The sequence below is a fragment of the Talaromyces atroroseus genome (genome assembly GCF_001907595.1).
Source record: "Talaromyces atroroseus strain IBT 11181 chromosome Unknown scaffold_8, whole genome shotgun sequence".
Taxonomy (NCBI): domain Eukaryota; kingdom Fungi; phylum Ascomycota; class Eurotiomycetes; order Eurotiales; family Trichocomaceae; genus Talaromyces; species Talaromyces atroroseus.
Window position 1 is genome coordinate 954740 of NW_017971440.1, and position 121896 is coordinate 1076635.

Genomic DNA, 121896 nt, shown 5'->3' on the forward strand with positions numbered 1-121896 from the left:
TAAAAAACCCTATTAAAGAAGAAAAACTAAAAATATAAAAGAATACTATAAAGTTTTAAAAAGATAATTTATATAATTATATCTATTAATATAATCTATTAGAAAGAGTCTTAATAGAAATAAAAGAATTATATTAGAGAATATAAGAAATAAAAGTATAAATAAATATATTTATTTTTAGTAGCAATATATAAGTATATTTTATATAAAAGAGAAATATACTTTTATAATAGATAAAATAAATATATAAGAAATTATTCTTATTATTACTATTTATTTATTAAAGAAAATTTATATTACAAAGTTCACTAGATAATATATTATAATAATTTATATAAATTTCATGCTAGACTAAAAATAATGTTAGAATAATTTCTAAATATCTTATTTATAATCCTAAAATTAAAATTAGAATATTTATAAGAGTGATTAGAATATTAATATATTTATAAAGAACCAGCATATTTTTATTATAATTATCTTATAACTATAGAATACTAGGTAAAAGGGTTATATAAATAGTATATAACTAATATAAAGGAATTTTTTAAATAGAGATAATAATTTTAAGAAAGATATATAATTATAATAGAATTTATTATAATAATTATAGAACTAAAAGTAGTTAATTAGATAATTATAATATTAGTAAAAATTAATAGAAAAGATATAAGAATTTTATTAGATTTAGAAGCAGCTTATAACTATATTAAAGAAAAATTTATAAAGAAAGCTAAAATACTTATTATATAGATAAATAAATAAATAATAATTATCTTAATTAATAGAGAAATAATTAGCTAAAATTATAAGAAATAAACACTAAATGTTATTATAACATTAGAATAATATACTATAATAATTATATTGAATATTATATAAAGATTTAAGATAAAGCCTTAATATATTATTAATCATTAAAGAATTAAGATGAAAAATAAATAAATAGAAATAAAAGATAACATTTACTGAAGATATTATATATATTAATAATAGAAATGAAGCACAAAAAGAGAAATACTAGAATAATAATATAAAAAAGCTATAAGATAATTAGAAGAACTTAAGTGATAAAAATAAGATAAGAATTAAAAATAATAAAATAAGAAAAATTAAGATAATCTAATAAGCATAAATAATTAATAAAATAAGAATTATTAAGAAAACATAGAAAATAAAATTAAAAGAATTATATAAAAAGGAATTTATAGAAGTGTTAGCAAAGTTATTAAAGAAATATTATAAGTTTATTAAATTATTTATAAAAAAAATAATAATTATTAATATATAATAAAGAATTCAAAGTACAAATTAAACTAAAAGAAGGATTTATACTATTTTTAGTTAAGTAATATTATAAGTTAAAAGATAAATTAGAACTTTAGAATAAATTTATTAATAAATTTTATAAAATAATATATATATAATTAAAATATAGAAAAATATTAGTATAATTAATATTTATTAATAAAAAAGATATAATTAAAAAAATAATTATTAATTATAGAGTATTAAATAATAAAATAATAAATAATATAAACAAGATGCCTTATTAGAAATAAAAGAAAGATCTTTTATAGAGAGTAAAGATTATAATAGTCTTTAATATTTAATAGGGTTATTATAATCTATAAATAGTTAAAAATAATATTTAAAAAATAGTATTTCTTATAGATAAAGGACTATTTAAATAAATAATTGTATTTATAGATTTAAAGAACCTATCAACATAATTTATATAATATATAACTCATATTCTATAGAAATATCTAAATAAGTTTATTACAGTCTATTTTAATAATATTATTATATACTTATAAAATCTAAAAGAATATAAAGAATATATATAATTAGTCATAATACTTATAAATAAAAGATTGACACTTAAGATCAAGAAATATAAATTTAATACTATAACTATTAATTATCTAGGAATAATTTATTGTCAGAGAATCAGAACGTTACAGCCAATGGATAAGGAAAACTAGGGTTAGGGTATTATAGAAATTAGAGCGACAGCTATAATAGCTATGATAATCATTATATAGGAATCATAGGATTCTTTATAATGGCTATAATGGAGGAAAATTATATAAGAACGCTCATTTATTCTATATTTAGTTTTCTTCTATTATCTTCAATTAACCATGTTAAGCACCCCTTAACTAAGATAACTTGAGTATATAATCTTCTATTAATTAGGATATTCTATCTTATTTTAAGATTTTATTTATTTCTATAACTTTCATATATTAGAAGTCTATTAACTTTATTTATTAATAGTTATTTTAATTATATTTAATAGTAATTAAATTAAAGTTTCCAATAATTCAAGACTCTTAATATAAAAAATAAAGTCTTTATCTAAATATTCAAGATAATAGATAATAATAGTTAGATTTAAAAAAGTAGATTATAACTATAATTTTACTAGTTTTGATTAATACTAATAAAACTAATAGAATAATTAACAATAAGATTAATTCTAATAAAGATTTAATATAGTTAGTTAAAGATGAAGAATAATAATTAAAATAAATAATAAATTATAAAAGAATTTAAATAGAATAAATAAGATAAGCAGATAAAAAAAATATATTAATATAATTAAAGAAAATACTTAATAATTTAAATAAAAATAAGATATAATATTAAAATATATAAGAAGAAAAATAAAAAAGATTTAATTTTAAAAAAAATATTAAATAAAATAAATATTAATATAAGAATAAAATATTAATTTTATAATTATAAGAAACAAACTGATTAGATAAATAATATTTATAAATTATCTAAAAAAAGATCATTCTAGTAAAAAAGAGATAGTAAGAGAATTTAATATGAAAAGTATTAAAAAAATTCCTCTTTAAAAGAGTTGTTTTATACTTAATATTATAAAATAATAGATCAAGAATAATAATCTATAAAGATCTATATTAAGAATAAATAGAAAATCTTATTAAGATTTAGATGTATAAGAAAATACTATAAAATCTTAAAGAGATAATTTATATAATTATATATATACTAATATAACTTACTAAGAAGAGTCTTAAAAGAAATAAAAAAACTATATTAAGAAATATAAGAAATATAATAAATAGCTATATATATTATATATATTAAAAATATAAATAAATATATCTATCTTTAATAGTAATATATAAGTATATTTTATATAAAAAAAATATATATATATTTTTATAATAAATAGAGTAAATATATAAAAAATTATTCTTATTATTATTATCTATCTACTAAAGGAAATTTATATTATAAAGTTCACTAGATAATATATTATAATAATCTATATAAACTTTATATTAGATTAAAGATAATAATAAAATAATTTCTAAATTTATGTCGGAAACTTCGGTTTGATTACCATTGAGTATAGCTAGGATAGCTATTAACGGGCGAAGTTAATAGGCTTCTGGTATACAAAAGTTATAGAAATAAATGAAGTCTTAAACAAGATAGAATATCTTGATTGATAGAAGATTGTATATTTAAGTTATCTTAGAAGAAAACTAAATATAGGGTAAATGAGTGTTCTTATATAATTTTTCCTTTATTATAGCTATTATAGAGATTATAGCCTCTATTTTTATTTTTATGATATTTTAACCTTAATAATTATAAATAATTCTTTATTCTATTATATATTAATTTCTCTTATCTATTAGCTATAACATTCTAATTCTCTAATAATTCTCTCTTCTAAAAGCTAGTATCTTAATAGCTTAATAAATAACTTATATCCTCTAGATATATAAATAACTAATTTTAATTTCTAATTTTCTGTAATGTATAATCTTATAGTTTTATATTAATTATATCTTTAAAGAAATCTATTTTAAAAAATTCTCTTTTTTTATATATTAAGTAATTTAAAATTATCTATTACTTTCCATATCTTTTTTAGATCTATATTCTTTCTATTTTATAAGATAATAGATATATTTTTTTCTAATTTATACTATAATATTCTTTTAATTTTATATTCTTTATTATCTATTATTTTATATTTTATTATTAGAATTAACTATTAATCTAATAAATAAAGATAAAATAATAGATATATTTACATTCTTATTAGTAATTAGAGTTTATAATTATTATTTATAAGTTTTTCTTTAATAGTAAATAATCTAAATTTAATTATATTAAATTTATTACTTAATCTTATACTTTTAATATTAAAATTTTTTAATCTTAATATTTATTATAATAAGTAAACTCTCTCTCTCTTTTTAAGTGCTAGCGTGTTCTTATATTTTTTATTATAATATTTTTTTATTCTTATTTTTATCTATTTAATATCTTTTAATAAATTGCTATATATTAGTTATATATATACTTTATTTAATGCTTTTTCTTATTTAATATTTTCTTAATTTATTTTTAGAATTCTTTCTAGATTAATAAAATACAGTATTTATCCTATTAATATATTTATTATATTATTTATTATAAACTAAATAAATAATAATAATTTTATCTAATTATTTTAATTTTAATCTAAGTAATATCTTAGATATTATTTAATTACTTAAATCATTCTTTTAGTCTAACTATTAGTCTATTAATAATATACTATTAATAAATTATATTCTATTTTATAATTTTTTATAATTATCTACTAAAATTTAAATATAAATAATTTATCTTAATTAGATATAATTTTATTTAATAATTTAAATATTATAAATATTTCTTATAATATTAGTATTATATATTATTATATTATTAAACTCTTTAATATTAACTTTAGAATTTTATATTTTATAAGTTTATTTATAATAATAATAGCTTTAATATATATAATTTCTAAAATAGAATCTTTTAACTCTAGTAAATCTTATATAAAATTTATTATAATCTTCTATTATATTTTTATTAATATTTCTAAAATCTACATTCTTCTATATAATTAATAGTTAATTAATTTATTATAATTATAACTATTATATTTTTTAATATAGTTTTTAACTAATTTTTTTATTCTTAAAAAATAATATATTTATTATATCTTTTCTACTATTTAATTAATTTTATAATATCTTTTAATTAGTAAATTATAATTTATTTAAATAACTTCTATAATTATTAAAAATAATATTAATATTAATTCTCTTTAAATAATTAATCTATTCTTAATTACTATTTTATTATTGTGTAGTGCTGTTTGTAGTATTTTATTATTTTTAGTAACTTCTATTATTTTTTTATAAAAATCTTTATTTTTTATTGTAATTGTTGTCACTAGTATTATTTTATTATTATAATAAATTCTATCTTTATCTTTTACTAATATATTTATTTATAGTTATTATATTTTAATTATATAATCTACTCTTCTACTTAATATATTAGTAATAATGTTTTTTTTTCCTTTAATATGTTTAATTTAAAACTTGAACCTTAATAAATACTTTAACTATTTAATTTATTTGTTAGTAAGCTTTTTTATTATTATAAAGTATTTTAGATTATAATAATTACTTTTTATAATTATTTTCTCTTTAACTTCTTACAAATAGTGTCTTTATTATTTAAATGTTTTGACTATTATAAGTAGCTTTTTATTATAAATATTATAATTTCTTTCTGTGATAGTAAATTATTTAGAATAGAAGATAATAAATTATAATTATTTATTATCTTTTAATTGTTCTAAAATAATTCTTAATATATATCCTAATATATTTAATTAAATTATATTTGATTTCTCTAAATTATAAAATATAAAAATTAATACTTTCTTAACTCTTTAATTTTTTTAAATATTTATTATTATTATTCTATCTAAACAAATTCTTAATCTTTTCATAATAATTCTATAATTAGTTATATTACTTCTATATAATTCTTTAAATATCTTCTAACATATTTTATTATACCTAAGAATTACTATATTTCATTAACATTTATTAGGATAGACCAATCAAGTATTATATCTTTCTTTTAATAATTATAGTGTCAAATTTATACATTTTAATTGTAAGCGTCAATCCTTCATTTATAAGTACTATTATAACTAGTTATACATGCTCTTCATATTCTTCTAGATTCTATAAATATACAATAATATCATTAAAATAGACTGCAATAAACTTGTTCAGATATTTCTATAAAATATATATTATATATTACGCAAATTATGCCATTTAAATAGTCCTTTATCTATAAGAAATGCTATTTTCTAAATATCATCTTCAGCCATTTATAGATTATAATAATCTTATTAAATATTAAAGACTATTATAATCTTTACTCCCTATAAGAGATCTCTTTTTTATTCCTAATAAGACACTTTATTTATATTATTTATTATTCTATTATTTAATACTTTATAATTAATAATTATTCTCTTAGTTATATCTTTTTTATTAATAAATATCAATTATATCAATACTTTTTTATATTCTAATTATATATATATTGCTTTATAAAACTTATTAGTAAATTTATTTTTAAGTTCTAATTTATCCCTTAACTTATAATATTATTTAACTAAGAATAATATAAATCCTTTTTTTAGTTTATTTCATATTTTAAATTTCTTATTATATATTAGTAATTATTATTCTTTCTTTATAAATAATTTAATAAATCCATAGTACTTTTCTAGTAGCTTTATTAAAATTTCTATAAGTTTCTTTTCATATAACTCTTTTAGTTTTAGTTTTATCTTCTATATTTTTTTAATAATTTTATTAATTATTTATACTTATTAAATTATCTTAATCTCTCTTATTTTATTATTTCTAATTTTTATTTCTTTTTCATTACTTAGATTCTTTTAACTATTTTATAGCTTCTTTATATTATTATTTTAATATTTTTTTCTTTGTGCTTTATTTTCATTATTAATATATATAATATCTTTAGTAAATATTATCTTCTATTTCTATTTATCTGCTTTTTATCCTAATATTTAAATAACTAATAGCATACTAAGGTTTTACCCTAATTCTTTATATAGCTGAGTAATTTCTTTAATCTTTTTCTTAATAATTCTTATAATATTAAAAAATATTAATAACTTTATTAAAATAATAATTAAGATTAATACTAAACTATTTAAGATTGAAGAGAAAAAATAAGAATTTTAATAATAAAAAAAATATAAAAGATTATAGTTTAAAATAAATAAAAAATATAATATAATTTATTAAAAAATTATAATAGAGATATAGTTATATAATTAAATATAATTTTATCTAAAGAAGAGGAAGATAAAATTTATTTTAATTATAATAAACTAAATTATTTTATAGATAAATATCTAAAATTAAACAAGAACTAGAAACTAGTTATTTTAGATTTAAAAAAGTATATTATAATAATGATTTTACTAATTTTAGTTAATATTAATAAAACTAATAAAACAGCTAATAATAAAATTAATTCTAATAAAGATTTAATTAAAAACAAAAAATAATAATTAAAATAAATAATAAATTATAAAAAAATCTAAATAGAATAGATAAAATAATAAGTAAATAAAAAAATATATATTAGTATAGTTAAAAAGAATATTTAATAATTTAAATAGAATTAAAATATAAATATTAATATAAGAATAAAATATTAATCTTATAATTATAGTAAATAAATTAATTAGATAGGCAGTATTTACAAATTATCTAAAATAAAAGATTATCTTAGTAAAAAAAAGATAAAAGAATTTAATATAAAAAATATTAGAAAAAATTATCTTTTAAAAAAATTATTTTATACAATTAATATTATAAGATAATAGATTAAGAATAATAATAATTTATAAGGATCTATATTAAGAATAAATAAAAAACTTTATTAAGAAAGAAGAATTAAAAATATAAAAAAATATTATAAAGATTTAAAAACATAATTTATATGATTATATATATAATTATATATTTATTAATATAATTTATTGAAAGTCTTTGAAATAAAAAAGCTATATTAAAGAATATAAGAAATATAATAAATAAATATATTATATATTAGTAATATAAATAGATAAATTTATCTCTAATAATAATATATACTTAAAGTATATTTTATATAAAAAGAAATAAAATATTAAATATTATTATTTATAATTAATTATAAAATTATTATAAAAAAATTAAGAATTTAATTAAATAGAATAATAATAAAACATTTAAGAAAGTTAAAAAATTAATTAAGAAATTATTAATTCTTATATTTTATAATTTAAAGAAATTAAATATAATTTAACTAAATATATTAGAATATATATTAAGGATTATTTTGAAATAATTAAAAGATAATTAAAATTAAAACATTATTTTCTATTTTAGATAATTTATTACTATAGAAAGAAATTATAATATTTATAATAAAGATTTACTTATAATAATTAAAATATTTAAGTAATAAAGACACTATTTATAAAAGATTAAGAAAGAAATAATTATAAAAAATAATTACTATAATCTAAAATACTTTATAATAACTAAAAAACATTAATAAATGATTTAAATAATCAGAATACCTATTAAGGTTTAAATTTTAAATTAAATATATTAAAGGAAAAGAAAATATTATTACTAATATATTAAACAGAAGAGTAGATTACATAATTAGAATATAATAACTATAAATAAATATACTAATAGAAAATAAAGATAAAATTTGTTATAATAAAAAGTAAAGATTTTTATAAAAAAATAATAAAAGTTACTAGAAATGATAAGATACTATAGTATTATATAATAATAAAATAATTTTAAAAAATAGACTAGCTATTTAAAAAAGATTAATATTAATATTATTTTTAATAATTATAAAAATTATTTAAATAAATTATAATTTATTAATTAAAAAACATTATAAAATTAACTAAATAATAAAAAGAATATAACAAATAACTTTTTAAGAATAAAAAAATTAATTAAAGATTATATCTTAGATATTATTTAATTACTTAAATTATTTATTTAGTCTAGCTATTAGTTTATTAATAATATACTATTAATGGAGTATATTTTATTTTATAGTTTTTTATAATTATTTATTAAAATTTAAATATAAATCATTTGTTTTAATTAAATATAATTTTAATAATCTAAATATTATAAATACTTTTTGTAATATTAGTATTATATATTATTATATTATTAAATCCTTTAATATTAGTTTTAAGATAATATATTTTATAAATTTATTTATAATAATAATTTTATAGTATTTTATTAGTTTTAGTAATTTTTATTATTTCTTTATAAAAGTTTTTACTTTTTATTATAACTATTATTACTAATATTACTTTATGTTTATAGCTATTAGATCTTAATTATATAATCTATTTTTTTATTTAATATATTAATAATAATATTCTCTTTTCTTTTAATATATTTAATTTAAAATTTAAATTTAATAGATACTCTAATTATTTAATTTATCTATTAGTAAACTTTTTAATCATTATAAAGTATTTTAAATTATAGTAATTATTTTTTATAACTATCTTTTCACTAACTTTTTATAAGTGGTTTTTTGTTCTTTTTATAGTAATGAATTGTCTAAAGTAAAAGATAATAAAATTTTAATTTTTTATAATCTAATTATTCCAAAATAATTTTTAATATATATCTTAGTATATCTAATTAAGTTATATTTAATTTTTCTAGATTATAAAATATATAATAATATTATTAAAATAGATTATAATAAATTTATTTAGATATTTTTCTAAAATATATATTATATATTGTATAAATTATATTAATAAGTTCTTTAAATTTATAGATATAATTACTTATTTAGATAATTCTTTATGTATAAATATTATTTTTTAAATATTATTTTTAGCTATTTATAAATTATAATAATCTTATTAAATATTAAAGATTATTATAATTTTTACTCTTTATAAAAGGTCTTTTTTTTTTTTATCTTATATTATTTATTATTTTATTATTTAGCATTCTATAATTAATAATTATTCTTTTAGTTATATTTTTTATTAATAAATATTAATTATACTAATACTTTTTTATATTCTAATTATATATATATTACTTTATAAAACTTATTAAATAATTTATTCTTAAATTTTAATCTTCTAATACTAATATAATATTAAGTATAATTATTATAGTAATTACTTTTATATAATTTTTTAAATATCTTCTAACATTATATATTTAAAAATTGTTATATTTTATTAATATTTATTAATATAGACTAGTTAAATATTATATCTTTTTTTTTAATTAGATCTTTAATCCTTTTAATATATAAATTATTTTTAAGTAATTAATAGTTATTATATTAAATTTATATTTTAATCTTAAATATTAATCTTTTATTTATAAATACTATTATAATTAGTTATATATAATTTTTATATCTTTCTAGATTCTGTAAATATATAATAATATTAAAGGAGATTATAATAAACTTGTTTGAATACTTTTATAAAATATATATTATATATTATATAAATTATATTAGGTTTTTTAAATTTATAGATATAATTATTTATTTAAATAGAAATATTATTTTTTAAATATTATCTTTAATTATTTATAAGTTATAATAACTTTATTAAATATTAAAAATTATTATAATCTTTACTTCTTATAAGAGATTTCTTTTTTATTTATCTATTATTCTATTAACGTAATCGGTAAGCGAACCGGCCACGTAAGCGAGCCGGCCACCTCTTTCCAGAACGGCACTCTATATCAATTTCAAATCATATTTTTCGAATCCGCATACATTTCTCATACAAAAAATTAATTAACAGTATGACTAGGATATCAATTAATTTTATACCCTTTAATGCCACAATCACTACAGCAAAATTGACAGCATATAATTAGTTAAGAAGCTAGAAGCTCTAGTTTAGCCAGAGCAGTAATAGTAGTTTAAGATGCCTTAATCTAACTTTATATAAATACTTAGACTTCCTCTCTAGTAACCCCTTGCTTAATAGAGATCTATTTATTAGATCTCTTATATTTTTACTTCTCTTTTTCATATACAGCTTATAAATCATAATTTTCTTTCCATATAAGCAAGAGGTTATTTATAGTTATTTTATATACTTTTAACATTCACATAATTACCTAATTAATCACTTAATTTAGACTCCCTATATGCTTATTTATATATTTCTTAATTATAGTTAACTGCCATATAAATTAATGTATATTTTATAATATTTATAAATAGAATAATTGTATATTACTAGATTAACTAGAGGGAGATATTAAGATCTTTAATTAGATACTAAATTATTATATAACTTAATCTAAATTAAAAAATACTAATCCAATAATTATAAAGCTATTCTAGATAGTTTGAGCTTTATATATCACTATATAAATACTTAGAAATACTGTTAAAAAGTTAATTTTATTAATATAATTAAAATTAAGCCTCATCTACTGCTTAATTAGTTATCTATAATATTACTTTAAAACTATAAAACAACCAACATTAAGAGACTATAAGAGATATGAAGAATAAAGTGGTATATAGATTAGGATAATATTATTCTCTATATATATATAATTAAATTCTGCTATTAAATAACTTCTATAATTATTAAAAATTAATATTTAATATCTTCCCATTATATAACTATTAATAAGAGAAATAAAATAGATTTTAAGTCATTCTAATCTTATTTAATCTATAGTCTAGTTATTCTTACTAATATTAATTCTCTAATTATTTAGAAGCTTGTCAAACCAGCCTAATTATATATTTTTTTTTTACTTTAAAGATAATATATAAAGATAAAGCCTATCTAGTTAAATTTATTGTCTTAATTATAATTACCTACACTTAATTTCCAGGCTATAAAAACTTTAGCTAAATATATTAATTACTTCTAATAATAATCTTTATAGTTACACAAAGTCTTATTATAAAGCTAGTTTTATTAAAATTATAAATATCTTCTAGAAAGATTCTATACTAAGATATAACATCTTATATATGGTTAAAATACTCTTTTATAATCTTTAGATCTTTACATTTAATATACTTATAGATATATCTTTATAAAAATTTAGAATTAATCTTTAGGTGTTATTTAATAAGATTATATACCTATTTTTCTCTAACCTATTGAGTCCTATATTATAAGAGAAAATAATTAGCCATTTCTTATATAAGAGAGTGCTAGGAGAATAATTTACATCAATCTAAATCAAGCATCTATTTAATAAGGGATTTCTCTTTAGATTGAGCTAATTTATGGCTATTAGTACATATTAACTGTCAATATAGTACTCCATACATCCAATCTTGAAGAGTTATATGAGCAACCATATAAATTTAAACAATTTCACAAATATTACAAATTCTTTTATTTTTCAAATCAGAAATAACTAATTCAATTTTTCCCTCATCCTGAGTAAATTTTAGGGTGTCTTTTTTGCAAATTGGTGGCATTTTAACGCGTTGTAATATGATAAATCAATATAGAGCGCCGTTCCGGAAAGAGGTGGCCGGCTCGCTTACGTGGCCGGTTCGCTTACCGATTACGTTATTTAATATTTTATAATTAATAATTATTTTTTAATTATATTTTTCTTATTAATAAATATTAATTATACTAATACTTTTTTATATCCTAGTTATATATATATTATTTTATAAAACTTATTAATAAATTTATTTTTAAGTTTTAATTTATCTCTTAATTTATGATATTAAAAGTAATATAAATCTTTTTTTTAGTTTAATTTATACTTTGAATTTCTTATTATATATTAAGAATTACCATTTTTTCTTTATAAATAATTTAATCAATTTATAGTATTTTTTTAATAATTCTATTAAAACTTTTATAAGTTCTTTTTAAATAATTTTTTTAATTTTATTTTTATTTTTTATATTTTCTTAATAATTCTGATTTTTTTAATTATTTATATTAGATTATTTTAATTTTTTTTATTTTATTATTCTTGATTTTTACTTTTTTTTTATTATTTAAACTTTTCTAATTATTTTATAGCTTTTTTATATTATTATTCTAGCTTTTCTTTTTTTATACTTTATTTTTATTATTAATATATAATAATATTTTTAATAAATATTATCTTTTATTTTTATCTATCTGTTTTCTCTAATATAGTTATAGATTATTTTTAAATCTAATAGAATTCTTATATCTTTTTTATTAATTTTTACTAATATTATAATTATATAACTAACTACTTTTAGTTCTATAGTTATTATAATAAATTCTATTATAATTATATATCTCTCTTAAAATTATTATCTCTATTTAAAAACTTTCTTTATACTAATTATATATTATTTATATAATCTTTCTATCTGGCATTTTATAATTATAAGGTTATTATAATAGAAATACACTAATTCTTTATAAATATATTAATATTCTAATTATCCTTATAGATATTCTAATTTTAATTTTAAGATTATAGATAAAGTATTTAAAAATAATTCTAATATTATTTTTAATCTAATATAAAGTTTATATAAATTATTATAATATATTATCTAATAAACTTTATAATACAAATTTTCTTTAGTAGATAAATAGTAATAATAAGATTAATTTCTATATATTTTATTATAAAAGTATATTTTTTTTATATAAAATATACTTATATATTACTATTAGAGATAAATATATCTATCTATATTTTTAATATATATAATATATTTATTATATTTTCTATATTTTTTCTTTTAAGACTTTTTCTAATAGATTATATTAATAGATATATAATTATATAAATTATTTTTTTAAGATTTTATAGTATTTTTTTATATTTCTAATTTTTTTTCTTAATAAGATTTTTTATTTGTTCTTAATATAGGTTCTTATAAATTATTATTCTTAATTTATTATCTTACAATATTAGTTAAGTATAAAGTAATTCTTTTAAAAAGGAATCTTTTTTAATACTTTCTATATTAGATTCTTTTATTATTTCTTTTTTATTAAGATAATCTATTTTAAATGATCTATAAATATTATTTATCTAATTAATTTATTTTTTATAATTATAAGATTAGAATTCTATTTTTATATTAGTATTTACTTATTTTATTTATTTTAATACTTTTTAAAAAACTAAATCTTTCTTATTTTTTTATATATATTTCAATATTATATTTTGTTTTTACTTAAATTATTAAGTATTCTTTTTAACTATATTAGTATATTTTTTTTGTCTGCTTATTCTATTTAGATTTTTTTATAATTTATTATCTATTTTAATTATTATTTTTTATTTTTAACTAATTATTTTAAATCTTTATTAAAATTAATCTTATTATTAATTATTCTATTAGTTTTATTAATATTAACTAAAATTAGTAGAATTATTGTTGTAATATACTTTTTTAAATTTAAAATAGCTGGTTTCTGGTTCTTTTTTAACTTTTAGTATTTATAGTATAATCTAGTCTTTTTATAATTAAAATAAATCTTAATTTTTTTAGCTTATTTTTTTCTTTCTTAGATAAAGTTATATTTAATTATATTATTATATTTTTATCTTTATTTTTGGTTTATTTCTGATTTAAGTTTACTTTGTTTTATTTAAACTTTTTTTTTTCTTTATTTATTAAGTATAAATAGTTAAATTAATTTATGATATTGTTTTTATTATTACTTAAAATATTTCTAATTATAGTATTATTATTAAGATTTAATTTTTATATTTTATCTTTTAATTTTTTATAAAACTAATCTTTAAATTTTTAATTATTTTATAAAAATTCTTTTAATATTTATAAAAATTTTAAAATATATTCTTTAATTAAGATTTATTATTTAATATATTAAATTTTATTAATAGCTTTAATCTTTTTATTAATAGTTCTTTATAACTAATTAAGCTTTTTTTTATAATATTAGTAGTTAGAGAATATTATAATTATTTTAAAATTTCTCTATTCTTTATTTCTAGTTATTTAATATTAATTAGTAATATATAAAGTAAACTATTTTATAGCTTTTTTATTAAGAAAGCTTAATGCTATTAATACTTTATTAGATTTATTTATAATTTATTTATTATTATATATAAAATAGAGTTATATTTAAGTAAAATATATTTTAAAGATTTTATATTCTCTCTTAAATAAAGTTATAATTTTAATCTTAATTTTTTAAGATATTTAATTTATTATAAATCTTCTTTTATTATTAATTATAGCTTTTTTTTATTTTTTAATATATTGTAAGTGCTATTATATTTTTATTATTAATAATTATAATATATCTACTACTAGTATTAATAGTTCTTAAATTAGAACTTAAAACTAGAACTAAAGTTTAGAATATTATTATTACTTATTCTTAAAACTCCTTTTTTAACAAAGGATCTTAAATTATTAAAAACTTTAGTTTAATTAGTATTAAGTATAGCTAGGATAATTATTAATAAAGTTAATAAGCTTTTAAAATTAAGAAGTCTTAATAGATAAAAGAAATAAGAATAAGATTTAAATATCTTAATTAATAAAAGATTATATATTTAAGTTATTTTAATTAATTTAAGATAATAGAAGAAAATTAAATATAGAATAAATAAATATCCCTATATAATTTTCCTTTATTATAGTTATTATAGTTATCTTTATATACTTAACTTTAATGAGTTTAATTATATCTATTATAGCTAGATATTAATAATTAGCTCTGATAGCTATAATAGTCCTAATTCTAATATATCTTAGCTCTTTGTACAATGTTCTTAGATAATCCTTTGTTCTTACGCATTAGCATTCCTTATTTATTAGCTGTGATGTTCTGATTCTCTGACAATTAATTAATTATTAATTAAATCTTATTTAAATCTAAAATCTTTAACTATTTTATAATATTTTATAGCCTTTTAATTCTTTTAATTACTTTTTAAAATTCTAGTGATAATATATAGCATATTATCTATAATAATTAAGATTTTTGATTTAGATTCTACTTATATTATATTCTGTCTTATATAATCTTATATCTATTATAAGTATTTTATCTAGGTTTAGGCTTGTTTTTAATTCTATATAAAGTTCTTATTATTTAATGGTAATTAATTAAATAATATTTTTAGTATAAAATCTTTCTTAATCTTAAATAATGATAGTCTGATTGATTTTTAAGATAAAAATATTATAATAAAGTCTATTATTAATAATTATTTAGATTAATTATCTTAGTAAAAGCTAATATAAGATTATAAATAGATTAAAAGATATTAATTTATAATTTTAGTTTGCTTATTTATAGATATATAATATATTATTAATAATTTTAGCTTAATCTTTAGGATATAGTATATCTTTATTTAGAATTTTAATATAAATTATCTTTCTTAATTTAAAATTATTAAATCTAGTAAGCTAATCTTAGAAAATATATATCTAATCTATAGTCTAATTATTTCTTTAACTATAGTATTCTTAGTATAGAGAATTAATCTTAATCTTTTACTTAGTTAGTTTATTATTATAAAGATTATATTAAAATTGTACTTATTCTTTAAGTAAAATATAAAATTTATTAATATATATTACTATAGTTAAATAGATATAGATAATAGCTTTAATAATTCTAATAATAAATCTTTATATATATTTATTCTCTTATATATAAGATAATTATTAATATTATTTAATATTCTAGTTTTATATTTTCTAATAATATTATTCTCTTAATAGCTTCTTTATCTTATTTTTTCTAAGGTAAATAATAGCAGATTATTAATATATTTTATCTAGTAATTATACTCTAAGATCTTTTTTATTTAATATATAAAGTTTTTCTTTAAATATTAATTAATTATTAATTAAATCCTAATTAGATCTAAGATTCTTAGCTATTTTATAATATTTTATAATCTTTTAATTCTCTTAATTACTCTTTAGAATTCTAGTAATAATATATAATATATTATCTATAATAATTAAGATTTCTAACTTAGATTCTGCTTTTTATATATAATTTTATTTTTAGAATTTCTTTATAATCTAAGGGTTAAGTTGGTTAAAGGATAATAATAGAAAATCTTTTTTCTTGAATTATTAGTTATCTTTTATATATTAAGTTAAAGTATTAGCTCTTTTATTTAAAGATCTAGATTAATATTTAATATAAAAATTATATTTAAAAAGGATTTCTAATTATTATATTTATCTATTATTAAGCTTCTTTATTATTATAAAATATTCTAAGGCTTAGTGATTGGTAAGAATCTAGATAGATTTATTTTTAGTTAATTTTTAAAGCTTAACTTACTATATCTTTAAGATTTATATTATTATTAGTATTTCTTAGTTATAAATATTATATTTAGCTTATATGAAGTTTATTATTTTAAAAAAATAAATTATTAGATGCTATTTATTATTAGTATATTATTAAAAAATAATAAAAAATACAAACAAATAAGTATTAATAAAAGATGAATTTTAACATTAAAAACAAAATTATATTAATAACTAAACATCTTAATAATAAATAATCTAACTAAAAGCTTTCTTATTAGATCTTAAGCCTATTTAAAATTATTATAAAAAAAAATGCATTTAAATTAAAACTTTTTAAATATTTTTAAATATATCTAATTTTCTTACTAGATAAATTTTAAAAAATATATTTAATAAAACTACTACTAGAACAGATTAAGAACTTTTTATTACTAATTAAAATTAATAATTATAATAAATAGGAAATTAAATAGATTCTTAATATATAAATATATTATCAGAAATTATAATACTATATTTATTAGCAAGGCTATAATAATAATATAATATAATACCCAGCAGGAAATTTTAAGAATATATTAAATATTATAAAGATATTTTATAATTTTTATCTAGAAAAACCTAGACTATTATTATATTTAAAGAATTAGTTATATATAGTTAAGAAGAATGAATTCTTACTTAATTATAATAAGAATAATATATTATTATTAACTTAATATTTAAGATAAATATTATTTAGAATAAAGAGTAATATAATAATCTAGTATAATTTAATTTAGTAGTATATAGTTATTATAGAAGTATCTATAGGCTATTTTCTATAAATAAATTATATATAGGGAAGATATAAGACTAGATATATTTTATAGAGACTATCTTATATTTTAATTTATATTATAGATTACTAGAGAATCTATATAATATTAAGAAGAATAAATAATTTTTACTAGCTAGTATTCTATATTATTAAAATCTTCTAAAAATCTAGATTACTAGGTACTAGTATATAATAGAGATAGTCTATAAATATTTAGAATGGAAGGAAGTATAAGTAGGAGAAAAAAAACTAATAATTATTCTTTTTTCTTTTTTTTTTTCTCCAGTTTAGTCTCTTCGTGTTTAGCAACCAAATAGATTTAGCATTGCATCGTCACAAAAAATTTATAAAGATTTTAGTAAAATTGCTTAAGAAATATTATAAATTTATTAAATTATTTATAAAAAAAGAATAGTAATTACTAATATATAATAAAAAATTCAAAATATAAATTAAGTTAAAAGAAAAATTTATACCACTTTTAGTTAAGTAATATTATAAGTTAAAAAACAAATTAGAACTTAAGAATAAGTTTACTAACAAATTTTATAAAGTAATATATATATAATCAGAACATAGAAAAATATTAACACAATTAATATTTATTAATAAAAAAGATATAATTAAATAAATAATTATTAATTATAAAATATTAAATAAGAGAATAATAAATAACACAAACAAGACACCTTATTAGAAATAAAAAAAGATCTTTTATAAAGAGCAAAGATTATAACAATCTTTAACATTTAATAAGATTATTATAATCTATAAATAGCTAAAAATAACATTTAGAAAATAATATTTCTTATAAATAAAGAACTATTTAAATAAATAGTTATATCTATAAATTTAAAGAATCTATCAGCATAATTTATATAATATATAATATATATTCTATAGAAATATTTAAATAAATTTATTATAATTTACTTTAATAATATTATTATATACTTACAGAACCTAGAAAAATATAAAAAACATATATAATTAGTTATAATAATACTTATAAATAAAGAATTAATACTTAAGATTAAAAAATATAAATTTAATATTATAACTATCAATTATCTAGAAATAGTTTATATATTAAAAAAATTAAAATTTTAATCTAAAAATAAATATAATACTTAACTAGTCTATTCTAATAAATATTAATAAAATATAACAATTTTTAGATATAATAGAATATATTATAAGATACTTAAAGAATTATATAGAAATAATATAATTAATTATAAAACTACTATAAAAAGATCAAGAATTTAATTAGATAAAATAATAATAATAAGCATTTAAGAAAGTCAAAGAATTAGTTAAAAAAGTATTGATTTTTATACTTTATAATCTAAAGAAATTAAATATAATTTAATTAGATATATTAGGATATGCATTAAAGATTATTTTAAAATAATTAGAAGATAATAAAAAACTAAGATTTATTATCTTCTATTTTAAATAATTTATTACTATAAAAAGAAATTATAATATTTATAATAGAGCACTACTTATAATAGTTAAAATATTTAAGTAAAGATATTATTTATAAAAAGTTAAAAAAAATAGTTATAATAAATATATCCTTTTTTTAATTTATATTATAATATTCTTTTAACTTTATATTCTTTATTATTTATTATTTTATTTTTATTTATTAGATTTATAGTTAATTCTAATAATAAAATATAAAATATTAAATATATTTACATTCTTACTAATAGCTAGAGTTTATAATTATTATTTATAAGTTTCTTTTTAATAATAAATAGTCTAAATTTAATTATATTAAATTTATTACTTAATTTTATACTTTTAATATTAAAATTTTTTAATTCTAATATTTATTATAAAAGATAAACTCTTTTTCTTTTTTTAAATACTAATATATCCTTACATTTTTTATTATAATACCTCTTTATTTTTATTTCTATTTATTTAATATCTTTTAATAAATTGCTATATATTAATTGCATATATATTATTTAGATATTTACTTTATTTAATACTCTTTTTTATTTAATATTTTTCTAACTTATCCTTAGAATTTTTTCTAAATTAATAAAATATAATACTTATTTTATTAATATATTTATTCTATTATTTATTACAAACTAAGTAAATAGTAATAGTTTTATTTAATTATTTTAATTCTAATCTAAGTAATATCTTAAATATTATTTAACTACTTAAATTATTCTTTTAATCTAATTATTAATCTATTAATAATATATTATTAATAGATTATATTTTATTCTATAGTTTTTTATAATTATTTATTATAATTTAGATATAAATAGTTTATTTTAATTAAATATAATTTTATTGAATAATCTAAATATTATAAATACTTCTTATAATATTAATATTATATATTATTATACTATTAAACTCTTTAGTATTAGCTTTAAGATAATATATTTTATAAACTTATCTATAATAATAATAACTTTAATATATATAATTCCTAAAATAAGATCTTTCAACTTTAGTAAGTCTTATATAAAATCTATTATAATCTTCTACTATATTTTTATTAATATTTCTAAAATTTACATTCTTTTATATAGTTAGTAATTAATTAATTTATTATAATTATAACTATTATATTTTTTAATATAATTTTTAACCAATTTTCTTATTCTTAGAAAATAATATATTTATTATATCTTTTCTACTATTTAGTCAATTCTATAATATTCTTTAATTAACAAATCATAGTTCATTTAAATAATTTTTATAATTATTAAAAATAATACTAATATTAATCCTTTTTAAATAGCTAATTTATTCTTAATTACTACTTTATTATATAGTGCTATTTACAGTATTTTATTATTTCTAATAGCTTCTACTATCTTTTTATAAAAATCTTTACTCTCTATTATAATTATTATTATTAATATTATCTTATTATTATAGCAAATTCTATCTTTATCTTTTACTAGTATATTTATTTATAACTATTATATTCTAATTATATAATCTATTCTTCTATTTAATATATTAACAATAATATTTTCTTTTCTTTTAATATATTTAATTTAAAATTTAAATCTTAATAGATATTCTAATTATTTAACTTATCTACTAGTAAGTTTTTTAATTATTATAAAATACTTTAGATTATAGTGATTATTTTTTATCTTATAAAATAAAAAGAATATAGATTTAAAGAAAATATATAAGAATCTATTAAATATTTAAATTATTTTAAAAAGATTTAAAAATAAAGATAAAAATATAATTAAGAAAAATAAAAAAAAAAAAATTAGTATTAAGAATAAGATTATTATTTTATAAAATAAAAGTAGTAACTAAAAGCTTTTTAGCCTCTTATTTTTTTTTTTTTTTTTTTTTTTTTTTTTTTTTTTTTTTTTTTTTTTATTTTTTTAACTCTTTAATATTTTTTATATCTATTTAGATAAATTAACTAGTATATTTCTATAATAATTTCTTTTACTTTTGTAAATGGTTAAGTTATAAGAATTATAATTTTCTTATAAACTTTTTTCGTATTAGTCTTAATTTTATCTTAAGTCTTAATAAGCTACTTTTAAATTGATTAAAAAGAAATATTTTAAAATAATAATAATTATTTACTTAAATATACTTATTATAATATTTTAAAAATTTTACTTTAATATAAGTTTTTTTAAATCACTATATCAATTATATAAAAAGTAATAAATAATTCTAAATAATTTAATGCATAAAAGAAAAGAATTTTTTAAAATAAATTTCTTTAAAGATATAGTTAATATAAAACTATAAGATTATATATTATAGAAAATTAGAAATTAGGATTAGTTTTTTATATATTTAAAAAATATAAATTATTTATTAAGTTATTAAGATACTAGTCTTTAGAGGAGAGGATTATTAGAGAATTAAAATATTATAACTAATAAATAAGGAAAATTAATATATAATAAAATAAAAGATTATCTATAATTACTAAGATTAAAATATTATAGAAATTAAAATAAAAGCTATAATAGCTATAATAATTATTATATAGGAATTATAGAATTCTTTATAATAACTATAATAGAGAAAAGTTATATAAGAATATTTATTTATTTTATATTTAGTTTTTTTCTATTATCTTAAATTAACTATGTTAAGTACTTTTTAACTAAGATAACTTAAGTATATGATCTTCTATTAATTAGAATATTCTATCTTATTTTAAGACTTCATTTATTTCTTTACAACTTTTATATATCAGAAGCCTATTAACTTCACCCGTTAATAGCTATCCTAAAAAAAAAGGGACCTTCAGAATAAGCGCGAATCTAGTTTTTGAAATTGTGCGCCTAGATCTGGCTGGAAATGGCTGTAAATTTAGCAGTTTATTTCTTGCAGTTAGGGCTATTAATTGATTCTAGTTTTACTAGGTTAATTGTTGGTGATGGCTAAGGGGGCTAATAAAATACTCTTAACAGGCAAAAATTGTATTTTGTAAGAGATTTACTATAATATAGTTATATTATAATAAAATAATTAATATAAATAAAATATGGCATAATTAACTAATTATAAGTAACTAAAGTAGCAACTATATTATATGAAAAAATAAATCTATAAGATTTTCAAGAAGTAGATTATAAGGATAAAACAACTTGTAGAAGTAGTAGATCTTATATTATATATTATCAAGAATTAATTAATTAAATATCTTAATAAACATTTTCTTAAAATATTTACTTAATAAATTAAGCACTTTATAATTATATAAGATGAGTATATAGATATATTAATAGATCTTAAAGGGTTGCTTAAGCATATTTAAACTAATATAATAATAATTTATATAATAATAATATAAATATTATAATCCTATAATGAATTAGACTTATTAGATTTAATTAATATCTTATAGAAAATGTATTATATATAGGTCTAATAAACTACTATATAAAATATAAATCTATCTATATCTTAAAGTATTAATTTATCTATTCTTAAAATTAGCTATACTAAGCTAGATATAGATTATAAGATTATAGTGAAGATTTATAATAATTTAGATTATATATATATAAAGAAGCTCTAATCTAAGAAATTTATAACTAATACTAAATAAGCTAAAGCTTATATAGTGAGAAGCACTTTAAGTCTAGCTCTTACTAATTATAGATTTATAATTATATATTAGCTTTTTTCTAATAATATTTATCTTTATATAAATAATACTATTAGGACTAAGGTTCTTTACAAGTACTATATAGGTTAAGTATATATATTTAGCAATTTTGTATATATATATATTCTAATATAAAGAATTATTATTTAAAGTATATTAGTATAGTATATAAATTTAAGTAAAAAATTTAAGTAGAAGCTTATAGTTAAGAATTTTAATTAATATTAGCTAAGATTTAAGATTAAGATTATATATATAGGGTAATTTACTAGATCTAAAAACTATTTGTCAGAGAATCAGAACATCACAGCCAATGGATCAGGTTAGTCACTACAGGACTAATGCACATCAGAACAAAGGATTACCCATAAAGCCTTAAGGTTAAGACAATAGAGCCAGCAGAGCCATTGCTATATTAATTATATCAGTTAGAACAAAACAAACAAAGCCATTACTATATTAACTATAATAGAGGAAAGCTATATAAGAACATTTATTCACTATATATTTAATTTTCTTCTATCATCTTAAATTAACTATAATAACTTAAATATATAATCTTCTATTAATTAAAATATTTATAATCTTATTTTTATTTCTTTTATCTATCAAGATCTTTTAATCTTAAAAGCCTATTAACTTTATCTATTAATAACTATTCTAGCTATATTTAATAATAAAATAATCAAAATTTCTAATAATTTAAAACCCTCAGTCAAAAGAGAAGTCTTAAAAATAAATAATAATAATATCTTAGACCCTAGTTCTAGTAACTTTAAATCCTAATTCATAAACTACTAATACTAACAATAAAAATATTATAATTACTAATAATAAAAACATAACAGCGTTATTATAATATATTAAAGAACTAAAATAAACTATAATTAATAACAAAAAAAAAACTAAGCTAAACACTTTAAAAAATTAAAATCAAAATAATAACTTTATTTAAAAAAGAATATAAAACCCTTAAAATATATCTTACTTAAATATAACTCTATTTTATACATAATAATAAATAAATTATAAATAAATTTAATAAAATACTAATAATATTAAACTTCTTTAATAAAGAAGCTATAAAATAATTTACTCTATATATTACTAATTAATATTATACAAATAGTAATAAAGAATAAAAAAACCCTAAAATAATCATAATATTTTTTAGTTACTAATACTATAAAGAAAAACTTAATTAGTTATAAGAAACTATTAATAAGAAAATTAAAACTATTAATAAGATTTAACATATTAAATAATAAATCTTAGTTAGAGAATATATTTTAAAATTCTTATAAATATTAAAAGAATTTTTATAAAATAATTAAAAATTTAAAAACTAATTCTATAAAAGATTAAAAAATAATATTAAAAATTAAATCTTAATAATAACACTATAACTAGAAATATTTTAAATAATAATAAAAGTAACATCTTAAATTAATTTAATTATATATAATATATAAAAAAGAGAGAGTTTAAAAAAAATAAAATAAACTTATACTAAAAATAAATTAAAGATAAGAATAAAGATATAATAATATAATTAAATATAATTTTATTTAAAAAAAAAAAAGACAAATTAAAAAAAAATAAAGTTTATTTTAATTATAAAAAGCTAGATTATTTTATAAATTAATACTAAAAATTAAAAAAAAATCAGAAACTAGCTATTTTAGATTTAAAAAAATAAATTATAATAATAATTTTACTAATTTTAATTAATAATAATAAAATTAATAAAACAGCTGATAATAAAATTAATTTTAATAAAAATTTAAAGTAATTAATTAAAAACAAAAAATAATAATTAAAATAAATAATAAATTATAAATAAATTTAAGTAAAATAAATATAATAAATTAAAGAGTAAGAAACTCTAAAATAATTAAAAAAAATACTTAGTAATTTAAGTAATAAAGATAAAAAATAAAAATAGAAAAGATTTAATCTTAAAAAGAGTATTAAATAAGCAAGATAAGTTAATATTAATATAAAAAAGAGACACTAATCTTATAATTTAAGGAAAAAAATTAATTAGCTAGATATTTCTTATATATTATCTTAAAAATATTAAAGACTTATTAGAAAGATATAGTAAAGATATTAATTTAAAAAGAATTAATATAAAAGACTTTAATATAAAAAATATTTAAATAAAATCCTTATTAAAAGAGTTATTTTATACTTAATTAATATTATAGGATAATAAACTAATAATAATAATTTATAAAGACTTATACTAAGAATTAAATAAAAATCTTATTAAAAAAGAACTAAATAAAATATAAGAAGATACTATTTAGCTTTAAAAAAATAATTAGTGTAGTTATATATTAGTAAATATAATTTACTAGAAAAAGTCTTAATAGAAATAAAAAAATTATATTAAAAAATGCAAATATTATAAAGAATAGATATATTATATATATTAATAATATAGATAAATATATATACCTCTAGTAAATATATATAAATATATATTATATAAACAAGGATGATACTTTTATAATAAAATAATTAAATATATAAAATATTATTTTTATTATTACTATCTAGCATTAGAAGAAAATTTATATTAGAAAATATATTAAATAATATATTATAACTTATCATATAAAATATATCTTGTGGAAAAAAAATAAAAGAGATAATTTTTAAGAATCTTAGAAGTAATTAAAGAATTAAAATTTAAATATCTATAAGAATAAATAGAATATTAATATATCTATTAAGAATCTATATACTTCTATTATAATAATATTATAATTACTAAATGCAAAGTAGAAAAATTATATAAATAATATTACTATAATATTAAAGAATATTTTAAATATTAATAAAAGTATTAAGAAAAGCATATAATTATAATAAAATTTATTATAATAACTATAGAACTAAAAATAATTAATTAAATAGTAATAATATTAGTAAAAATTAATAAAAAGAATATAAAAATTTTATTAGATTTAGAAGTAGTTTATAATTATATTAAAAAAGAATTTATAAAAGAAATAAAACTATCTATAATTTAAACTAATAAATAGATAATAATTATTTCTATTAATAGAGAAATAATTAATTAAGATTATAAAAAATAAGTACTAAATATTATTATAAAATTAAGATAATATATTATAATAATTATATTTAATATTATATTAATATTAAAAGAATATTATAATACATTTAAAATAGTATAGTTATAAACTTAAAATCTAATAATTAACTAGACTAAAGAAATAGTAATTATTAATAAAATAATACTAAAGATATAAATAATTAAAAAAAATATTAAAAAAATTGCATAGCTATATAAGAAATTAGAGAAAATCTTTAGTATATTACTAGAAGTTAAAAGAATAGCATAAAAAGCAAAAAAAATAAGAATAGAAGATAATATTTATTAAAAAAATTAAATATATTAATAAGAAAAATAAAGTATAAAATATAAAAAATCTATAAAATAGTTAGAAGGATTAAAGTAATAAAAAAAAAAAAAATTAAAAATAATAATACAAAAAAGATTAGGATAATCTAATAAGTATAAATAATTAATAAGATAAGAATTATTAAAAAAATATAAAAGATAAAATCAAAATTAAAAGAATTATATAAAAAGAAATTTATAGAAATATTAGTAAAATTATTTAAAAAATATTATAAGTTTATTAAATTATTTATAAAAAAAGAATAGTAATTATTAATATATAATAAAGAATTTAAAGTATAAATTAAACTGAAAGAAGAATTTATATTATTATTAATTAAATAATATTATAAGTTAAGAGATAAATTAGAACTTAAGAATAAATTTATTAATAAGTTTTATAAAATAATATATATATAATTAGAATATGGAAAAATATTAGTATAATTAATATTTATTAATAAAAAGAATATAATTAAATAGATAATTATTAATTATAGAGTATTAAATAATAAAATAGTAGATAATATAAATAAAATATCTTATTAAGAATAGAAAAAAGATTTATTATAGAAAATAAAGATTATAATAATTTTTAATATTTACTAAGATTATTATAACCTATAAATAGCTAAAAATAATATTTAAAAAATAGCTTTTTTTATAAATAAAGAACTATTTAAATGAATAGTTATATTAATAAATTTAAAAAATTTATTAACATAATTTACATAATATAATATATATTCTATAAAAATACTTAAATAAGTTTATTATAGTCTATTTTAATAATATTATTATATATTTATAAAATCTAGAGGAATATAAAGAATATATATAACTAGTTATAATAGTACTTATAAATAAAGAATTAATATTTAAAATTAAAAAATGTAAATTTAATACTATAATTATTAATTATTTAGGAATAATTTATATACTAAAAGAATTAAAAATCTAATTAAAAAAAAAAATATAATACTCAACTAGCCTATTCTAACAAATATTAATAAAATATAACAATTCTTAAGTATAATAAAATATATTAAAAAATACTTAAAGAATTATATAAAAATAATATAATTAATTATAGAGTTATTATAAAAAAACTAAAATTTTAATTAGATAAAATAACAATAGTAAACATTTAAGAAAATTAAGAAATTAATTAAAGAAATACTAATTCTTATATTTTATAATTTAGAAAAATTAAATATAATTTAACTAGATGCATTAAAATATATATTAAGAATTATTTTAAAATAATTAAGAGATAATAAATAATTATAATTTATTATTTTTTATTCTAAATAATTTACTATCACAGAAAGAAATTATAATATTTATAATAGAAAGCTACTTATAATAGTTAAAGTATTTAAATAATAAAGACACTATTTATAAGAAGTTAAAAAGAAGATAATTATAAAAAATAATTATTATAATCTAAAGTACTTTATAATAATAAAAAAGCTTATTAATAAATAAGTTAAATAGTTAAAGTATTTATTAAGGTTTAAGTTTTGAATTAAATATATTAAAGGAAAAAAAAACATTATTACTAATATATTAAGTAGAAGAGTAAATTATATAATTAGAATATAATAGCTATAAATAAATATATTAGTAAAAGATAAAGATAGAATTTATTATAATAATAAGGTAATACTAGTGATAATAATTATAATAAAAAATAAAGATTTTTATAAAAAGATAATAGAAGTTATTAAAAATAATAAAATATTATAAATAGTATTACATAATAATAAAATAGTAATTAAGAATAAATTAGTTATTTAGAAAAGATTAATATTAATATTATTTTTAATAATTATAGAAATCATTTAAATAAATTATAATTTATTAATTAAAGAATATTATAGAATTAATTAAATAATAGAAAAAATATAATAAATATATTATTTTTTAAAAATAAGAAAATTAGTTAAAGATTATATTAAGAAATATAATAGTTGTAATTATAATAAATTAATTAATTACTAACCTTATAAAAGAATATAAATTTTAGAAATATTAATAAAAGTATAATAGAAAATTATAATAAATTTTATATAAAGCTTATTAAAGTTAAAAAATCTTATTTTAAAAATTATATATATTAAAGCTATTATTATTATAAATAAATTTATAAAATATATTATCCTAAAGTCAACATTAAAGAGTTTAATAATATAATAATATATAATACTAATATTATAAGAAGTATTTATAATATTTAGATTATTAAATAAAATTATATTTAATAGAGATAAGTTATTTATATTTAAATTTTAATAGACAATTATAAAAAATTATAAAATAAAATATAATCTATTAATTATATATTATTAATAGACTAATAATTAGACTAAAAAAATAATTTAAGTAATTAAATAATATTTAAGATATTATTTAGATTAGAATTAAGATAATTAAATAAAGTTATTATTAATTACTTAGTTTATAATAAATAATATTATAAATATATTAATAAAATAAGTACTATATTTTACTAACTTAAAAAGAATTTTAAGAATAAGTTAAGAAAATATTAAATAAGAAGAAGTATCTAATAAAATAAATATCTAAATAATATATATGTAATTAATATATAATAATTTATTAAAAGATATTAAATAAGTAGAAATAAAAATAAAAAGATATTATAATAAGAAATGCGAGAATACACTAATATTTAAAAAAGAAAAAAGAATTTATCTTTTATAATAAATATTAAAATTAAAAAATTTTAATATTAAAAGTATAAAATTAAATAATAAATTTAATATAGTTAAATTTAGACTATTTACTATTTAAAAAAAAACTTATAAATAATAATTATAAACTCTAGCTATTAATAAGAATATAAATATATCTAATATTTTATATCTTATTATTAGAACTAATTATTAATTTAATAAATAAAGATAAAATAATAAATAATAAAAAATATAAAATTAAAAAAATACTATAGTATAAGTTAAAAAAAAGATATATTTACTATCTTATAAGATAAAAAGAATATAAATCTAAAAAAGATATATAAGAATCTATTAAACACTTAAATTACTCTAAAAAGATTTAAGAATAAAAATAAAAGTATAATTAAGAAAAATAAAAGAATTAAAATTAATATTAAAAATAAGATTATTATTTTATAAAATAAAAGTAGCAGCTAGAAGCTCTTTAATTTTTTATTATTTTTTACTTATTTTACTTTTATCTCTTCTTCTACTTTTTCTAATTTTTTTAACTTTTTAATATCTTTTATATCTAACTAGATAAATTAACTAGCATATTTTTATAATAATTTTCACTATTTATTAAGATAGGTATATTTTACTAAAAAAACTTTAATTTTAATATTTACTTTATTCTTATTCTCTTCTAAATATTCTTAAATATAAAGAAGTTTTTTCTATATAAGATTAAATAAAGCTATTAAAATATATTTATAATAACTATTTTACATATATTCACTATAATATAATAATATTTCTAATTTTATGCAAATCTTATTTAATAAAAAGTAATAGAAATAAAATAAAAGCAATTTTATACTAAATTACTTAATATATAATGCAAGATTATTCTTATTAATATTTTACTTTAAAGATATAGTTAGCATAAAACTATAAGATTATATATTTAAAGTATTTAGAAAGTTAGAATTAATTATTTATACTTTAAAGGATATAAGTTATTTATTAAACTATTAAAATACTAGCTTTTAGAAGAAAGGATTATTAGAAAATTAGAATATTATAATTAATAGATTAGATTAATCACTATAGAATTAATATATATTAGAATAAAGAATTATTTATAAAGCCTTAAAATTAGAGCAATAAAGCTAGCAGAGCCGTTACTATATTAATTATATTGATTAGAATAGAGCAAATAGAGTTATTGCTATATTAATTATAATAGAAGAAAGCTATATAAGAATGCTTATTTATTATATATTTAGTTTTTTTCTATTATCTTAAATTAATTATAATAACTTAAGTATATAATTTTCTATTAATCAGAATATTCATAGTCTTATTCTTATTTCTTTTATCTACCGAGACCTTTCAATCTTAGAAGCCTATTAACTTCGCCCGTTAATAGCTATCCTAGCTATACTCAACGGTAAGATAACCGAAGTTTCCGACACTATTCTAGATTATTTATAATTAAGTTTACTAATTTGATTATTATTAATAATATTATAGATAATAATATAATTTAATACTTATATTCTCTTACTAACTAGTCCTATTATAAAGAAGGATAGATGAAGAATATATTATAAGTACTAAAAATATAGATATATATAAGCTTAGTGCCTAAATTAGAAATATAAATATAAACTCTATATAGAGAAGCATCTAATCTGAAAATACTTATCTAGATAAAGTAGAGATATAATACTAAAATATATTAATTATAAAGGATCTTATAAGGCCGCAAGTAATAGCTATAAGATCTAGAAATGTAAGATTATATAAATATGTTAGATTATTAATAATAGTATCTGATATTATTATATTTTAGAGTATATGCATATAAGAATAATAGAGTATATAGTTTTAGAATTAACCCTAATTAAAGCTATTAAAATTATAGTTTCTAAGAAGATTATACAAGCCTAGAAAAAGGCTACTATTAAAAAAATAATAATATAGGTTATAAAAAATAAGAAAGTAGTAATTATATTAATAGATTTAAACCTAGCTCTAGAACTAATTTAAGAATAAGCTTATAAATTAATTTGTAAATTAATCTAAGAATTAATCTAAAAATTAAATTAAGGATAGACTTATAAATTAGTATATAAATCTAAAGTAGTTATATTATTAATTAAATAGCTAGTTATATCATTATTAATGTTATAGACCTCTACTGTATATAAACTTATAAAAATAATTTTATTTAAATCTATAGGTATTAAAAAATAATCTTATAGATAATCTCTAAAATCTAAATTATTTATTAATAATGAGGAGTAACTAGAGCTTTATAAGTATATTAATATAGCCCTAGTAGCCAGCTAACCAGTAATAATTAATCTTGTATAATTTAGCAATCTTGATTTATTCTTGTTAATGGTTTTAATTATAGGGCTAGTACTAGTACTAGTGCTAGTATTAAGATCTAAATTATTATGCTTAATGGGTCTAGATTAATCTATGGATATGTATAATGACCTAGAACAGTCTTTTTATAAATAATACTGCTGGGAATAGTCCCAATCCTAATTCTATGATAATACGCCATTGCCCCTATTACCATCTATAAATATGAATATTAACAATAATAATATTATATTAAATAGCATGTTAAGTTTTTAGGAAATAAATAATAGAGAGCTTAATTTAGATATATATTAAGATTTACTATCTAGATTTACTAATCATTATATTTATTATTCCTAGAATTAGTCTATTATAGAAGAAGATAAGGATAGATTTAGTATAACTATATAATTAAGCCTAGATGAGCTCTTATAAGTATACTATTTAAGATTTTATAGTATAATATATATAAATTAAAAGATAAAAATATGGCTATATTTCTTTATAACCCCAAAGTTCTTTAAATATTAATTATTGCTATTTAAGAACTGTAGAAGAATAAATATAATAATACTATATATTAACCTATAAGATTAACCTACTAATTGTTTTACTTTAAAGCTATAAATAATATATAAATGTATATTACACTGTATGTTAATAAAAAAATTAACCCTACTATATAGATATATATAACCATGTTGCCAGATTATTAGATTTTACATCTATATTATATATATAATGCAGAATCTTATAATCTTTATATCTATAATATATATAATAATATTAAATTATTTATATTAATACTTAATTAAATTAATTAAGAACTTATCTAGATTAGGCAATCTTAAATCATAAAGTATATTATACTTAGAGATATAAATATATACTATTTTATATAAGATAGCCTTAGTACTAAAATTAAGCCTAAAGATATAGAATTACTAAAAATTATAAACTGTTATAAACCAGAGCTAGTCACTAAAAAAGATTTTATTATATAGGAATACAGCTAATCTAAATTTATAATTAATCTTATATTTTTCTTTATTATCCTAATAAACTATCTAATTTTAATTAAATATATTAATATAATTTAATATAATTCTAATTACTAGTTAATCTGTATAAGGATTAATATTAATATATTTATTAAAGAACCCTTATAATATTATAATTAAAATACTATAAATAAAGAAAAACTAATTAAAAGTCTAAAATAAGATCTTATTATTCTAAATTTAGAGAATATCTTAAAATCTTATATAAACTTATTATAGTAGTGTTTATTAGTGTAATCTAATACACAATTAAAGAATTTATGTTATAAGCTAGTCTTAGTAAATAGAGTAATCCTAATTTTATATTTAAATATAAAAAAGCTATATAGATATATTACTGTTTACACCATCTATACTCTAATATCTATAATCTATAGATTTAGCGCATATATCTATATGCATAGAATAAAAAGAAACAATTTATAAGTAAATCTCTATAGCTAGACTATTAATATTATATCTAGTAAATTATAGAAAACAGTTTATTAAATCTTTAGAGATTAGCTAAATAAGTATACTCCTACAAAGGCATTTATAAATTAAGAATTATATTAATCTTAAAAACACTAAATAATGATTCTATAAAGATTATAGAAGTTAAAATAAATCTTTTAAGTAAGTTATTCTTTTTTTAGATCTCTACTATGGATTTGTCTAATATTAATAATATTATATATTTTAAATAACTGTTATTCCTAGAGATTCTATATTATAAGATTAAATATATAATTTATTTTATACTGCTAGATAAGATTTATAGTAAGAATATTATTCTAAATAGCTTTTAGTATAAGATTATAAATATCTCTAAAATATTTAATATATTTTATTAGATCTTTAATATATATATCTAGATTAGCTATAATTTATCTTATTTTTAATGATTAATTATAGTTGTATTTTATAAGAATAATATAGATTAGGATTATATTATACTAAAAGTATATTATCTTATAATATTACTTAATATTATAAGTAAGTTTTTTAAAGTAATTATCACATATAGAATTAATTATATTATAGAAGCTAATAGTCTACTGTTATATAACTATCTAGATAGCTAAAAAAGGATATTTATAGATTATATAATTTAGATTATCTTAGATTAGATCTAATGAGTATAAAATAATAGATTTAAGATAGTTTCTATACTCTTATTAGATATCTTAGATATATATAATAATATATACTATTTGTAATTACTTTATAATATATAGAAATGGTACCTCAGCTATTTTATACTATAGATAGCTGTCTTTTTTATAGGTTAAAGCATGTAAATTAAGATTCTAAAGAGTATCTTTAATATGATTCTTATACTAATTAGTATTTTGTAAGATTTATTAATCTTATTTATTCTTTGTCTTATTTACAACTTAGATCTAATTAAAAACTGCATTGTCGGAAACTTCGGTTCGATTACTGTCGAGTATAGCTAGGATAACTATTAACAGGCGAAGTTAATAGGCTTCTAAGGTCGAAAGGTCTTAATAGATAAAAGAAATAAGAATAAGGCTATAAATATCCTAATTAATAAAAGATCATATATTTAAGTTATTACAGTTAATTCAAGATAATAGAAGAAAATTAAATACATAGTAAATAAGTGTCCTTATATAGCTTTCCTTCATTATAGCTTCTATACCCATGGTCTAATAGTTATAAATAGGTCTTTATACCTTTAATAGTTCTAGTATATCTCCTATTATATTTTTGTCCTGATAGATATGATAGTAATTTTATTTTATCTTATTCTAGTGTCTGCGGCATAATACATATTTTACTCTGTGAGTATTATCTTATCAATTGACTATAATGTTCTAATTCTCTGATAATCTTCTTCTTTAAAGGCTGGCATCTCAACAGCTTAATAAATAGCTTGTGTTCTTTAAAGTATAAATAACTAGTTCTAACTTTCTAAATATCCTAAATATATAATTTTATAGTTTCATACTAACTATATTTTTAAAACAAAATAAAACTGCTGAAAATCATAATTTTATTAATAAAATTAAAAGATTTAAAATTATTCTTTTTTTTTCTTATAATTATTATTGTTAATTGAATTATACTTATATAAAAGCTGAAGATTTTTCTTATTATAATAACTATATTCACATAAGTAACTGTAAGTGTATTAAAATAATAAATTCTAAATCTTTATAAAAGTAATTAATCGCAGCTTAAGATAAAATTGAGATAAATAAGGAAAAGGCTTAATAAGAGATTATAGCTCTTATAGCTCATCTTTTTTATCTTTAGAAACAAAAGAGGCTTTTCTAAAAATATATGGGTGAATTTCTTCAAACAGATATAAAAGACATCAAAGAGTTGGAAAGATTAAAAAAAGCAGAAGAAGAGGTAAAAGTAAAATAAGTAAAAAAATAATAAAAAGTTAAAAAGCTTCTAGCTGCTATTTTTACTTTATAAAATAATAATCTTATTTTTAATACTAACTTCAATCCTTCTATCTTTTTTAATTATACTTTTATCTTCATTCCTAAATCTTTTTAAAGCAATTTAAGTATCTAATAGATTCCCATATATTTTCTTTAGATTTATATTCTTTCCATCTCATAAAATAGTAGATATATCCTTTTTTTAACTTATATTATAGTATTCTTTTAACTTTATATTCTTTATTATCTACTACTTTATCTTTATTTATTAGGTTAGTAATTAATTCTAATAATAAGATATAAAATACTAGATATATTTATATTCTTATTAGTAATTGAAATTTATAATTATTATTTATAAGTTTTTCTTTAATAATAAATAGTCTAAATTTAACTGTATTAAATTTATTATTTAATTTTATATTTTTGATATTAAAATTTTTCAATCTTAGTATTTATTATAGAAGATAAATTCTCTCCCCCTTTTTAAGTGCTGGCGCGTCCTTACATTTTTTATTATAATACCTCTTTATTCTTATTTCTGCTTATTTAATATCTTTTAATAAATTGCTATGTATTAATTATATATATATTACTTAGATATTTACTTTATTAAATACTTCTTCTTATTTAATATTTTCTTAACTTATCCTTAGAATTCTTTCTAAATTAATAAAATATAGTACTTGTTCTGTTAATATATTTATAGTATTATTTATTATAAACTAAGTAATTAGTAATAACTTTATCTAATTATTTTAATTCTAATCTAAATAATATCTTAGATATTATTTAACTACTTAAATTATCCTTTTAATCTAACTATCAATCTATTAATAATATATAGTTAATAGATTATATTCTATTTCACAATTTTATATAATTATTTATTAAAATTTAGATATAAATAACTTATCTCTATTAGATATAATTTCACTTAGTAGTCTAAATATTATAAATACTTCTTATAATATTAATATTACATATTATTATACTATTAAACTCTTTAATGTTAATTTTAGAATAATATATTTCATAAGCTTATTTATAATAATAATAGTTTTAGTATATATAATTCCTAAAATAGGATTTTTTAATTCTAGTAAGTCTTATATAAAATTTATTATAATCTTCTACTATACTTTTATTAGTATTTCTAGAATCTATATTCTTCTATAGAGTTAATAATTAATTAGTTTATTATAATTATAACTATTATATTTCTTAATATAATCTTTAATTAATTTTCTCATTCTTAGAAAATAATATATTTATTATATCTTTTCTACTATTCAATCAATTTTATAATATCCTTTAATTAGTAAATTATAATTTATTTAAATAACTTCTATAATCATTAAAAATAATATTAATATTAATTCTTTCTAAATAACTAATCCATTCTTAATTACTACTTTATCATTATATAGTGCTGTCTATAGTATTTTATTATTTCTAATAGCTTCTATTATCTTTTTATAAAAACTTTTACTTTCTATCATAATTGTTATTACTAAGATTACTTTATTATTATAATAAATTCTATCTTTATCTTCTACTAATATATTTATCTATAACTATTATATTCTAATTACATAATCTGCTCTTCTACTTAACGTAATCCACACCCGAGTGGTCACCACAACCGAGTGGTCACATTTCTCTGAGAACCGCGCTCTATATTAATTTCAACCCGAAATTTCAACCTGAAATAATAATTATATACAAAAAATTAATTACCAGTACGATTAGGGCATTGAGGCCTTCTATGCCTGAAAATTCCACACTCATTACATTGAAATTGGCGGCGTACACGTGGTTGAGAGGGTGGAAGCTCAGGCTCGGCCGGAGTAGTAGTGACAGCTTGAGATGCTTTAACTGGTTGATTTATAAGTGCCTGAGCTTCCTCTCTAGTAATATCTTGCTCGTGAGATATCTGCTTTTTAGATTGTGTATGTTTTTGCTTCTTTTTCTCATTTGTAGCTCGTAAATCGTGAACTTCCTTCTATATAATAAGAAGCTCATTAATACTGGTCTCGTAGGCCTTTGATATATGGTTAATCGCTTCATTAATGACTTTAGATGGGCTTTGTGTACGCCGGCTGATTTGCTGCTTAATTGTACTCAACTGATATTTAAATTGACGCGGGTTTTGAGGTGTTTGTAAGTAGGACGATTGTGAATTACTAGGTGGATGAGGAGGTGGTGTTGGAGTCTTTAATTGGATAGTAAGTTGACTATAAACTTGATCTGGATCTAATGGCACTAATCTAGTTGTTCTGAAGCTATTCCGAATAGACTTAGCTTTATATGCTATTGTATGGGCCTCTGGGAATGTAGTAAGAAAGTCAATTTTATCAATATGATTGAATCTGAGTCTTATCTGCTGTTTAATAAGCTTTCTATATTGTTGTTTTAAAACTGCAAAACAGCTAATATTAAGAGGTTGTACAAGATGCGAGGAATGTGCAGGCATATAGATTAGAATAATCTTGTTCTTAGTGCATGTACGATTAAATTTAGCAGTTAAATGGCTTCTATGGCTATTAAGAATCAATATGTGATATTGTCCGATAATCTGGCTATTTGTATGAGGAATAAAGTGATTAATAAGCTAATCTATGCCAATGTCATCTGTTGTCTATTTATTATCACTTATATTGATCTTCTAATTATCTAGAAGGGTCTCAAATCAGCCTTTTTGGGAGTATTTGGTTATTTTAAAGATTATGTATGAGGGCAAAGTCTAACTAGTAGAGTTAACTACTTTAATTGCAGTTACTCATTCTTGATTGCTAGGTTGTAGTAAATGTGGACAATTGTATCAATCGCTTTCAGTAATAATCTTTACACTTGTGCAGAGACCTATTGTAAAGCTAGTCTTATTAAAGTTATAGATATCCTCTGTCAGGATTTTATACTGGGTTATAGCCTCTTATACGCAATTAAAATACTTCTTAATTAGCTTTGGATCTTTGTATTTAGCACACTTATAGTTATATCTTTGTAAAAACTGTGTTTTTAGCTCTGAGTAACATTTAACCAGATTAAAAATCTAGTTCTTGTCGACTGTTTGATTTCTATATTGGGAAAGAAGAATATTAGTTATATCTTGTACCATAGAAGGCTGAGGAAGTAATCCTTGCTTATCTAGATCTAATATTCATTTTATAAGCGATTCCTCTTTATTTTTAGTCAATTTATAACTATTAGTGCGTGTTTGAGATCTTTATTAAATATTCTTCAATCTGTGTAAAAGTGTTGTCCAAGGAATATTATAAATCTTTGCTGCTTGTCTAATATTGGGAATTTTTTTATTCTGTAAATTAAAAATTGTTAATAGAATTCGTCCTTCTTGTTCCTTAGAATTTAATTGATTTTTATTGCAAATTGGTGGCATATTAACGCGTTGAATTATAGATAATTAATATAGAGCGCGGTTCTCGGAGAAAAGTGACCACTCGGTTGTGGTGACCACTCGGGTGTGGATTACGTTAATACATTAATAATAACATTTTCTTTTCCTTTAATATATTCAATTTAAAACTTAAACCTTGATAAGTACTTTAATCATCTAACTTATCTACTAGTAAGCTCTTTTATTATTATAAAATATTTTAGATTATAATAATTATTTTTTATAATTATCTCTTCTTTAATTTCTTATAAGTAATATCTTTATTACTTAAATACTTTAACTACTACAAGTAGCTCTCTATTATAAATATTATAATTTCTTTCTGCAATAGTAAATTATTTAAAGTAGAAAGTAATAGATTATAATTATTTATTATCTTCTAATTATTCTAAAATAATCTTTAATATATATCCTAATATATCTAGTTAAATTATATTCAGTTTTTCTAGATTATGAAGTATAAGAATTGGTGCTTCTCTAATTAATTCCTTAACTTTCTTAAATACTTGCTATTATTATTCTATCTAATTAAATTCTTAATCTTTTTATAATAATTTTATAATTAGTCGTATTATTTCTATATAGTTCTTTAAATATTTTCTGACATATCCTGTTGCGTTTAAAAATTATTATATTTTATTAATATTTATTAGAATAGGCTAATTAAGTATTATATTTTTCTTTTTAGGCTAGATTTTTAATTCTTCTAGTATATAAACTATTCCTAAGTAATTAATAATTATAATATTAAATTTATACTTCTTAATCTTAAATATCAATCTTTTATTTATAAATACTATTATGACTAGTTATATATACTCTTTATGTTTTTCTGGGTTTTATAAGTATATAATAATATTATTAAAGTAGACTATAATAAACTTATTTAAATATTTCTATAGAATATGTATTATATATTATATAAATTATGCTAATAGATTCTTTAAATTTATTAGTATAATTACCCATTCAAATAATCCTTTATCTATAAGGAAAGCTATTTTCTAAATATTATCTTTAGCTATTCATAGGTTATAATAACCTTATTAAATATCAAAAACTATTATAATCTTTACTCCTTATAATAGATCTCTTTTCTATTCTTAATAAGATATTTTATTTATATTATCTATCATTTCATTATTTAGTGCTCTGTAATTAATAATTATTTATTTAATTATATCTTTCTTATTAATAAATATTAATTATACTGATATTTTTTTATATTCTAGTTATATATATATTGCTTTATAAAACTTGTTAATAAATTTATTCTTAAGTTTTAATTTATTTCTTAATTTATGATATTATTTAACTAATAGTAATATAAATCCTTCTTTTAGTTTAATTTATACTTTAAATTCTTTATTATATATTAGTAATTACTATTCTTTTTTAATAAATAGCTCAATAAACTTATAATATTTTTTTAGTAGCTTTGCTAATACTTCTATAAATTTTTTTTTATATAGTTCTTTTAATTTTAATCTTATCTTTTATATTTTTTTAATGATTCTTATTTTATTAATTTTTTGTACTTATTAAATTATCTTAATCTTTTTTATATTATTATTTCTAATTCTTTTCTCTTTTCTTTCATTTTAGTTCTTCTAACTATCTTATAATTTTTCTATATTTTATACTTTATTTTCTTTGTTAATATATTTAATATCTTTAATAAATATTACCTTTTATTTCTATTTCTTTATCTTCCATACTAACCTTTTAGCTTCTAGTAATATACTAAGAATTTTCTCTAATTCCTCTTATAGCTGTGCAATCTCTTTAATATTTTTTTTAATTAATCATATCTTCAGTACTGCTTTATTAATAATCACTATTCTTTTAGTCTAGTTAATTATTAGGTTTTAGATTTATAACTATACCATTCCAAATATAATGTCATAGTATTCTCTTAATACTAGTATAATATTAAGTGTAATTATTATAGTATATTGTTCTAATCTTATAATAATATTTGATACCTGTCTTTTATAACCTTAATTAATTATTTCTCTACTAATAGAAATAATTATTGCTTATTTATTAATCTAGATTATAGATAGTTCTATTTTCTTCATAAATTCTTCTCTAATATAATTATAGGCTACTCCTAAATTTAATAAAATTCTTGCATTTTTTTTATTAATTTTTACTAATATTATTACTATTTAACTAACTACTTTCAGTTCTATAATTATTGCAATAAATTCTATTATAATCATATATTTTTCTTAATACTGTTATTAACATTTAAAGTATTCTTTAATATTATAATAATACTGCTTATGCGGTCCTTTTACTTTATATTTAATGATTATAATATCATTATAATAGAGATATACGGGTTCTTAATAGATATACTAACATTCTATTCATTCTTATAGATATTTAAGTCTTAATTCTTTAATCACTTCTAAGATCCTTAGAAACCATTCTTTTTATTCTTTTTCTATAAGATACATTTCATATAATAAATTATAATATATTATTTAATATACTTTCCAATATAAATTTCCTTCTAATGTTAGATAGTAATAATAAAAGCAATTTCTTATATATCTAGTCATTCTATTATAAAAGCGTCGTCCTTACTTATACAATATATATTTATATATATTTATTAGAGATATATATATTTATCTATATTATTAGTATATATAATATATCTATTTTTTACAGTACTTGTATTCTTCAATATAATTTTTCTATTTCTATTAAAACTTCTCCTAGTAAGTTATATTTACTAACATATAATTATATTAGTTATTCTTTTAAGGCTAAATAGTATTATCCCATACTTTATTTAATTTTTTCTTAATAGAGTTTTCGTTTAATTCTTAATACAAGTTTTTATGAATTATTATTATTAACTTATTATCCTATAATATTAATCAAATATAAAGTAACTCTTCTAATAGAGATTTTACTCAGATATTCTTTATATTAAAATTTTCTATATTAATTTCTTCTAAATCAATATCTTTACTACATCCTTCTAATAAGTCTTTAATATTTTCAAGATAATATATGAGAAATACCTAGCTAATTAATTCTTTCTTTAAATTATAAGATTAGCATCCCTTCCTTATATTAATACTAACTTATTTTACTTATTTAACACTCCTTCTAAAACTAAATCTTTTTTATTTTTATTTTTCATCTTTATTATTTAGATTACTAAATATTTTCTTTAATTATTCTAAAGCTTCTTACTTTTTAATTTATTATATTTATTCTACTTAAATTTATTTATAGTTTATTATTTATTCTAATTATTATTTTTTATCTTTAATTGATTACTTTAAGTCTTTATTAAAATTAATCTTATTATTAATTATTCCACCAGCTTCACTATTATTAATTATAACTAGTAAAATCATTATTATGACTTGCTCTTTTAAACCTAAAGTAACTAGTTTCTAGTTCTTTCTTAACTTTCAGCATTAATTTATAAAGTGATCTGGTTTTCTATAATTAAAGTAAGCTTTATTCTTTCTTAATTTATCCTTTTCTTCTTTAAATAAGATTATATTTAATTACATTATTATATTTCCATCTTTATTTTTAATTTATTTCTAATATAAGTTTACTTTATTCTTTCTAAACTCTTTTTTTTCTATTTATTAAATATAAATAGTTAAATCAATCTAAGATACTACTTTTATTATTACTTAAAATATTTCTAGTTATAATGTTATTATTGAGATTTAATCTCTAATATTATTCTTTAGTCCTTCATAAAATTAGTCTCTAAATCCTTAATTATTCTATAAAAATCCTTCTAATATCTATAAAAATTTTAAAATATATTCTCTAACTAAGACTTATTACTTAATATATTAGATTTTAAGATTTTATTAATAGCTTTAATTTCCTTATTAATAATTCCCTATAACTAATTAAGTTTTTCTTTGTAGTATTAGTAACTAGAAAATATTATAATTATCTTAGAGTTTTTTTATTCTTTATTATTATATATATAATACTAGTTAATAATATATAAAATAAATTACTTTATAGCTTCTTTATTAAGGAAGTTTAATGCTGCTAGTATTTTATTAGACTTATTTATAATTTATTTATTATTATATATAAAATAGAGTTATATTTAAGCAAGATATATCTTAAAGATTCTATATTCTCTCTTAAATAATATTACTATTCTAATCTTAATTTCTTAAAATATTTAGCTTAATCTTTCTTTATTATTAATTATAGCTTTTTCTAGTTCTTTAATATATTACAGTAACACTGCTATATCCTTATTATTAATAATTATAGTATTCCCACTGCTGGTATTAATAGTTTATAAATTAAGACTTAGAGTTGCCAGAACTAGGGTTTAAGATATTATTATTATTTATTTTTAAGACTTCTCTTTCAACTAAGAGTCTTAAATTGTCAGAAACTTTAATTTAATTATTATTAAGTATAGCTAAGATAGTTATTAATAAATAAAGTTAATAAACTTCTAAGGTTAAAAGGTCTTGGTAGATGAAAGAAATAAAAATAAGATTATAAATATTCTAATTAATAGAAGATTATATACTTAAATTATTATAGTTAATTCAAGATAATAGAAGAAAACTAAATATATAATAAATAAGCATTTTTATATAGCTTTCCTCTATTATAGCTTCTATATCTATAGTCTAATAGCTATGAATAAGTCTTTATATCTTTGGTAGTTCTAGTATATCTCTCATTATATCTTTATCCTGATGGGTATAATAGTAATCTTATCCTATCTTGTTCTAGCATCTGCGGCATGATGCATATTCTGCTCTGTAAGTGTTGCCTTATCGATTGGCTGTGATGTTCTGATTCTCTGACATGCATAGATCTAGCTAATTATGTATATATAAGTAGATGGGTAAATAATATTAGTATAATAACTATAAACTATAATAAAAATAAGACTATTAAAAAGCTCTAGCGTGTTAATATTAGTGTAGACTAATAGACTTTATATTATATATTTATATTTAATAAGAAAAAATATTAACTCATTTATTTTATAAATCTGCAGAGTGATTTTACTCTTAATTTATAGTTAATTATGCTATAGGATAGTATAGTAATAAAGACTAGCAATGTAGTTAAATATCTAGAAATCTAGCTGGATTTAGAACTTATATTTAATATATATTAAAATAAAATAATGGTTAAGATTGATACTAATCTTGAGGCACTATAAGAACTAATAGGATCTATATAAGGAATTACTCTGGATTAAATATATTAAATCTACTAGATAATTATAATCTCTTAAATGCTTTATAGAGTAGTAATATGATATTAATTTAGGGTTATAATATAGGTATAATTTATTAAAATTATATAAGATTTTATAGGTATCTAAAAATGGGCAGTATATCTAATTATAGATATATTCTAAATCATAGTCATAGAAGTATTTAATATTAAATTAAATTTTATTTTAATATATTATTATCTAGATTAGCTGGTTAAAACTATAGTAATCTAGATTGGCTTAGACACACATCTAGATAGCAGCTCTTTAGATCGTGGCTAGCTTTAGCGGGTATATCAAATCTAACTAACTAACTAACTAACTAACTAATAGCTATCCTAGCTATACTCGACGGTAATCTAACCGAAGTTTCCGACATACTATACATAATACTATAAAGAGAAATTAAATATAAAGAATATCTTAACTTAGATTAATATAATCAGAAAAATTAGAAAGGATTAGATTTTAAGAAGAAAAGAAAGATCTACTCATTATTTATATTATGTCTTAATCATTTTTATATATGTTGTTCCTTATTGAAAAATATCTAATATTTAATTCTTTTTCCTTAAAAGTTTTATTACAAACCTTAGACCGTTAGTTAGTTCTATATAATAAATTCATTAGATTCTATATATTTCTAAACCCTAAACCTTAAAATATCTAATATACTTGCGGAAAAAAATTCAAGATAAAAATTAAGATATGCTTAAAAGTAACTTTAAAATATAATAAGTATCTAATCTTATTATTTTATTATTAGTCAAGTTAACAGCTTAAGATACAACCCAGCAGTCAAGCTATGTATACAGTATGAACTCTCGAAATGATGTCGGATGTAATCCCTGTCCTGCCATCCCCTATGTAATAGACATGTTAATTATATCTTGTGTAGACATGCCTGGTCCATAAACCCAATACCCAGTCCGGAAGTGCTTTGTTCTAAGGGGTATATTCATCTCCTGGTCTTCATGGAACTCTTTATTGTCTGCGCACTGCTGTCCAGATCGTGTATTGTAACGCTTTCTTGCCTCCTTAGAGCCCTTGGTATTGCTTGATTTTGGATTTTGATCACGCTTTCGTTTCTTCGTTGGTTGCTGAGAACTCGAGGCTTCTGACTGGTCCTCTTGGGTTTGAATCTCATCGTGAACCGGCTTTCCGGTTGTGGAATCCTGGGTTTTACCGTAAAGCTCTCGTAATTCAGTGAGCTGTTGGATTTCCTTCTCTGGTATGATTTCATCGATACGCAGAGACCCTAATACCGCAATTCCCCGTCGTAAGGAAGCAATCGGGGATCCATGCCACGACTTAAAAAACGGGATTCCTACTATCCTTTGCTGGCTGAAGATAATAACAGCGATATAATCCACCAATATCGCTTTCCAAAACCATGCCCTTGGATATCTGTTGTTGTTTATAATCTTCCGCTGAAGGGACATTTCTTGTAAGAGTCGGATCTGCTTGGCGGCTCTCTTCATCTTTTAACGCAATCTGAATAAAATAATCCAGATCTTCTGGGAAAAAAACCAATCCTGGATCTGCTGCCCGGTCGAATAACGCGTGACAGTTTGGACATAACCCAATGGCATTGCTCTCTGACGTTAGACCGAAATTGATCAATCCATTTTTGCGCCATGTTTTAACCTTATTTGACTGTTAGTCTCTTCCAAATAAGATCTCATGAAAAAGTAAATGAAGCATACTAAAAAATCATCATCTGCAATTACATGGCAAACTTGCGGAGTCACGGTGTCATTCTCACAAGCCCAGCACTTATCGTCAACATATTGTCTTGTTCTATCTTTGACTGAATCAGGGAAACTCCCTGAAGCGACACTCGGTGATCGTGACATTCGCTGTTGACGAGGTTCGTCAACTCCCTGGGCGAATCTCACAGATCGAGGACTTGCAGATTGCTTTGTGGATGTCATGGTTAGCGATTGGTGTGTATTTTGGTAGCTTTGATGATTGAGTACTTACATAGGTGCTTTAATGAATGCTTTAATCTATTTCTTCTACTATAATCTCGGAAAGTGCGTTATGAGGAAGGTGCAATAGTGCACATCAGTCTCTGTGGCTATACGCACTGTTGCCTACAGTACTTTCACCGCCTGCCAAGTTACCACCTGCCGCCCGGTTTCTTAAAATTATACTAATTTTTCATATTAAAGCGTTCAAGACGCTGGGTAAGATGTAAAAAGCTCCCCTTGCTCTTAGAGATGCCTGCTGCTTGAGAAAGGAGATCACTAAGGAGCTCTGAGAGGTGAACAGCTTGACGATGAAATTTTGACGAGATCGTGGCTTTTTGGGCTTGTTGACGAGACTCTGTTTATTTCTATATGCTAATCTTTTGCAACTGATGAGTTCATGGCTAATATATTCTTTGAGTCAATATGGGAGTCTATCTGTCTACATCTCTACATTCCGGTTGCCACCTTACTTGAGGAATAGACAGATGGTTGTTGTTTTATGAGAGGACCAATTTGACCGAAATTGTTCCATAAAGATCATTAGGATGGCACTTCGATGCCGTACTTTTTGTAGTTGAAATTCTCCAATTCGGTATGCTCTCAGCCCAACCATCGTCAATCTCACGTAGCTGCCAATCGTCTCCGATCTCAATCATGCCCGTCCTCCAAGCTAGTACATATTTCTGCCTCGCCTGATACTCAATTGCCACAGTTGGATGCGGCACCCAAACGACTCTCATCCCAGCCCGTCTTCCAGCCTCTACGCCGGCCACACTGTCTTCGAAAACCAAACATTCATTGGGCATGATGGCTTTTTCGCCCGGGTCTGCCACAGAATTCAATAACTGTAATGCGACTAAATATATGTCTGGTGCTGGCTTCCCCCGACCCTGTCGCACTCGTGGGTCATCACCTAGAACACGCCTGTCGGGCTGAAAGAAGTTAAGAAGCCGATTTGTTTCTGGTCTCGACGTTTTCAACTCGTAGCTATGGCTCTTGGTGCTGGATGCCAAGGCTAGCGCAAATTTCTCTCTAGAAGAAGCACTACGCGCGCGGCTGAGGTTTAATAATAGCTTCTCCGCGCCAGGCAGTGGCTCGGAATAATGCAAGCTCATTTGTTCACTCGATTCGCGAGCAAATTCCTCGCGGGTGATGGGCAACTTAGCCCAGTTGTGGAACACATGGTCATTTGTCGAATCTGGAACACCCATGAGCTGGGCTCGAATCGACGGAGTAAAGGCAGGCCTTCCATACTTTTCTAGGAGTTTGTTTTACGGATAGCGTGATCACGTCCTCGGAGTTGATGAGAAGTCCATCCATGTCAAAAATGCAGGCTCGCACTGCGGGGAAGCTGGGACAGACTTTGTGTGAGCGTCGACATTGGCAGCAATACCATTCTCAATAATTCCTACACATAGGAAGATGGATGTCTCTTTTGGAGGACTTACCCTGTCTCCCGAGAAGCCATGATCAGAAAGCAGCCCCAAAGGTAAGCAAGAAGCTGTATTGTCAACAATTTCTCCTGTCAGCTACTTGTAGAGAAGGGGGATAAAGCTCAGGCCGATATGTACAGCCACTCCCAGTGCATCTGATAACAATGCTATATTGCCTGGTATGGAAATCTATGGTCCCACTGGGAACATGACAAGTTAAAGTTTGAAGTTGTCCGCGCGTTCCTGTTAGTACCGTGGATCGGGAGCTGCAAAGTCTGGCTAGTGCTCGCTAAGTCTGAAAAAAGATATCCACTTGAGGAAATTAGCCCTGCAAATCTTCCAAGCAGGTGTTTCGTGAAGAAAAAATTTGCAACGCCAATCACAAGTGGGGGGCACTACGATTAAATCATAAATACTCCGTACCAATCCTCAATTGAAATAAGCTCCATCCCTGATTTTCTTTTGGAATACGAGTCTCGCCAGTCTTGGGGTCTGCTCGCCTGGTCTGGACTGGACCACGCTAGCAACGTCCTTTTCCAAGAATAACCCTAACCCTAAAGCATTCCGTTTTACCTGAAGCGCATAGTATTCTCAAGTGAAATCCGGGGAGCTGCTCCAAATGTCGGACGCCCAGGAGAAACGCACCTCTCCGACTCACCAACCCCCGATGGAGTCGTCTGGGCAGGGGAATGAGGACCAAACCCTGCATAGAAGTGACCCTGAGCTCACGGCCCAATATGATGTGGTCAGTGAACAGCCCAGCACGACTTTGAGTGGACGATGGAGGTCAGCTAGCCAGCGTGTCCGTCAACGGGCCAACACCTTGGCTGAGGCCCTCGGCCGACCACACGAGAGAGACGAGGATGGATTAGATGCTAGTTTTCTACCCGAGTATTACGGGGCCACCGACGACCTAAAGAGTTTCAGCGCACGCCAGAACAAGGACGAAGAGGACAATCTGCAAGACATAGATCCCGACGCCCAAGCTCAGAACTTAATCAAGCAACTCGGGTTTCACGGCCATGGTCGGCAGGAATCTTATGAGCCTCTCTCCGGAGCATCGACCCCGGAAGACATGAGCGGTGCGTCCACGCCTCTCAATGGAGGCATGCTGTCCCATTTGCTGCGTGTATATGCCAACAACATTGGTAGTGCAAGCAGAATGAGTCTTGCTACGACTCCAGCCGAGACGGACCCGGAGACTGAAACCCTACCACCAACTAAAACCGGACCACTGGGGAAAAAAGAAAAGGTTAAGTGGTACAACAACAATAATAATAACGGCAGTGGCCAGAGTGGAATCAAAAAGTTTAACTTGGACAATCTACACACCATAAAGCCCGGGAAACGAACCAAAACCTCAGGTCATCACTATACATCTTCTCTCGTCTCGGCGTCCCTGGACCTGGGCCGTATTGGCGTTCCGAATGCCCAAGGCCCAGCGCCCATGAATGCGAAAGAGAGAAAGAAGCAGAAGCGCAAAAGCAAGAAAAGTAAGAAGAATGTCCAGCTTACGGTGCATATAGCCCAAATTTTGGCGCGCCAGCAATACATTATGCAGCTCTGTCGCGCGCTGATGAAGTACGGCGCTCCTACACATCGTCTCGAGGAGTACATGATGATGACCTCCAATGTGCTAGACGTCAAAGCACAATTCCTGTACATCCCCGGTTGTATGTTTATGTCCTTTGATGACCCTCTTACCCGCACCGCTGAGGTCAAAATTATCCGTGTCACTCAGGGTCTAGATCTGTCTCGCCTCGCAGAGACTCATAATGTCTACAAGAACGTTGTGCATGATATCATTGGCGTGGAACAGGCCACGCAAGATCTCGATGATATTATGCTGGCCAAACCGCGCTACAACAAATGGATACTGGTGCTGTTAACCGGTCTGGCCAGTGTCGCCGTTGGGCCCTACTCATTCAACGCTCGTCCCATTGACCTTCCGGTCATCTTCATGCTCGGCTGCATCGTGGGATTCATGCAGCACATCCTCGCCCCTGCATCTGCAACATATTCCAATGTGCTGGAAGTATCTGCTGCTATTCTCACCTCATTTCTGGCGCGGGCCTTTGGAAGCATCAAGCATAACGGCGACTATGTGTTCTGTTTTGCCGCCATGGCGGAATCTTCCATTGCCATGATTCTCCCCGGTTTCGCTGTCCTCAGCAGTAGTTTAGAGCTGCAGTCGCACCAGATGAACGCCGGTTCCATCCGCATGGTTTTCACTATCATCTACTCACTCTTCCTTGGATATGGGGTTACTGTCGGTACCACCATCTACGGACTGATGGATCGCCACGCCACCGCCCAGGAGTCGTGTCCAACTGAAAGTCTAGATATTTGGGGCAACGAGTACATCCAGCACTTTCCCTTTGTCGCATTGTTCTGTCTGTTTGCCGCCCTCATCAACCAAGCCAAGCCGAAGCAGCTCCCCGTGACCATTTTCCTTGGTGTTTGCGGTTATGTAACCAACTACTTCAGCACCAAGAAGCTGGGCTCTAACCAGGTCGCAAACACTGTTGGGGCGTTCACCATTGGCCTCTTAGCCAACTTGTACAGCCGTCTGTGGCACGGTCATGCTGCTGCTGCCATAATTCCGGGAATCTTTACTCTGGTCCCGTCCGGTCTCGCGTCCAGTGGATCTATTATTTCCGGTCTGTCGTATGCTGAGGAAGTTGCCAATAACAATGTCACGAGCACTACAGGCGCGACATCTGAGAGCTCTCTTACGGCCCTGGGGTACGGCATGATCCAGACAGCCATTGGTATTTCCGTGGGTCTGTTCATCTCCGCGTTGATCGTTTATCCGCATGGCAAGAAGCGCAGTGGAATTTTCAGTTTGTAGGTAGCTACATCTACCAGTATTTTGGGGTCGCAGTATGATCGTTTGAAAATGAAGCCCAAAATTCTTCCTATCCCGGGGCTTTTATGTATCGTCTCGGATGATAGACATATAACTAATAGAGGGTCCATAACTGGACTCATTTCGTATTGGTGGAATCAGGGTCTCAGAATCATCTCTGAGGGGTGTGTTTGTTTTGATCACTTCCCATTTTGTAATGTAGGGCTGAGAAGGTAACGTGACTGACAAGTCCTAAACTTCAAGCTTCGTATTCCGTACCAGTTTAAATGATAAATGAAAGAACTGGCTGGGCTAGGTATGGTGGGCGGCTGCGCAAATCAATGTTAGCTACCTAATGAAAGTTTGTCTGGTTACATGTAGCGATAAAGAAATTTTCTTTTTTTTTTTAACTTTCTACTCACTCATATCTTCACTTGCTCACTACTGCTAGTTAGGGAGACCGATTCTCCTTATCATAACACTTAACTTCTTTTCGCGTTTTTTACAGCTATGGTGACCTGCATAGCAAATAGAATGAGAACCGAAGATTGGCCGATTTCTGACATCGTTCGAAAATGTCCGGATTGTAACGCATTCGTGTTATTTTGCTGTCCATGCAGCAAACAGCGAGACAGCAGGCGACGTAGATTAGTACCCTGCCATCACCTCCGCATTGTTTTCACTGATGGTGCATGCTCAAACAACGGACGCCCCGAAGCAAAAGCAGGAGTTGGCGTAGCATTTGGAAGCGTTGATGCGGCCCAATTCTCAGTGCCTATCACAAAATCGATGGAACGATTTTCCAGCGCGATCGAATCAACGAGCGGAAGTTCGGGCGAATCGTGGGGATCGAAACTCTGGCTGAATATGCCAGGTTAAATACTAAAGGACCCTCGAGCGAGCCTCAAGGGGAATCCAGTACTTGGATCGTTGCAACCGATTCAGAATGTACTGCTAAAAAATTAACCGAATGGCTGCCGAGTATTCATCTGCAAACACGGAAACATTCAGGGTGTCGTACCTATATCAAAACCTGTTAGCATGCATAGATAGCATCGAGGAACTTGACATACAGAAACTGATCATATGACGACTGAATTGTTGCAGTCATAAATCCCTCGGGTGTATCAAGATATAATCTAGATACTTCATGCAATCTACCAGCGTTACAGAGGTACGGACCAGATGGCAATTCCAGAAATGCCTGCTTGTCAACGGTTATGATCTGACTGCCCCAGCTGCTGATGACTTGATGGGCAGTTTCGGTCAAGTATATCGAATGGCGTGTTACAGAGGTGAAAATGCCATGCTGAAGAAAACCAGGGTTCCACACATCGTCGCGAGCAAGTTCTGCGTGGACTTTAGTAAGAATATCTGATGTAACCTGGCCATCCGTCATATAGATGAGAGTACATGGTCCTGAAGCTGACGATCATTCTTTGAATTGGCTCGATGCTGGAAGAGCTAATTATTACCATGAGTTTGCCTTGAAGATGTGATATTCACTTACCTTGGACGTTGGAGATACGAAAAAGCCGCGTTGTTGATATGGAACACGATAGGGGGTTGCCCACAAAGGAACTGTCTGTTGTCCCACCTGTCCATCGCGAAGGATGCAAGGCAGATGACGACTATGGCTATAAGCAACATAGCAAAGATTCTAGATGCCATTTTCAAAGCATGGGCCCTAGACTGGAGAGAGAGAGATGTAAAGCTTACTATGTAGGACACATACACCTACGGAGATACGGCCTGACCGACGGCGTCACTCATGGGGAGTCATTCCTAAGCGGGGAATGAATCTTCCATTTAGATCGAACTAGAAGGTTGTGCTACCCCTGGCTGTCCTCGATGGTTTGGAGGTAAGGTTGGATCTTTTCGGAATTTTTGGATTAGTATATGATCCTCTAAGTGGCAGAACATCTATACACGTTGTGATAGATATTCTTGAGAGTATCACCTGATAATCCCAAGCTAGAACCGAATCCGTGTTCAGTTTGCCTCTACATCTTCATATAGGATAGGGTTGGACGCTCAAGGTAGGTATATCTAGAAAGGAAAATCCGTTTAAGCATGGATGATATTTGTCAGTAATGTTCTATAATAAAGTACATATGTATATAGGGCTCTCCCTTCATGCTATTGGTTACATTGAACAGTATCAATGTATTCTGAGTCAATTATTCTTCTCTCCGGTAGTACTAGCATCTCTCTAGAATTCGTCTTGGGCCAATTGGCTTTTTATTGGACCATTTTGTCTTTCAGTGGCAAGCAAGTGTACCTTATGGTAGTGACACATGAGTAACCTTAAGCTTCCTTCTGTAAGTTTTTATAGAGAAATCGTGACTTCTAAATAGAATAGAACAGTGAAGTACCATAGGATTGTCTACTCTTTAATGGTGAGATTCCTAAGAGCATCGCATAGAAAGCCCCAGCCATTGTGCCATGTCTAAAACGCCGTGATTCGTACAAAGGACCGTGTAGCTCAGCGAACCAAGGGAGATTGCGCGGGCATCGTCGCCACATTGTGATTGATTGGGTTGGGGATTCGCGAGACTCGAAGAACATGTCGGTAGCCTGTTGGGCCATGACCAACTTCACAATGCTGCCGGGACTGAGCGATACTGATAGCACAATTTCGACTTTGACAGGTGGTCCGAACGAGAAGATGACAGAAAGATGGAAGCGGCGGTGCTGGAGACGATCGCTACACGTGACCCACCCTGGGGTTCGTGGAGATAGACCGGGCCATCTCCCACTCTCCCTCCGTCACCGCCGGTGCTTTTTCGCTTCGTCGTGATGCTGCCCGTCTAGTTGCTGGAGCCTTGGTCTTTCTCAACTATAGCCCGTCGTCTCTTCGAGCAATCGCAGGCTCATGTGCTTGATTTTATCGTCCTCCGTGCGGTCGGTACTCCGCAATACTTGATTATCGATCGACGTCACTCACTCATTATACTTCTTCCGAGGTACGAGACAACCATTCTCTTTCTTCGCAATGGCATCGCTGTCGACCTTTATTTCTTGCTCCACTAATAAACGATGACTAGGCCTATATCCACCGAGACAAATCACCGTTATATGAACCACCCTTCGCTTTCCGCTTGAACATGACCGAGCGCATTTATCCTATGCGTTGTTGGACCTCATGCAAGTGAGGCACAACGGTAGACGCCCTCTATAATAGCAATTTTTTTTGGTTTCTTCCTATCAACAATGACAAACGACCGCCATTCCGGAAATGAGCGGAGGTTCAGGCCGGAGTTGATCGAATCAACTTCTCGGTCGAGCAGAGCTAAGAATGTGTTCAATTTAGATTCGCAGGCTCCCAGCATAGATCAGAACAGACCGATTGAAGGCAGCAGTACCGCAACGACTGCAATGGATGCCGAGAGGCCTCGGCGGATCTTGCCGCAGCCCACAGAAACATCTTCCCGATCATCTAGGAAGAACTTGGTAACGCAGACCGGCGCTTCTAGCAGTGAAGATTCGTCCAACCACCCTCAATCTTCAGCCTCCCAGGGTCTAGATTCAAAAAAGCCCAATCGCCCGTTGCCTCAACCCTTTGAAGTCAAAACATCGAACGGCAAAGGATATTCAGAAAACATGAAACATGGTTCTGAATCCGAGAAAGAAGATAAGAGGGGCTTGCATACGGCGAATGCTATTAGGAAATTTTATCCCGAGCCTATTGAGACCGTGAAAATGAGCAGGCGGAAACCGGTCAAGGCGCAAAGTGGATCGAATTCTTCGTCCTCGCAAAGCACACCACCCCGCAAATTCACACCCCAGTTAATCGAAACTGGAAAGCGTTCTTTCCGCCAAGCGGAAACACTCCTGACTCCAGGAGCCTCTAGAAGCTTTGACGGTGCTTTTGGTAATAACGGTCTATCCCGGCCAACCTCGCCTCCCATTTCACGAGGTCAGCAAATGACTGCCGCAAGAGAGGAGTCTTCGTATCCAACAGAATCACCGTTCTCCTATGCGAGCCTGTTGCAACGTCAAGAGGGCAGACGGCATTCTTTCCGTGTACCGGACCTACCCGCCATTCCATCAAACAGTAGCGAAGGCTCAGACAACTATGATTTGCCACCTTCTCTGTCTACCACGCCATCAGCATCATCTGAGGAAAGTGCAAACCGACTTGCAGCAAAGAATCGGTTCAGGGAAAGTTGCGATGAACGCTTTTCTGGATATCTACTCTCACTGGCAGCACGCAGCGCAGAAAAGCAACTACAGGACCAAGCTCTGGCAGCATTTCCCAACGAGCAAGATCATCAACCTGTCTCCCATTTTGCCATTGATGGCGATGAAGAGTTTGGGGATGAGGACATTGACGCCGTTGCTACTACTATGCCACGAATCAACAACCGAGGAGATGAAATCTTCCGGCGTGAATCTCTTACCGATTTAACGTGGGAATTAGATGAGATGCGCCGCCACAAGGAGGTGGCCGAATTGAAAGACCTTGGCGTCCGGAAAAGCGATGCCCACGAGTCTAAGTTTTCTGCTGCTGCCATCGCTGCGAGGCAATCCCAAAAACCGGAGGATAAAGCCTCGCTCTTTGCTGGCTGGCGGAGAGACCTTGGTTTGGCGCAGATGCGGCATGCAGCCAGTCCACCAATGTTAGGCGATGACATTGTCTTTACTCTGAGCGTCTCTCCGCAAGGAAGCGCTTCTGAGACCGACCAGATGGTCTCTGTCAGTCAGGCAGAACCAGCGCCCCCTGGAGATATGCATCAAACCGGTCTATGGACCACCGAGGCGAACGTGCAAGATATACAGAGACCAGGGTTATGGATGGGTCTATGTCTCAAGGACCAAGGAAACGAGCAACAATTTTCTCCCCTTCACAAGGCCAGAAATGGGATTGCCACTCCGAAAGCAGATCATGGTACCTTTGACGGGTCATATTTCGACTTGAAAATGGATCTGGACGACCACAAGAACCACAACGACTCAGACGTTCAATCTGTCAATATGTCTACCGACGAGACCGAGCCCCTCCCTACGACACCTAAAACCGCAGCACCGGAAACAAAACAAACCGATGCTATGGAACACGAATTCGATGATAGATTCGTGACCCAGGTCTATAATTACCTGTCTCTAGGATACCCATCCTTAGCTCGCTACTATGATTTGGAACTGAGCAAGATTTCCGGCATCCCCGTCGCAGAACTGAGGCAAGATGACCTCCGCAGAGAGGCCAAAGGCTATGTTGTAAACGTGCCAAACGGTAACGGGCCAGAAAACTGCATGCGGTGGAAGGCATTACGACTATATATCAAAGAATGGACCACACAACGGCCAGAGATTGATCTCAACAATGACGAAAGCTTAGATGCCTGGGGTGTCATTGAGCGAAGAGGAAGTTGGGCAGTTTAGCCCTTTATTTATTTATTTTATTTCATTTTCTATGCCTTTTTAATATATAGTACATAGAATGGATTACTGCCAGGCATACGGAATGGTTGTTGTGACGTACCGGTATATACATATATACTTATGAGACTAATGAAGAGACTTATAATTTTTGCCTATGATCATGTAAATCCATGCAACTGCAATACACAGTGTACATCCATTAAAATATAAAAGCCCGATACACGACAGGAACGAGTTCCTTCCAAAGCAAAGCAAGTGAGTAGCGATACGGAACCGAAATGCATCCATTCATCTAAATCATTTAAATAACGCCATAATCATTCCCATCACTATCACGCTGCTTACCAGGAGACGAGTGAAAATCAGCGCGAGCAGTAGAAGAATTCGAATAAGTACTTCCCTTCCTAGTCCTCTCATGCACCAAGCCAGGAATGATTTTCTGTTCGGGCAAGCTGCCAGCAACCAAGGGGATTGGCGAAGATGATGGTTGTAGTAGGTCTTGCGATGCTGGCGCTGGTGAGCCGGAATGAGACAAAGCAGACTCGGGAAGAAGAGTTTGGGAATTTGATAGCGATGCTGGATCACTGGCTGGTGGTGCAAGGCTAGATGCCCGGGTGGCAGGGGACTTGCTTTGGGACGGGGATTCTGTTGTGATATAAGGGATGTGTGTGTTGCTAAATGAGCCAATGGAGGCTGTTACTGGCATTGCTCGATCTGCTGCTGTCTTCGTACGAAAAAGGTGTTTAGGAGTCGAGTATCTCTCGATCCTAAAGTGAAAATACGATGAGCACCTTTCCTATGTGCACTAGGTGATCTAAGGAGGAAAGGAGACAGCAACTTACAATGACAACTCAGCGAGGTATGTTTCATGTCTGAAAGCCTCCCGAAGGTCAGGCACATTGCTCTTAGCCACGTTATTTCCTGCAACTCCTGGTAAATAGCACTGGGGACCGAGCCATCTCTGCTTGAGCGCGAGCTCGAAGCCGCTCTGATCAACAGAATTCTTAGCCAACTCGCACATATCCACAGCACTGAGCTTGTAAATCTGAGCTGCAACGGCATATTCTTCCATGAGAGGTTCTTTGGTGAAAGCGAACTGAAGTGGGTCGTCCGTAGAAAGGGAGACATTGAGTCCCTTTCTGAAGAAACTCGCAAACGGATTTTTATCATAGGTCAAAAACAGCGCATTGTTGCTTAGTGGTGACATTGCAATGCCGATGCGGTCAAGGTAATAAACATACTGCAGCAGCGGAACTTTTCGAAGATGGATTCCGTGACTGATACTGTGACAGGCCAGAAAACCCGCCGCCAGATGATCCGGATCACCAGCTTCACCGCAGTGAGGTCGTAAAACGAACGTGTTGAAGCCACGGCGCTGTCTCCAACAATTGAGCGATGCCATATTTGCAAACATGAAATAGATCCAATAACTATAAGGCGGGTTTTGTTTCGTATTCCAGTCTCTTGGGATGGGGTATTTCTTGTATAGCCGGCGCTCTGCCTTGCTCTCATCGTCGACACTGTCAAATCCTATAACACGTTGTAGGAACACATGTAGTTTGGGATGACTGGAGGGATCTTGCGTCACTTCGAATAACGGCTGAAACAGATTCTTGATGACATCTTCGAAACTCTGTACCATTCCGCTTGATTTATACACGTCGTAAAGCCGAGGCACCTGTATAAGCCAGCGAACATTTGGCGAGAAAAGCTTGTTGTCGACCACCCATGCTGCCAGCTTGTCCCATTCTTCCACTGATCTTCCATAAATCGAAATGCGCCATTCGACCATCTGGTATTTGCTCGATTCCAGATCGGAAATGACTTCTTTCGTGATTTCAGCAAGGTACCTCCCTTGTATGAAGTTGTCCGTCTTCAAAAAGATCTCTCGAAGACGAGACTCTCCAACCGGATTGTACTTCAAGTTGAACTTATCAAACCGATGAAACGAATCTTTGTGTGCATGCATATCAAGTGTATCGATACTGAGGTCATACGCAGTCAGATTAATACTTTCAAACACTTCCTTCAACGTCAGGTGCTTTCCATCTCTGAAGAGCACGACCTCATCCGGAGATTTCTTCATTTTGCTCTTGATAAATCTCAACAAATGCTTCTGGTTCATGCACGCTGAGTGATGAACGTGAGTATCCACTTTTCTGACATTGTAAAAGTCCCGATGTGGCACTTTCTTACTGTCTGCGAGTTCCTGGTACTCATTCAGTAGAGTGTGAAGCTGAAACTTCCCCTCGAGATAAGAAAGACGCTTGAAAGCAAAAGACTTCACTGGCCCGTCGGTAGAAACCTCTGTCAGAGTATCCAAATCCATATAGAAATCCCGCAACGAGGGGATTTGCACAATGGGACGATTTGACTCTTCGCCTTCATATACCTGGTAAACGCTAGACGAATCGAGTTGAAAGACGGAACTGGATGGACCCGGGAGAGGGAGCAAGTCCTCCATGTCAAAGTCTTCTCCTATGTCCTGACCCATCTTGCGTCTCTTGCGAGTACGTGGCTCTGAAGCCCGCGGCTCCTGATCTTCTGGGACAACTTTGTCCTCATTTTTCGGGCGCTCCTTCTCAGCATCCCACACTGGCTCGGGTGGAGACGGGTAGATCGGCCATCTGGGAGAATCCTTGGGGTTGCAGTCAGGCCCCTGTAACGACAGCTGCATATATTTGTTCCTTTGTTCCAGAATGTTGCGAATTTTGCGACACACAATCTCCAACTCTGCATTCACGGCGTCGTCACTTGGAAGGTAGCCCTCCATACCATGATGCACAGCTATACCAGCCCCTACTCCGTAGATACTGTGTGAAGCAAACGAATACGGCGCGGTTTCGGAAGATGTTAGACCCGGCTGTAGCACTTGATTCCTAGCAGATTGATCGGCCGCCTGTAAGCTCTCGTGCATTCGCGCGTATGCCGGATTATTCGACGTGTCCGCTGCCGCAGGGTCGTGAATACTGGTCGACGAAGTAAAGCCCGCGCTGCTTTTGAGGGATCCGACACTCGCGGCCATACTAGAGAGCGCATCGTCCGTCCCGGCAGTCGTGGCCGTCTTCACGGGCACAGAATGGTGGGACAGAATGGGGCTTCGGGAGGGGTCAGCTCCTTCATGAGCCCGTGATGCTTCCTGGTGCCTTTGGTAGAAGAGTTTTGCCTCGGCGAGGCTCATGGATTTCTCGTAGGCATAATTGTAGCTGTGCGTTCTTCTCTGTCTGTCTCTGGGGAGCATTTCTTCGTCCGAAGACACGAACGCAACATCGTTGTCTTCAACGCCATCTTCGAGAGTCGCAGTGCCGTCTTCAACGGGGTTCATGGCATGGGCTTGTTGAGATTTGGAGTATATAATCGACTGGGTGTTGTATTAGCCCTCTACAAAGAAAGCGTGCTTGGTGATGGCCGGGAAAAAAAAAAAAAAACAAAGCAGATAGAGAAAAGTGATGATATCGCCTGCAGCAGCTAAGCCTGCACTAAACGGCGCCTAAGGTTGACCGTGGCCGCTTTAAGGTTAAGCCGGGTGGGGGTTCGTCTGGCTTAGCCTCAGGCACTAACTTCGTGGATCAACCGCATTGCGCTTGGAGATCATTGGGTATTATTGCTTGCTAAGTATCATTATCTATTGGGATATCATTCAATCACTGGGCCAGCACGCTGTTATCTTCTAGAAGAACACACTAGAACGCCAAAACAACTTTGAGGGATACGTAATACTCTCTTGTATCCACCGCGTCAACCTGCCACTGCCCACCGCTAGTTGTTCCGGGGAGATATATCTCTCTGGCAATCGCGCAACGACTCAATAATCAATAGTGTCATCATAATATGCCGGCTCACGAATCACTCCTGCGGGCCTATAACCGGTCGCATTCCGTCGAGCATTGCTAGACATAGAACTCTCCCTTTCTAGCCTCGAATATCGGTGAGCAGGGTCACTGATGTGTTGAGGCAGTAAGCGAGACTGCTGCAATCGCGGGTCTTGATCTTCAAAATAGAGGACATCGCGGGGTATATCTTCCTTGACGGCAGAGGGCGGAGACCTCGATCTGGGCCGAAGGGATTCTTGCCGCAAAGCCTCATATCTGTCAAATCGACTTGGCGGCAGTTTGGACTCCATAGCACCAGACAGTTTGCGTCCGTACCGCAGTTGAATCACATCAGGAGATCGCGTACGCTGCGCGGCAACCCATTCTGCTCTGCTTTCTCGAGGAATCTCATGCGCTCTGACTATGCCGGGACTACCCCATCGCTTCCATTCATCTGATCCGTAGTATGTCAAGCCGCCACGCTCCGACACATCGTCGCCTGCCCCCATAGGGCGCCAGTGACGCTCATGTTTCGAAACAGACACAGAGTCATTCCTTGTATCCGAAGCCTGCGATTCCTGGCCTGGAACGAAAGTGCTTAAGAATTGTTCTGCGGCACTCATATCCCCAGCATTCGACCTCGAATCTTCATGCTCGGTGGTGAGTGGAGTGGCAGCATTCTTGGGGAACACCGACCCTTCTGACGACTGTCCTGTTTGACGACTTATATTGGCCTGTCTCTCAACGCGCTGTTGCTGTATTGGTATCTCCGACTCGAATTGCTCTGATTTATAGGGATAATCAGATCGGTCCGACATGGCTGAGCGCGTTGATACCGGTATATAGAATCTATCATGATGCTCCGAACTCACTTCATCCACGTCGTCTTCTCGATAGACCCACTCGTCCTGGAGACGAATATAGCGAGGTGACCGCAAGATCACTGCACGAGGAGATCGTGTTACGTAGCGATTGCCAAGGCCATGACCGCGGCCATCATGGCGGAGAAGAGTGTTTGGACTATTGCGCCGAGAGAGGGAATCAGGCGGGAAACGAATTCCCTCTGACACAGAGCTCACTGAAACTCCGTCTGCTGGGACAGCACGGGGTACCGACGCAGAAGCATAATCTTCCTTTTTCGCGTTGTGAAGAGTCGGTGAAGGGTAATGTGACTGCCGGTCTGTGACATATGCTTGATGCATGGCCGGAGAGCGCTTGGTTATGAACGTCTCTGGCGGAAGCGCCGGCAATGAAGACGGGAAAGCTTCTGGTAAAGCTTGGGCAATGATCCGCAACTTGAAATCGTCCATACCGGGATTTTGCGACAACGACTTCAATGAAGACAAATCTGGAAGAGCTATCATGTCCGTTTTCCAATCTAGGCCAACCATGCTATCATCTGGGATGGTGACAGTTCCATTTTTGACGTGCTCCATATGCAATGATTGAAAATGGCTCAACAATGCCGAGAACCCGTATGACTTTGGGTTACGCGGGTGAAATGGTAGTTTCGGACTATCCCCGTTTGTGCAACATTTGCAAACCAGGCCGCTGAGGCCGCGCATCGGCTTCATTTGAGGATGGTTATTTAGACCGTCTGCAAAAAGAGCAACCGAAGCATCAATGTTGAACTGATGTTGTGTCGTAATGGCGACATGGTATATCAATACGTGAGCACGGATGCTGTTTGGCAGGTCCTTGATACCAGAAGTAGCGTTCCATACCTCACGAGCAACGCGAGCCATGTGATCGAGTTGTGTCTTGTAGGTGTCCCTGTGGTGCGCAATAGCATTGCGATTGCTACCATGAGGCACCTTATATAGAAGACTCTGATTAGATGGTGAGGCAGACCCGTATGCAGGAGAAGGATACGGATGAGGTGCTTGTGGTAGATGAGTTTGATAATTCACAGGAACTACATGCCCATGATAAGGCGAGTTGTATGCTGACGGTTGATCAAAAGCTGAGGGTTCCATGGCAGGCGACGGAGGGGGGAAAACATAGCCGGAGTAGTATGGACTGGTTCTCGGCGAAGGTGGCTGGAAGGGGCCGTGCATGTAAGTTGTGTAAGGGCTTCGAAAGGGGGACCGTCCATATGTATGGGAAGAAGGATGGGCATCAGGAAGTATGCAATGCCGCTGCTCAGGAGTTGCCATATATAGGCCAGATGTACTCTGCTGTTGTCTAGGATACCCAAGTGGTTGACCAAACCCACCACCCTGAGAACTGGCATGGAGTAGGGCTCTGGCAGCATTGGGGTTGGGATGAAAGGGCGGCTTTTCGGGCCATTCGGCGCGCCAAAACACTATCACACTCCCAGCACTCAAAGCAGTCGTATGCTTTGCGGCGTAATGTTGAACGACCCCTTCAAAGCCATAAAGCCTTGAATTATTCTCGCAGCCATTGCAAAGGAACAGCTCCTTCGAATATTTCTCCGTCAGGGGTTTTATTTTAGTGTCATAGACCCACTTCATGTTTTCAAGAACCAGCTTGCGTGTGGGAGGTGCGTCTGGAGAATCAGCTTTAACAGCCACGCCAGACGCGCGGGCGATGGCATCTTCCTCTTGGATATGGGCGTAGAACCTACTCCGCACATGCATCAAGACATCTGCAGCAAATTGGGCGCATTTGTCTTTAGAGAGCGTCGCCCCGTCGTTCCGGTTCTTCGCGATGATTTCGTCAGCATACATATTTATCTGGTCATGAATCAGACGCTGCGCATCATCCCATTGATGATCCAGGGATTCTTTCTCCTGTTTCGACCGCGCTTCTTGTTGTCGGCGTTCTTCCGTCTTGGCCTGGAGAAGTCGAGACTCTTGCAAGCGATCAATCTCTTTCTTCTCTGCCATTTCTCGCTGTGCCAGTAAACGCGGTTTCAGATACTCCCAGTCCTTATCAGTAAGTTCATGTGGGATTTGTATTGCTGCCGAGAAGGATTCCATATGGCTCAAGACAGGAGCTGTCAGCGGAGGACGCAATGCTAAACAACGGCGTTCAATCTCCGCTCTTCGTGAAGCCTTAGCTTCGTCCACATCGCGTAGGCTCCGTCCACCACGGCTCTGATCAAGCTTAGATGGAGAAGAATCTAGACATATACAACGTCAGTCTCATCAACATCATAACAACCAGTCTCTTCGAAGGTGCTTCTCGAAGCCGGATACCCAGATGCATTTCTTATTGTTGCAAATACCACTAGCTAAAAATGACAGTAAAACTTACTAGTAATGAAGCCAGGGGGTACAGAGGGAACTCCGTTATGGGCCAATCCTCGGAAAGGGGACAATGTGGGATGCTCTGATCTGGACATATCTTGGGGCATGGAGTGATGATGACTGGATTTACTGCGCGGGTCATTGTTAGTACTCTGTCCACGGAAATCAAGTCTGACTTCGTACAGGCCGCCGCTATTCTCCCACTGTTCCCACCGCGCCGTATCTGCCATTTTTCTTTTACCCTTGCTTTCAAGTCCTTTGATCCATTCCTCCAAAGTAGCCGGGCCCAGGGATTTCACGTGATCGAATTCCTGCATTAAGTACTCTATATCGGAATTGAAATAATATTTTGTAAGATGTAGGTCAGCCGGGGGACTCTCGTTGGATCGCAAAACCACACTGGGCACCATATGCATATAAGGGGTCATAAGCACAAATGAAAGGCCTGGCAGAAGGAAAGTTGGCAGAGGCGATAAAACAAGGTCCACATCCTGTTGTTATATAAGGCGTAAGCAGACTGTAGCGTCCTGGAAAGTCGATGAGACGCACCTTTTTTGTGAGTGTGAGGAAACATTGACAACATGCCCTTATGCCAAAGGGCCAAAAGATACGGACTCCATTAATGCCTGGACCTCTCTCCCATGCAGAGGAACTGGTGGGCGACGGAGGGGATGAATCATTCTTTCCACAGACTTCACAGTTGGTTGCTCTAATCAATCTCCACATATCTAATTCAGTCATATTGGCCAACGGTCGGGGCATTCCAGGATGAAATAACTTCCGGGCGGAAGACCAAATAAAATTAGACGATACAGGTTTGAGGACACCTTTAGCTGAAGCTGAAGAATCCAACGGGTCGCGATCTTTAGTGAGAAATCCATGGAAGGTCCTACTGACGCGTAGAAGAACACCCAGGGCTTTGGGATCAAGAAATGAGAAAATGTAGTGCCAGATCTCCATGGGAAGAAGCTGTGACCTGTCAGATGCAGGTTTGTCATGTCCCAGTCTCGGTTTCTTAGCACGTCCTGGGCTGCTTTGGGTATAATGCAGATCTGCAATATCATCATTATCATCATCATCACCACCACCACCACCATCATCATCATCATTACCACCACGCACAGGTATCATCACGCGTCGATTGCCGACCTGTTGCTCTTCAGATGAGTAATGCTTGCGTTTACGTCCTGGGAATAAACCATCTTCCTGGCGAGTCTCGGCCGAGCTCAAATATGATTCACTGGTCTTGACGGCAGTGTCCTGGTTGGAAAGTGGTTCCTGGGATGCTGGGGCTCCAGCGGAATGGTCCATCATTTTGTCGTTGGTGAAGGTACCTGAGGAATTCATCACAGGCAAAACAGCTTTGCAGAAACAGTAGCTAGACTGATAGGCAGTCAACAGCTGCACGTGAACCGTCTGAATAGTGCATCCATAAGGCTGTTCGTTGTATGAGATTGCTATTCCGTGGTAATAATCCAGGGTGAGAAATAACAAAAATCAAAGCCATAAATGAGAAGGGGGATTTGGCAGATGCTGTGTAGTCCTCAACGGGCCTACATCCAACGAAGGTGAAGGTGATGATGGGTGGGAGGGGGTTGCACTGAGGAAGACAATATTCCCACGGCTAATAGTTGTCAGGGTGCATGGACTCTCTCTCTCTCTCTACATGCACGCAGGACAGACGATTAGCATAGAACGAATATTCCTAGCCCAGCGCAAAAAGCAGACTTTAATCCAACTCCTCTCAGAGTTGCAGAGCTGAAAAACAAGAGCGAAAGAAAAGGACAACTGATAAAAGAAAAGAAAAAGACACCAAGCAGGAGCAGAATCAACAACCGGACGTCGGCGATTGTTGATTGCTAACACTTGTCGGGGAAAAACAGAGAATGCAGGGAAGTGAGATCTTCCGTGACGAGCTCAACAGCAGAGTGTGCCTGACTAGACAGACATAAAATGGCGCCTTGATGAAACAGCAGGCAGTGATAATCATCTGTTGTTGTTGTTGTCGTCGTCGTCTTGTCTGAGCCTTGAGAAGTTCGGGAGGGGAGGCTTGCACGTCAGCCTCACTTCGCGCGGCCAATCAGGACGCGACGATGCTGTGTCACGTTACTGCATGTATCAAAAAATACAACCAAAAACACGAGCTGCGTTTCGAGGCATTATATACATGCGTGCATATATACATAGACAGAGATATGTAGTAGCCATTTTGTTCTACAGGTGTAAATTTACATTCGCTCAATAAGCATTTGGTCCTATCTCCAAATATTTGCTGTCAAGCGCTTTTCTGGACTTGACTCGGAAACAGATGACTCTTGTAAACATCGAAAGCAAGGGGGGGAAGAAAGACAAGAACAAAAAGAAATAAAAAGCTACTGATCCAATTCCACGTAGTTGGCTGGGAAAAGACCAACCTTGCCACCATATTCACCAGACCACCAATCTTCGTCCGGGAATTCCTGAGATTCTGTTAGAAAACGCTTGGACAGTAGAAACAGATCCAGAACTACTTACAATGTTCTCAATCTTCGCCCCATCAGGGAAGCTCAATTCGTTGTCCTCGGCGGCTTCGTAATCATAAAGCGCGGTTGCAGTGTGACCACTGCCGACAGCGTGGCTCACTTCGGCTTCATGACTGACTTCTCCGTGGCTGACTTCGGGCTCTGCGGGAGCTGGCTCTTCATATGCTTGACTTGCTTCATGCTGAGCAACCTCGGATTCTTGCTCAACAACTTCGACGTAATTGCTTGGGAATAAGCCACGCTCTCCGTGGACGTTGACACCAAGCCACCAATCTGGGTCAACCATTTCAATGTCGGTCACATATTCACCTTCCTTCAGCTCAATCTCGTTATCTTCAGCCTTCTCATAGTCATATTGAACGACAGCACGGATGGATTGTGGCGCAGCTGCGACATGCGCAGAGGTTTCGGCAACTGCACGGCCGGTTTCTTGGCTTGGCTCCTCGAGCTCATCTTCATGGGGGACAACCTGCTCCAAACTGCGGATAGGTAATGGCTGGGGTGGCGCATCCACTTCCTCGTGGGCGTCTTGTACTAAGGTTTCGGGGGCATTACGGCTAACTGGAAGGGCAACCTGGATAGGCGAGGGCTCTCTTTCAGCTGGGGTGGGTGGCGTAGGAGAGCGAGGCTGAGGCGGAGGCGTGGGAACGTTCTGCTTGTATTCCTCTTCTTCTTCTTCTTCTTCTGCAGCAGTCGGTTCTGGTGCAGTGGGCAAGCCGGGCAATGGAATCTTGTGGCCAGCGTTCGGCTTGTTGCTATGGTCCAAGGGCGGTGGAACTTCTTCGGGGACAATAGCTCGTGGCTCAGATGGTGCCGCGCCGTCATAGCCTGATTCTTGTCGCACGGTATCACTTCCAGCAGAGCGACCAGTATGGGTCGTCTGAACCGGAGCCCAGGTTTTCCCGGTGTATGAGCTTTTCCATTCGCCATCGCCAGATACCTGTTTGCTCACGGGTTGTGTACTCGGTGGGGTGGACACCGGTGTGCCGCCTCTTTCCTTTGCCTTTCTTTCGGCCCATAGCTGGGCAGGCGTCTTTCCTCCTTGATCAGCGAAGGTTCTACTGGTAGAGGCAATTGGAGCCGCTGCAGAAGTCGATTTGATGCCAAACTCGGAAGGAAGAGGTGCCTTTGTGCCAGCAAAATTCGAGGCTCCACCGAAACGGTTGGCAACCTTTGGCTTTGGAAGACTCGTTAGACGTTCAGATGACTGGAATGGAGCCGACCGCTCTGAAACACTCTTGCTTGGTTCGGGTTCTGAGGGCTGCGGCTCAGGGACAGATCTCTCTTGGGCCGGTTGAGCCTTGGCGCGAATAGCGGCTATGTCGACTTTACCGACTGGCTCGTAAGCCCCCTTGACAGGCTCTGGTCGGTCGTGCACGTTTTGGCCGGATTCGCGTGCTTGCCGCCTAATAGCCGCGATATCGACTTTTCCAATAGGTTGATAGCCTCCTTTGACCACATCTGACCTGTCTTCAGCCGGGGCCGGTGTGAACCGAGACTCCGGTTGCTTCTGGGATGTAAGTTGGTGGATATCAACCTTTGTGGGTTTATAGGCGGACGGCACTTTCTCTAGCTCTGTACGAGTAACAGGCGGTGCATCAGCGCCCCATCCATCGTCATCGACGGGGGCTTTTGCGATAGGGGCTAGTCTACGTCCTCCGGGTGGAGGCGCGACTCCGCCTGTTCGGCTGGCGGTGAAAACCGGCTTTGTAGCAACAACCGGAGGCTTGACAGGTTCACTTGGGGTGGGGATGCTCGCCGAGGAGTATTTAGCCCCCGAAGCATCAGAGACCTTCTGCAGGATTCCCTCCGGTGTCAGATCACGATCCGAGCGTGCGGTTATTTGCACATGGTAGCCCTATGAGCATGGAGCAGTTAGCAACCTGATGTCTGTCAAGGTTAGAACCTGGTTCTGACCTGAAGGAATTTTGAAACCGCCGCCATATGGCTATTGAAATATCCCTTGGTTCTTTCGGGCACGCCTTCTCCGCACCACGCAATGAGGACATTCTTTCCGAGCCCGGTATTGGGGTCTTTCACTTTCACAAAAGCAAATTGGATCTTGCCCTCTGAGAAGTCTTCTATCAAATCCGCTAATTCGCCCTCTGTATATATATATATATATAACCAATGAAATCAGCATTCCGTTGTCTCCCAGCCCATGCATAAGCTGCTGTACGCACCATCACTACTCTGCACCTTCAAGACACTCTCCTTATTCCCTGCATCGGGCTGGAATGCATTGACTAGTGGCGTAGATACACTGAAGACGGCCCATTGTCCATATGTTGGAGAAGCGGCTGCTCCAGTGTTTGCGGCGGGTGCATTGACGACGGATTGGTAGCTCTTTGTGATGGACGGTCCGTTTGTGGAGAGGTTGAGGGACGCCATTGATGCGGAAGGTTGGAGTCAGGAGAAGAAGTATTTATCGCACAAAACGGCAGATGCTGCTTTTGGAGAGAGATATGTAGTGTCAGTCAATGAAATATGCTGTTTTTTTGCTTGTAAGAAGCTGTGGTAGGCCAGCTTGAATCGGGTTGCTATGCGCTGTGTATCTGTGCATGGGATGTAGACACTCATCCCAGCAGAAATGAACTCTAACTTACCCTAGAGACAGGTTATGGTAGCCAGAGCACTGCTCCTGTAAGGCTCAAATGAATAGCAGAGCAGATGTTGGTTAGGGAGGTGTTGACTGGGACGTTGGTCTGGCTGCGGATGGAAGTTGGACGGGGGGAGGATTACTTTAGTGGCGTAAGCGGCTGGCCGACAGACTCACTGCCCCAGGCATCCGCATTCTACCCAACGCTTCTATATAGTATATACGCCATGGCTATGCACTTTTCTCGAACATTCAGAGGCAGAGGGACTGCCAGAGGAGCCTACAATCAACATACACCGACGCAGAAAATGGTGTATCTACATTGGTTGACGAGGATGTGCATTTGTTTACATATTCAACCCCTCCTTGGCTGAGCCCTGGCGGAGACGTTTCTCGTAGTTCCTCCACTCCAAAAGACCTCTGTTGCATAGACAGCTAGCTACTCTCTGCTATAGTTAATCGATTGATATCATACATAAACCCAGCCAGCACAAGAACGAGGAGTGGGGCGAGTCGATTATGTCAATGACATGGATCTTGAGCTCCTCTCCAGTGGTAGTGGTAGCACTGTGTGATTCTCGTTGAACCGCGTATGTAACTCGGAGTAGCGTCATGGTCATGAGAAGAGCGAGACATGTAAATGCTAGCCTAGCGAGTGAATAGTTAACCAGTGAACTAGGTGATTGCAAGCTCTGGTGTGGCTCTGGCAGCCAGCCCAGCCTCGGTGCGATGGCGTCACGTGAACCTGGACCGCGATCCATTGCGCTGGGCCATCTTTTCACGGGCTCCGGATCTCGAGTTCTTGCGTATCAGTATCAGCTCGTTTTTGCCGCCCTTCTATATCTGTCCCCCCCTTTTTTCGTTGTCCAGGAGGCTTTGACTCCTGGCTGCCTAGCTCACTACACAGCTGGCAATCCGTTGTTCCCGCCCGCCGCGGTTCTGCGTTCCTCCGCGTTTGACCCAAATTTTGAACCAGCTTCCTAGTCTCAACCACGCCGCACAGCGCCCCCCCCCTATCAGTGCAAGCTTCTCCAACTGCGAGTGCGGCTCTCCAACCTCGGATTTGCTCCTACCATGGCGTCTCTCGGCGATGACTTGCTCGTCACTGTGAACAAGCTCCAGGACTTGGTGTTCAATACCATTGGCAATGATTCCCTTGATCTTCCGCAGATTGTACGTGCTGCTCGCTGTAGGCAAAGGACATGCTAAGATGCATATAAGATAGCGGTTCAAATTGTTTTACTGACCTGTGCGTGACTCCTAGGTTGTCGTCGGTTCGCAATCTTCTGGAAAGTCCTCCGTGCTTGAAAACATCGTTGGCCGCGACTTCCTGCCCCGGGGAAGTGGCATCGTGACGAGGAGACCGTTGATCTTGCAACTGATCAATGTTTCCGACGAACAAGATACTCAGCCGGACAATGCTGCTATCAATATTCCACATACTTCCAGCAGCGTGGCGGCTCATGGAGAATGGGCTGAGTTCCATCATTTGCCGGGGCGAAAATTTGACGACTTTGCTTTAGTGAAACAAGAAATTGAAAATGAAACAGCTCGCATTGCAGGAAGCAACAAAGGCATCAATCGGCAGCCGATCAACCTGAAGATTTTCTCCCCCCATGTCCTGAACTTGACCCTTGTTGACTTGCCTGGTCTGACCAAAGTACCAATCGGCGACCAGCCCTCCGACATAGAAAAACAGACGCGGACACTCATTTCCGAATATATTGCGAAGCCCAACAGCATTATCCTTGCAGTGTCGCCCGCGAACGTCGACCTCGTCAACTCGGAAGCTCTGAAGCTTGCGCGCCATGTAGACCCTATGGGACGCAGGACTATTGGCGTGCTGACCAAGTTGGATCTGATGGACCATGGCACAAATGCTCTGGATATCCTGTCCGGCCGCGTCTACCCGCTCAAACTAGGCTTTATTGGCGTCGTCAACCGATCGCAGCAAGATATTCAGAGTGGCAAGTCGCTCGCCGAGGCGTTGAAGGCAGAGGCCGACTTCTTCAGACACCATCCAGCATATCGAAACATGGCTATACGTTGTGGAACGCAATTCCTTGCCAAAACTCTGAACTCGACCTTGATGGCGCATATTCGCGATAGACTGCCAGATATCAAGGCGCGACTCAACACACTCATGGGACAGACGCAACAGGAGCTTGCTAGCTACGGAAATAAGCAGTTCAGTGGCAAAGAGCACCGAGGCTCACTCATTCTTCAACTGATGACGCGTTTCGCAAGTTCGTTTATTTCATCCATTGACGGTACATCCTCGGAGATATCGACAAAGGAACTTTGCGGTGGCGCACGCATATATTATATCTTCAACTCGGTCTTTGGGCATTCCTTGGAGACAATTGACCCAACTCAGAATCTTACAGTATTTGACATTAGGACTGCTATACGCAACTCTACTGGACCGCGACCAAGTCTCTTTGTGCCGGAGCTGGCTTTCGATCTTTTAGTGAAACCGCAGATCAAACTGTTGGAAATTCCCAGCCAACGGTGCGTGGAGCTTGTATACGAAGAACTGATCAAGATCTGCCATACTTGCGGGTCTCAGGAGCTATCCCGGTTTCCCCGGCTCCAAGGCAAGCTCATTGAAGTGGTGTCTGATCTCCTCCGCGAGCGCTTGGGCCCATGTTCGACGTATGTAGAATCGCTCATTTCCATACAAAGAGCGTACATCAACACCAACCACCCGAACTTTTTGGGTGCAGCAGCAGCCATGTCCTCGGTGATTCAGAGCAAGCAGGAGCAGGAAAAGAAAGCTATACTGGCAGAAGAGCGCAAGAAACGGGAGAAGAGGAGACTCAAGGAAACGGGGGAGACCAATGGAGTAGCAGGCGATGAGGAGGAAGATCAGCACGCTGCACGCAACGTTCCTATTCGCACAGCTGCAGGCTCGAGGACGATATCTCCACACCTAGCCAAGGGCGTGGATGGCGTCGATACGGGTGTAAATGGCACACAACAATCCAACTCTCCCCCGGTGTTTGGGGCGGCAAATTCAGCTCGTGACTCATTCCTCAATTACTTCTTTGGCAAAGAAGGGATGCCATCATCCGGACCCCTCCCTCAACCAACAACACAACATCAAGGTCGACGAGTCGGTCATTTCACAGAGCCCAGCATCAGCCAGAGTATTCGCCGCAGCGAACCTCAACCTCGATCACCCGTGATACCGCAAGACGACTTTAACGCACCCATTTCCGACTATGGCAGGGACATTTCCCAATTCGTAAGCCTTTCCTCCCTCTGTCCCACTGATAATAGTTACTATTGTAAATGACCGTAAAACTAACATAATGCACAGCCGAACGACAACGTCGAGCCCAATCTGACCGAACGAGAAATCATGGAAACAGAACTCATCCGCCGCCTCATCTCCTCTTACTTCAACATCGTGCGCGAAACTATCGCCGACCAAGTGCCCAAAGCAGTCATGCACCTGCTAGTCAACCACAGCAAAGACGTTGTGCAAAACCGACTAGTCAGCGAACTGTACAAAGAAGAATTATTCGGCGACCTGCTGTACGAAGATGACGGCATCAAAGCCGAGCGCGAGAAATGTGAACGACTATTGGAGACGTACAAGGAGGCGGCGAAGATTGTAGGAGAAGTTCTATAGACTTTTTTTTTACCCCCTCTTTGGCCTTGATTTGTTCTACAGACCATTTCTACTTTTGTATAAACATATATTTTTAAAGGGTGTTTCTTCGCTGTTTTCTACTGTACCACTTAGTCCACCACAGTCATTCTCAAATCAGATTATAGATCATATATCATATTATCAACGGTATGGACAGTATCTACAACATCTCGCTGCAAATGCCATCTATCTATCTATCTATACAACATTCCAGCCAAAAAAACAAAATTCTAATACGCATAACAACGATATGTAACAACATGTACAAATCACACCTTAACCTTCCTCCTCCTCGGACTCTTCTCCCTCAACGACGTATACCCCGACGACACTTTATCCAAAATCCTCCTCCGATGCCTCCGCCCCTCGTCCTGCTGCTGCTGATGATGCAAAATCATCGAATTCTTCGCCTTGGCCCTCGCACTACCCACGCCATACAACGCACCACCCAAAAACACAAAGCCGGCACCAATCAAGACGCCGGATGCAAGCGAATTGCCGAAGATGTAGATTGAGAGCAGGAGCGAGACTAGTTTGCGGATGTTCAGCACGATGGTCACGGTTAGTGACGAGGATTTGGCGGCTAGTAGGTACACGCCGCGGATGCAGATGTACTGTGTGAGTGCGTTGATGAGGAGGTAGAAGATTTTGCTGGGGGTTTTGGCGAGGAGGGCGTTGAGCAGATGGCCTGCGCTTGCTTCGCTGGCGGCGAGGATGGTGGAGATGTGGCTGTTGTTGTTGTTGTTGATGTTGTGGAAAGGAGAAGGGGTGATGGGGGCGGCGGATGGGGATACAGCTGACAACGAGGCAGCCATATGGGAAAGTGCCATGGTTGCGTTGTGAATGGTGCTGTTCATTCTGTTGTGGTTGTTCATGAGCGGCACATCCTGTGGACTCTGACTTAGAAAGACGCTGGCGGCAGCAGAGTACTGGTCGATATCCGACAGCATCGAAGGAGACGCCATGAACGCGCGAAACTGGGCGGATAGCTGGGCATACGTCGGGAGAAAAAAAGGCAGAGAAAGCATATGCGAATAAAGCAATGCTTCGCGCCAATGCGTGTTTCCATGAGTAGCATATAGTCTATCAGCGTAGACGCCCTGGAAAGCGGACAAAAGCATGGCTAGCGCGAGGATGGTGAATCCCGTGATGAAGGTGAGGGTGGATTTGCCTTCTTCTCCAGGCGACGAGGCGCCCAGAGTGATTGCGTTGCCCTGTGCTTTCGCATCAGCCAGGGCTGCAGCCACCACGCCCAGGGTCAGGAGCATGACCGAGAAAATCTGCATGCGTGAATACCGGCGGCCATTGTATAGATAGCCAATGATCATAGACGCCGTGGGCCCGCCGGATCGGAGAATGATGTGCAATGGGACGGAGATGCGATAGGCAAAAGCCCAGTTGTTCAGCAGGTTGACGGTGACGAAGAATATGGTGTAGATCACCCAGGATTTCAGGGGGATGACAGGCGCCTTCAGGAACAAGGACGACGGGCCGGCGGACCAGGAGAGGAAACTTGGGATGGTGAATAGCGACACAGTCGCGAACTGCACAAAGGTGATCAGGGGGCCGGCAGCTGGTTCGTCTCTGCGCCGGTTAGCTCAGGGAAGATATACCCAGTCCACAGAGCGGTGCACTCACTTGATGATAGCCTCCAATGCAAAGACCTACACACGCGCGGTCAGCCAACGAGCCAAGCAGCAGAAAGACAGAGACATACATTCCCACAACAACCCCCAAAGATCAACAAGCCCACCACGCCAGCGTCAAACCATCGCGGCAACGCCGAGCAGACCACGCCGGCCACAACACTCCTCCAGTCGGCATTGCTGTTAGAACCAGCATCATCCGACAGCGACTCGTCATCGAGAAAACCAATCTCCTCTTCGGGGCCTTTCTCGTCCGCTATTCGGCTGGCCATGTTGTTGTTGTTGTTCTTGTTGTTGTTTCTGTCCGGCTTTTCGTGTTGGACGGTGGGAGAGCGGGCGGGAACAAGATGCGCAGTTGTTTTCGTGCTGGTGGTGTTATTCTCAGTCGCGATGCGGGCTCTGCTCCTCACTGCAGCCGTAGCAGCATTGTCGTGGCTGTTGTGAACGGCGCGACGTTGTGTCTGGTGCTGTCAGAAGAAGGATGGGTTAGTTAGTTAGTTGGCAGTTGAGTCTTCGGCGGCCTCCGTAGTTAATGCAGACTAGCAGAGGCGAGACTTGCCGTGGATCGCATTATCGCCCGGGCCCACCGATACTAGAGAGATATCAGGAAAGTATTATTACGCTGTGCATGGAATGAATGCTCCATGTTGTTCTGGGGGAGAAAGAAGAAAAGAGGTTGGACGAAATCGGAAAACGTGGCTTTTTACGACTCCGGAATGAATACGCCTACGGAATTCTATGCAATGCAACGCGGTACGCCAAATTAATCCTCAATATCATCGTCGCTCAAAAACAATTCCTCCTCAGCAGCCTCCACTACAACCGTCTCGTTCGCGGGCTTCACCTGAAATCCAGCAGGCTGTAGGACAGAATCCGTAGACCAGTCGTTGGCCGCTTCGGCTTCGGCCGGCATATCGTCGTCGTCTTCCCTTTTCAGAGCGTCGATGCCGTTGAATTGCGTGATTCTATCCAGTCCGCGCGCCGTGCTTGTATCTCTGCCCATGATCTTTGATAAATAGGGCAGATAATGCAGAAGCATATCCTCTCGAGGCATCGCAGACGGCACCACGTTGGCATGTTTCTTTCTGTCTTCCGTGTGAGACATACTCGCATTCAATGCATTTGATTTCCAGGAGGCGACTCCCAAATCGTGGCCAGGCGCAGATAACTTCTGGCCCCAAATTCCAGATGCGTCAGACAAGAGCTGCCGTTCCCACAAACTGACCAGACCCTCGACTTCCTCAATGTCCTTCCACAGACGCTGAGACGTCGGGAAGTACATTTTAAACGGGCCGCCAACGCGGCTGCTGCTGCTAGAAGAAGTTCTAGCAGAACCTGACGACCTGCGTACCGGAAACGGCAGTGAAAACAGCATCCCGCGCACCGCAACATGAAAGCTGATCTCGTCCTGTCGCAATCTGTCAATACTCGCGCCATAACCCAGGAAACGGCCGCGCGCAGCACCGACGCCACTCCTGCTACTGAACGAGGACGAACGGGCCTCCGATCCCAAGATATCGCTATCGGACAGATTCTCAATGCACGCTTCGAGAGTCTCCGCGAACATCGACCCGTCGCAAGACGGGGGGTAGTTCTCGTGCAAAGCGGCGACGAACGTGTGCACGTCCGTGCCAGTCTTGTCCATCATATCTTCCACAGAGACTTGAGAGACCTTGGGTCTGTCCAGGTGCTGCAAATGCCGTGGTGGCGCAACATGATGATGATGATGATGATGATGAACCTCAACATTCTGGCTCAGATCCGCGCCATTTTCATCCCGTTTATTATAAACCACTTTCCCCACGGCATGGAACAGTCCCAAGCTAGACTCCCGCTGCGTGATAAGTTCAAGCGACTCCTTCTCCATGGCCGTGAGTGGAATCTCGGCTGTTCGCCGACTCGAGCTTTTGGCTTTTGCGGCAACCCTGCCACCCCAGTCGACGCTCTTATCAGCTCGCAGACAGAGAAACTCGAGCGACGAGATAGCGCTGCGGATGTCGCCGAGTTCAGAGAACCTTTGGAGAACCCCGATGCCCGGGATCCGCTGGCGCATGGAATGTCTCGCCTCTTTTTTGAGGACGAGCTGGAGCGCTTTGAGCATAAAAGTAGGCGCAATCGGGTTGAATTCGATGATTGTCGTGGCAGGGTTAGCATACACTTCCGGCCCAAGCAATCTGTGCGCAGTCAGATTTTCAGACATGGCTACGCTGGTGCCCAGCATGGCCTCCGAGATTACAATAACAATCGGAGGCGTAGAATCAGCTATACTCTGGCTGTTCTGCAGGCTGGATGCCAGATACCGACGGAGCGAGGCCTGAAAGGACGAGAGCGCAACAGAGCCGCGAGACAAACTAGCCGGAAACTCTTCTATCAAAACCACCCTCTTTTGCAACGTCTGTTTCGTAGCTTTGTTGGAGCTAGTAGAATCGGTCAGGGCAAGACCCCCAAAGCCATTCAGCTGGCTCAGAAAGTCGTCGAACTGTGCACTCAGAGATGCGTATTGGCCATTGCCAGCATCCCCCCCAAACGGACTCCTCCATTCGACGATGTCGAAATGTAACACAGTGCGTAATAACGAGATGGTGGAAGTTTTCCCACAGCCGGCCGGGCCATGTAAGACCAGTATTTTCTTTGTTAAAAGTCAGCCTCAGAGGCTTTTTTTTTTCTTCTCAGAGGTAACAAAACAAAACTCACATTCCTGCTCCATCCAGACAACGCAGCAACCAACCAGTTCCGAACATCGTCCACTTTCTTCTTGTGGACTGCCAGTTCCGTAACATCCACAGGCGCGTATTGCTCCGACCAGGGTTTCCGCTGTATTTTCTCTTCTGCTGAGGAAGTCGCCACATCCGGTTGGACCTTTGTATTTGTATCTCCAATTCCATCCAGAATAAACCTCTTCGACGAAGCGCGAGCAGGCAGTTTGTGTCCGCCTCCCTTCCTTTTCTGCGTCGAAATCCCCTCAAAAACTTCCTCCGAGAACCCTAGATCAAAATCGGCATGATGGTCATCATCATCATCATCATCCTCAATCCTGTCCTCCTCCAACTCATCCAGGAATGAAGAAGAAGAAAAAGAAGATCCCTGCGGTTTCGCACCTGACCTGTGAAATGACCATCTCTGCTCTTCTGTCGCGGGCTGGAAGAAGCTGTGCAAGGATCGAGAGGGGGGAACGCTCTTTTTGGTCTTTTCGACTGCTTTTTGCGGCGGCTGCTGCTGCTGCTGGTGGCGGGCGCATGTTGTGTTCGCTGTCTTTGACGAGACAGTCGCTGATCTGGCGTAGGTCTAACAGGTTAGGGTAAGTAAAGAGTCAAGAAGAAAAGAAAAGAGATAGAAAGAGTTACTTCAGCTTCAGTCGGCCGCGTTGTCTCCTCATTGTCCGACGAGGAAGGGAGCACGACCAGCTTGCGCTGCCTTTTGGCAGGGGGAGGAGCAGCCATGACGATGGTGCGGGGGGGAGTATGTCATTGTTCTGTAGGGGATAATAATGGCAATAATAAAAGGGATAGGTCTAAGTGTGGTTCAGCATCATAATCATGGGGATGTTGAATTGATATTGATATTGATATTGATATTGATGTTGATGTTGGTGTTGATGTTGGTGTCTACGCAGGAGTTGCTGGGCGAGGCGGAGAATTGGCTATCGTTATCTATCTATCGGATTGTTCTTTATCGCCATGCTCTCTAACCGCCAGCTATGATATATATATATATATATATATGTATGTATGTATAAATGCATATTAATTTATAGATTCAACTCAGTGGTATATCGCTACAAAAACCAACCAAAACAGTCAAGCCCCCCCAAAAACATCATAATAATAATCCTCGTCCAAGCCCTCCCGACTCGGAATCTCGGGCGTCTCGCCCACAAACGCCGCATCATCAAAGCGCACATTGAGCAGCCGAATCTTCAGTCCATAGTTGCTAATCAGATTCACCAGCTTCGTCGTCTCGGCCGTGATGGGCTGCTGATTGAGCAGCATCAACAGCCCATCCAGCCACTCCGAGGCGATGCTGTGCGTCTGCGGACGCAGCGTCAGAAGCGGGATTTCGCGCTGCGTGGTTTTGCTGCCGCTGCGCTTGTGGCTGCTGCGCTCCTCTCGCTCGCTGGGTTTGTGGCCCGCTGAAGGCGAAGCGGCCGGTGCGTAGCCGTGAATGGTGATCTTGGTGGATGGCGAGGAAGATGAAGAAGGCGGCGGTTGAGAAGCCGGCGCTGTCTTGATGGTTGAGCCGGAGGACGAGTCTGATGAGGCCGAGACGTTTGATACGACTGACGAGACGGTCGACAGGTCGACTGTTGTTGATTTTAGTCTTGTCTGGTTTATCTGTTTCTTGGAAGGATGCTGGAAAAAAGGAAAAAAAAAAAAAAAAAATAAAAATAAAAATAAAAACTCACTCTTGCTAGTCAACGTATCCAAAGCAGGCGCATTCTCCTGCACAGCAGCGAATTCGCTAAAGTGTAGATATCTCCGATTATGCGACAACTGCACATATTTATACCCCTGGCTTTTAGTCGTCGTCGTCACGTCTGGCTTTATAGAGTCGTCTGTTTTTGTTGTCGTCGTCATCGTAATCTCACTAGGAAACCAAGCACCCTGTAAAAGACATCGGACTCGCTGCTCCTTCACAAACTGCAGTGCCTCATGCTGCAACTCGTCGCGCACCTGTCGCAAATGCTGGCCCCAGGCGTCTTCATATGTAAGCTCCAGCAGCTCCATCTGCAGCTCACGCAGACGCTGATACTCGAAATCATCCAGCTCCTCTTCAACATCCTGCACGTCCTTTGTGCGCGGCGCACCGCCAACGACCGATTCCACGAGGATGCGCACGAGCTCAACAATCTTGTCGAAATCCTCTACTTCAGCACTGGTAGTCTTCCACAGACGGAAAAACGCATTCAACGCAGCGACGTGGATCCTCGACCAGTGCAAAAGCAGCGGTTTAAAGACCTTGTCAAAATTCGACCGCGACTCCAGCGCCAGATAATTCTTCGCGTCGTCCGTCGCCGACTTCTCAACCTCAAAATGCTCATACAGCACCGACGTGATTGCCAACGACGCCCTGGCAATGGGACACCGCTGCTCCGCGGGCTTTGTCGAGTGTTCGAGGAGCATCTTCTGGAACTCGTCCTGGTGCTTCCTCACATAATCCGTCAGATCCATCATGCCCAAAAACCCCATCTCATAAAACTCCGGCGCGGGACTTTCGGTCTGGAAACCCAGCCGTCGCCATTTCTCGGGGTTATGTCTTCTCGATTTGCGAACATTATTATCCTCGCCGGCCCCATGCTCAGACGACGAGCAGCCGTCTGCAGACTTTTTTTCCGGGTTACTCGCCAGATGAATACCCTTCAGCGCGCGCCTATGGTCCGGCTTCTCCAGATCCACCGCGACATTCTTCCACTTCCTCAGCAGGAGCTTTGTCAGCGACTGAAACTCAATCAGCGGGTGCGCATGATCCTGCAGCGCACTGCCCTGCATGAGAATATACACGGCGCGAATCACGCCTAGATCCTGCAACCGCTTGATAAACTTGGGCCATTCGGACTCTTGGCCGTTGGTGATGGCGTCGCGCATCAGCGAATTGATCAGCTGCAACGCATTGGCGCACAGGGCATGGTCTGCAGACGACAGCCTGCTCACGAGCATTTCCAGGAATTGTGGATGGTTGGCGATTGCCGGCCTCAGCGCGCGGAAGCCATTTTCGTCCCCGTACTGCTGCTGTGACATGCGGTTCGAGTTGTTGTGCGGATGCGACACGATGGACACGAGCATGGACATGGCGCCGCGCAGGATGTTGACGAGCGGGTGCGTGACGATCAGATGGACTATCTAGACATTATCAGCCCCAATCCTCTCTTCAAAGGAAATAGATATAAAGGCAGGTAGTTAAATACCCTCTCCACAACCTCCTCATCCACAAACTCCCACCCCTTATCCACCTCCAACAGCCGCGCAAAACTCGTCAGACTGTACGCCAACGTATTGCCCGTCGTGCTCAGCGTCAGATAGCGCAGCCTGCTCAGCCCACCCTCGGCGATGAACATGTCGGCGAACGAGGGGTCGCCGATGCTGCCCTGCAGTTTGAACGCGGCCATTTTGCGGACGGCGTCTTCGTCGCTGCCGAGGCGGTCGACGAGGTCGGAGGGGTTGAGGGATTCCATTTCCGTCGGGTTTGTGTTGGGAGGGCTTTTGTTTTCTGGGATTATTCTGGCTGTGCTGTCATTTCAAGACATGCTGTCTGGTATGCGGTCGTGTTGACGGTGATGAAGTTGAACTTGGGACAGTAGAAACTGATTAAAGTCAGGGGTGGTTCACCGGCTGAAAATCCACCGCATTAAATCACGCCCGCATAAATAGTTAAATATGCTTAACCAAACTTGCAGCTTACACTAAGTATAGTTACAGAGTAGAGATACAGTCAGAATGTCAAAAAATTATCATTACTACTCGCTAGTAAGCAGAAACCAAATACAACTCCATCCCATTCGTCCATCGTATTAGTCCATCGTATTAGTCCATCGTAATTAGTAAAGAATCGCTAACTAACCATCCAACCAGACCAGAACATGTACACAAGAACTGAATGAATGAAAAGAAAAGGGGGAAAAAGAAATTCACTTCCTCCATCCCACATTCCATATGACATGCGCAATATCGCGAGCCGTGTTGACGGTGTCAATCATCCGGCCAAACACCCCCGTGTACGACTCCCCCTCGTCATAAGGCATAAACATCCCCGACGGCGTCAGATGCAGATTGCCGCGGCTGCTGTCGTCGCTATTTTCCAGTTCCTCGCGGTCCTCCGGGTTGACGAACCACGGACGGTCGCGCGAAGAGTAGTAGCATTGGGTACCGTAAGCCTTTGAGGAACTGCGTTTCTGCGAGCCCTTTCCATCGAAACGCCACTGCGCATCGACGTGTTCTTTATCGTCGTCGTCGTCGTCGTCAAGGAGGAAGTTAGCCTCAGGTCTCGACGGCCGAAGAGTCTCGACAGATGGTGTTGGGGAGAGTTCGGTTGGGGGGCTCCACGGCGTAGGGATAGGTTCAGGAGTGTCGCTGCGGCATTTCAAGGTAGTTGGAGGTAGAGGAGCAATGGTTTTGCTTTCGCTGCTAGCGCTGCGGAAGCTGGTATGAGGCGTTGTCGCGGATGACGATAATGATGATGATGACGACGACGAGGAGGACCGTTTGGATGTCTTCATCATCACAATTCCCTCGTCGGACTCTGTGTCGTCATCGTCTTTGTCGAACCCGGCGTAATCATCGTCGAGCTCTTCGCCCAGGAAGAATAAAGATGGGTCGACATCGCGTTCTTCATAATAATCCTTGGCTTCAACTGCAATACACTGCACAACTTCATTGTTGAAGTGGATATGTCGTTTCTCACTAGGCGAAACCAAACCCGACGAGGCAGACTCTGAAGGCGTGCAGTATGGACTGTCCAGGATTCGGTCCAAGGGAGCACCCACATCAGACGTGGCCCGTTCAAAGGAAGGTTTCCCCCGCGAATGTTCGGCTTTCTGAGCTTGCAGTATCGCCCCGGCATGCTTCAAGAGGGTATGTTGCGATAATGAGCGTTGGAGAATAGCCTCCGAGGCCGTTTTCTTTTTGAGGATAGATTTTCGGTCTAGGAAAGAGTTGGTCGACGACAGCCCGCTGGGCGGCGGGGGTTTGTTGCTGTTAGATGCGGCGGGAAGTGACTTGATATCTGTTTGCAGCGGCCCGTAGAGCCAGGTCACATCACAATCCTTCAGCCAGTTCAATGTTTCAGGCGAAACAGTCCGTAAGCTGTATTTGGATTTGGCCCACGTTCGCCACGATGCATTCTCTAGTCTCACTCCATTGCTATATCGATCGCGGCGAGACACCACGTAGCGCCACGAGGACCAAATGTCTTCCTCGCGCCAGTCGTGCGACAGGTAGTCTACATGTCTTTCGGGCTCTGATTCGATCGACGCATCGTCGCTCGAGGTCCTGGACAACGCGGCCAACGGATCCAGCCCTTCGTTAGTCGCTGTGTTGGCGGCTGTTATCTTTGGCGTTGACGGTTGAGACTGGTCATCCGGTGCCGCGATCTCTTCCGTCTCAAATGCCGGCAATGCTATCTCATCGCTTTCGGCATCGGACGTCGCTTCGGAAGACCGGCTGCTGAGGGTTGGGGTATAAACATGCGGAGCGGGAGGGGGGCGGAAGGGCAGGAATTTGTGTGATGCTGCTGCTGTATAGTCTGCTTCGAAGTATTCCGACATGGGATCGGTGAACAGGTCTCCGCTGTCTGCAAGGAAGCGTGTTTGCAGGTCGTCCCTATCGCTGGGAAGCAAGGTGGTCATGACGACGAACGAGGTTGACAGGGGCACGCCCTGGTTGTGCAATCACCGCAGCGGCATTTGATTCAATTGACCTTTTTTTTTTCTTTCTTGTGTTTCCACTTGCCACTGCGGTTGACGCAACGCGCGGGCAGGTCAATGTGCGCAGAGAGCGAAGTTGGCCGGAGCGAGTGAGCAGAAGTACGTGAGCAGAAGCGAGTGTCGAGAGGAAGAGGAGGGCTGCAGGCGATGCAAGCGGCGAGAGCAACGTGGTGTGGAGGGGAGGTCGGTGAGCAGCGACGACGACGAAAAGCAAAAGCAGGATTGATAGAGCAATCGCCACCAGCGCACTACGCCGGATGCGGTTAGTCTCTCCACATGCGTACTGGTCTAGACGACTCTCTTTGTCTCTTTCTTCTCTATGCGTCCATGGAATGATGGCCGTTGTATACGAGTATTGATATAATTATAGATATGATGATAGATATGATGATAGATATGCTGATGATATGCTGATGAACACGCCGATGTATATGATTATCTACAGGGCCATGTCTATTTCGCCATTATAGATGGATTCTAGGCCTAGGGCTTGGTTAACGCTAGCAATTAATGACGCATGCGCTACAACCTGGTTATCAGTCCATGTCTCCTCCATGATAATGCGACGTGTTCCGGTCTAGGCCTGGCAATTGCTGGACGATATATCAATGCCACGCCGCGCAATGGGGAGAGAGCGAGAGAGAGAGCGGGGAGAAAGAGAGCAAGAGAGCGGGGTGGGTGCCTGAGCAACAAGGCCGCAGCAATTGCCCGTCGCTGATTGGCCACTTCCCTGTTGCTACTCCAGATCTCGCGAATAAGATCCGCCTCTCTATTATTAAAATCGCTCCCTCGCTACGCGCACGAAATTCACGAAACACGCTCGCTCTTTCTGCCCCTTGCGAACAACCCGAATCTTCGCATTGGATGTTGAGCTGAATGTTTCACCCACCGTCTGTGTATTCGGCGGCCATCGGAGAATTTGTCGCCATCCTCGTAGCCGAGGTATGTATGTATGTACTTGCAGGTATACAGCCCGTGCCCGTCCGTGCCCGTCCGAGTCGTGGTGACCTGTCACTTTACTGTCGTCTACTTCTGCGCGTCTTTCGAGGATCGTGCTATTAAAGCCTCTCTCTACCCCGGTGGTGTGCTCGACCCGCGCACAGATTGCGCCATACATATCTAGCCTCCAGGTCGTCGTGCGCTATAGACTGGGGTGATGTTCCACGCAACGCGGCGACGTAAAAATGCCAAAGGGTGAATTTCAGATCTTTTATTCAAGTATGCAACGTCTTATGTCTAGGCAAGTACTGGCACATCCTCGGGATGGACGTAGAACGCGATGCCCACAATCACATACGTGCCCACCAACAAGATACCTTCGAGATAATTCGCCCGGCCCTCGCGGACCAGGCAGTTCACAACCACCACCGAGAAGGAAAGCACAACCGTCTCAAACGTGCTGAAGAACAGCGACATGGGCTCGCCGATGATCCAGCCGCACAGAACCAGGAACGGGGTCACGAACAGGGCAATCTGCAAGGTGGCGCTCACAATCAGACTGACCGCCAGATCCATTTTCCCAGACATGGCCGCGCTGACAGCCGCCGTAAACTCTCCTGCGTTGCCCACGATGGGCACGATGATCAGTCCGATAAAGGCCCGGCTAATGTGCCATGTCCGGACTATCCCGTCCACCGAGTCGACCAGTGCATCAGAGCAAAAGGTCACACCGAGGGTAGTAAGCAGCAGAACGATGCTCGACGACCACAGGCCCAGCTGGACTTCTTCCTCGTCCTCGCCTTGGGTCTGGTCGTCTTCGAAGATGTCGGCGTGGCTTTTGAGTTGGAAGTAGAGGTAGACGAGATAGAAGATTAGAAGAATAATAGCGGTAGCACGAGAAAGACTGAGAATACTACGCTCGAGCTCGGCTCGTTTCCACGGCGTCATGGTCGCCAATGCGGATGGAATGATGAGGGTCGCACACGAGACGATCATTAAGGATACCATGACGCCGATAACATCTGCAGTGAAATTCATCCCCTCTTTGTTGTAGCATCCAAAAAAGAAGGTACATCCCAGGATCTTCAAAGAAGTCAGCGTGTGAAGGAAACCAAATCATAACAAGAAAAAAACATGCCAGAAGAATTCCCGACAGAATACTCCCAACCATACTCGACTGCACGATCCGAATTTCGCCTTGATTGACGGCAGTGATGCCGACCTATTTTATTCATATTGTAAGTCAACCATCAACTGCAGAGAAAGAGAAGAAGAAGAAAAACGCACAATCATTTCAAGAGCATTGCCAAAAGTGGCATTCACCAACGCACCCACCGTCTGACCGGTACTCTTAGCCAATTCATCTGTCGCAAAGGACAGCACCGACGACAAGGCCAAAATCGCCAGGAAATTCAGGATAAACACAGCCGACGTGTCCCAGCCATCGTCTTCGCTTGCGACCAGCGCCACGGGCACGAGGAGCAGCAACCAGTTGATGTAGCTCTGGAACCAGATGACTTTGACGATGCGGAGCGTGTCCGCGACCACTCTTCTGGACAGATGACGCCGAGGAGGCACTGGCATGAGCAGAGGCGTCGTCGGTCCTGGCTCAGAAGACATGTATGTATGTAGTTTTGATTATATGGCTGGCTATATGGAAGGCGAGACTTGAATGAGGACTTGCTGCTGGATTCAAGATTGTTTTGAATTGGATTTGGGCGGAGCAATAACTACTCCGTACCTGTTTGGTATTGTCATCGATACATGTACTGTCAGCTGACGGCCGTACGGAGCTGTAAATACTAGTCGTATTCAATTAGATATCGAATCTATTAACCAATCTGTAATTATTACTGGAGTCTCCCTATTCCAAAAAAAAAAAAAAAAAAAGAAAAGAATCGTCTGAACAGATAAAAAAAAATTGCTGAACGATATAATGATTAGAAGCACTTTTCTTAATCTATAAATTATAAATGGCGTCCAGGCATTCAGTGTTTCATAGTATTCACTAGTTTATCCTTCACAGTGTCGAATACAAAAACTACGTGTCGTGAGTGCTAGATCCACTCTAAAAATAGAAAGCACTTACGCAATCTAATAATTTGTAATGCAACCTCCCTTATTGGATGCCCTGATGGTGGGGCTCCCCTTCTGCCCGCAGCCAATCGGTAGTCTCACAGGTTCCGGAGAAGCCGGGGACACCAACTCCAAGGTCCCCAGACTAGTGGCTCGGGCCCACTTGCAAGCCTCGGCTTGCGGCCCGTCATAAATGTCAAATGAGGATTAACTTTTTCGAGTTTAGTGTAATTGGGCCGTTACTAGATCGGCCCAATGAGCCAAGGCTTGGTATTTTTGACTTGTAATTACTGCAATCTCTCATTTCCCTTGGTCAGGCTTCAACTAATAATAAACACAATCTATCTACGTACATCACACCGCTAGTGTAAGCCTCCTCTTTCCCTTTCGGGTTGGTTAAACCAGTAGCAACATTGAAACAATTCAAGTTTGTACAAAAAAAGCCTACAACCAACAAACCACTTTGAAGCAGCTGTTGGAATTCTATCAACGATGACACCCGACGACGACGACACCCTGATCGCATCACCATCATCCTCAACACTGTGGCACCCATATCACATGACCTCGGCCCGTCTGGTCAGCAGCTACCTCAATCTGCTTCTGATCTTTTTCCCCCTGGGCGTATGCGCTGCATTGCTGGGTTTCCCGCCTCTGGCGGTGTTTGCGCTGAATCTGCTGGCTATTGTGCCGCTGACTGCGTGGATTACATTTTCAATTGGCCAGTTATCCTCGCGCATCGGGCGTGTTGGAGATGAGTTGCTCAAGGCTACGTTGGGGAATCCGATTGAGGTGTCGGTAAGGATAAAACTCTGTCAAGCCTCTTGTCGAAGGATGGATGGGCTCATTACTTGTTACTAGGTTGGCCTCAGTGCCCTCCGCCAGGGCCAGACACTTATTGTGCAGCGGGCAGTGATTGGGAATATCCTGCTCTATTCGCTTCTGGTATGTTAACACAGTAGACTTCGCTTTTTTCTCTATCATTTTGTTCTAAATCATGCCTGCCTAGGTCCTCGGATGCTGTATATTCGTCGTTGGAGGCCAGCACAAACGAGTCAAGTTCGACCGAACCTCCACGAATATCATGCTGTCCTTGACCACCATTGTAGTCATTTCGCTGATCATTCCAACCATCATGTTGACGTTTCCGCCCGCCGACGAGGACGACGGTCTTGACGATAGCTATATTCTGCGAGTCTCGCACGCCGCAGCCACCGTGCTGTTCCTTCTGTCGCTCGTGTTTTTCTACTTTCAGTTCTACTCGCATCCTCACCTTTTCCACGTAGAAAACGCCCCGCAGTCACAGCTAGCCACCGGTCATCGCCGCAACAATGGCAGTGGCGTGTTGGGTCTGAACCGTTGGATCACCGGCGTAGTCCTGATTGCCGCCACCAGCGCTCTGGTTGTATGCGTCAATTTCCTGATCCGCGGCATGGACGACGTCTCGCGCACCCTCGGGATCAGCTCGGCCTTTCTCGTAACGGTTCTGGTGCCTCTAATCGGCAACGGGACCAAGATCGTCACGATCCTGGCCGTCGCAAAGCGAAACCCGATTGATCTCGCAATCCGCGCCATCATCAACACCAACCTGCGTCTCCTCATGCTGATTATGCCCGCGTTGGTGCTGGTCGGCTGGGTGTTCGACCAGCCCTTGACGCTGCAGTTTGATCTCTTTGACGCGACGATTCTTTTTCTTGCCATCATGGTGATGAACTACCTGATCCAGGACGGGCGCAGCAATTACTTGGAGGGTCTGGTCTTGATGGGCACGTACGTACTTTTCTTCTCCTCCAACATGCATATGACATGGCACTATTCTGACATCTCCGCAGCTATGTCATTGTTTCGGTGGCTTTTGAGGTTCGGCCGATGGCGCCTGACGATGTGATTTACTTGTAGGCCGGGAATTAGATTATTTCGTGCGTAGCTATAGCAATAACAATAGTACGGTCACTATAGTCACGCCCAAAACCTGTATTTATGATTACTCATGCACGCAAAGGGGACTAAAATCGAGCCTGATCAAATCAGTTCAAGCGCGGATCTAAAACGACTAAAAGATCTGCCAATCGGCAGTGCCAACGCAACCTTACGAGTCTGCCTCGCTAAACCAGCCGACATACATGTCATGTCATGTCACTGCCAGACTCTTGCTGCCATCTCCAACTAAACATGTGGAAAGTGTCTCTGTCGTAGACCATCACCACCACTCAGCATGGAGCCCAGCAACAACAAACCCAAAAGGGGCGGCCCGATGCCGGCCGACGCAGCGCCGCCTCCTATCATTACGATAAGTACCGCCGACGTGCGTATGCCTTCCAGTCCTCTGCCTGAACCATCCATCTCATGAAAAACAAAATCCTGCACAGTTGTCCTCACCACAAGAGTCGTCGTTATCATCCCCTATCACCACCACCATCACAAATAATGAACCGCCGTCGCCAGATAGCGGCGGCCTGCAACCCGCAGCCACCTCTCACAGTCTGTTTCTTTCCGGCGACGGTAGCAGTTGCGCTGCCGTCGCCGGAAGACCAAGGGTGACTTCAGTGACCTCGCTGTCCGACGGCGAGACCATGGTAGCAAGCAGCTCGCAGTGCGGCTCCTGTCGCACTCGCAGCACTTCCGAAGTCACCGCCATCTCCATGGCGTCGGACTACCAGAAACGCCGCGACTCGGTCGTCTACAACCACAACTTCCACCCGAGCGACGACGACCACTCCTCATTCGGCATTGCGCCCGACGCCCTGGACGCCCTGTTTGCAGAAAGGAGTGTCGAAGATCTCTTTTCGCTAGGCGGCGTGTCCGGTCTGGCATACGTCTTGCGAAGTGACCGCTCTTTCGGGATTCGATGGGAAGAGCGGCCAGACTGTCTGGCCGGCAGAGTCAAGACCTTCGGTGGCAATAGACTGCCAGAGAAAAAGATGCAGACGCTTATGCAGCTAATGTGGAATGCCCTGCAGGATAGGGTGCTCATCTTACTCACGGTTGTGGCTACTGTTTCCTTGGCCTTGGGCCTGTATCAGACGTTTTGCCAGCCGCATCGGCCCGGACAGCCCAAGGTGGAATGGGTAGAGGGAGCGACGATTATGGCAGCCGTCGTCGTTGTGGTGGTTGTCAGTGGCTTGAATGATTATCAGAAGGAGCGGCAGTTTGCAACATTGAACAGAAAGGTATAGCCCCTGAAGTCTGTTTTGAGGGATTAAGGGAAAAAAAAAAAAAAAAGCCTGACTTGTTTGTTTATTTAGAAAGAGGATCGTACTGTGACTGCATTGAGGTCTGGTAAGCCCTATGAATTATCGGTGTATGATGTTGTCGTTGGAGATCTCTTGCACTTGGAAGCCGGCGACTTGATTCCAGCCGACGGCATTCTCGTCTCAGGTCATAACATCCGTTGTGACGAGTCCTCGATCAGCGGAGAATCCGACCCGAAGAAAAAGATCCCAGGCGACGAAATCGCCAAACGAAAGAAACAAGGAGTGCCCCTGGGAAAGCAGGACCCCTTTATCGTCTCCGGCTGCAAGGTCGTCGAAGGGATTGGAACTTACATGGTCACCGCTGTCGGAGAGCGCAGTACATATGGCAGAACGATGATGTCTCTTGTCGACGAGAACGAGCCAACGCCGCTGCAGCAGAAGCTGGCTACCATGGCCGATCAAATTGCCATTGCCGGCATTACCGCCGCAGTACTGCTGTTTGTCGTTCTCAGTGCCAAATTCTTAATCCAGTTACCGGGGAACACCGCACCGCCTTCAGAAAAGGGACAGGCCTTTTTGCGGATTGTGATCGTTTCTATCGCCGTGGTCGTGATTGCTGTTCCTGAAGGATTGCCGTTGGCCGTGACTCTTGCTCTGGCCATCGCAGTCACGCGAATGCTCAAGGACAACAATCTCGTGCGAATCCTGAGCTCGTGTGAAACCATGGGCAGTGTGACCACCGTATGCAGCGACAAAACAGGCACACTCACCATGAACCAGATGACCGTGGTCGCCGGAACTGTTGGCATGCAGTTCGGGTTTGGGAACAGACCGGAGGAAACCGAGGCTTCAACGACCATGGTCAAGCTGCTCCCCACTAGAGACTTTGTCTCGCGTCTCTCGGAACAAATGAAATTTGTCCTGTCTCAATCTATCGTCATCAACTCGACTGCCGTGGAAAGCGAGAAGGATGCATTCATCGGGTCCCGCACCGAAATGGCTTTGCTCTCGTTCGCAAAGCAATATCTCAGCATTCACAAGATCTCTGAAGAACGTGCAAATGCGGGACTGGTCCAGATGGTGCCCTTTGATTCCGAGAGGAAGTGCATGGCGTCCGTGGTCAACCTCGGCGGGATTCATAGACTCTATATCAAGGGTGCTCCGGAAGTGCTACTGGAAAAATGCTCCCATATCGTCGTTGACGCATCCTCCGACGAAGCCAGCAGCACCAACGCAGAGCCCCTGAGCAAGTACCAAGATCGAGTCCCCGAGATCCTTCGAGGCTATAGCAAACACTCTCTACGAATGATTGGATTCGCATACCGCGATTTCCCGTCTACCTGGCCCCCGCCCCATGTTGACACTGTGGAGAACGATCCCACGCAGGCTGTATTCGAAGATATCATGAAGGATATGACGTTCCTTGGGATCTTTGGGATCCAAGACCCTCTCCGTCCTGGTGTCACGACCGCCATCGCCAAATGCCGCAATGCCGGCGTGAGCATCAAGATGGTTACGGGGGATAACATTGACACTGCCAATGCGATTGCAACTCAATCGGGTATTTTGGACCATGATGGAATCTCCATGGACGGACCAACTTTCCGCAAGCTGTCAAAGAGCGAACTCTATCGCGTGCTTCCGCGACTCCAAGTTCTGGCCCGTTCCAGCCCGGAAGACAAGCAGAATCTAGTCAAGGGGCTCAAGGAGCTTGATGAGGTGGTTGCTGTGACGGGAGATGGTACTAATGATGCGCCGGCATTGACAGTGGCCGATGTGGGCTTTTCAATGGGTGTTTCTGGTACTGATATCGCGCTAGAAGCGTCGTCCATCATCTTGATGGACGACAATTTTTCTTCGATCGTCAGGGCTATTGAATGGGGTCGCACAGTTAATGATGCAATCAAGAAATTCCTGCAGGTGTGTACTCTTCCCTCCCTCTCTCTCTCCCTCTCTCATTATACTAACATGCAAAGTTCCAACTCACCGTCAACATCACGGCTGTTGCCCTTACATTCATCACCGCCATCACAAGCGACCGTGATGAATCTATCCTGACCCCCGTCCAATTGCTTTGGGTGAACCTTATCATGGACACTTTCGCAGCCATGGCGCTGGCCACTGACCCTCCGCACAAAAGCATTCTCGAGAAGAAGCCACAACCCAAATCCGCACCTATGATAAGCCTCACCATGTGGAAGATGATTATCGCGCAGTCCATCTACCAGCTTTCCGTGACCTTGGCCCTCAACTTTGCAGGTAATGAGATCCTTGGGTACGAGGGGGCCGAGCAAGAGAGTTTGGAGACCGTGGTGTTCAACACTTTTGTTTGGATGCAATTTTTCAACCAGTACAAGTGAGTTTTTTTTTTTTTTTTTTTTTTTTTTTTTTTTTTTTCCTTTGTTTCAAATATATATATATATGTATATGTATACCCCTCGCGTCATTGGCTTTGAGCTAACCGACCATAGTAACCGTCGTCTTGATAACCGACTCAATATCTTCGAAGGAATCCACGAGAATTGGTATTTCCTCGGTATCAATCTTATCACCATTGTCGGGCAGGTTCTCATCATCTTTTTTGGCGGAAGTGCCCTGTCCGCCGTCAGACTGGACGGCACGCAGTGGGCCATCTCCCTTTTCCTTGGAGCCTTCAGTCTGGTTGTCGGCGCACTCGTCCGCTTGGTTCCAGATCGCTGGCTCGCGCATCTTCTTGTCTGGCACACCAGGCTCGAATCAGCACACCCTGACTCTGCTGGGCATCTTGATCACCACCGCCCTGACGAGTCGACTCCTCTGCTGGGCGATTCGCGCCCGCGCCAGACTCATTCTGGCCGAATGGGCTGGATAGGCTGGATTTCTCATTTCTTCAGGGCTCACACTGACACGGAAAGCGTGTGATTGGGAAAGCAGTACATACATACAAATATACATACATAGATATGTATATAAGGACTAGAACATTGTATATAGCACTTATTTCTGCCTTTGCCATAGATATAGATTTCATTGTGATGTGATTTACCTGAAAATATAAGGGATTGATTGCTTTTCACGTCCGACGTTATACTAGAGGACTCGCATGCAAAATAAAGCGAGTCAAGACTTTATAAACATGTTAAATTTTCAGCTTCAAGGGTTTATTCCATCTACAAGTCCTGTTTATACTGCAGGTAATAAATGTATTGTCACATCACGGTATCCGGCCAATAGCAGCGTGCGTCTGCTCCGCCACAATAATGGAACCGGCCAACCTGCAAGACTGCAGAAAGGGGGGGATTTCCCTTTCACGCTCGTTACAATATTGACAGAGTTTTCTTCTCTGTTAAACGCAAAGCTAGATGTGGCATCCATCGGCCTGTTCTCCCAGTACTCTGTCTCTGTCTCTGTCTCGGTCTGGGTGGTTGTTGTCGTCGTCGTCGTCGTCGTGGCAGACGGGATGGAGACATCCACCGTGAAAGACACCGGCGTTGTTCTACCGGAGACTCAACCAAGACAGCAGCAAGATGGCCAGTTCGGCTGCTCGCTCGAGCAGCTACAGCAGCTCGCTGAATCCCGGGACTTGAAGGCCCTCCGGACATCCTTTGGCGGGCTCGCGGGCCTGGAGGCGTCACTTCTGACAGACCGGAATACCGGGCTGAGCCCCGATGAGTCTCTTCTGTCTCCAGCCAGCAGCAGCAGGAGGCAGCAGTTCGGCGACAATCGGTTGCCCATGAAAAGAGAACCTCCCTTTTGGCAGCTGATGTGGATGGCCTACAACGACTACGTCTTATTTCTCTTGACCGGTGCCGCCATTGTCTCCCTTGCCCTCGGCCTCTATCAGGCGTTTGGCATTCCTCACACTGCAGACAGCCCCGGTGTCGAGTGGGTAGAAGGGGTGGCCATCCTGGTCGCTATCATCATTATCGTCCTTGTCAGCGCGCTGAACGACTTCCAAAAGCAGCATCAATTCCGCCGACTGAACAAGAAGCAGCAAGACCGGAATGTCAAGGTGGTTCGCGCTGGCCGCCCCCAGGAAATCTCCATCCATGACGTCGTGGTCGGTGATGTCGTCCAGATCGAGCCGGGAGATGTCATCCCAGCAGATGGTATTATGATCCAGGGCCTTCTTCTTCGATGCGATGAGTCTTCCATGACAGGGGAGTCGGACTTACGACCGAAATATCCTGCCAACGAGGCTTGTAGTAAAGCAGCCATCCCGACCGCACATGGCGATGATAAAGAGGCGCCCGCAATGGACCCTTTTATTATTTCCGGTACGCGCGTGGCCGAGGGCATGGGCAGCTTTCTCGTCATTGCTACCGGTCGCAATTCAGTCTATGGCAGGATCCTCGTGACGCTCGAGGACGAACCGGCCCCGACGCCATTGCAGGTGAAGCTCGCAGGGCTTGCTAAGAACATCGCTATCTGCGGTGGTGTCGTTGCTCTGATCTTTTTCGTCATCCTGTTCATCAAATTCCTGGCAGAGCTGCCTCACAGTACGAGAAGTGCGGCTGAGAAGGGCCAGCTATTCCTGAACATCTTTATTATCGCGCTTACAGTCGTGGTCATCGCCGTTCCAGAGGGTCTGCCATTAGCGGTTACTCTGTCACTTGCCTTTGCGACTACTCGGATGCTGCGAGACAGAAATCTAGTCCGATCGCTAAGAGCGTGCGAGACCATGGGGAACGCCACGAGTATCTGCTCGGATAAAACTGGCACCCTGACGCAGAATAAGATGACCGTGATTGCCAGTAGTGTTGGGATAAACTCTCGGTCTGCAGAGGGTTCCTCGTCGTCTCTTACGGAGTATATCAGAAACCTTTCTCCCGCGGTCAAGTCGATCTTGAAGCAGTCGATTGTGGTCAACAGCACTGCATTTGAAGCAGATGACTCTTCATTCGTCGGTTCGCGCACTGAATCTGCTCTATTGACACTAGCTCGCGAGGCCCTGGGCATGGGACCCGTTGAGGTTGAACGGTCTAACGCCAGGGTTGAGTATCTCGTGCCATTCGATTCCTCGCGAAAATGCATGATTTCTGTAGTTCACCTGGAGAACGACAAATACCGAGCATATGTCAAGGGTGCATCGGAGATACTCTTGCGTAGCTGTACCAGGGCCTTGGACAGCCCAGAAACCGGGGTATCCCCAATACCACATTCGGACGATGCCATGAGCAATGTGCAGGAGATTATATCCAAGTATGCGGCTCGTTCCTTGCGAACAATTACTCTCGCATATCGGGATTTCGACACTTGGCCGCCTAGCAACGGAATAGACATTAGCGGCGACGTCGATATTGCCGTTGATCGGATTCTCCAAAACCTCACCTTTCTCGCAGTCATGGGCATCCAGGATCCCCTGCGCGATGGTGTCCCGGACGCCATCCAGATGTGCGCAAAGGCCGGAGTGACCGTGCGAATGGTCACGGGCGACAATCTCCTAACAGCGAAATCCATTGCTAGCGAGGCAGGCATTATCACCGACTCCAAGGACATTGCCATGGATGCAGCGGAGTTTCGCACGCTCGAAAAACCCCGGCAGATTGAGTTGATTCCTCACCTCAAGGTCCTGGCCAGGTCTACCCCTGACGATAAGCGGATCCTGGTCAAGCGATTGAAAGAAATGGGAGAGATCGTGGCAGTGACAGGCGATGGCACCAATGATGCTGCGGCCCTCACCGCCGCGGACGTTGGGTTTTCCATGGGGATATCAGGGACAGAAGTTGCTCGAGAGGCGTCCTCGATTGTGCTCCTCGACGATAACTTTGCGTCTATCGTCAAAGCCATCATGTGGGGGAGAGCAGTCAACGACGCTGTCCGCAAGTTTCTGCAGGTAACTATTCCCCTACAGATTTTTATCAAAAAAGAAAAGAAGTAGCCTAACAGCGATATAGTTCCAAATTACAATCACCATCACCTCTGTCGGATTGACCTTTGTCTCTGCGGTGGCCAATGGAAACGAACAGTCTGTCCTGACCGCGGTGCAACTCATGTGGATCAATCTCTTCCAGGATACAATGGCCGCGCTGGCGCTGGCAACCGATCCGCCGTCGGCCAGGATCCTCGATCGCAAGCCTATGCCTCAGTCGGCCTCGCTCATTACTACGCCGATGTGGAAGATGATTATTGGCCAGTCAATATACCAAATGGCCGTCACGCTGGTGCTCTACTTTGCCGGCTCCTCCATCTTCCATTATCGCACGGCGCACGAAAAGGCGCAGCTAGAGACGGCCATTTTCAACACCTATGTCTGGTTGCAGATCTTCAACATGTACAAGTAAGGCTTTCTTTCCCTTCCATTATTACTTCAATTTCCATGGCTAATCATCTACCCAGCAATCGCCAACTCGAAAACACGGTCAACGTGGCCGAGGGCGTGCTCCAAAACTGGCTATTTATAACCATCAGCGCCATCATGGTCGGCGCGCAGATCCTGATTGCGTTTGTGGGCGGACAGCCCTTTTCTGTCGTCCGCATGACCGGCGCCCAGTGGGCCTACTCGCTTGTGCTTGGCTTCTTGTCGATTCCTCTGGGATTTCTGATCCGCCAAGTGCCTGACCGGCCAATTGAATGGGTTATGAGAGTGTTGAGCGATGCCAGTCGGAGATGGCCGATGCGCCGTGCCAGACGAGTTTAGCACTTATGAAGTTTGGAAAGGAAAAAGAACGGGCAAAATCATCAATGTGTGGATTTGGCGTAGGCCAAGTAAGTAGATTAATACTATGCTTACCTTACTGGTTACTTACTTCAGTTGTGTTGATTTTCAGGGGTCAAGCACCCGGGCAAGTTTCGAAACCGGTATTGTACAGTATGGTATGTTTGGTATGTACGGTATGTAATAGGCACGTGACGTACAGTCAAGTCGTACGGTAAGTAAGTTTTACGCTCGGTGTTCTGGAACTGGAACGTTGCCGCCTGCCGAAACCTTCAACCCATCCATTCCAAACGTTCGCGAATCTTTTGGGAATGTCTCTGGACCGAGAAGAACCCGATCTTGGTGCGCGATCCTTAAACAGCGTCGACAGCCGGTTACATGGAAGCCAACTCCGGAGCCGTCATTCTCCTGCAATTACGCCTCAAGAACCGGCAACAGACATGGAGACACCAACACCAACACCAGCATCAACTCGGACCCCTACTCTCTTCCGCGTAGAGACCTGGTCGCAAGCCCTGTACGCTCCACACTCAATCAACATCTACCACCACGCCCGCAGAGCGCTCGTTCATGGCGTCAACAGCAGCAACCTGCTCCTCCTGTTTCTGCCGCTCGGAATCGTGGCAGGGGCGCTTGGCTGGAATGCGGTCTTGGTCTTTGCCTTCAACTTGTTGGCTACCATCCCCCTCTCGGCATTGGTTTCGGATGCCTCTGACAAGCTGTCGGACGAAGTTGGCGAAGTGCTTGGGAGTCTGGTCAATGCCACTTTTGGGAATTCCGTGGAATTAACGGTGCGTTCCTAGCCTAGCCTTGCCTTGCCTTTCTTTCTTTCTGGCCGTATATTAATTGTCTTAGGCGGGCATTCTGGCCGTTATCAACGGGCGTTCGGATATCGCTCAATCGGTTATGATTGGAAGCATTTTATCGGATTTACTGCTTGTTCGTATTGATCTCCCTCGTCTGCTTTTTTCTTTTCCGACTAACAATCCCATCAAGGTCCTAGGCTTCTGTATGCTCTCTGCCGCATGGGACAAGGACTTAATGCCCTTCAACCCGGCTGTGGCAGACACATTATCCTCGCTGATGATTATCACTACCATGGCAATCATCCTGCCAACGGCGCTGGCTTCGGCTCTCACCACTAATTCTACACAAGTTAGAAATAAGATTGTCGAGTTTTCGCACGGAACCGCCTTGATCCTGCTTGTCTTGTACATTTGTTACCTCTACTTCCAGATGAAATCTCACCGCCATCTCTTTGAGAGGGCCCAGCACGACCACGACGACGACCCTCCCTCATCTTCCTCACAGCCCATCGAACAATTAGTCACCCTCGTCGGGTCCGCAGTAGGCGTCGTTGCGTGCACCTATTTCATGTTCCAAAGCATGGTGAGCACCGCTCACACCGCACATGTTTCCACCTCATTCATCGCCACAATCCTCATCCCCATTGCCAGCAACAGTGCCGAGGCCGCTGCCGTGATTGCCGTCTCCCGCAGCGGCGACATCGACTTTGCAATCAGCATCATAGTGTCCAGTATCCTCCAAATCGGGCTATGCGTCATTCCCATCATCGTTATTTTGGGTTGGATCATCCATCAACAGACCTCCCTGGATTTTGACTCGTTCAACACTGTTATTCTTTTCTTTTCAGTCTTGGCTGTGAATTACATGCTGCGCGAAGGGAAGTATAGTTATATCCACGGAATCATGCTAGTGGGGTAGTAAGTCTCCTTTCCTTTCTTTTTTTTTTCCTTCTTTTCTTCTAGACTGACAGCCTGTAGCTATGTGATTCTTACCATTGCATTCGTCTTCCGTTGAATCGGGCCCCAAAACCTAACCGCTGGAAGGTTAGGAAACGTCTACTTTTTATAAACAAGATATTTCAGAATTTACCTAGAATATGGTTTATAATCCCGGCAATCGTGTACTATTAGTAACTGGATATGTTCGGACTGTCTATAAACAATACACAATCAATCGATAGTTTTTATTTGCTCGTCTATTTCTGTATTAATAGACAAAATCAAAAGATTTTGATTAGATTTATTAGTAGATAAGATGGTTACACCGCATTCTCAAACTTTGAGCTACCAGCTGAACCCGTCATGTAACAGCCCAAAGTCTCCAGGAGATATCTCTCTCTATATTTCAAGTGCATGAGTCCCAGCTCATCAATGCATAGACACGCGACCTCGTGAAGACGGCGGGTGACAGACTCGTCGTCAACACTGGCAAGTGTACATGGATACACGGTCACGTTTGGATCGGTAGTATGATCAAAAACCCTCGCAGAGAGTTCCTTGTCGTTGAGAACACGAAGACAGAAATCCTCGAGAAGCTCGTGTCGAGCCATGAAGTCAAGGGTGCTGGAAAAGGACTGCGGGTCTGAGACCGCACCCGAAAAGGCCGCCAGCGACGATGATAATGATGTTGATGTTGATGTTGATGTTGATGTTGATTTTGATTTTGATTTCTTCGAAGAGAGCAGCACCTGCTGAATGGCGTTGATATGTTTCAGTTCCTCGATCAGCGACGCCTCGTCGATAATCGGCAATTGCTCAATAAACAACGGGCGATCGTAGCCCAGCCGGTGTCGCCAGAGATAGTTGACAATCACGGAGATGGTAATGCACGGGATCAACACCACATACCCCCACCACATGGTTGCAGTGACCAGCGAGGCAGCGCCGGCGACGACACCCGTGACTCCATTCAGCGTAGCATGAAGCTGGACGCTGTGGATGCGTCTTGTCAGCAGCACTCCCACGGTAGCGTCTATGCCATCGTCCTGTGACGATTGCTTTACCGCGTAAGCGATGCCATGCCGCCGGGCTCGCAGCCAGACATAAATCGACCACAACAGATTCACCAGTCCGTAAATCGCCATCGGCGCATTGCCAATGTACCCGGAAAGAAGATTGCTAGCCTGCCACGCATGGTGATCAGCACCGTCAATGGCCAAGAGGGCGCCCACTCCGACCATCAGAGCGCCAAAGCCCATCAAACTATCCATCCCAATGCGGTCGATGATCTCGGTACCCATTTCTCTGCGATTGACGTCTAGTAGAGCGTTGACCACATGGAATGTGCCGGTTGTCTGTTGTTGCTCGTTCCCAGCTTCTACTTCCTCCAGGGTTCGCAGCAGATGGCGACGTTCGGTCCGGAGACCCTTCAGATTGAACCAACTCAGTCGCGCATCGCGGTAGGCAAAGTAGGTCATGAAGAGCGCCATGGTACCGCCCACAGCCATCAGGGCAATGGCATACTTGGGCGCGGGAACTTGATTCCACACATTCGCAGCAAAGTCGCCCGCATTGGCCAGCTCGAAAAACCCCACTGCGGCAAGGAGACTGTTTCTGAGTCGAGACTGATTCTCAGGGTCGAAGCGGTATCGACCGTGGCGTTTTTTGACGAACCTGAGGCAGTAATCGGGGGAAATGCTCCATTGTTTCGGTATAGCCTCTATCGTGTTTGGCGTTTTCAGAGACATGTTCGAATATATATATATATATATATATATATTTTTTTTCTTTCTCTCTGTGCGAAACGATGCTTGTGGTAAAGACTGACTAGCCAAAAGCCGACTCTATCATTGCAAAACCGAAACAGGTTCGGCTACCAAGGCACTGTGTTTCGCCTAAATTTGCAGTCGGCCTTGGCTGCATAGGCTAACCGGCAAGAAGTCATCCAGACAAGAGACACGCTGCGCCCGAAATGCGAGAGAGAGAGAGAGAGAGAGAGAGAGAGAGAGAAGCGACAAGCCAAGCAAGGAGAGACAGACGATCCTCTAAAAATAGCAAATGCCCCGGACCGCGCGGCTATCGGTGGAATGATGTTCCGATGACGCCCAAGACATGCAATTTGTGAACAAATACTGCTGCTGCTGCTGGTGGCTGTATTCGTGAGAATAGGAAGGAAATGGACGGAATGTTTGCTATCTGCCATTTTCCATATCATGATGGAAGACTCATGTGCAGCGAGGGTCCGCGACAGCATAGAACAGTCTGCATTACGCCATGGACCGAGTTGAATCAAGTCGCAATAAAAGCACCTAACATGCAATCTTACTAGAAAGTGATAGTTACTAGTATTATTAAGTACTTATAAACGTAGTAAATTAGTAGTTTAACTTATAACGTGGTAAAGACTAAAGACCCAGCAAATTGACCAATCACGCTGCGCGCCAGCAACCCCGCCAAAATATCAACCAACTAAATAATGCAAATAAACCAGAATGATATCAATATTGACACCACCGACATTCTACTGAACGCAAAGGGGAAAAAGAAAATGGCAGAAGTCGCAGACCAGCCCGTAGAGCCCAGAGCGAGACATGTTGTCTATTGCGGAGGTGCGACTTCCTATCTGTTTCCCCGCCTGGATGGTCTGAGTTACTGACATGATACTTCTCGCCAGTCTGCACGCTCCCACCAGAGGTACGCCGACGAGACCTTCCCGAAGAATACAGAAATACTGACACAAGGCAGTACTGCGAGTTTGGCGGCACATCCAAGAAGTGCGAAGAGTGGTTAGAAACGAGCCATCCAGATCTGCACCAACGATTATATTCCGAGGGTATCTCTCCCCCTCTCCTTTTCCTTCTTATATATATCTATATATCTATATATATATATACATTATACTAAACTACCTATAAGAAACAATCAACGCCAACCTCTCCACCCTCTCCATCTCCGCCCGCGAACGCGCCGCCAAAGACGCCGCCAAAAAAGAAGCCAAAGCCCAACAAGCCCTCGAACGCGAAACAGAACGCAAGGCCTCCTCCAAGATCCAAATCAAGCGTGTCGAGCGCAACAAACGCAAATTCGTCACCGTGGTAATCGGCCTCGAGGCGCATGGGCTCGATCTGAAGAAAGTCGCAAAGGAGCTTGGGAAGAAGTTCGCGACGGGCTCGTCGGTCACAAAGTCGCCCTCGGGCACCGAGGAGATAACGGTGCAAGGGGACGTGAGTGACGATCTCTTTGAGTGGTTGTTGGAGGTGCATGGGGACAAGGTGCCGGAGGATAATGTGGAATTGGTGGAAGATAAGAAGAAGAAGGCTGCTACGTGATGGTTTTTTTTTTTGTTTTTGTCTATCTTCCACTTGTAGCGAGATGATATCTAGATATGATACAGGACATCAATTCCGAGGCAAACAAAATAAAGGATGTGAACGCCAAAATATGGGGTATATATGACATTATAACTCGTCAAACAGATGTAACGGATCACTCGATGTGCTCTGGATGCGTTCACCAGAGCTCGTTGCTGCAGCTGAAGAGCTGGCTTTCGAGTGTAATAGAGATCCTAAAAAGGGGTCCATATCCTCCTGCGTAGTATGAACCGCTGCATTCCTCGACAACATCTCAACTCGCGAATTCAACTCATTCTGCGAAAACGACGACAACCGCCAACTCTGAACCCCATAAGCTATAATCAGCACCAAAACCACACTGCACGCAATCCCCCACAGCATCCGCAACCTGCGACTAACACGAGCCTGCCACTCGCCCTCGCGCCGTTCCCAGCCTTCGATTTCCTTGCGCACAGTGTCGAGTCTGTTGCCCAGTGTTTCCATCCTGCAGCGACCGGCTTTCATGCGCTCCTCCAAGGCCTCGATGCGGCGCCGTTGGGGCTCGAAGTTTTGGAATTCTTCGAGTTGGCGGTGCGTGTCTTGTTCGAGATTGGTGTTGTCGCGCTGGAAGGTGTCGTGTAGTGCTGTGGTGGAATCGACGAGTCCGTGGAATGTGTGTATGGTGGAGTTGAGCGCGGACATGCGGTCGAGGAGGTTGTAATATGTGTAATCGAGTCGGCGCGTAATTTCGGTTGCTCGAGTGCCTACTGATGCGAGTTTGGTTCGTAGATACCTATGCCGTAGAACCCAGGTTAGTATACATGTTGTATAGTATACATGTGTTATATGCATGAGCTGACTCTTCGCCCTTCTTCCGCTCCTCCCTCGCCTGATTCAAATCCTCCATCGTTTTGATTTCTTTCCCCTTCGTCAAGCTAAGCCTGCTATCATCCGTCGTCACTAAACTGCCTGCTCTGCTATTGCTGCGATTTTGAGCGCTAGGCGACCTAGAGCCACACCGAGACCGTGACGATTCATGGGTATGACTGGTAGTGGTCGCCGTCGGTCGTAGGAAGCTAAAGTCTGTGCTGCCCTCTCTGTCCCTGTATTTATCCTTGAATCTGTTCCTATCCTCGCCGATTTGCTGCGACCACTGTCGATGGTGGAATGATCTATTTGGCAGGAGATTCCTGGCTCCTCCAGCGGACGCAATCTGATTGACGGCTCGGGGGAGACGGTGGTTGTAATCCCGAGACTTGGAGTAGCGATGTGATTTGTTACCGCTATGTTTTGCTTGTTGCTGCTGCTGCTGTTCCTCGACAGACGTGTCCACGAATAATCTCCGTGGCCAGGGCTGTCGTTCCTCGGTCGCACCGCTGCGTGCTGTGCTGTTGGTTGTAGGGCGAGCTGCTTCGGAGCGATGGCGGTGGTGCAGATTCACGGGGAATGTTCTGGACGTCGACAGACGAGAGGATTCCTCCATTTGGACGTCGCGTTTAACGTTTCGCTCGCGTCCGGTGCTGGTGCTATGTCTCAGGTTGCATTATGTGAAGCGAAATATCGAAGCAGATGCATCTGCCTGATGCTGGGATGATGATTATGTATGCTGCGGAGCTAACCTCGGCGGTCTAAATTGGTCGCACGAAATATAATACGTGCCACCACGTTGTTTTAAATCCGTGCACTGAGTATGTATTTGATACAAATCATACAATGGACTAAATAATATAGATAACTGAAGTAACGTGACAAAACTCCAAACTCCTCACCCATATGTATGACTTTTGAGCATGATATACATAAAATCTTTCCTGTTCCTTGCACCCAGGCCATCACAGCAAGTTCTTGCTACTACCGAGTACGCAAGAGCGATCAACCGTCCCCATGGAGGCGTATAAAGTTATGAGTTTAGCAGCTTGTTCCTCTTCTCGCGACGCCTCTTTCTCTCGACTCGTTTGCGGTGCATCTTCTCTGCCATCTTCTCGTAGCGCTCCTTTTCTTCCTTGGCGGCTCGTCGGTCTTTGATCGCTTGTATGTGTCTCTGTAGAGAGTAATCATATTAGCGGAGTTTCAAACCAAGATCGGTGCATTCTTCCCAAGGACACGAATTTGAAAGGGGAGAGAAAAAAAAAAAAAAGAAAAAAGAAAAAAACAAACTTCATACCTGTCGCTCGGCTTCTTTCTCTTCCTTCAATTCCTTCTCTCGCTCCTTGATGGCCGCCAGGTCATTGCGCTCTTGGAGTCTCTTTTCGTATGATTTCAAACCGGCGGTGGGCCGGAAGGCTTTCTTCGGGGCATGCCAATTCTTGCCTGGGCTGTGTTAGTCCGGGATCGATTCTAGTAGAGTGGCAGCGAGCATACCGTTCTTTCTCATGCCCACGGGGGCTTCCACGGCGGTCGACATGGTGGCTGCTCTGTTTGTAGACAGTCAGACAGACAAGAGACTGAAAAACCCGAAAGTTATCTTAGCGCGATCAGATAAGCGGATCACGGAGCTACTAATGTTCCGAGCTCCCCCCCCCCCMCCCACTCGGCCTCAGGCGAACAATTTCTGACGGCCTCACCGCCGCTTGAATATTTTGAAACGCAGGATGAAAGAAGAGTCTCGCTTCATGCAGCAGGACTCGCTAGCTTGCGTGGGCTCACTGTTGCAATACATTCGATCCATTGATGCGATGCAACGGCTACAGCCCCGGCGATTAATGCGCGCAGCCGAGTAAAAGCACTCCGATTAAAACAATCAATCAAATTAATCACTCAACTCGAGTGTTTCTCCTGGTTTCTCGGCTGGCCGACATCCCCTTTCTCCTTACTACTTCCTCTCTCCTTCTACATTTTTGTCATGTCCTGCTAAATAGCATCCTCCCTCGTCTCGTCACTTCGTCTTCACCCACAGCCATTAGTACCAGTCTGGATGGCGGCTCTCGACCATGGTGCTTATAGCGATGAGATGCCAGTAGAAATCGCTCCATTACCTCAGAATTCCGGAGAGAAAGCTCTCAAGGATATCATCTATGGCTCTGTAAGTAGTAGCAGCAGCCGCCAGTTTACAATCTCTCTCCCCCCGCTAATTTCGCGACTAGATTGCTGGCATGGTCGGCAAATACATCGAATACCCCTTTGACACAATCAAAGTCCGTCTCCAATCACAGCCTCACGGCGTCCCCCTCCGCTACAAAGGCCCGTTAGATTGTTTCCGCCAATCCATACAATCTGATGGCCTCCGCAGTCTCTATCGAGGGATCAGCGCCCCTCTCGCAGGCGCTGCTGTCGAAAACAGCAGTCTGTTTTTCAGCTACCGCGTAGCAAAGAACCTGCTCCAATCTACCATTTATACCTCCTCGGACCATCTACCATTCACCGGTCTGCTGATCAGCGGCGCGGCTTCCGGCGCTTTCACATCCGTTCTTCTCACGCCAATTGAGCTGGTGAAATGCAAAATGCAAGTTCCGTTGAGTACCACGGGCGCCAAACCGGGTCCATTGACGATATTGGCTACTGTCTTTCGACATGACGGCGTGTTTGGTCTCTGGCGGGGACAAATGGGGACATTGATTAGAGAAACGGGCGGTTCTGCCGCTTGGTTTGGCAGTTATGAAGGAGTCTCTGCACTTTTCAAGAAATCGCAAAAGCAAACACATGCAGATACACAGCATGAAGAAGAAGAAGTCCCTCTTGCATTATGGCAGCAAATGCTCGCCGGCGCCGCTGCAGGCGTCAGTTACAATTTCATCTTCTACCCGGCCGACACCATCAAATCCCGCATGCAAACCGAAGATTTATCATTACCATCAGGAAACAAACGATCATTTTGGGATGTTGGGAGATCAGTGTGGCACCAGCAGGGACTGAAGGGGTTGTATCGTGGATGCGGCATTACAGTGGCACGATCTGCTCCCAGTTCAGCATTTATATTTTCGATATACGAAGGGTTATGTCGGTATTTTGACTAGACATTCTTCCCGTTTCTCATGCACAAACATATAGAGCAGTAAATATGATGATGTTATGGGTGGCGTTCTGCTTCTAGAATAAGAAGAATAGATATGTAATACTATCTGCTTAACAAATTTCCAGAGACTGTTCTTAGAACTAACTACCTGAAGTAAATATAACAGGACTGCATCCTAAGCAGAAAGAGTCAACCGCTGGCATTTGCGGTCTGGTATATACGGTGTTCTTGCCCTCATCAAATCGAATAACACTGAATAGTAATTGTTTGACCCATCTTATAAGCCGAGCGAAGCACCTGAACAGACCAGAACGTACCCAAGTAATTGTCACGGGGCTAGCAGAACCCTAACAACGATGCCCTGGATATACTACTAACTAGCTGATATGCTCTTTCTGAACTACAGCCTGAAGGAATCTAGCATAAATCTCTTGCCAACCCAGTAAGCATCGGTCAATATCAACGGCGGCTTTGAAACGGGGTGATGTTGACAAGACAAAACCATAGAAACAAAGAAGGTCCTATTGCTCTAGAATAGCTCTATTATCAATACAATGTCTATCAAGATCTATAAAGACGAGGGATAATTCCAGTCAACCCTCACCTCGCTTCACTTCACCTATCCTACAATCGATTGATCATTATTTCCAATTCCTCTCGAATACATTGTACAAAATGTCGTCTTTTGTGTCAAACAATCCAGGCCGGAACCGACGGACAATATCAAATATTCATCGGGTGTCACCCTGGCCATCATCATGGCCGGCATCGTAGTGGCCATTTCCCTAACCTCGCTCGACACACCACCATTGTCTCAACCACAATTCCCTGGCATCACCGACGAGTTCCATACCGTATCAGACAGGAGGTATGGATCATCCTTATTCCTCACCCTCGCCTCATTCCAGGAAATCTGCTGCGTGACATACCCAACCGTGGTAGTTTCACATCGTCAGATTCGGTAATCCCCTGGATTAAACGCGCTGGTGAGGTTGATAAATTCAAGTGCCAGGAAAAAGCGGATGTCCAGCTCGCGATCGTTTCCTAGGCGATGACTGTTTTTCTCCTTGCCGATTTCTATATGGCGCTGTTTGCAGTCCAGAGTCTGAGTCCGAGTCATACGATGGTCGGACGCGGTGAAGAAGTAATTTCGCATAGGCAGCGGCCGACGCTGCTGCGTATCCCTGCCATTCTTTGTTCTTGTGTGAGTCCGCGTAGTCGGAGATTCCTCGAATAACCAAGCACGGCAAAATATTCACAATGCCAGCTGCTTCCATCTCAAAGCTTAAGATGTCATGCTTCTGACCGAGTCGATCCCTCAGTTGGGCGTCTTTCATCACCCGGTTTCCTGACGCAATCAGGCCATAGTGGATTCGTGGATGCATAGAATTCCGAGGCGGCCTCTTAATCTCATGCTGAGGATTGCAATTGCTGCATGTCTTCTCGCCACTGATATGAACATAGTGGGAAACATAAAGCTTATCATTTTCTTGCCCCGGGTATTGAAACTGGTCCCTGCCGGTCTAGATCTGTCGTAAATATGGCTCGAGGGGCATGACTGGGAAATCAGGATCAGACCTTAATTCACTGATAGCACCCATTAAATGTCGTGGTGGTGGTGGCAAGGAACCATGCTGTTGAAAGATTCCTTGTTCGAGGGCCTTGCCCAAGTCATACTGCAGAACACCTGGATGAGTACCTGTCGGCCTGCTAACAACAACATCGCCTAATCGGATGTCATTTTGCTGGGAAGGAACTCCGGCACCAATACCAACCAGAAGGCAGAACTTTAGGGATCGAAAGGTCCTCCTCATGTTCGAAGCGACATCCACTGCAGAGTTAGTGCCATACATACCATCTGGAAGGCACGCTGCTACGACGTTATGGTCTGCCATGCGTCCTAGGACGTACTGATTGGTATCATTTATACTGATGAATGGCCCATGGTGCTTCTCGTCGAACAGAGCGCGGACTGCCATGAACTCTATATGCAACGCACATATAATACCTACCGTATATCTCCTGCAGGCGAAAGAGAGATCTTCATCCGGAAAGGCCGGAGTACGTGATAGAGAATGGTCCACAACCTTTTGACGTTTGATAGGTCGAGAAGGTATCGAATCGTCGGCGGAGTCTTGGTGGGAACTTAGACTAATGCTGGAATCCTTATCTTGCGAGCTGAATGATGACAAGCTTTTGCCTAGTCCACTATCGTTGGTGGACGGTGAACTGGCGAAACTTTTCCTCCTGGACCCGTCATCTAGTTTCTGTTGTTGCGTGGTTGGGTCCCCCGTATCACCCCAGTACCACTTGAAACCATTGTTGAATCCAAAGATCACAGCTCCGGCAATGTCGAGATTCACAATTCGCGAAGGGCGATGGAGTTCTTCGAGAGATATCGTCGGTGGAAGAAGAACTTGCGTGACATCAGAGTGAATCCCTTCGTGCGAAGAATGGCACATGCATGTTTTGAAAGGTTGCTCTATGTGATGCCAAATGATATTATGCGTGAGCTGTGTGGGCATCGAAGAAGGATCGCCGTAAGCTTCAATAATCTCCTTGATGTCAGAAACGCAGGCTGCTAAGTATGACCTGTCTTTCGGCAATTTGGCCCAATAAGAACAGAAAGCGCCCACAGGTTCAATTATTTCACCAAACCCACGGCCGAAGAGCGCTATTGCGTGAATAGAATGAGAAAAGTCGACCCAGGACTTGCCCATATGATCAAGGGTAGCCAACCGAGGATAAATTGGATCACGACTTGCGATTATATCGTTGAAATCCCAGCCTACTAAATGTGCCCTAGATATATCTTGGTTGCCATATTTGCCTAGCGCGTGCACCTGACTGTCTATGAACTTTTCCAGGACATCATAGAAATGTTCAACGCGATGCTCGAATGTGATATAGCCCTCTTTGTTTGGATAGACTTTCAGACTCAAGTTCCTTTGGTCGATGAGAACATGGATTGCAGAGTGAGGATGATGGGCCTTCAGAGCCTCGGTCATTTCTGAGGTGTCGAAAAGGAATACCGAATGGAAAGGATCTGTCTTGTCGTGTTCAAGAGATGCACGAACGAGGTGTAGTAAAGCAGCCGTGCCGTTAACCAACCAGGCCCTATTGCATTCTGTGTCCCAGAGAACCACATACTTTTTAGACATCCATTTCAGCCTAGGAATGAAACCATCATGTGAGATGTGAATTGGAATATCTCTATGCCCTCTACTAAACGGATGACCACCGCTGATTCTCTGCCCATGGCACAAAGCACTCTCGGCCATGATGCCATCACTGCTTTGAGCCCTTGGAAGCCTCGACGCCCTTATGTCATACCGCGCATCTGCAGCACCTGGGTCCAAGTATCAGTACCGACACATAAAGTATGGAGTATGGCAATGGGAATCTTTACCTCCATAAAACTTCATTTCCGAACACCAACCAAGGACATGCCGGGCTTTTTCTAGCGTGGCGAGATCGATATCAACTGTATCAAAGGCTAGACTATCGTTGTATGAAATGCGGCCACCCTTTTTGTCATGGATTAGGTGCCACATTACTATGTCCCCTATCTGGCCGACTGGGAGGAGCATTGCAAAGTGCCCTTTGAGTACGGTGCGGGAGCGGAACTTATTAACACGACGAGCTCGAGCCAGGCCAGCCATCATATTCAGCGGAATTTCAAGGCCGCGTGTTGATGATACCTGTCGTCTTCGCGGTATGGGGAATCCTTCCACCACAACTGGGCTTCTGAACAGATTGTGCCAACAGTTCCCATTGACAGTGGACAATGCTTCGCTTTCTGTCTCAACATGGAAGCTAATACATATGGAATGCGACGCCTGCGATTGGATCTGAGTTTTAACAGAAGATATTCCATCTGAATCTGGCCATTGAAGTGCAGCGCCCAGCCATGCAAGCTGTTCTCCAATTTCCACGATGACATGTGCAGAGCCAGTCACATCGACTGTAAAAGTTGACGATAATAACATTTTTGACGGACGATATAGTACAGCAATATTCGCTTGATTACTTAGCGTATCTGTAAAGATCATTAGGATGCGTACGGCAAAAGACAGTGGAGTGTTAAGCTCGAGGACTTACAAACACGATGAAAAAGGTCTTCGTCTTCAAATCGCACAATATCCTTGACTAATTGTAATATTTCCAGTCCACTTGACGGCCACGTCTGGCAAAGATACTGTCGACAAGTTAGAGCCTGTGCGTCGGTAATGGTTCCTGTTACCACAATTGCCCTCTCAATGGCGTCTTCTGGCTTTTCTGAATATTTTTGGTTCAAAATGAAAGCTTTAGGGTCCCACTCAATTCTGAAGGTCATATGGCGATCTCCTGCTAGACGTTGCCTGTTGGAACTGGCTGACTGAGAGAGGATGTCTAAAATCCTTTCTTTTATCGTTTCCATTGCGTTCGGCTGCTGCGATGTTAAAAGACGCTCCCTTTTCACATTTGCCAAAAGCGATCGATATCCCGAGTTATTAACAACGACGTTGCGGTAGGTCTTGAGGATTGGTGGCTGCATTTCTCCTCCATTAAACCGGTCATCTCTTTCTTCAAGTTCTTCATTGGCCATAACTAGATCACTTCCAGAAGTGTCGGACTTGTCCGTTTTACTTGGTACTTCTACAGAAATGATCTCTCGACTGGCAGCATCGGTTTTACTAGCCCAAAATTCCATACGATCATTCAAATCCATTTCAGCTGCTTCTGCTTCTGCTTCACCTGAACTAGCTTGAAGCTTCAAGGACCCGTACGAGTCTCTCTTGTGTTCAATAATATCCGAGTCAGTCACATGAACGTCACGATTTGTGCCGTTATTCCAGGTATCGCGGAGGTGCATGTGGACTTTCATGTTCCCATCAAGCACCACTTGGTCTTTCCACGAATGAAGTTGGTCGTCATAGGTACAATGGACGTGTTTCTCTGCCTTCTCCATGTCTGCCCATATGCCCAAAGATTGAAGGTCTCTATTTATGTCCTCTCGAGCGGCACGATGAACATCCGGTTCTGTAGGGCCCAGCACGGATATAGGAGGCCATTTCGCACCTGATTTGGTTGGCTTCAGAGAACTGCGGCCAGATTGAACGAAGGGGTTGTAAAAATCAAAATCAAAATCAAAATCGTCGTCGTCATCGTGATCTTTGACATCAATATGATCACCGCCGCCCATAAAGCTAGATGAATCTAACGGCCTGCGTTTTTCCATGGAGTGCTTTACAGCCTCGTCAAGTGTGCCTTCTGCTATTTCCTTCGAGTGAAACGCCTGGCTAGATTCTTGTTGTATAACATGGAGGGTACAGTCATCCAAGTGTTCGTAGAAGTATTGAGCATTGCGGAAAGTTCTAGAGCAAATAGAGCACTTGCCAGTGGTATCCTGCCCATACGCGGAAGGTGACCGGGTGCCTGAAAAGGTCTCTTGCACACCATGTGCTGACGACAAGTGATGCTTGAAAATATCAACCTTATTGAAGCTCTTATCAGCGGCTGAGCCAGAGCCAGGACAAAACCCGCAGATCATAGTTCCCTTGAAATGAGTCAGAGTGTGTCGGTCCTTGTCATGTTTGCATTTGAACCCTTTCAGGTGATACTCGCAAGTAGCAATCGGGCATCTCTCCGGTCGCTTACTATGCTCAATGAGCATATGCGCTTTCAAGCCTTTGGATAATAGTCTGCGACATTCTGGGAGTGAGTATCGACTCTGCTTGCCGCATTCGTCCTCCACGTCATTGTTCCTTGCAGAAGGTGTAGGATTTAAGGGCGGGAGAACCAAGGTGGCATCAACGGCACTAATGTCGTCTTCTTTGGGGCCTACATGCCATAATTGAGGAGATGTACTACCGGCATAGTTCTGATATGGTTGTTGGAGAGGACTCGTGGGGAAAACGCTATCAAAAGAAGTAACACTTGATTTCCAGGGAGGAACTTGTAGTTCTGTAGATAGAGAGACTCCGGGATCTGCTCTATGAATTAGTACGTAAGAACTAAAACAAGCCGTGGTTACACTGTAAACCTACCAGCGAAGCTGGTGTTGGCGGATATTGGTGGAAATCCAGTCAAGTCAGGTTCGTGGAAGATGCTGGGCGGTTTTGTGAGACACGTAAACGGGGAAGGTGTCTCTGGAATAGACTCTGTAGAACTGTGGTGTCCGTCTTGAAGGTTCCGGGAGGGGAACAAAGACGGGAAGCTAAGGGCTTTAGGCGGTAATCGATAGCGCCTTTGAGACGACGAGGCTGTAGAATTAGCATCAATTGAGGTAAACAAACCTGCAGTGCCGAGGTCATTCGGGGGAGAAAAGTCGGCGTGACGGTCATGGTTGTGATCTTCCGACGGAGGAGAGGCCATAATATCAGTAGAGCTGTCTAGGTACAGTCGGAGGATGAGGATATGGAAAAGTGTTGAGATGCCCGGAGAGGTGAAGAAGGAAGGCGAGACGAGACGAGGCTGACGCGATGGAAGGAGGGCCAGTCGCGGGCAGCCTTGCCAAGATTGTGTAATGCAGATACCTAGGTAGCAAACAGCATATAGGAGAGTGTCTAAGACGTATATCTTCATATTTTCTTATGTGCTATAATTTATTTTATATCTAAGACCAGTTCTTGTGCTCGCCTTGCTGGCCCTGCTTTGCCTTGTCAGGTTTCGATGAGTACAAATGTGCATAGGATATATCGTAAAGGATGCTTTGCTACATTCAATTGCGCCAGAGTCATCATAATCCATATTGATTGATGATTTGTGCTGCTAGAAAGAGATAGAAAGATGGAACATGCACCTCAGCGCATGCCCTAACCCTAGCCCTAAGATCCATCCAATTTAGGCAGGTGGGCGGGCTGATATGGAAACCGATAAGATATGGGATAATCAATACTCATCAGACATCATCATCCTTCACCTCATCTTCTACACTTTCGCTGAAAAGAACTTTAAGAAAAAGAACAAGAACCGGAAAGCAGCAAAATGTCCGCCCACCTTCTCTCCGAAGTCGAGCTCCAAACCATCTCCCAAAAGGCCATAGAAGCCAAATCCAAAGCATACTGTCAGCGCATCAACCCCTCAATTAACATTCGTCTTCTGTCACCTCTAACAAGGAGACCAGGCCGCTACTCAAACTTCCACGTAGGCGCCTGCATCCTCACGTCCACAGGAGAATACATCTCCGGCGCCAACATTGAGAATGCCGCGTATCCCGTGGGCGTATGCGCCGAGCGCGTCGCATTCGGAACTGCCATTGTACCTAACCTTTCTTCCCTTTTGCAGTCGTCCGAACACAACCCCGAGAACTATAAATTAACAGGCATTAACAGATGCAAGGCCACCGATCCTTCAAGGCCATAGCCGTAGCGACAGATATCAAGCCCGCGGCCAGTCCGTGCGGGATGTGCAGGCAGTTGTGCGTCCCCTTTCTTTCTTTTCGCAGTTGAAATGCTAAATTTTTGTCTGATTTATCAAGTATGCGCGAATTCACAACCCCGTCTTTCCCGATATACATGTTCGACAAGGACGGAGAGTATAAAATTGCGACTATTGCGGAGGTTTGTATAACCCCCTCTGCTTTTTTTCTTCTCCGTTGATATATATCTGTATGATGCTAAATGATGACACTGAGCAGCTTCTGCCCGATTCGTTTGGACCGGATGATTTGTCCTAGTATTGAGCTAGATAAAGGATCGGCCGAGAGAGGGGGGGGGGGGGGGGGGAGGGTTTGATTCAGTGTATGTGTAGAATAGGATAGATTGATGAATGGCATGACTAGCTCAAATTTTCTCTATCCAATACGGTCAGCTATGAATAGAAGTTTTAGAAACGATCAATTCTAGCAATCCCTAACCAACGAACCAACATGTCGTCAACGAAAAGGAATTAAAAAAAAAATACATGCTTGCTATGCAACAGATATGAAAACAGCAGTAGATAGATAGATAGAACAGGTTTATAATTCATCATTTATCAAAAAATTTGATCACGCCTCCTCCTCTTCATCCTCAAACTCATCATCGCCCAACAACTCATCCTCATCCTCCATGATATTAGTATAATCGTCCCTCCGAGCTGCAAACGCGCCCCTCGTCGCATACGGACGCGGTCCCCCGCGACCGGGTAAACGTACATATCCGCTGACATTCCGCCAGAGACTCATACCCAGCAATGGCAGCACTTTAACAGCAGCAACTGCGCCCGCGATAATCGCCACTGGTACCGCAATAAACGGCGAACCGTTTGCTGTGAACGATGACGATCTCGCTCCTCCACCACCTTCGCCCAGCCGGATTTGTCCGAATTTCCCATCCCAGCGTGTATACACCCAGTATCCTGCGGCCGCTGCTAGAGCGAATGGAATGACTATAGCAAAGAAGATGACAACGCCGCTAACCCCGTGTTTACGTTCGTATTCTTCTTCGTGGTTCGGGCAGGGATGTAATACTAAGCGATCTAGGTTGGCACCACCAATACATGTGGTAAGTGGAATGCGTCGGTATCCGGTTGGTTCCCAGTACTCCACAGCATCTGGGTTTTGTTTGCAATAGTCGATTGCGTTTGGTTTAGGAAGACCTGGCACTAATGCACACCTTCCATCGGTTTGGAGTTCATAGTTGTAGTCACTATTATTTGTCAGCAAGAAACAAAAAACGAAACGAAAGGGGCAATATGAAAGACGCACCACTCAAAGTCTTCGCGAGTGCAAGTACAGTTGTGTGAAATTCGATGTACATGCACCTCAGACCAGTCATTCCAGCAATGCGACGACGGCTTCTTGCGATGATACTGCTCCACATGGCCAAACAGACAGTTCCCTTCCTGGAGCGGATGTTTGGGCTCCCACAGATAGTAATCCTCACCCTCGCCGGAGTCTTCATCCAGATTGCACGTTCGGTCACGCAATCCACTAAAGTCCAAATTCACAGTGACAAGCTTGCCAGAGCTTGTCTCTTTACCCCATAGCAAGAAATTCTTCGACGTATCCGATGGTACAGTCGAAAGGCTCTGCACTGCAACCTCTTTGTCTGAAAACTGGTATTCCTCCCACGTGTCTCCCTCGTCCATGCTGAAATAGATCACGCGCGTAGGTTTGAGTTCTTCGGCGAGAACCAGGATAGACCCCTGATCGCCGAATTTCCACATGTAGTTACCCTTCTTGACCTCTTTCCAGCTGATGCCGCCATCTCGACTGAAAAATGTATTGCTATCGGATTTGCTGCTTAGTGACTCGCCGACATTCCCAACGCCAAACACGAGGCCGATTGCCGATACAGATGCAAAGGTGTCGCGAGGATCCCTTCTTTCCGTGTATCCGTGAAGATGTAGAGAGCATTTCTCAGTTGCCTTGCCATCCGAGCCACAGCTGTAGCTTTTACCCTCGGAATCCTTGGATGGGGGCGACAAAAGAGTCCACTGCGCACCATCGTTGTGTGTGATCATGCTTTTCAACTTCTTCTCGCTTCCCCTTTCGACATCCTCGGTATTGCTGACAACGTTGACCATGGCTACGCCTTCCAGACCCTGCATCTTCTCAAAGTCCACATAGCCGCCGTTGTTGCGATTGACGCCATTGATGCTCAGTACGTAAGAGGTACCGTTGCTATTGCTCTTGATGAGCGAACCGTAGGACTGGTCCATCTCGTTGTTGACCGTCACATGCAAGAAGACCGAATGTGTAGAACTGTCCAGAACCGTGTATGCCAATTGCACGGGCACTTCCAAATTGACAGGAAACTCGGCGTCGGCAAACGTGACGCCATCAACACTGGCGTCGACTTTCAGCGAATTTTCATTTTCAGGGTTACGCGTGGCTACGATGATAAATTCAGCCATCGTCGCAAAGTCGATTATATTGGACAGTGGCGTCTCGGAGGTATCAAAGAAATCGGTACTTGTGAGCAGCATGCGTTGACCATTCACATTCTCAGCTTCATGTTGATCGCAGAAAATGAGATCATTGCTCTCTTCCCCTCGGTCTTCCCGCGCCATAAACTCGCACTTCTCGACCGTGCGCAGTAACACTTCCCAATCATCGCCTCGATGTTTCGTAACGTAGGAAGTCTTTGGACACGTGCCATGTTGGCAATCAGTAGCACCCGTCCAGATCATCCAATCCTTGTACTTCGAGTGAAAAGTCAGCGTCAGGCCGCTCGGGTTCTTGTCCTCGGGGGCGCTGAATGAATCAAAGGTCTCTCCGCGGTTGATCGTGAAAAAGTGCTTTTGGCCGTTAGTCAGGAAAAACGCCCTGTCGTTCAAGTAGCGATGTGGCGCAATCTCTTGCACCTTGACGTCGGCGAGCTCGTGAGTCCAGGTCTTGCCGTGGTCATGAGTCACGTAGAGTTTGCCATCCGAAGTTCGCATAACGATGGTTTCGTCTTCTCCTCGACTGCTACCGGCTCTTTCCAGGTAGAAAAACTCCTCAAACTTGGCGGAATCAATATAGTTAACTGTCGCGCTAATGTCTTTAGCATCGCCTGATGGTACCTTCTCGGCATCCTTGCATGGGCGATCAATCTCTTTGTCCAGTTGCACACCTCCATCGCGAAGGCAAGCATTTCCAGGAATCAGCCTCCATCCCGAGGGACCTTTGAAAGTGTCGCCGTCCTTCTTACACGTGCCTTCGGGAGCTTTAAGGATAGATGCAGGAATACACTCCTTTCGATCTTCGGAACGCACGAAGTTATAATCGCACTCAAAGTCTTCCTCGGTACATTTGCAGGCCTTGAATTTAGGTGTAGGAGTCTTGAAGAGATTCTCCGTGATGAAGCAGTTTGCATCGGATTTCCGCCGGCGGTAGAATTGCTCGTGGCCCATAAGACAACCGGGCTCCCCTTTCTCGTTCAGGCGCGCAGGCCAGTCTTCAAAATCACTGTCCTTGCACTCCCTCTCGTGAAGTCCCTCAAAATCAATTGAGTACACATACCACTTGCTAAAATCATCGGCATAACCAATAAGAAGAAATTTCAGACTTGATGAGTCTGGCGTGGTGGTCAGAATATACGGGATAATCTCCTGTTCCAATTCAGCGGACTCCCACTCTTTCCCATGGTTGATGGAAAACTGGATCTTGTTCGTGGGCTTTCCATCGTCTTGGATAGCTGCGACAACAGCGCCCTTGTTGCCCATTTCGTACTTGTGTGGCTTCTCGAGTCCCAGACGCCAAGTGACACCAGCATCATCCGAGACGTAAAGGTCGCCATCGCTCACGTAGTTCTTCAAGTAACTGCCAGTATTACCAACCCCCATAACAATACCCGGGGCAGGACTGGAGAAAACTCGGCCAATGTTTTCGAATGCGGTCACAGAATGCAAGTGCAGATCCTCATCGTTCACTTTCAGAGACTGAAATGTGCGTCCGTCATCGAAACTAATTTTACTGACAACCTTTCTATCCCTGCTGGTGAGACCCTCGATTTCCTCCCAGTTATCCACAACATTGACCAACACAATACCCTGGACGCCGGCGATTTTTTCAAAATCCACCAATCCAGACATGTCACGATTCGTGTGCTCGATGTTGCGCGTGAAGTAAGTGCCATTAGAATTCGACGTGAAGAGCACACCCATATTCACCGGTCGTTCAGTATTCATAACATCCACCTGGATGCTATAGTTTGTCCCTTCCAGTACCGTATACGCGTCTTCTTCGATTTTGTGGTTTCCAAACTCCGCGCGATGCCACACCATTGCGTCATCGGTCACAAACATCGCCAACTCATCCGTGCCCTGAGATTTGGCTGCAACAACGATATACTTGGTGCGCGAAGCCGCGTTGATGATACCCGCCACAGGCCGTCCATCATTGAGCTTCACTTCAATCCCATCTTCATCATCCTCGAAGAACTCATCCGAGTAGACAAGACGGTACGCGGAAGCAAAGGGATTTTTGAGTCCATGGGCAATACAAAAGACGCGATTGCCAATTTCATCATCGATATCGGCCACCGAATCCGCGAATGCCGGCGTTCCAACAGCCCATAAACAACCTCTGGCATTATCGCGAAGTGGTGAGACAGTCTCGAAATCGTCTAGAGTGACATATGCAGTCTCCATACACCGGAAAGCCGAGCACCGTTCCCCCTGAAAGATGACCTTCGAGGAGTCACCGCCATGAAACTTAAGTGGCTCATTGAACATCGACGGTCCCGCAGGGATCGAGAACGGACTCCATGTTCTACCCTGATCTGTCGTAACCCAGTGAGTTCCATGACGGCCCAAAATATAAGCCTTTTTATTATCAAATGGGTGTGGCTGAATCATTATAGCGGCATTCTTCATATCTAACCCTCCGTCGTCGTCGTCATCATCATCATTGCCGCCAACCACTTTCCACTCCACGCCGCCATCGAACGATTGATAAACCTCGCCGGTCGCCGGGCTCAGAAAAAGCACGGTGTCAGAATTCTCGAAATAGAACGGCGATCTGGGCTCGGTGGTGAGCTCCTTCAAAGCTATCTTCGGTCCATCCGATTTGGCTGCGCTGAACGGCGCGACTACCACTAGCAGCAGCAGCAGCAGCGACAGCCTAGTCAGATGTAACCACTGACAGATCATGATGATCGGGATGATAATGACTTATCGTCGCTGATGTGGCATTGAAAAAGGCTGTTCGTACGTAAGATGATGGATGGTCGTTGATGTCGGTCTATCGCTGACGCCTAGTGAGGAGACAGAAAGGGAGGGAGCTTGTCGCAGGGTTGAATAGCGACGAAACAAGACAAATCAGAAAAAATACAGAAGACTGTCAATTGTAAATAAGGTAAAGAAAAGAAAAGAAAAGAAAAGAGAAGGACGTATGTATACAGTCGTGTTGTTGAACAACGCGAGCAACTGCGTGGCCTTTGTCCAGTAGGTAAACTCCAAAGAGGCAGTTCCGTCATCACTGGCGATCACGTGCTGCCTTCCCATTTAGGCTATTGTCCAACCGGGCCCAGAGCTTTGTAGACTTTGTAGACCTTAATTAGCTGCGATCAACATACTATTATCTATTGTTATCATGGCGGGACGAAAATTAGATAACTCTATACCATAACTCCCCCGAATTCAGTAGACAATATGTATTATGTGACTGAATGTATATGTATGTATGTGTATATATATAAGGAATAAAATGAGTGAAGGTGACAGCAAAAGAGGGTATATATATGTATGTATATCTTATAAGCGAGTCAAGAGTCAAACAAATCATATCAAAGCCGCTCAGATGATAGAAGAAACAAAATCAATTACAAGAGGGAGTGTGAAGCAACAATGAATATGGACACGAAGAGAATGGAGAAGCTCTAAATTGGAAGGGAAAAAAGTATGCACAGAGAATGTTGTTTCTTTCAAAACGGAGAAAGGAGAGTAAGGATAATCAATCGCGCCATCCGCGAAGTTTGCGCCACATCTTCTTGACCACACCTCTGTCCTCTGGGAGATCGTCCCAAATATTCAGCGTTTCGTCCGCAGGTGGCAATTCAGCCAAACGCAGAGGATCATCGTCGGTGGCATGAGTGCGTAGATCAGGTCTTGTGAGCGTCATCTTCAAAGTCATCTCGCGGCGGTGGCTAGTCGCATTGCCGGCTGAAGTGGACGGCTTCAGAGGTTGCGAACGTCGCATATCAGAGGTGATAGGTGTGATATCGTGAAGATTTGAGGACACAGCATCTTTGAAATGCATGTACTGCGATTGCCGCTGTCTTTGCTGTGATTCGTGCGCATAATCAAGTAAACTGAGATCGATAGACGTAGTCTCGTCATCCAAAAAGGTCCATCCCTGAGTCGATGAAGAAATTTGAGATATTCGTTTCGAATCTCGGTTGGCCCCTTGTCGCCGCGTGCTAGAATCGATATTTTCTTTGTGGTTGTTGTCCAAGGACGGAAATCCGAATTCAATGGCCTCGTCGAACTTCTGTGGAGATGCCAGATACACGCGCAGTTTTAAGCGAGCCTCGGGGTCTTGGTAGTATTGCGCGGCGGGGTCAATGGAGGATGTAGAGCGATTAGAAACATGGCGATGATGCGAGCTACGCGTATGATGATTGGGACGGCTATTATAGCTATGATTGTGGCTGCCCGCTGAAGAAAAAGGAATCGTTGAAGACTGGCTCGAATTCAGAGTTCGGCTGCTGCCGATGAACATCGAATTGCGATTTTTGGCCAGGGACAATGTCCGGCGGAAAGAAGGCATTCGACGTGGGGTAGCGGGTTTTTGTTGGGCGGCATTCTGGGACTGCGACCCGGCCGTTTCAGAAACGTATTTGTGATAGCTGTCCAGGGACAGGTCGAGATCGTCGTCCTCGTCGAGCCAACGAAAACTGTCCAGAATAGATTCCTCCATTTCAATGCCGGAGTCGGAGGGATCTCCAGAAGAAGGACGAGCTGATGCCGAAGACGGAATGGATGAGGCTACTCCCCTAGACCTTCGTCGCTCGAGTTCCCCGTCGTACGTGCCGAACGAATCAGAATCCCGACGAGATCGAGACTCCTGGAGAGAAGCGCGTTGCCTTTCTTCAAATTTGAGCAGGGCCTGATCAGCAGCGTCGACAATCTGGCTGACGGGGGCCGTTCGCTGTAAGAGACGCTGCTCTTCCTTAGAGAAAATGACCTTCTGGATCTTGGGCGGGAGGGAATGGAAGCATTGCCAGTACTCGTGGACCTGATCGAAATTGTAATCCACAGCCGAGCGAGGCCGACGACGAAGATAGGCTTTTTGGCGATGATGCCTGTTGGTTACCACAGCCGACGAGGTCTTGGTGCGGATGGAGAGGGGACGTTTGGCTGCGTAATCGTGATGGGCATGATGGCGTGGAGACTGCGTCGTCGTCGTCAACAAGCGAAATCGCTCGAGGTTGGAAAAGAACTATAGTAAGCAGCATTATAGCGTTAGTTAGTGACAGCGCTGGGTGAAGGCTTTAAGGGGCAGTGTGTCGCTAGCAGGCAACTAGTCTGACGGCACTATCAGCGGGCAGCGAATCACGGGATCCAGGGGAAAGATCAAAGCGCTTGGCGGTGGAGAGCGAGGCAGGGGGGCTTCGTTTTTGAATTTCTCTCTCTCTTTTCCTCCTTGAGTCAGACTCGCACTATTGGCGTTGTCTGTGGGGATGGTGTTGCTCGGACCATCCCATAATGTGCGGTGAGAGAAGTATGTATGGATCATAAAAGTCATATTCCATACACTTTGAAGCTTTTGCCTTGCAGCTGACCCCAAGGTTTCTTCATGAGTCATGGCCATTGCCCGGTTCCCAGTGCTCGGTGCTGCGAGGTATCGAGGGAGAAAGGAGACGGGAAAAAAAGCATACCTTTCTTTGCACAGCTGGTGGAAGAGACTCAAAGTCGTCGGGTGAAGACACTATAAAATCCTGCATCTGCATAGTTTATGATCTGTGCCGGAACGCCGAATGTCAAATGAATCGTGTGTGCCGGAGGATATCGTGAAATTATGCATGCATAGACAGATAGATAGGCGTAATTAAACAGAACGATAGCTTTGGCAATAGTCGAGTTTTAGGGCAGACTGAGAAAGAAAGGAGGCCGATATGCAATAAAGTGCTAGAGGACAGAAATCATAGCTCATAAAGTATGAAGAAGGTATTGCCCATCCAATGTCCAGAAATTTGACGTGCAACAAGCGATCGCGGTACTGGCTGTACTCTCCGCTGTGCTGGGGGCACTGGATAAGGGCTTGTATAGCCTTAGGAAGACAGACGGCTGCTATTAGGAGACTGCAAAAAACTAGAGTAGAAGAGGAATGCCTCCATATATTATATCCCAAGGATCGGGCCTCTTTGCTTTTGGCAACAGCTAAACTTAGAAATTGGTTCGCCGTCAAAGCGTGCGTGCTGGAGAATCATTTAGTCTGGCAGGACTAGTACGCAGCTACTGACAGCGGATGCCGGATGGCGGATGCTAATGGTGACGCATCCTCAATCCGCTTTAACAGCGAAGTTTTTGGCTGATTGCAGTGGAGCCCGATGCTCATCTAGATTCAGCCCGCCGGTTATTTAGCATCAATTTGGTGCGTTAGTAAGGCAAGCTAGCTGCTCATCACCGGAACGTCTATGGCAGCATGGCTATGATACGAGTCGCCAGGGACAAGTCGAACACACATTTCGGTTCCAACTGTCTTTGTTTCCAGACCTCCTATTTCCTCGGACCGAGTCAGGGGATGGTAACTCGAACACGAGGCCGACCACGTCAGTTCGGAATGCAGGACTAACTAGCGAGCAGCCTGTCAGAACGGTTCCTGTCAGCCGTTTGTTTCATCTTTGGAGACAAAACGATGTAATCCTGATCCTTCCGGGAGCAAAGCTGTCGGGCACGTATACAGAACAGCAACGGCATGGCACAATGCAAGGAACGTGGCTCGCCGTTCTGGAAGGATGCGCTCTGATCAAGCCGTATGACTATTATTGAGGAAGAAGGTCGGAGAGGATCAACAAGGGGATTGGCCGCCAAGCCGAGCACAGCAGCCAATCGGCGTCGAGAATCCCCTTAGCGCGCATCACCTCGGCGGCTAACTGGCGCTAACCCGATTCCGTGCATTACGCCGGCCGTCTCTCCGTCTCTTTCGCGCTGCACACGTGCACCACTAGAGGACAGACAACCTTCAGTTGTCAGTCTTCGTGTTTCAGATCTCATTATCCAGCTGAAGGATGCAACTGGCAAAGCAGACAAAGCAATAGCCCTTACCAGCCAGGTCTATCTCTATATAACAGGTGCTTGTCCTTGTCTGCGGACGGGTGATACCTGGCATCCTGGCCAGATTCTCGTATAAAACATGGGACTGCAGTTGGTGAGAAGTTGCAATCTAAAGCGAGTCGACTGCACAGACTCGGGCAAAGGGAAGCGGGCGTGGGGAAAGTTTCATTGAGATGATCAGATCTCCTGTCATGAGATGATGGTCTAATCGAACATCTTATCCAGGTTATGAATACCTTGCTTGGATAAGGCAAGATGGCAAGTCGATGTTCGTTAACCGACTCAACAGAAGCTTATGGTTCATTCACTTGTACGATCAACTGCGGTGCTCTCGTCGTGTGCGATTGATAAGTACCGCGACAGCTGTCATTACCTACATGCTTGAAGAGCATCAGCTCCCAAGTGCTACAATCAATTGAAAAGAAACGATGCTGAGAAACGGAACATTTTACAGTGCAGTTAAGTCGGGGATTACGCACGAACCCCACGTAGGATAAGATGAGATCAGTCTCATACGGATATATCATTGGCAGACGGAAGATTCATCGGAGATCAACAAATACCAACTTCCGGCTCGCATATAATTGGCCTCCCGGGTATACTAATCAGTTAGCTCACTCAGCCGCATGAAGGAGGCTCAGAAGTTATGAAACACCGACGGAGTCATTTTTCACTTCTTCTTCTTCTTCTTCTTCTTCTTCTTCTTACTAACCCAAAAACAGCGCCAGCCTGTGTCATCTGAAAGAAAATCAAAAAATGAGGCTCAAAATCTACAGCGCCTTCCTCTTTGCGCCGCTCGCGATGGCTGTTTGCTACTACCCCAATGGCTACAGCGAGTCCAGCGCCGAATACCAGCCCTGCTACAATGACACAGGCCGCACGAGCATGTGCTGTGGATTCAACCGGACCAATCCTTCAGGCGGCAGTAGGTCTGATGGTGCCACGGCCGATATATGTCTCCCAAATGGATTGTGTGAGAACGACTGGACCACCACCGATGACAATGGCACGACAACTATGAACACGGCATATTTCCGGGATCAATGCACGGTTTCCGACTGGACGGACGCTGGTTGCTTGAACGTGTGCACCTCACAGACGGTATGCAATATTCTCGCTACTAGTTACTACCAGAACCAACCCGCTGACAAAAATTTCTACAGAACCCAGGCATCGGCAGCTCCAGCGATTGGGCCATCCTGACGCCCTGCGATGGCACATCAAACTCAAGCACCTGGTGCTGTGGAAGCGGCAACACCACTTGCTGCGATACCGCCGAGGCCATAACACTGGCCCAGGTCTTTTCTGGCACAGCCACGACCACAGCTACCACCAGCAGCTCGACTTCATCTGCAACCTCAACCATCACCTCCTCCTCCTCCGCCGCCTCTACGTCGTCTACTTCCACGTCTACCCCATCACCATCCTCAGCACCCTCCGAACTCTCCAGTGGCGCCAAAGCCGGAGTCGGGGTTGGCGTTGCCGTAGGAGGCATAGCAATAATCTTTGGCGTGTTATTGTTCTTCCTGCGCAGGAGGCAAAGGACTGCCAGTCATCCAAGTGCGATGGGCTATGCGCGACCTCCCCCGCCGCCACCAGATGAATTACTAGTCAAGGAGCCGGTACAGGAGCTGAACTCGACTGCTTATCACGAGATGGATTCTTTGCCGATGAGGGTCGAGTTGGATGGCATGTCGGCTGGGGGGAATAATCAATCAATATGAAAGAACGGGTGGTAAGAACTTTAAAAGCATAAAGGGGCGCTGCTATACATGTCGATATCGTTATAAATAATGTACATAAATAATGCATTTAATCAAAACCTATATCATCTACATAAGATGATTGCACCTACTCTATAAGACGTGGCAGTAGGTAAGGATCAAAATCTTATGAGCATATTGAAAGCTCTCACTACTTACCAAGTCACAACGGAGGATATACAGCAACTAGCCCTAACACCAACTCCCCAGCTTACTTAGCTTCATCACGTTGCAGCCTTCCCGAGGTTACACATATCAATATT

General features: G+C 37.3%; 25 protein-coding genes across 25 annotated transcripts, besides 32 other annotated features; 10 read left to right on the forward strand and 15 right to left on the reverse strand.

The window, feature by feature from the left end:
* Positions 1-1958: part of a repeat region (Identified by RepeatMasker using a combination of RepBase library and repeat library created with RepeatScout) that runs on past the window's edge.
* Positions 1940-1980: a repeat region (Identified by RepeatMasker using a combination of RepBase library and repeat library created with RepeatScout).
* Positions 1981-1985: 5 nt separating this feature from the next.
* Positions 1986-2363: a repeat region (Identified by RepeatMasker using a combination of RepBase library and repeat library created with RepeatScout).
* Positions 2364-2394: 31 nt separating this feature from the next.
* Positions 2395-3356: a repeat region (Identified by RepeatMasker using a combination of RepBase library and repeat library created with RepeatScout).
* Positions 3336-3893: a repeat region (Identified by RepeatMasker using a combination of RepBase library and repeat library created with RepeatScout).
* Positions 3884-7022: a repeat region (Identified by RepeatMasker using a combination of RepBase library and repeat library created with RepeatScout).
* Positions 7023-7127: 105 nt separating this feature from the next.
* Positions 7128-7623: a repeat region (Identified by RepeatMasker using a combination of RepBase library and repeat library created with RepeatScout).
* Positions 7624-7684: 61 nt separating this feature from the next.
* Positions 7685-8921: a repeat region (Identified by RepeatMasker using a combination of RepBase library and repeat library created with RepeatScout).
* Positions 8905-9195: a repeat region (Identified by RepeatMasker using a combination of RepBase library and repeat library created with RepeatScout).
* Positions 9196-10622: a repeat region (Identified by RepeatMasker using a combination of RepBase library and repeat library created with RepeatScout).
* Positions 10623-10637: 15 nt separating this feature from the next.
* Positions 10638-12523: a repeat region (Identified by RepeatMasker using a combination of RepBase library and repeat library created with RepeatScout).
* Positions 12524-15943: a repeat region (Identified by RepeatMasker using a combination of RepBase library and repeat library created with RepeatScout).
* Positions 15784-15972: a repeat region (Identified by RepeatMasker using a combination of RepBase library and repeat library created with RepeatScout).
* Positions 15939-17386: a repeat region (Identified by RepeatMasker using a combination of RepBase library and repeat library created with RepeatScout).
* Positions 17377-19621: a repeat region (Identified by RepeatMasker using a combination of RepBase library and repeat library created with RepeatScout).
* Positions 19612-21186: a repeat region (Identified by RepeatMasker using a combination of RepBase library and repeat library created with RepeatScout).
* Positions 21177-22306: a repeat region (Identified by RepeatMasker using a combination of RepBase library and repeat library created with RepeatScout).
* A 1160-nt stretch (positions 22307-23466) lies between these two features.
* Positions 23467-31062: a repeat region (Identified by RepeatMasker using a combination of RepBase library and repeat library created with RepeatScout).
* A 2432-nt stretch (positions 31063-33494) lies between these two features.
* Positions 33495-36758: a repeat region (Identified by RepeatMasker using a combination of RepBase library and repeat library created with RepeatScout).
* Positions 36759-38642: a repeat region (Identified by RepeatMasker using a combination of RepBase library and repeat library created with RepeatScout).
* Positions 38643-43400: a repeat region (Identified by RepeatMasker using a combination of RepBase library and repeat library created with RepeatScout).
* Positions 43401-44122: 722 nt separating this feature from the next.
* Positions 44123-44165: a repeat region (Identified by RepeatMasker using a combination of RepBase library and repeat library created with RepeatScout).
* Positions 44148-44204: a repeat region (Identified by RepeatMasker using a combination of RepBase library and repeat library created with RepeatScout).
* A 9-nt stretch (positions 44205-44213) lies between these two features.
* Positions 44214-44310: a repeat region (Identified by RepeatMasker using a combination of RepBase library and repeat library created with RepeatScout).
* A 201-nt stretch (positions 44311-44511) lies between these two features.
* Positions 44512-44609: a repeat region (Identified by RepeatMasker using a combination of RepBase library and repeat library created with RepeatScout).
* A 1681-nt stretch (positions 44610-46290) lies between these two features.
* UA08_06262 (hypothetical protein) lies at positions 46291-47004 on the reverse strand (the record flags this gene model as incomplete). The annotated part of the gene is made up of 1 exon (XM_020268565.1): positions 46291-47004. The coding sequence occupies one exon, from the start codon at positions 47002-47004 to the stop codon at positions 46291-46293; it is 714 nt and encodes a 237-aa protein (XP_020118675.1).
* An 841-nt stretch (positions 47005-47845) lies between these two features.
* UA08_06263 (hypothetical protein) lies at positions 47846-50077 on the forward strand (the record flags this gene model as incomplete). Its single annotated transcript, XM_020268567.1, has 1 exon — positions 47846-50077. One exon carries the CDS (start codon positions 47846-47848, stop codon positions 50075-50077), a length of 2232 nt encoding a protein of 743 aa, XP_020118632.1.
* A 659-nt stretch (positions 50078-50736) lies between these two features.
* Positions 50737-51847, reverse strand: UA08_06264 (hypothetical protein; the record flags this gene model as incomplete). Its single annotated transcript, XM_020268568.1, has 5 exons — positions 50737-50935; positions 51042-51095; positions 51148-51458; positions 51585-51711; positions 51816-51847. The coding sequence occupies 5 exons, from the start codon at positions 51845-51847 to the stop codon at positions 50737-50739; spliced, it is 723 nt and encodes a 240-aa protein (XP_020118513.1).
* A 1440-nt stretch (positions 51848-53287) lies between these two features.
* Positions 53288-55459, forward strand: UA08_06265 (hypothetical protein; the record flags this gene model as incomplete). Its single annotated transcript, XM_020268569.1, has 1 exon — positions 53288-55459. The coding sequence occupies one exon, from the start codon at positions 53288-53290 to the stop codon at positions 55457-55459; it is 2172 nt and encodes a 723-aa protein (XP_020118828.1).
* A 301-nt stretch (positions 55460-55760) lies between these two features.
* Positions 55761-58784, reverse strand: UA08_06266 (AMP deaminase; the record flags this gene model as incomplete). The annotated part of the gene is made up of 2 exons (XM_020268570.1): positions 55761-56226; positions 56302-58784. 2 exons carry the CDS (start codon positions 58782-58784, stop codon positions 55761-55763), a joined length of 2949 nt encoding a protein of 982 aa, XP_020118829.1.
* Positions 58785-59264: 480 nt separating this feature from the next.
* On the reverse strand, positions 59265-63797 carry UA08_06267 (hypothetical protein; the record flags this gene model as incomplete). The annotated part of the gene is made up of 3 exons (XM_020268571.1): positions 59265-62356; positions 62491-62974; positions 63033-63797. The coding sequence occupies 3 exons, from the start codon at positions 63795-63797 to the stop codon at positions 59265-59267; spliced, it is 4341 nt and encodes a 1446-aa protein (XP_020118630.1).
* Positions 63543-63601: a repeat region (Identified by RepeatMasker using a combination of RepBase library and repeat library created with RepeatScout).
* Positions 63602-63617: a repeat region (Identified by RepeatMasker using a combination of RepBase library and repeat library created with RepeatScout).
* Positions 63798-64855: 1058 nt separating the features above from the next.
* Positions 64856-67396, reverse strand: UA08_06268 (hypothetical protein; the record flags this gene model as incomplete). The annotated part of the gene is made up of 4 exons (XM_020268572.1): positions 64856-64942; positions 64998-66863; positions 66923-67110; positions 67189-67396. 4 exons carry the CDS (start codon positions 67394-67396, stop codon positions 64856-64858), a joined length of 2349 nt encoding a protein of 782 aa, XP_020118629.1.
* Positions 67397-68678: 1282 nt separating this feature from the next.
* On the forward strand, positions 68679-71241 carry UA08_06269 (Dynamin-related protein DNM1; the record flags this gene model as incomplete). The annotated part of the gene is made up of 3 exons (XM_020268573.1): positions 68679-68777; positions 68869-70851; positions 70927-71241. The coding sequence occupies 3 exons, from the start codon at positions 68679-68681 to the stop codon at positions 71239-71241; spliced, it is 2397 nt and encodes a 798-aa protein (XP_020118628.1).
* Positions 71242-71531: 290 nt separating this feature from the next.
* On the reverse strand, positions 71532-76348 carry UA08_06270 (hypothetical protein; the record flags this gene model as incomplete). The annotated part of the gene is made up of 6 exons (XM_020268574.1): positions 71532-72846; positions 72901-72926; positions 72980-73375; positions 73753-75537; positions 75603-76193; positions 76253-76348. 6 exons carry the CDS (start codon positions 76346-76348, stop codon positions 71532-71534), a joined length of 4209 nt encoding a protein of 1402 aa, XP_020118627.1.
* Positions 76349-76462: 114 nt separating this feature from the next.
* Positions 76463-76513: a repeat region (Identified by RepeatMasker using a combination of RepBase library and repeat library created with RepeatScout).
* A 192-nt stretch (positions 76514-76705) lies between these two features.
* Positions 76706-79077, reverse strand: UA08_06271 (hypothetical protein; the record flags this gene model as incomplete). The annotated part of the gene is made up of 3 exons (XM_020268575.1): positions 76706-77208; positions 77311-78745; positions 78811-79077. 3 exons carry the CDS (start codon positions 79075-79077, stop codon positions 76706-76708), a joined length of 2205 nt encoding a protein of 734 aa, XP_020118475.1.
* Positions 79078-79530: 453 nt separating this feature from the next.
* UA08_06272 (hypothetical protein) lies at positions 79531-81246 on the reverse strand (the record flags this gene model as incomplete). Its single annotated transcript, XM_020268576.1, has 1 exon — positions 79531-81246. The coding sequence occupies one exon, from the start codon at positions 81244-81246 to the stop codon at positions 79531-79533; it is 1716 nt and encodes a 571-aa protein (XP_020118663.1).
* Positions 80063-80101: a repeat region (Identified by RepeatMasker using a combination of RepBase library and repeat library created with RepeatScout).
* A 424-nt stretch (positions 81247-81670) lies between the features above and the next one.
* Positions 81671-81759: a repeat region (Identified by RepeatMasker using a combination of RepBase library and repeat library created with RepeatScout).
* Positions 81760-82560: 801 nt separating this feature from the next.
* UA08_06273 (hypothetical protein) lies at positions 82561-83883 on the reverse strand (the record flags this gene model as incomplete). Its single annotated transcript, XM_020268579.1, has 3 exons — positions 82561-83346; positions 83432-83485; positions 83551-83883. 3 exons carry the CDS (start codon positions 83881-83883, stop codon positions 82561-82563), a joined length of 1173 nt encoding a protein of 390 aa, XP_020118661.1.
* A 948-nt stretch (positions 83884-84831) lies between these two features.
* On the forward strand, positions 84832-90434 carry UA08_06274 (hypothetical protein; the record flags this gene model as incomplete). The annotated part of the gene is made up of 9 exons (XM_020268580.1): positions 84832-85137; positions 85201-85284; positions 85349-86109; positions 86172-86234; positions 86536-86644; positions 86709-87509; positions 87585-89453; positions 89510-89889; positions 90005-90434. The coding sequence occupies 9 exons, from the start codon at positions 84832-84834 to the stop codon at positions 90432-90434; spliced, it is 4803 nt and encodes a 1600-aa protein (XP_020118631.1).
* A 214-nt stretch (positions 90435-90648) lies between these two features.
* Positions 90649-94152, forward strand: UA08_06275 (hypothetical protein; the record flags this gene model as incomplete). Its single annotated transcript, XM_020268581.1, has 3 exons — positions 90649-93348; positions 93410-93792; positions 93852-94152. The coding sequence occupies 3 exons, from the start codon at positions 90649-90651 to the stop codon at positions 94150-94152; spliced, it is 3384 nt and encodes a 1127-aa protein (XP_020118695.1).
* A 329-nt stretch (positions 94153-94481) lies between these two features.
* Positions 94482-95991, forward strand: UA08_06276 (hypothetical protein; the record flags this gene model as incomplete). Its single annotated transcript, XM_020268582.1, has 3 exons — positions 94482-94961; positions 95026-95894; positions 95955-95991. The coding sequence occupies 3 exons, from the start codon at positions 94482-94484 to the stop codon at positions 95989-95991; spliced, it is 1386 nt and encodes a 461-aa protein (XP_020118694.1).
* A 244-nt stretch (positions 95992-96235) lies between these two features.
* Positions 96236-97663, reverse strand: UA08_06277 (hypothetical protein; the record flags this gene model as incomplete). The annotated part of the gene is made up of 1 exon (XM_020268583.1): positions 96236-97663. The coding sequence occupies one exon, from the start codon at positions 97661-97663 to the stop codon at positions 96236-96238; it is 1428 nt and encodes a 475-aa protein (XP_020118812.1).
* A 728-nt stretch (positions 97664-98391) lies between these two features.
* UA08_06278 (Translation machinery-associated protein 22) lies at positions 98392-99244 on the forward strand (the record flags this gene model as incomplete). Its single annotated transcript, XM_020268584.1, has 4 exons — positions 98392-98524; positions 98590-98609; positions 98661-98748; positions 98832-99244. 4 exons carry the CDS (start codon positions 98392-98394, stop codon positions 99242-99244), a joined length of 654 nt encoding a protein of 217 aa, XP_020118813.1.
* A 129-nt stretch (positions 99245-99373) lies between these two features.
* Positions 99374-100730, reverse strand: UA08_06279 (hypothetical protein; the record flags this gene model as incomplete). Its single annotated transcript, XM_020268585.1, has 2 exons — positions 99374-100040; positions 100108-100730. 2 exons carry the CDS (start codon positions 100728-100730, stop codon positions 99374-99376), a joined length of 1290 nt encoding a protein of 429 aa, XP_020118702.1.
* Positions 100731-101147: 417 nt separating this feature from the next.
* Positions 101148-101651, reverse strand: UA08_06280 (hypothetical protein; the record flags this gene model as incomplete). Its single annotated transcript, XM_020268586.1, has 3 exons — positions 101148-101288; positions 101412-101557; positions 101609-101651. The coding sequence occupies 3 exons, from the start codon at positions 101649-101651 to the stop codon at positions 101148-101150; spliced, it is 330 nt and encodes a 109-aa protein (XP_020118703.1).
* A 510-nt stretch (positions 101652-102161) lies between these two features.
* On the forward strand, positions 102162-103200 carry UA08_06281 (Amino-acid transporter arg-13; the record flags this gene model as incomplete). The annotated part of the gene is made up of 2 exons (XM_020268587.1): positions 102162-102269; positions 102331-103200. The coding sequence occupies 2 exons, from the start codon at positions 102162-102164 to the stop codon at positions 103198-103200; spliced, it is 978 nt and encodes a 325-aa protein (XP_020118816.1).
* Positions 103201-104347: 1147 nt separating this feature from the next.
* Positions 104348-104580: a repeat region (Identified by RepeatMasker using a combination of RepBase library and repeat library created with RepeatScout).
* Positions 104581-104609: 29 nt separating this feature from the next.
* UA08_06282 (hypothetical protein) lies at positions 104610-109766 on the reverse strand (the record flags this gene model as incomplete). Its single annotated transcript, XM_020268588.1, has 6 exons — positions 104610-104648; positions 105212-106316; positions 106350-106548; positions 106609-107238; positions 107301-109169; positions 109229-109766. 6 exons carry the CDS (start codon positions 109764-109766, stop codon positions 104610-104612), a joined length of 4380 nt encoding a protein of 1459 aa, XP_020118817.1.
* Positions 104859-105162: a repeat region (Identified by RepeatMasker using a combination of RepBase library and repeat library created with RepeatScout).
* A 402-nt stretch (positions 109767-110168) lies between the features above and the next one.
* Positions 110169-110859, forward strand: UA08_06283 (hypothetical protein; the record flags this gene model as incomplete). The annotated part of the gene is made up of 4 exons (XM_020268590.1): positions 110169-110441; positions 110516-110601; positions 110662-110743; positions 110821-110859. 4 exons carry the CDS (start codon positions 110169-110171, stop codon positions 110857-110859), a joined length of 480 nt encoding a protein of 159 aa, XP_020118814.1.
* Positions 110860-111171: 312 nt separating this feature from the next.
* On the reverse strand, positions 111172-115742 carry UA08_06284 (Vacuolar protein sorting/targeting protein 10; the record flags this gene model as incomplete). Its single annotated transcript, XM_020268591.1, has 2 exons — positions 111172-111811; positions 111871-115742. The coding sequence occupies 2 exons, from the start codon at positions 115740-115742 to the stop codon at positions 111172-111174; spliced, it is 4512 nt and encodes a 1503-aa protein (XP_020118815.1).
* Positions 115743-116544: 802 nt separating this feature from the next.
* Positions 116545-118543, reverse strand: UA08_06285 (hypothetical protein; the record flags this gene model as incomplete). Its single annotated transcript, XM_020268592.1, has 2 exons — positions 116545-118032; positions 118472-118543. 2 exons carry the CDS (start codon positions 118541-118543, stop codon positions 116545-116547), a joined length of 1560 nt encoding a protein of 519 aa, XP_020118586.1.
* Positions 118544-120626: 2083 nt separating this feature from the next.
* Positions 120627-121594, forward strand: UA08_06286 (hypothetical protein; the record flags this gene model as incomplete). The annotated part of the gene is made up of 2 exons (XM_020268593.1): positions 120627-120971; positions 121034-121594. The coding sequence occupies 2 exons, from the start codon at positions 120627-120629 to the stop codon at positions 121592-121594; spliced, it is 906 nt and encodes a 301-aa protein (XP_020118716.1).
* Positions 121595-121896: the final 302 nt, after the last annotated feature.